Source organism: Microcebus murinus, chromosome 15, assembly GCF_040939455.1.
Source record: "Microcebus murinus isolate Inina chromosome 15, M.murinus_Inina_mat1.0, whole genome shotgun sequence".
Classification (NCBI taxonomy): domain Eukaryota; kingdom Metazoa; phylum Chordata; class Mammalia; order Primates; family Cheirogaleidae; genus Microcebus; species Microcebus murinus.
In genome coordinates, this window is record NC_134118.1 from 51,190,427 (window position 1) to 51,334,605 (window position 144,179).

A 144,179-nucleotide genomic window follows, 5' to 3' on the forward strand; every position below is an offset into this window, starting at 1 on the left:
ACAACACTGATTTATTTTTGAGATAACAATATTCAATAAAACCATAATTTTGTGATAACCAAAATTATAATAAAGGTATAAGTTTTGGGTATTAATAACATAAAGACATCAATTCTGTGAAGGTATGATATTTAAAATTCAGGTATTCATATTTCTTTATAATAAAATTAACCAAGCACTGAGAATCCCTCTCTAACCAGAAACTAGAAGCATTGAGAAGAAACTCAGTGGAAACTAAATTTAGGTTCTGAGCAAGTTTACAAATCTTGTTTACCTTGAGGTACAAGGGACATAAATTTAAGGGTGGACAACATAAGGTGGTCACAATGGCCACTTTTATAATGGAGATCACTAATATTTCCTGGCACTCTAAGAGACAATGTACTTTAATGTAGATTATATTGATTTACCCTAAGATAACTGTTTCCTCTTACCTTGCAATAACTTGAAGCAAATCAATGCAATCTGCATTTCAATACTTTGTTTTACTGACTTCTTAATAGAGCTGGCTTGAAAAATTTGATTAGAGGACAGTAAGCCCACACTTACTAATAACTGAGCTGCATACAGGTAGGAAATTGGAGAGAAAAATAAATCACTTTATTTTTAAATCCACCTAAGCAATTAATGCTTCTACATTCTAGAAACTTTACTGATGATGACATGACCTTGCTAACTTTGTCGCGATGTCTGAGAGGCTCTGCTTAAAAGCATTCATATCACACTATTGAGGTTCTATATTAATATTATATGATTACATTAAAATATAAGCAATAAAAAGTACTGCAGATGAATGTAGAACAAATTCATGTCTGTCTTTGATTTCTTTTCATTTTTAAATGACTACAACATTTTCACAACTACAGAATATTGTTACTTAAAAGTTAATAGTAAGTTTCCTTAATCTGAGTTTTTGTGAAAGTTTGTACCACTGTTCCCATAATTATCTTATTCTCTTATCAGTGGAGATTTAGATTTTGAAGGTAATGACTGGGTGTGTTGATGTTTCTGCTGTCATTGTTTTGTTAGCCAAGGCTTAATGCATTACAAATCTGAAAAATAAAAGAGAGCGATGAAGGCAACACAGGTCCACCAGGAAAGACATCTTTATAATCAGTTTAGAGGGCTTATATTAATATAGTTCAGTACAAAGAGAGTTGTTAACAGTATTATTTTAGTGTTTCTATTACATTTGAGTATTTTAAAAAGTCACATGAGGAAGATTATGAAGCCAAGATTTAGTTAAACATTTGGTACTCTGAACTACAAATAAAATCCTTAGCCCCCTGGCTAACTGAATGAACTCCTCTCAGCCAAGGGAACCCCCGAAAAAATTGAGTTCCCAGCCATGAGGTGTAAAGCACATTTAAACATGTGCATGCTTTCTTTTCATAAATATCCATGACTCCTCCTATAGCTTGCTAAATATATTTATTTAGCCACTCTGCTCAGTTTTAAATTCTTTTCCTTTTATCTCTCCCTTGAAACATGTTCTCCTGGCTTGTGGCTGGAGCAGTGTTTCCCAGGCTGTCAGAATGGCCACTGCAGGTTGAAAACCCTTTAAGAGAAAATAAAGCTCTCCTGTTTCCAAAGGGTAAACCTCATGCTTTTTTTTTTTTTAGTTAATAATACAATTAATTTAGGAATGATATAACTGGATGATTTGTGTGTATGTGAATGTGTATGTATGACATAGACAGGGAGAAAAAGGAAAAGAGAGTATCTCTGTCCTCCAGTATTGGTAACCATTGAAATTACATTGTTACTACAATAAAAATAATTAAAGATGCTTAATAAGGCTTTAAGATATTCTTTTATTAAGGCAGTGTGAAGGCATAAAAATTATCTACATTTACTCCAACCTTTCATTTATTTTGTTAATTTTTTTCATTCTTAAATATTCAGTTCACCTTCTAAATCTTTTTCTCAAGTCCATATCCATATTTCTCTTCTTTATATTGATCTTACATTTATTGTACATTAGTATATAATTTTAAATTTTATTTATTATGCAATCATTTCTTCTTCCCAGGGTGATTCTAAACATATCACACACATATATGTGAATTCTTTATATCATAAATTACCGGGCTTTTTTTACAGCAGGACATATGACTATTTAAGATTTAATAAAATTGAAGAACTACAATTCAAGCATTTCCTTATTCCTGATGACTAAGTTTCAGTTATAGGGATATTTGCAACACATTTCAAAATCTGAGGCTTTTATGAATTTTAGAAATTGATATTTACAAGAATACTGCAGTTGACATTCATAAAAAGGTTAGTTAGGTCATTTAAAACTATATTTATATGAGCATTTACAGTTAAGAATAAATGTTAAGTTCTAAGATATGTTCTTTATCAAGTGATTCTATAAAATTTTTGTAAATGCAACTAGTTATGGATCTGTGAATAATCACAATGGGCAGCAAATAATAAAAAAATAGTTTTCCTGCAAAAATCAAATTTGACTTCAACTTTACATAAAGAATACAATATTATCTTTACTTTTAGAATTAATTCTTATGGGTTCATACAAATGAAATGTGCAACTTTATATCCTGAGGCAGTTTGGATTTACCTGTTGTAGTTATGGTAGTTAAAAGTGTATCTATTGATTTTTATGTTGAATCTCATTTAATATTTGTCTTTTAGCTTAATTACCAAGATTTAAAAAATTCTTAAATTGATGTTTATAAACTTGATTTATGGGTAACTGAATGTCAGGGACATGATACGTACATGTCTCATAAGAGAGGAATTCACAGCCAAAATGTTAAAGTGTTAATTTACAGAGGAATTTCATAATATCATCATCTTTGAGAAAGGAAAACCTTAGAAAACATGGAAGACAAAGGAATGTTCATAGTTTCAGGATGACTACATGGCAAAACCCTTCAGCAAACATCACACTTAATGAAAAACTTTAGATATATTCACCTAAGTTTAGAAAAACACCTGGATGTTTGATCTCCTAAAATAATACTAGGCAATACTATAAGATAATAGAAAAAAAAAGAGGAATTGGAAGAGAATAGATGACGGTCCCATTATTTGAAGATAATATGATCTTCATTGTGAAAAACCTAACAAAATCGACAAGATACTCAAGTAGTTAGAAGAATATGGCAATATTTGGTCAAATGCAAGATGAATTTTCCAGCAAAAAGCAATAAGGATATATAGTAAGATCTGCTATAGTATGGTAAATAAGGTACAAAATTTAAATCACATATAATTTCAATATTGCATTATTATCAGTTAATTAAAGGGCTTTATCAATTTGAACAGGCAGGCTACCAAGATTTCAAGATTCTGCTGCCTGGTTAAATAGCTTGATATCACCATTGGATAGTCATCTGCTGTGGCTTTAACTTTGATAAGGATGACTCCTGGTGCTGTGGCATTCAGGGTCTTCCAAAAAGAACAGCAGCAGTAATTTGAGGAATACTCACCAGGATATGACCTATATATTTTTGTCCAAATCAAGGAAACTTGGGCAGGGAGTACAGTGATGACTCAAAGACATACTATTAGTATTAATATATACCTTCCTGGAGTTGCCTAATATTTTCATTCCCATCTTCTCTTCATGTTCCCTTCTGACCCACAATACGTGGTAACTATGATGCTTTTTAACTCACCTCAGTTTGTGCGTAAGGGTTGATAGGAGTAAAAAGAAACACAATCACCTAATGTCTTAGATCTGTATTTGCTACATTGCCATAGGATTTTATGGCATTATAGAATATAATACTCATATACAACTCAAAATACTAAGGAAAGCTCTAAGATCTTTGGAAATGACTGAAATCATCATCAGGAAAATATTATAATTATTAACTATAAGAACAAATACAATAACACTTTACTAAATATTATTTGAATAAATTAAAGATTTAATATATTAATGGGTGAAATGCTGATAGTTGCTTTTCAAATTAAACTAGCAACTAAATGAAACACTAATCAAATTTTTATTTAAAGGTATAAAGGTCTTTAAATAGAAAAATAGTGTTTGAAAAAAGTAAAAGTATAGTAGGATACACCCTACTAAATATTATCACATAGTAGGAAGCCACAGAATACAAAATGAGGATTCAGAATAGAAAAAACAAGAGCTGACTCATGTTTAAATGGTTACCTAATATATGATAAAGAGGTTATTAAAATCAATGGAGAAAGGATACACAATTCATATATAATCTTGGAAAAACTTTGTCACCAATTAACTTTGTCACCAATTAATTATTTCCTTATCTCATGCTAAATAAAAATATTGACTCTGAATGGAGGACAAAAATGTTAAGAATATCTTAGTTAAGGAAGAATAGGGAAATAGTTTTTAAACAGAATCCATTTAGCTCAAATGGTAAGGAAGTTGTGGATTTGTTTACATTGGAATACAGAATGCCTTTGCATAAAAGATAAGCAGAATTAGGTTAACAGAGAGGTAATTGTCTGGGAGATAAATGAAATATATCAAATCAGGATATAATATTTTTATATGCAAATAAATCTTGCAAATGAAGGATCAAAACTAGAAACATGCACAAAGGATATGAACAATCAATATCAGTTCTGGCTATATATGCCAGAGAAGTATTACTTAGGGACATGAGAAGAAATGTAAAAACATTTATCCCAGTACCCTTTGTAGTGGTGAAGAACCAGTTGCAACCCAGCATCCTCCAACATGGACATAGATAAGTAAAATGTGATGCATTTTATTATACTATAGAATACTATGCACCAGTTAGAAGTGAAAATTTCAATGTAGATACACCTATGTGTGTGCTCATATTTTTAAAAAATATTTTGAGTAAAACAAGTAAGAAACAGAAAGAGATGTGTTTTGACCACCTGTGGTAATGAGAAATAAGATGGATTCTCACCCAACATTTATGAATAGTTGCAATGTCAAGACTGATGACCTCACACTATTAAGGCTTACTGGGTAGAGCAAGGTGATTTCCAGGCCAGGTATTGGAAAGGGCTTCAATGGTTTGAACCTCCCATCAATACCAAAAGAGAAAGCACCTAAGTTTTCTTATCACCTTGCACAGCTGTGGATAGAGGGGAAGGGGGAAAGTTGAAGCTTAAAAGCTGGCAATGAACATCACAAAATGGAGTCAAACTCTTTACTACAAGATGTTCTGTTTATATATAATCAGATGAATAAATATACACACTCTAACATGCATTTCCCTAGAATACATACATATTTAACACATTCAAGTACACTACAGCTGAAGCCTACAAAGGTGGAAATATTCAGGAAGAAAAATTGGGAATTAAAATTTCCTCTTAAGTAGAAAAAGATTCGTTTAGATATATGAAGTTATTGTTCTTGGAATGGAAGAGTATGAATAAGTCCACCCTCTCTATAGTTTCTTGGATTTTTAAGATAAATTTCTGTTTCATGTGCTAAGGACATGCCTGTCCCTTACCTGGATATCTTATTTTAAGCCTCATAGTGTATAGGTGAAACAAAGTAGAAATCTCAAAAATGCTATTGAATGTGAAATAAAATAAATGATATCACAATAATAATAGCAACCATTGATTAAGGAAATGCCATATTCTAAAAGCTTTATATTTGTCATTTTATTAAATCAACCTTATAAATAATTCAAAGGAAACTGAGTCATATTATGAGTTATAACAAAGATATTATACTAGAATTTGGATAATTATATCTACCCATTGTAGGATCTCTGTTTCTAGTGACTCACTAATGACAGATATACTATGTCTTTTCCTTACAGAGTGTTTTATAAGCCCTGACACATTTTTATCCACATCTTTATTTGAATGTTCATAAACTGTCACTGAAAAATGGTACAATTTGTAACAAGACTGAAGCTGTGCCTAAGAAGTGCTAGTGGTAGTGATTAAAATATAGAAAGAAACCTTACTTAATAAAAAATTATAACCAGATGTATCTATTATTTTTTTCATGCTACAATATCTTTGGGGAATAGAGTAGGAATGTAACTGAAACTTTCAATTTTTATGTTATTTCATGCTTCTACAATTGGGTCTTGACTATAAAAAATTTAAGCAAAAGTAAAAATAACATTTGCAAAGTGAACAATGCTACCATTGTGGCATTCTCTTTTTTATTTTATCTAGAAAATGCCATTTGATTTTTTTCCTTGTTTTTCTGCATTTCTCTCTATCTGAACTGTAAAATGCTCTGATAGCTGTATGACTCCTTCCCTGACTTTCTACGGGTGTCTCATCAAATGTCACCTTCTAAAGGAGGCCTCAACCAATCACCATGTGTAAAATATTAACACACAACCCTAATTTAGCAACCCCTTTTCTCCTTTTTCATTTCTCTCCTTGTATTTATCACCATTGAATTCATTATATATTTACTTGAATGTTTACTTACTGCCTGTCTTTTCCCAAAAATGTGAGTTCAATGGAAGATACATTGTCTGCCTTCAAATATATTTTCAGCCGTAAAAAGAACAGAATTAACCTCATTGCATGACCCATTTTGTTACCAGTGGCCAGGCATCAATACTTGAAATATTAGTGGTCTAATTTTCCTATATTATTGAAATAAATATTTTGCTTAATAATTGGCCTAGAGAGAAGATGTATTTTTAAGCTGTATCCATATTTTAAAGGACTAAAATTAATAATCTGTGTGAATTCATATATTTTCATAAAATATGTTGGTGATCGTATGAGTTCGCATTTTAAAAACAAATAACTATTTTATAAATTGAATACCTATGCCAGGAAATTCCACAGATTTTGCCCTCAGGTGTGTATAGTTCTCTCTATATATTATTACAATATTACAGTGTTTTTCTATTTGAATACTTTTTTATTCCTCATTTAAAATATCTGTGGAAAGGGATATTATTTTCCCCTTTCTTCTTATAAAAATGTAACAAACTGTTGTTTGCCTAGATAGTATTTATCCCAGCATCCCTGAAATCTTTCTCATTAGGCCAACTTCCATTCTCTACCTCATGGCCATGAATCTCCGAAAAGGCCAACGTCTTCCCCACCCAAAGGAGATGTTTTCTTGTGAGTAGAAACTGACCTTATATCTGTATAGTATAAACTAATTCCTTGACAGTGACAGGTTTGCCAATGTTTATTGAGAAATTGTTGGGAGCAAGGAGTGATTTCTGAGATTTTCTTTTCTTTCTTTCTTTTTTTACTCTTAACAAGTACATGAGGGAGAAATCACCTTTTTTTATGCCTCTGGATGCTATTGTGTCTGCATGCCAGAACTAAAATTGCTGTTGTCATTAAGTGACCAGGATAAGACATTGCCTATGGACAAAGCACACACAAGGAGCAAGGCAGAACATAGGAGAATGTAGAAAAGTAGAGTTGGAGTCTCAATCACATCATGTTTGGAGCTACCATATTTTTGAAATTTATTAGTTGATACATTTCCTATTATTAAACTGAGTAGAGTTCATGCTGACTACTTACAGCTAAAAACATTCTAACTTATATAAAGTAGAAACTACATCAATGAAGTAACATGTTTTAAAAATAAAATTGAGGAATAACACCGCCAGACAGAGGGTCTCTGCAGAAAAGACAGATTCTAGCAGAAATTAGAGGAAAGAAGCAAGAAGACGAGCATACAGCGGACAAGGGCCGGAAGGTGGGGTACCTGAGACCCCGGGAGACTCCACAGGAGGATGCTGCGGAGGAGAACTGGAGGCTGAGACCACTGGAGCAGCCCAGAGACCAGTGGCAAGGGTAGGTGGATTTGCTGTTTCCCCTCCCCTACATTTGGGACTGCAGGTGGGCTCCCCAGTGGGTGGAGAGACCTGCGGACACCATCCCAGAGACCGCAGTAGCCAGCCAGTGGTGACCCTGTAGCAGACGTGGCACCAGGTTCCCAACTTCCTCCGGGCACCTCCGTGTGCACAGACCCGAGCCGCGCGGCAGGCGCCATATTGCCTCCTCCTCCCCTCCGCCAACCCTACCCGCGGCTGCCCAGAGAGACAATACAGCCACCAGCCAGAGGCACCTCCAGGGAACGGGACCTTCCCATGTGGGACCCTACACCTGACTCAGTGGAACTCAGACTGTGAGCTCCTTACCCGCCCGCCCTCCCAGGTGCTGCTGGCACAGTGTTCCCAGGAGAACGGTGCTGACTCAGAGGCTGAGAGACATAGACCCAGCTTGGGCTCCCTGTGGGTGAATTGGGACCGGAACTCCTCTCCCTGGTGGGGATACAGTTTGAACTCTGGGACCCAGAGGTCGGACCTGCAGACCAGATCCCCTGCACCGAGGGCTAGCATTGCCCGGGGCACAGAAGGGTTATACATGAACAGCCTACTGAGGTGTGTGTGCCTCCAGGGGCAGATCGGCATGCTAGAGGGCAACCCTCCTCCCAGGAGGAGGCCTTGCGCCCAACCCAGGTGGCGTTCCTGTGCAGGGAACCTCCCAGCCGACATCACAGTCCCGGGAGGCCTGGTGGCTTGTGGTCTGGCCTGCTGGCAGAGGCCCAGGAGTAGCTGCGGACTTGGGGAGGGTGGAAAGAAGCGAGGCCTGCTCCAGACTGCGGGTCTCAGACAGCCACACTCCCACACCCAGACTTTCTGGCTAAGCGGGACCATTCCAGCCCCGCCCTGACAGCTTTCCCTGGAAGCAAAGAACAGAACTTTGACCCCTGCTAACGGCCTGAGGGCAGGCTTACCCAACCCAGCTCTGCCCAGAACAAGAGCTGCTAACAGGACACAAAAACAACAGTATAGCCTGTTCCTCCAAGCAAACACCACCTACTGACAGGGATGGCATCTTGCACAGCACCCACTTTCCACGGGACCCACTGACTCAATATACAGGGAGTGGTCCAATTTCACCCACAGACACCACCTAACGCCTCAGAAACTAAGAAAGGTGTGTGAATACCCAAACAATAACTTAAGGAAAGAAACAACAACTGATCAACATGGGAAGAAATCAGCGAAAGAACTCAGGAAATATGAAGAACCAAACAGAAAACATACCCCCAAAGAGGAGCACCAGCGCCCTAGAAACGGACACCAACCAAAATCAGGCAACCAATATGACAGAAGAGGAATTTCCTATGTGGATTATAAGAACACTCACCGAGCTGAAACAACAACTCAATAACCAACATAAAGAAACCACAAAAAGCCTCCAGGATATGGAAAAAGAAATAGACACAATGAAGAAAAGTGTTAACTGAACTCCTGGAAATGAAGAATCAATTCAAGGAACTACAAAATACAGTGGAAAGTCTCAAGAACAGGGTAGATCAAACAGAAGAAAGAATCTCAGAGCTTGAAGATAACACCCTCCAATTAAATAAATCAGTCACAGAAATAGAGCAGAGAAACAAGAGAAAAGAGCAAAGCCTACAAGAGCTGTGGGATTATGTGAAGAAACCTAATGTGAGGGTCATAGGCTTACAAGAAGGGGAAGAAGAAAACACTCAAGGGTTGGACAAGCTGTTTGAAGATATAATAGAGGAAAATTTCCCAGGCCTTGCTCAAAATCTTGATATACAAGTTCAAGAAGCTCAGAGGACCCCTGGGAGATTCAACGCAAACAGGAAGACGTCACGACATGCAGTCATCAGACTGACCAAAGTATCAACTAAAGAGGCCCTTCTAAGAGCTGTAAGACAAAAGAAGCAAGTAACATACAAGGGAAAGCCAATTCGAATAATATCAGACTTCTCTAATGAGACTTTACAAGCAAAGAGAGACTGGGGCCCCATTCTCACTCTTTTGAAACAAAACAATGCCCAGCCTAGAATATTATTCCCTGCAAAACTAAGCTTCCTATATGAAGGAGAAATAAAAACATTCTCAGACAAGCAAAGGCTCAGAGAATTCACCAAGACAAGACCAGCCCTACAAGAAGTACTTAAAACATCATTAAGCACAGAACATCATAATAATAACCCACGAATATAAAAACAACCAAAACCCAAAGATATTAAAGGCCAGATATTACAATGGCTCAAGACAGAAATCATAGCAACAACATCCAACCCAACAGAATGATCAGTAATCTACCTTACCTATCAGTTCTCTCAATAAATGTGAATGGCTTAAACTCTCCACTCAAGAGACATAGGCTGGCCGAATGGATAAGAAAATACAGGCCAAGTATATGCTGTCTTTAGGAAACACATCTAACCTACAAGGATGCATATAGACTAAAAATAAAAGGGTGGAGATCAATATTCTAAGCAAATAGAAGCCAAAAGAAGGCTGGTGTGGCAGTTCTAATTTCAAACGATTTAGTTTTTAAACCAACAAAAGTAGTGAAAGACAAAGAGGGTCATTATATAATGGTGAAGGGCACAGTCCAACAAGAAGAGATAACAATTTTAAATATATATGCACCCAACTTAGGTGCACCCAGATTCATAAAGCAAACCTTACTGGAGGTAAGCAAATGGATTAATAGCAACTCCATAATCGCCGGAGATTTCAACACCCCACTGACGGCACGAGACATATCCTCCAAACAGAAAATTAATAAAGAAATAATGGACTTAAACAAAACTCTAGAACAATTGGGTCTGACTGACATTTACAGAACATTCTACCCCAAATCCACTGAATATACGTTCTTCTCATCAGCTCACGGGACATTCTCTAACGTTGACCATATCCTAGGACACAAAAAAAATCTCAAGAAATTTAAAAAAATAGAAATCATACCATGTACCTTCTCAGATCACAGTGGAATAAAACTAGAAATCAACCCTAACAGAAACTCACATTTCTACACAAAAACGTGGAAATTAAACAACCTCTTACTAAATGATTACTTCATAAATGAAGAAATCAAGACGGAAATAAAAAAATTCTATGAAGAAAACGACAATGGAGTGACAAGTTATCAACTCCTCTGGGACACAGCTAAAGCAGTTCTGAGAGGAAAGTTTATCTCCATAAATGCCTATAACCAAAAGACAAGAAGATCACAAATAGACAATCTAATGAAACAACTCAAAGAGCTGGAAAAAGAAGAACAGACCAACCCCAAACCCAGCAGAAGAAGTGAAATCAACAAGATCAAATCAGAACTAAATGAAATTGAAAACAGGGAAGCTATTCAGGAGATTAATAAAACAAAAAGTTGGTTCTTTGAAAAAATAAGCAAAATTGACACGCCATTGGCTAAGCTAATGAAAAGCAGAAAAGAGAAATCTCTAATAAGCTCCATCAGGAATAAAAAAGGAGATATCACAACTGATCCCAAAGAGATACAAGATACAATTTATGAATACTACAAAAATCTTTATGCACACAAACTGGAAAATGTGGAGGAAATGGACAAATTTCTAGAAACACACAGCCTCCCTAGGCTCAACCAGGAAGAAATAGATTCCCTGAACAGACCAATCTCAACAGCTGAAATAGAAACAGCAATTAAAAATCTCCCTAAAAAGAAAAGTCCCGGTCCAGATGGCTTCACACCTGAATTTTACCACACTTACAAAGAAGAACTAGTACCTATCTTGCAGAAACTATTCCACAACATCAAGAAGAATGGAAACCTCCCCGACACCTTTTATGAAGCAAATATTACTCTGATACCAAAACCAGGAAAGGATGCAACAAAAAAAGAAAACTACAGACCAATATCCCTAATGAATATAGATGCAAAAATTTTCAACAAAATCTTAGCTAACCGAATCCAGACACTTATCACAAAAATAATCCACCATGACCAAGTGGGCTTCATCCCAGGGATGCAGGGATGGTTCAACATACGTAAATCTATAAATGCAATTCACCACATAAACAGAAGGAAAAACAAAGACCACATGATTCTTTCAATAGATGCAGAAAAAGCTTTTGACAAAATTCAACACCCTTTCATGATACGAACACTTCAGAAAATAGGCATAGAAGGGACATACCTAAAAATGATACAAGCCATATATGACAGACCCATAGCCAACATCATACTGAATGGGGAAAAATTGAAATCATTCCCACTTAGAATTGGAACCAGACAAGGCTGGCCACTATCTCCACTTCTGTTCAACATAGTGCTGGAAGTCTTGGCTACAGCAATCAGACAGGAAAATGGAATCAAAGGTATCCAAATAGGGGCAGAAGAGATCAAACTTTCACTGTTTGCTGATGATATGATATTGTATCTAGAAAACCCCAAAGATTCAACCAAGAAACTCCTGGAACTGATCAATGAATTTAGTAAAGTCTCAGGATACAAAATCAATACACAGAAATCAGAGGCATTCATATACGCCAACAACAATCTAATTGAGAACCAAATCAAAGACTCAATTGCCTTCACAATAGCAACAAAGAAATTAAAGTACCTAGGAATATACTTAACCAAAGACGTAAAAGACCTCTACAAGGAGAACTATGAAACACTGAGGAAGGAAATAGCAGAGGATGTAAACAGATGGAAATTCATACATCGGCAGACTCAATATCATCAAAATGTCTATACTACCCAAACTGATCTACAGATTCAATGCAATACCTATTAAAATCCCATCAGCATTCTTCACAGATATAGAAAAAAAATTTTATGCTTTGTATGAAACCAAAGAAGACCCCGAATATCAAGAGCAATTCTAGGCAACAAAAACAAAATGGGAGGCATTAATATGCCAGATATCAAACTATACTACAAAGCTGTAGTAATTAAAACAATATGGTATTGGCACAAAAATAGTGATATTGACCAGTGGAACAGATGTGAGAATCCTGATATAAACCCATCCTCATATAGTCATCTAATCTTTGACAAAGCAGACAAAAACATACGCTGGGGAAAAGAATCCCTTTTCAATAAATGGTGCTGGGAAAACTGGATAGCCACCTGTAGAAGGCTAAAACAGGACCCACACCTTTCACCACTCACAAAAACCAACTCACGCTGGATAACAGACTTAAACCTAAGGTATGAAACTATTAGAACTCTAGAAGAAAAAGTGGGAAACACTCTCCTAGACATCGGCCTGGGCAAAGAGTTTATAAAGAAGTCCCCAAAGGCAATCACAGCAGCAACAAAAATAAATAAATGGGACATGATCAAACTACAAAGCTTCTGCACAGCCAAAGAAATAGTCATGAAAGTAAACAGACAACCTACAGAATGGGAGAAAATTTTTGCATCCTTTGCATCCGATAAGGGACTGATAACTAGAATATACTTAGAACTCACGAAAATCAGGAAGAAAAAATCAAATAACCCCATTAAAAAGTGGGCAAAGGACTTGAACAGAAACTTTTCTAAAGAAGACAGAAGAATGGCCAACAAACATATGAAAAAATGCTCAACATCTCTAATCATCAGGGAAATGCAAATCAAAACCACAATGAGATATCACTTAACCCCAGTGAGAATGGCCTTTATCAAAAAGTCTCCAAACAATAAATGCTGGCATGGTTGCGGAGAGAGAGGAATACTCCTGCACTGCTGGTGGGACTGCAAACTAGTTCAACCTCTGTGGAAAGCAATATGGAGATACCTTAACACGATACAAGTGAATCTACCATTTGATCCAGCAATCCCATTGCTGGGCATCTACCCAAATGATCCAATGACACTCTACAAAAAAAGACACCTGCACTTGAATGTTTATAGCAGCACAATTCATAATTGCAAGGCTGTGGAAACAGCCCAAGTGCCCATCAATCCAAGAATGGATTAATAAAATGTGGTATATGTATACCATGGAGTACTATTCAGCTCTAAGAAACAATGGTGATATAGCACATCTTATATTTTCCTGGTTAGAGCTGGAACCCATACTACTAAGTGAAGTATCCCAAGAATGGAAAAACAAGCACCACATATATTCTCCAGCAAACTGGTATTAACTGAGTAGCACCTAAGTGGACACATAGGTACTACAATAATAGGGTATTGGGCGGGAGGGAGGGGGAAGGGGGCGGGTATATACATACATAATGAGTGAGATGTGCACCATCTGGGGGATGGTCATGATGGAGACTCAGACTTTTGGGGGGAAATGGACATTTATTGAAACCTTAAAATCTGTACCCCCATAATATGCCGAAATAAAAAAAAATAAAAAATGAAAAATAAATAAAAATAAAATAAAATTGATTTTTTTTTTGTTTGTGATTTGTTGAGGTAGGCTGAAGGTGTGAGGAAAATGACACTCTCTGACTTTGGTGGACTGTAGATTAGTATAACCCCTTTGGAATAACCCCTTATGTAAGGTATAAAAATGAAATATGGTTTCATATCCTACAATTTCAATATTATTATCTACTTTAAAGAAACCATCATATATACACAGAGGGCATATAAGAGAATATTTATTCTGAAGCTGTTTTAATAAAAGTGTTAAAATACTTAAGATTTTTTTTTTTTTTTTTTTTTGAGACAGAGTCTCGCTTTGTTGTCCAGGCTAGAGTGAGTGCCGTGGCGTCAGCCTAGCTCACAGCAACCTCAAACTCCTGGGCTTGAGTGATCCTTCTGCCTCAGCCTCCCGAGTAGCTGGGACTACAGGCATGCGCCACCATGCCCGGCTAATTTTATATATATATATCAGTTGGCCAATTAATTTCTTTCTATTTATAGTAGAGACGGGGTCTCGCTCTTGCTCAGGCTGGTTTTGAACTCCTGACCTTGAGCAATCCGCCCGCCTCGGCCTCCCAAGAGCTAGGATTACAGGCGTGAGCCACAGCGCCTGGCCGAGATTTTTAATTATTAAAAGAATGGTAGATAAAAGTGAATGCTATTTTAAAAAGCTGTATTTTTTCTTTTTTGTTTTTATACCTGACGACTTTACCCTAGTCCATCCAATGTTTCCATCTCTTTGAAGAGAGGTAGAAAATAATACAAATTGTAAATATGAAGGTAATAATAGCTTCTGAAATGCAAGAGTGAGATTATCTAAAAGGAACAGAGTTTTTGAGAGGAAAAAAGTTCAAATTCTTTTTCTCTCCACTTAGTGAGAATTAAAGGCTTTGACACCCTGCTCAGAATTATTCTGTAGTGTGCAGAATAAACTTCTTCCACATATGATAAGTAGGTTATTCTAGGGTACTATCAATGTTATGACATGGGGCATATAAAGGTATAGTTGCTCTTTTTGTAGAAAATGGCAATCTTGGAAAAAGCCAAAATAAGAGAGGCAGAAAAGTAAAATGGTGAGAGGTAACAAAACTTTACTCTCAGGGCTTTGGTCTAAAAAGGAAGAGGAAAATTAGGTAAAAGAGAGATGAAGGGTTGCTGAAAGTTCCCCATCTGTATACCCTTTATTCCTCATTTATCTAACATGTCATACTATTTGAATCATGTACCTAAGTAGCTATATTCACTTCGGACGCAGTATAGTCTGGCAGAGAGAAGCTCTTAGGTTTCTCTCTCTTACCTTAGCCTCAATCTGTTTGCACTGTGGGCATTAAATTGGGAGTAGATGGGCCCATTATAGTGCCTGCTATGTGTGGAAGAGATGAACCCACAAAAGAGAAAAGCATTGGATCCCTGGACCAATGGGCAGGATGGATGAAGTGACAGATACTCAAGGGTTGCATAGAGGAGAAGACATAGAAGAAGGAGTACTATTGGACTCTGAGCAAGGTGACAGAAACAGGCGAAAATTGATCTCTTTCTTAGATTTTTGTTTTGAGCATTTCCAAATCTAACAGCACATAGATAAACATGCAACACTGCTCTAGAGACCAGAGGAAGCACAGAATGTTATGCTCAGATACCCTAATTCTCCTCTATCACTTGAGTTCAAAAGAGGCACACTCTTCATGACTGCTCTACGGCATTCCAGCTTTGGCAACAAAGCAAAACCTTGTCACCAAAAAACATACAAATAATTTTTACAAAAGAAGCACACACTTTCTCAATCGACTTTCTTCTTTCTCAATCTCAGTTTATCACAAGATACTCAAGGCGTTGGTAGTACATCTGAAAGACTGATTTTATAAAAGCAAAATGAACACTATTTAAAATGCAATCTTAATTTTTTGTCTATGATTAACCTTTATACTGGATTGGCAATTTAAAGATCAGAAAGATGGTCGTCATATTTCATCTACACACCAAAGAATACTGCAATTTAAGAATTTTGGAACAATTTCAAAGTAAGCAGATATATATGTACAAAGAAATATCCCTGGAATATGTTAGTAAGTGAAAAAAGAAGCAGAATGGTTCAAGCAGTATTATGTAAAGAAACATACAACTACACATATAAAATGTAAATGCACAGCAAAAATACTGAAAAGAAGGAGTCCATCTGGTTCCTGGTGAATATCCTTTGAGATAAAGAGAAAAGAACAAAGTCAAATGAAACTTAGCCTGAATGATACATTTTAATTTATCAGAAGGAAAAATATAGTTAGTTGCACAATAAGTTAAATGTTTAAAGAAATGAAACCCCAGTTACACACACAAAAAAATTGAGGCAACCCATTGATTTGGAAATATATGGTGACTGCACTTCTGTATAGATTAATTAGCAATATATTAACTTCAAATTTTGTTAAGACCAAAGTAATCAAATATTTGCAGTTAAGTGCATTTAATTTTGAACATATGCACCCACATAACTTCTGCTTGTTTGATCTTAGCTTGGTCAATTGTGAGCAGAGAGAAGAGGAGATTTAGGCAGCCATGTCAATAACTGATATAGTTAGCATAATGTTAAGCTTGTAGATGTCCTCAAAATTATCTTATTAATGATGATATTGGCTATTATTCATTTTTCCAAGAACTATGTTAAGCACTTAATATGGATCATCTCACTTAATCTCCACATACATCAAAAACATTACATAGACATATATTATCCTCATGTTACAGATGAGGAAACTGAGGCACAGTTTCCTCTAGCTTAACAAGAGTGCACAGCTAGTTAGAAATGAAGTGCAGATTCAACTCAGGTATTATATTCTACAGTCTATATTCCTTATTTTTAAGGTAAAGAGCTGTCTTGAGTTCCAATGACTAGATACCTGAAAAGTCCCTGTGGCTCAGCTCAATTTCTTATGCCAGATTTTCTTATTAATTCCGTGTTTTTACTACATCACAAACTTCTAGGAAGAGGGAGTTCTAACTGATAGTCCTGAAGCTCTAGTTGTCACTTTATATCTTAGTATCTTCCACGTATCTGTCCAGCTATAGGGAGATTTTGGACAATCCCTGAAGCTTCAGTACTCTAAATGCAGGATTGTGTTTATAGTCTAATATCTAGACCAGGTGTCCTCAAACTATGGCCTGCAGGCCACATGTGGGCTGCCTAGCACATTTATCTGGCCCTCTGGGTGTTTTTGCCACCACTGCCTGTCCTGCTTAGCAGCCGACTATCCCGGGCCCACAGTGAGCACCATCCAACAGTCTGAGGGACAGTGAACTAGCCCCCTGTTTAAAAAGTTTGAGGACCCCCGATCTAGACACATGGCCTAAAACCTCTGAGCTTGTTTCTTTCTCTGGATATTAAAATAAACCAGACTCTATAGGGTTATTCTTATTCAGTAGTTTCATACAAAGTAGCTACTCTTCCCTTCTGCCTCCATCATAATCTCTCTGCAATTTCTATAAGAAGTCTTTTTATTACAAACAAATCCCCTTTCAAATGAGCTTTTTAACCTAATTTGAATATATCATTTAAACACAAATTTTGCAGAATATAATTTCCCTGTCATCAAAGAGCATGCTGCCCTCTTCACTGACTTGCAAATTTTCTTTTTAAACAATATAAGCTGCACAAATACAATGCATTCAACAAATGAAAAGGCCAAGAAATGACCAAAAAAATAGAGAAACTATTAACATATAGATTAACCCCATCAAAGGGTGATATTTGATGGGATATTCAATGTGATTCATATATCATCAACTGAAAGAGCAGGAGCTTTACTTTTGAAAAACCTCTAATTCAGCAGTCAGCCTTACTTTGGACATGAAAAGTGTAATATGAATGCAATGTGCATGAATGCCAATTACTAGGATAAAAGAGAAGCTCATGGAGATTAAGAGATTATAGTCCTTTGAAAGATGTAATTAAATGGCAGAAGGTTTCATTTCAGTAATTCCTAAACCAAAAAATGTGTGGACTTATTTTTATTTTTATTATTCTAAGAAAATTAAAGTATAAGATAATAAACCCAGTGAATTTCATACCTCAATAATTGAACTAGATACAAAGTTTATATATCATCTATTTTATCTATGTAAGTGATTAGTAATTATAAATTTTGCCTTTTATCAACAGAAATAATAAAAAATAATGTCTTTTATTTCCAATATTTTTTACAGTTTCTTTTCAAGGCTAGAGTATGAATAAACTACAAAATGCCTATTAAAATAAACATAATATTTTCTTAACAAATTTTATTCAAGCGCTTGATATTTAATCAGTGTCTTAAGAGAATATATAAATCATTCACTTTAAAATTAATTTCATTTGATATTACTGAATTCTTTTTACAGAAATCCAAAATTTCATGTACATAGAGTCTCATCCATTCTCTCCTACTTCAAATTGTCAGATATACCCAAGGCAAGAGAAATGATTGAGTCCCTAATAATCTTTAATCTATTTCTGAGCCAGACTAGCCACATGATTCTGTAATATCTAATGCTGTGGTCTTTCCATTAAAACTTGATTAAACAAATAAGAAAAAAAAGTATGAAAATACTCTTAAGAAAATGAGATTATGTTACCATAAAAATATTGTCTGAAAGGATGCATTTTAAAACTAGCTATGTCATGTGGCAAATGATTTCTAAAAAGAGACATCTTTACCAGATAAACTGCATATATTTCTCTAAAAAATAAAAAAAAGAAAGAAAATTGATAAACGAAAAAAAAAGAGACCTCAATTTTTCTCATTCTTAAAAGTAAGTATAGGAGTAAAAGAGTTTAAATTGAAGAGGTTTTATTTAACCAACTATCCTCAGGATTTTGTATACCAAACTCGCTCCTTCCTGTGACCCTTTTCATCCTGCTGAACAATGTAATTGCTTTTCTGTGTTTTTTTTTTTTTTACTTTAAGAAAAATAAGAATAAATCACCTCTCTCTCCCTCTCCATTTGCCCTGACATTAACAAGTATTGACATATTGCTTGAATTTTTATTATTAATGAAATCTTGATTTTTCCTCTAGAGAATGAAAATAACAACAAAGGAAGTTTAACAGGAGAGTGAGCATAAATAGAACCAAAAACTATGATGACAAAGAGAAATCATATTCATAAAACTAGTAAAATTATGTTCTGATATTATTTCAGTGACTGTGACCTCTACTTTGTATTTTAGAATTTTGAAATATACAAAATTATGTGAAAAGTCAAAGACAAAACTGATGAGTGATTTAACTAAATATAAATAATTTCTTTTCATGACATTATAGTATATTGAATTATTATACATAAAAGCAGATCCTGGGGGTACAGTTGTCCCATGTCTCTATTTTATTAGTTTATTTTTCAAACTTTGACAAAATGTCCAGAGGACATTCTTTTTCTTTAATATTAAAATCTATATATTTTACTTGGGTATGCTAAAAATTGACTGCTGTGAATCAGTTCACCCAGTCTATGTGGTTGCTGTCAATATATAGATTCAGGTTCTCTTTTATTTTAGGAAAGTTTTCTTTGATTATATTCTTAACAGTTAGTTCTGTTTGACTTATTTTTTTAGTCTTCACAAACTTCATTTTTATGAATGTTGGATCTTCTTGTTCTTTTACCTCTATCACTTTCTCTTTGATCATTGTTTTACTTCTTCTTCATTAAATTTGTAAATTTAATTTCATTTTAATTTTTATTTTTGTTTATCATACATGTTTTCAAGTACTTTATTATGTTTTAAATAATGCACTGTATTATATTTAAATAAACTGTATTATATCATAATCAAAATTATCCTCCCTTGAGCTCTTTGAAATTTAAAAATTTCTCCATTGATTTTCTTCCTTTACTTCCATTTTTACCCCAAGTTCTATCAGCTAGCTTTTTATATATTCTTTATTTTTGTCATTCCTTATCTCTTGTGTTTTTTAGCATGCAATGCAATTTGACCCATATCTACAAATACTTCTTCAAGCATATACTGAAGACATGGTGTTGTGCTTTTCTCTGCTTCATATTTGCTTTGTGTGTGTGTGTGTGTGTGTGTGTGTGTGTGTGTGTAGGGGGTGGTAAGAGAATTTTTATCATGGAAATGTTTATTATCATTTTCTATTTTCTTCTTGTGTTTATAGAGGTATTGTCAGGTATATTTGGTTCATTTGAAAATGCTGATCAACAATAAGAAGTATTTCTAAACCGGCCAGGATAATGGTTATGGGTGTCTGACTTGGTTTCTTATTTTAAGAGTTGACTTTGCTTCTTAATAGAGTATGGTGCAATTCCATTAATCACTTCACCTTTTTAGTGAGAAGAGGTTGATGGTTTTCTGATTTCATGACTCTCCATTAATTCCACAGGGCAATTAGTTTTTACCCCCTTATCCCTTTATATATCTCCTTTTCACCTTGCCACCTAGCCACAAAGATGGTTTTCCCCCACCAAGTCACTTCCCTCTCCCTTGGAGGTGGTCCTCGCCTCCAAGGGGGATTGCCTCCCTAGGCACAGCATCCTCTCAACGTCTTCCCATTCAACTTTCCAGTATTAAATGTTAAAATTTACCCTATCTCAGACTTGCTCTCAATATTTCCTCATGCAGGGTGAAACTGTCTCATTTGCAAGGTGATTTTATCTGTGTTTCAACATGTTTAGGGTCCTAATAAATGTTTTTCTTTTCTGTATAGTTTCTGTTTCTGCATGAGTTTCAGGGATGGATTGAATGGTATAGAATTTTTCTCTACTCTGTCTACAAATTTTGCTATAGAACTGGATTAAGTCTTGGTATCATATAGCTTTATTTTCTCTTCTTGATGATCTGGTTTTTAGATTATCATTATGCAGCAACCATTATCCTAGAAGATTCTATAAGTTTATGTTTTATTTTTATAAAAGTCACCATCTACATAGAAATATAATCTATCTCTGTGAACATAGAAAATATATGTCACATAACATATAGCTATAGATTTCCACACAAATCATAGAAAATAGATTTTTAGAGACTCATGCATGTAAATTTCCTTAAAAGCACGTAGAAAATCATTACCAAAGAACAATCTCACCATCTTCTTCAAATATTAAATAAATATTACTATATATAAATATTAATGTGGCATACCAATGTATTACTTCCATGTTTCTTCCTCTAAGTATTCCGCCTGAAATTTAGAGACTGCTGGATAAGTAATAAAGATGATTATTATGTTTCACTTTTCTTTGTGCTTATAGTCAAATTTTCTATAACTTCTTAAATTTCTGTAGCTCTACATTAAAGGACATTTAGATGGTATGAGTCCAATTTAATAGAGGATATTTTACAAGTGAGAATGCTATATTACCAAATATAATATTCACAGACAATAAAATATGCTGAAATCAACAGCATGTAAAGTGTAAAAATGAATAAGTGCATTAACAAATAAAAATTTCCAAGGGCAGTCCAATAATGATTCAGGCAATAAAGTTCTGCACTAAGTCAATAAATTTGTTTTGTTTAAAGTCTGCCTGGAACATTCAGCCAAACCTCAAAAAGACTTGAGGCTAATGGACTATATCGCACATTAATGCCGAATGCATGCCCACCTGGCATCTCTACAGACAATATAGCCAAAGGCCAGTTCTCTAGTGGTTAGTAAGGATAATGCAAGATTTCTAACAATAGAATAATATCATCAGAAAGTACATCAACTGGGCAGCTCAAAGTAAAAAGCTAGAGCTAGCTATAATGAAGTGCATCAGCATGGGACAAGCATGCCAGAAATACAAAACTCAAGAAAAATTTTAATAAAAACAAAAGCCACCTTAAATTACAATCTATGGACACTATTGCACCAAACATCAAATACTGCTGTTTTGAAAGTACTGATATTGTGCATAACATCAAAATGACATTCTGTACTTGAACACATGCATTCATAATTATAATTGATTGAGGAAATATCTATGTTCAACTTTTGAAAACAAGTGACCAAGATATTTTCTATATGTCAAAATTATAGTATTATTAAAAACACTTAATACTGATTGTGAAATAATAGATATTCATGATCAGAAACATTTTACATTCTGTTTTTCTGTTTCAGAAAAGCAAAATCAACAGCAGAATAAAATAACAGTAAAGTAGAAAACTATGTTTCCCAAGATGTTGTATAAAACAAACAAATAAACACACAGTGACCAACTCAAAGGAAAGCTCTAGGCCGTCAGGAACTAGTTTGTGCAATTTTTGAAAGAGTAGATCACAACAATGGGAAAATGTATTCAGGAAGTGATTTCAACTCTGGCTTTATCTCATCCTCTCATTGACATGAAGTGTCTGTCAGTATCTGTTCCCATGGTCACTTGGGTAAGATGGTGGTAAAAGGAGATACAGGTTGACCAGTTGCTCTAGGCATTGTCTTTCCAAATTCTCTCCCCAATCCCTATGCACAGGTGGGCTGCATTCTAAAATTCATTTTCTCCTTATATACTGTTCTTTTTGGAGATGTTAAAAATCAACTTTGAAGACAGAAGTTGCTGGTGGAGGTAGCCGCACACCAGAATACCCTGTGGTGGTTCTGGGATGCCTGTGTTTCTAGTGCCAGGGTTCATCATTTCCATCTCTAAGTCACCAAGAGGAACTCACGGAGAGCCTAGACTTGGACTCTTCTCTATATGCACATTACCAGAAATGGTAACTCCTAACTCCAGGGCACACTAAGCTCAAAGTCAATAACTCATGTGGAGCGCACAACCCCTACAATAGGTAGACGACATGTAGACAACATATACCAGATAAAGCAGAACTATAGGAAGAGACAGATTAGGAATATAAAATAAGTATAATACATCTCAAAAAGCTGAAAGGATATTGATTATAGAAGCAAAAAATGTCTGTGTGGTTTTTGGAAATTATTTTGAAAACACACATATGAGTTTCTATATTTTACATTTATGTATGAATGTGATTATTTCATAAACCAGTTTTTTTAATGTGGGAGAGTAGCATAGATTGTCTTACCTTTCTCTTTTGTTTGGATTCTCTTTCTCCAAAAATATATTTGCATACACCTACACACCCAAACCCACACCCACACCCACGCTCACGTACACACATATATATGGTGGTGCTGGGGAGAGAAGTAGAGTTATTGCTTTTAAAAATGCTATATTATTCAGCGTTCTCTACATCTTTATTATCCCTATTTATAATATCTAGTGGGTATGCCACCAAGACTACTAACAACCAATATTGCCCAAATTTAAACTACATGGAATTTATTTTGGGATATGATATAAAATATGGGTTCAACTTTATTTTCTTTCTGGTGAATTTTGATCTATGTACATATATTAAACATTTTTATCACTGAATTGAGATAATAAAATTTGCCATATTTTAAATAATAAACACAATAATAATCTCTTTTGTCTCTCTATTTTATTATACTATCCAGTTATCTGTAAGAGAAATACCACCTTGTTCATATTTTTCATCTAGTTTTATTAGAATTTGTGTCTGTATGTTTAAACTTTCAGGTTACTTTTGCAAATCCAACAAATTGAATTGTATTAAGTTTATATATTCATTTTAGTACAATTAATATTTTTTTATTTTGGGTTTTTATTCAAGAAGAATGAAGAATATTATGTCTTCTCCATTGGCTAAGATCATGTTTAAGGTATTTAGCTAATAGCATAATTTTTTTCATATAAATCTTTTAAAATATTATTTGTAGGTAATCTAAACACTTTTTTTTGGTTTCTAATTTGATTGGAACTCCCCCTGCCCCATTTATATGTGTAGGTGCTTATTGTTATAATAGAAAATACGAATTGGATCCCCTAATTAATACTAGGATGGCCATACAGCATCCTGTTATTAATTATAGTAGATTTAAGTAGTAGTTTGGCATTTCAAAGCATCAAATCACATCAGCAGCAAAGAAAGGTAGTTTTATCTATTTTTTTCTAGCATTAGATCCAGTTATTTATTTTCTTTACTTATAGCATATATTAAAACCTTCAAAAATACTATTAACAATTTTATAAAGGGTATTATTGTTTTAACTTAATTATTTTAGTGATTCTCTATTTAAAATGATATTTGCTGCTCAATTTTTTAAAATAGTGTTTATTACATTTAAGTAGCATAAGATTTGTTCTTATTTTATTTAGAATAGATATTAGAAATAACATTTGAAGGTTGGGTGTGGTGGCTCACACCTATAATCCTAGCACTTTGGGAGAAGGAGGCAGGAGGATTGCTTAAGGTCAGGGATTTGAGACCAGTTTGAACAAGAGCGAGATTCCATCTCTACAAAAAAAAAAAAAGAAAGAAAAGAAAATTAGCCAGAAGTGGTGGAGCACACCTGTAGTTCCAGCTACTGGAAAGGCTGAAGCAGCAGGATCGCTTGAGCCCAGGAACTTGAGGTTGGAGTGAGCTATCTTGATGCCACTGCACTCTAGCCCTGGGTGACACAGTGACACTCAACTTTAAGAAACAATGGTGATATAGCACCTCTTATATTTTCCTGGAGAGAGCTGGAACCCATTCTATTAAGTGATGTATCTCAAGAATGGAAAAACAAGCACCACATGTACTCACCAGCAAATTGGTATTAACGGATCAACACTTAAGTGGACATATAGGAATAACATTTATCAGGGGTGTTGGGCTGGTGGGGGGGGCATAGGCAATATATGTAACCTTAACATTTGTACCCCCATAATATGCTGAAATAAAAATAAAATAAAATAAATGCATAAATAAATAAAAGTTAAAAAATAAGGAAATGACATCTTAGTTTTATTAAATGTCTTTCTCATTAATTGATATACTCATGTTATCTGGCTTCATAAAACGAACTGGGACAATTTCTATCTTCTTATATATCTTCAAGATTTTAGAGAAGTATAGTGTTTGAAAGGGTAGATCAAATTCACCTGTGAACATTTTTGCTAATAGTTTTTAACTTTAATCTCCTTTTCCTTTTTTTCCATGAGAATTGAAATATCATGCTTTTTCATTTCTTCATAAGGAAATTTTGTAATTCATATTTGGATAAAAATATGTTCATTTCATTAAGTTTTCAATTATTTTTTGTTGAGAATACATGTAGTTTTCTCTTATATTTTTGGATTTCCTTATATTTTAGCTTACCTATGTTTTCTCTTTTCTAATTTTATCTATTTTCTTCACTTTTTTCTATCCTTAGGTTCTTGAGGGTTTTACCTATTTTAGTTATTGATTCAGGGAACATGATCTTACGCTTATTTTTTCCTGCTATTTTTTAAATTTCTTGTTCCATGCTGTAGAATGTACCACAAAATATTCAATGAATGAACCCCTCTATCTTCATACTTAAATGGAAAAAATAATGTTGAAACAAAACTTGAGATTACATCTGCAACTTAAGATGCAAAATAAGAACTCAATATTAGTCATACATCTCTTGTACTCTTTTCATAAATATAAAGAAGGTAATATAATTTGGGAATACAATTGACCCTAGAACAATAACACGGGGGTTAGGGTGCCAACCCCCATGCAGTTGAAAATCCGCATATAACTTTTCAGTCCCCCAAAACTTAACTACTAATAGCCTACTGTTGACCAGAAGTCTTACTAATATGTAAACAGCAAATCAACACATATTTTGTATGTATTATATACTGTTTTCTTACTATAAAGTAAGCTGGAGAAAAGGAAATGTTATTAAGAAAATTATAAAGATGAGGAAAATATATTTACTATTTATTAAATGGAAGTGGATCATCATATATGTCTTCATCCTCATCATCTTCACATTGAGTAGGCTGAGGAGGAGGAGGGGGAGAGGAGGAGTTGGTCTTGCTGTCTCAGGGGTAGCAGATGTGGAAGAAAATCTGCGTATAAGTAGAACTGTGCAGTTCAACCCTTGTTGCCCAAGGGTCAACTGTATATTGTTTCACAAAAGTGATCCATGTGTGTAAATTGATGGAAAAGGAAGAATCAGTAGATTACAAACCATTTAAACAATGTGATAGAATGTGATAGCTATTACTCTTTCTGGTTTCTCCTTTGTCATTTATCATCCATCACTCTTGCTTTACCTTTAAGTTCTGAAATTGATCATGGAGAATTTCAATTACTTCATGTGCCCTCCCTGGTTATAAGCCTCTTTATTCTACTTTTGTTTTCTAAACTCTACTTCCATGCATAGAAAACAAACACTATCCTCTGTGTTTGCATACTATGAAATTTTACATTGTCTATGGATTTCTTAAAATACATATCAATATTCCAGTATTAAATGGCAAATTTCCACAATGCTAAAACCACAATTACTTTTGCACCAAAAGTGTTATGCCAAATGCACTGGGTATATTTCATAATAATTAGTTTTCCTTTCCCACATATGGAGTGAAGAGGGGATATCTCTTTTATTTTCACCAAGAAAACATGGTAGAGTTCTTGGACGTAAAACTCACAAAATTGTGGGCCCTCCATAAACCTGTGGCTCCAGGAGTTTCTCACTCCCATACTAGTCTACACACACAATCCAGAAATTCTGCAAAATTACCATTTAAGTGCTCCTACCAGTTTATGGCTCCAGTAGCCTCTTATCCAGGTAGGCTGTTCCCAACAGTGACTCTCTGGATTCTTCTGTCTCTCTAGATTTCAGAGTGCTGGTTTGTCCTGTAACCTTCATTCTTTGATGGGTCCCACACAAGATGTTGATTTTCAATTGGTTCAGTTTTTTTTCTTCTTATAAGATTGGGAGTGATGATTTCCAAGCTCTTACCTGGCAATACTGAACCAGAATTTGGAACCAGAATTTCTACATAAAATAAATATTTTAAAATTTAAATCTATGTGCATATTTCTATCTTTTATTCTGAATATAAAGAATAGTACTGCTATTCTTAAAGGAATAATTATTTGAGTTCTTATATATAGCTGGAAGAATTTTTATTAGTTACATAAAAGACATTTGGAAACAATGCACAGTTATTCTGTTCTGTCTCTAAAAATTTTCAGAAGATTAGGACTTTGACATTGAAGTAGTATGCCTATGTACATGAAAAAAGTTTTGTGTGTAGTATTTGCAAGCTTAGGTGATAAGCAATTATGACATATTTCTTTCTTTTTTTTTTCTTTTATTAAGTTGTTCTCTTTAGGGTAGACATATTTAAATACCAATATTCACTTATTCACCTAGTCAACATTTATATATGTGGCAAGACATGACTTCTCCTACCCCGTTGCTCTTTCCAGCTTTACCTCTGGTATATACAGTGCAAGTATGTGCACGTGGACGCACCTGCATTTGTATGTGTCTGTGTGCCATGGTTAACTTAATACAGTGTCACCTTTAGGCCATGAGTGGTGGTGATCAATATTAGCCTGAGAGTGGCCTCTTTTTTATTAAAAGGCTTTAATTATTATAATGTGAGAATTGCTCCTGACCTGCAGAGATGGAGCTGGAAATAAGTTTGGCACTTGGATACAAAAAATTATTGGATCTCTCTGGCATAAGCCAGAAGTAAGAGCAGTTAGGAAGAGCAAGAATCCACAAAGAAGTCAGTAAAGAAAAAGTGAGGGAAAACAAGGAAGAAAAATCTCATTAGCACCCAAACAAGGAAACTAAAGCAAAGAAAAATACACATATTATGTCTAGCATCTGATACTCAAGTGTATCTGTAATTAGGCAATAATAATCATGGGTTTCTTCAAGAAAAAACTTGTGCCAGACATCATGCTAGACTGTATAGGACATAACAGCAAAGTAAAATTTATAGAGTGTTTAACATGTCTCAGAATCTGTGAATATAAATATTAACCAAGCTAGCCTTAGCAGTCCCTCTACCCAACTAACCTTAGACAGGTTTCTTCCTGACTATAGCCCATTGACCCCATTTTTCTTAGAGCATTTACTTGAAAAAACTTGCAATTATAAATTCTTTCTCTGCCCCTTTGAGATATAATTCACCCAGCCTCTTGCCAGTTTTACAATGCAGAAATATCTTTCTCAAAGACTTGGGAACCATTCCTTTGAAATATTATTGGCTCTCTCTGGCATAAGCCAGAAGTAAGAGCAGTTAGGAAGAGCAAGAATCCACAAAGAAGTCAGTAAAGAAAAAGTGAGGAAAGTAAGAAAGAAAAATCTCATTATCATTAAGGAAGATAATGCCCCTATCTCCTACTTTCTGTGGGTGGATGGAAACCTAACTCCTATAAACACCAAGGACTAGCTAACAGATGGCTTAACTGGTCAAACTCTCCATTAGTATCCTCCAATACTTTTCCACTAGCTCATCCCAGTGTATATAGAGTCTCCCATGTTTTGTTGCAGTGGAATTAAGTTCAATCTTAAATAAAGCCTTCCTTTCATGTTTAATTCTATCGAGGGCAGTTTTTCTTTGAATTTAGAACATATTATATAGAGCATTGTCTTTAAAAGAACAAGACTCTATACAGAAAAATAGATAAAAAGCTCATAATTATTAAACAATGGAATAAATGTAGTAGCAATATATAGATTGTACAATGAGAATTCAGAAGGGGGCAACCAACAATTGGTATGAACAAAACATAAAGACTTTTGGAGGTGAAACTCAAGACAAGTTGTAAAGAATGGCCACACCAGCAGAAGAGAAAGCATAAGCAAACATCTATAGGTATTATGTGTGGTCAGGAAATTGTGAAGTTTAGACTCATTTGAGATTAATATGCAAGATTAAAACTGAGGTTAAAAAGATCACACAGCCCTATCATGTAGGTGATGTGGAGAATAAATTTGAGGAGAACCACATAAGGTCTGAAAATGTCAGTTCTTGGCGTGCCCATGGCTGAAGAATGACCAGAAATGCCAAAGTTAGGCAAGCATGAAAATGAGGTTTATTGAGGAGAGAATTATAGAATTACAGGGCAAAAACAAGATACAGGTTTACAGAGCATGATACATACATCACAGATGATGACTGGACCCATTGTTGCAGCAAAGGGAGAGCAAAAGGAAGGCCACAAAAATGGGTTGGCATTGGTGTGCATCTTGTTTTATAGTGCCGAGATAAGGACCTTCCTGGTGGTTCAGAGATCACCACTGAACAAGTGTGATTGAACAGGGAGTGCACTGGTATGCATGCAGGTGTCTAGTTCAATTTCCAGACTCTATGGTACCTATGCCGCTTGGCCCATGGGCTAGAGAGTCCACTGCATTCCTTTACAGCTGGCTTGCTAAATTGATCAGCAGATTTGTAGTGTATTTTCTCCTCCCCCAGGTATGGCAGTCTCTCAGGAGATTAGAGTGGGGCAGGACCAAAATGGGGAAACAGCACCTGCTTTTGTCTATAAGAGACCCAGAATTCCTGGCTATCTACCTAACAGAAAAATTAGAGACAAGGGGACTAGTCAAAAGTTCCTGAGAAGTAATATAAGCCTGGACTAGAGAAATGTCAGTTTAGATGGAAATTTATGGATAGAGCCAAATAATATATAAGAAATAGAATCAGTGTGTTGTATTAATTTAATGAATTTGGGCAGTGAGAAGATAGAGAAGAGAGATAAAGATGTTTCACTCTCTTTTTCAGGCTCTGCTGTTTGATGACTAGTAAATACTCATGTTATAAAGAGCTCTGTCATTGCCCTCTTTGTTTTCTATATGCTCACCTACCAGAATATCATCTGTATGTTTTAGAAAACCTAAGCCTGAAATAAATGTGGAAAAACAGTGGAGTCACTGAGAACAATTTTTTGATTAATGACTGCCTAGATGAACAATGCTAAGCACTAGAATTATGACAATGTAGTCTAGATTAAATAAAACATACATCTATGAGCTGTTTTAAGAGTAAAAATTGGTAGCAGCATTCAGTGTTAGAGAAGAGAATAAAAAATTATATTTATTAGGTACCTATAATTTACTAGGCAAATTCTAAACTTATAACACCAAAATCAATATTGAAGGTAGCTATTATTATGCTGATGTTAAAGGCTTGGAAATTGAGGTCCAATGAGTCAGATAGTTGAATGTGAATCCCGAGCAGTCTGCGTACTAACTGTGAAACTTTGGGTAAGCCACTTAATCTCTTTCATGCCAAAGGCTTTTTCCTCCACTCTATATTATATCATTTCCTTTTTCTATATCTCTAGAGTTTCCTTTACTGTTAATATGAGCTCTGGGCATAAAAAACGAAGATGTGCACTTAGAAAATTTGACCTGGCAGCTTAAGTAATTTGCCCAAGGTCATTCACTGAATCAGTGGTAGATATAAGGGTAAGAAGCTATAATTCCTCCTCCAATTTCCTGCCTGAACCATTAGATAGCTCCATCTGTTTTGATTCCATCATTAATATGAAGTCATATTTCTGTCTCTTAATAGAAATGAAATGATCTACTGGCTAAAAGTGGAGTATGAAAAAGAATTTCCATAGTTTTAAATGTGTTATTATTCTTCACAACTACAATTTTGAAGGTGGTCCTGTTATATATTTAAATAATTTTTAAAAGTCTTTATAATCCCAGTATTTAATTACACTTATAATTTAAAAAGTTCTCATTTACATGAGTATCAAATGAACCTTTTATGCTAAACATTAAGTTAGGCATTTGATATTTTGATAATATGTCATGGCAACATTTTGAAATGATGAAGCGTTCATTAATGTCTGCTTAAGTTAAAAGTAACACTACATTAATTTGATCCGATTAATGTTAGCACAATGCACAGTGATACATTGATAATGACTGGCCACTTTTCTTAAGTGTTAACCAGCATATTATTATATAGTAAATGAATTGGCTAGCCTCTGTAATGTCACTGTTCATTATTAACTCAGTTAATTAAATGTGTGTCATACAAACCATTAATAACTTGATAATTCACCTTTCTTGGATGTTATCAAATCTTTTCAGTATAATAAAATCCAAGAGAAATTTACAAATTTAAATGGGTTGTGTCTGTGATACTTATTTCTCATGAATAGGCTAAAAGAATTTCCCTATTTTATTTAGAGTGTTAGATTTGGATGTTTCCTAGATATTTGAAAGCTTAAACATATTATATGATGGTTTATATTATATTATTGACATTTACTACTTCAATCTTATTTATACAGATTCAAATCAAGACTTTTTGATAATTCTGTCCAATGTATCACAATTTCATGTGATATATTAATATTTAGGTCATCAAAATAATTTGAGCTCCATTTCTCCAAATTGCTTATCCACATCATCTGCTCCACACAAACTCTACATCATGATTTTATGTGTCAGTTGCCTTTAAATGTTAAATAAGCCAGCAATGGATAAATATAAACTTGCCAGGGGAAAAAAATAAGGATTTATGTTGTTTTTTAACAACAAACTTCAAAATAGGCCAATAGAATCTAACTTCAGGTGGATATATAAGTCTAGCAAGGAGTTGGATATGTGAGGTCTGAGCTGGAGATCTGGGTATTGTCAGTGCAGAGCTGATATCAAAAGCTTATTGTTAAAAAAAATCTACTATTGGATATAATGAGTACAAGCAATAGACCATTCATGTCAGCATCCATTGTGCCATAAGTTTTTATGAATGTGTTTATATCGTAATTAGATACTTCTTACGGTCTTGGAAACTAAATAATTGGTGGCTTAGATTCCAGAAGGACATGTAAGGTATGATATTGCTAGGGTTCAGAGCTTATTATTGATACTATGTATCCTCCCAAGAACAGTTTGTAGACTACAGGCTTTGTGATTATTCTAATGGATTTCTGCCATCCCTTGATATGAAAACATTAATGGCATAATAAATTTCCCATGACTCTGAGGTAAATGTTTCTGTAGGCAAGAAAAAGAGTCACATTTTAATTTTTATTTTTTTGCAAACATTGTATCAGTGTCATCAAAATATTTACTAAAAAATTTATTCACATTGTGAGTGAACAAAGTGTTCAAATTACTGTAATGGTCTTGCCTTTACACACAGAATCAACATCACCAATCCTTCAGTTTTTATAGTAACAAGTAGAATTCAGGCACTCACTAATAATCATTTCTAATAAGAGGATCTAACTGTGAAGATGTGACTTTTTGCTATAAATCTATGCTCTCTTTCAAATTGTAAACCCAGTTTGTCTGCAAATATGCTTCTTTGGATTATGATATTTAGTACTCACATATGCAGGTTACTAAATCTGTCTCATGAGCCTACCACTTAAACACATTTAACATGAAGGTCCATGTCTAATCACAGTATCAATGGTGAGCATTTTTCCTCAAAATAATATTAGTACCATGTTCCATATTTTTCCAGTATAGTATGAAATAGGTATATGTTTTGTAAGTATATACTTTAAAAAATCAATACTTAATAATGGGAAGAAAATGCTGGATGTTATATAAAATTTGCTTTATATAAAATTATTCAAGTAGAAAAATAGAAACGAAAGTTTAACGTAGAATTTAGGAGTTAAAAAGATATTGTCACCAAAGGTTATTGAAGAGACTTTAATATTACTCTTAGCCATTTTAATTGACTAAATGGTTCTTTGATTTCTAAAACTTTACCTATCATGAGAGAAAAACATGGTTTAGATTGGAGTTTGAAATAAGAATATTAAATAGTGAAATCTGAATTATAATTCAGATTATAGAGTATGAATTGACATGGTAACTTCACCATACTATTAAGGGTACTTATTAAATGATGACTAAGTGATTTGAGGCTATACTCTAGATATGCTGGAGCAGAACCTTTAATGATGGGATTGAGGATCTTCATTTTCAACAGGTTCACCAAATGATCATGATACATGATAGATTTGAGAATGACCATTCTAGAGACATCTATTATAGTATATTTAACATATAGTGCAACTAATGTAATGGCACTCACAAAAAGGAAACTTGAAATTCATCAATTAATTTTCTATTTATTCTAGTGTCAGACTTGATGAGGTTCACTGCCTCTTCATTAGCAAATGATTTAAACTAATACTTACTAATTATATACTATTTGTGCGATAATGGTTTAACCATAATGCCATAAAAGTGAGCAAAAGATTCCCGGAAGTTACATTTTAATGGGCAAGAAGAGTACAGTTAATAAATACATTAAAAAATAATTAGTTTTTGATAAACATTAATAAGAGTTATAAAGAAACATTAAAAATGGAGAGTAGGACCCTCTATTAGAGACATCTACTGTTTAAAAAAGAAAAAAAAAAGTATGCACTAGCCTGATTACAATGACCCAGCATTCTTCCCTAATCCCTAAACCTTAGTCCTAATCTCAAGAAAAAGAAGATACATTTACGGGAGAATGATTAAGGGATAACTCTACATTAGCAAAAACTGGAATAAAAATGATTAATATAAGTATTGCACAAAGAACTGGATGATGTAAGTTTTTGTCTGAGCACTATAATTTATACACTTTGACATTTGGGGTTGGTCAGTGAATATCTTTGAACCTCAATTTCTTCATCCGAAGCTATACTTTGTTCTGTTTAGCTCATGGGTATATGCTACTTAACTTATTCTCAGACCCAAAACACAGTTCAGTAAAGATAAAACTTTATTTTTCTGTAATTCAAATTCTACCTCAAGTCATTATATAACTGTTGGCTCAAAACTTATTAGCAAACAATAAATAGTATCCTTAACCTTTTTATGATTTTCTTCCTTTCTACTTCTTTGTCTATCTCCTATGGTCCCTGGTCTTACCGAGAGTATAACAATCTTTGGATAAGTGTAGTCATTATCTGCCCAATGATATATGATAGGATGTCTATGTTTCCTCCATGATTTTATCACCATTATTTATTCCCTCTGGCTTCTAATGAAATATTTATAGTCACAGCATCACATTTACTCTTTATTTAATGTACTCTGTGATTTCATATTGGGTCTTCTGGCTTTCAGAAATTTTAGGCTGCTCTATAAGGTGACTGTATGCCTTGGTTTGCTGTAGATTGCTGGTTTATGTTGGCTTAAATAATCATCCACTCTTTCATTCTCACATCTTTCCCAGTTTTGATAATAAATGGTCATCTCCTTTAAATATTTTCTGAGCTACATGAACTGAGAGATTTTTCAGGTCCTCTCTGCCTATACCTTTCCTAGTATTGTTTCAACTATACTACTCCCTAGGAATGCTTACAGGAGAGTTTTCTATGTGGCTCATCATTTTTCAAGGAATCAATAGCAACTGAGGTACAGTGCTCTCAACTCGATTCAAAGCAAACACTGTCTGGGGTTTTATTGGTCCTTACTGCCTGAGGAGGGAGTGACTGATACACCTGGCCCATTTTTTGAAACTCATATCAAGAAATAATTTATTTCTTTTCTCTGTACGTTGTCTGTAAAATGCCTTCCAGTTTTGCTTGGTAAAGAAAGGAGGAGACTGGCTCTTTCAAAAAAAAATTCTTTTTTTTTAAATTGCAGAAGCCCTAAGCCTTGATTCCTTTCGGGTTTTTCTTTTGATATGCAAAAACAGGCCTTCTAAATTCTAAAACCTTTTCTCTCTCAAAAAGATTTGTCCTTGCAAATCAAAACCCAGCTTTTCAAGAGTACTTAGAAGTGTATAATTTGACTATATTATCTGTATCTAGCTGTATCATTCCCCCTCTGAGACAATAATCCCTGAACACCTTACCTTAAGGTTTTATAGGGACCATAAGCAATAGATCAAAAAGATACATATTTTTGAGTGTGTGTATATGTATTTTTTTTCTAACACATCAAATAAAGATCAAGTAAAATAATACCTGTGAAAAGGTAGTTTACAAAAAAGTGGTCATGAAGTGATTAGACAACAGAATTCTGAGCCATTGTTATTAATGAAGTGTTATTTGATTTATTAGAAAGGAAATGGTGTAAAGATAGGTAAGAACAGGGTTATTATTTTCAGCTCTTTCACTAAATATAAACTTGCTTCCAACCAAAGGGATTAAAAATATTGCTCTCACTCCCTTAAAAAGCAAAAGGCAGGATTCAGATGTAAGAATGCAGCCAGCAGATAGAATTCTGTCAATCACAATGATTCAGAAGGTTCAGGTTAGAGACAGAGGCTAACAGATACAGCACCACCATTGCATAGTAAAATAGCATGCCAGAATTTTGCAGAAACATATTGAAGGGAAGAAAAGCTATCTGTAGATCGATTAAGATGTGGTATTTTAGAGACTGTGCTTTGACCCAATACATAAGCAAAGACTAAGATCTCTAAGTAAGCCAACCAGTCCAGATAGCAAGCACAAGAACTTTACTTGAATTTTCAAGAAAGAATCTTCAAAACCTTGAAAAAGAACCATCAAGAAAAAAACAGAAAATAAATTGTTCATATAGTTACACTGAAACATTAGGAAGGAAAATCGGAGTATGGTACCAGAACCTATTGTATGCCTTTTTCATTAAAGAAAACTATATTTAGAAATGTATGTTTCTTGTTTCAAATAGTGAATTCAGTCATTTTCATTAAATTCTTTTGCAGTTTTCATAAAGATTTCTAACTTTTAGCTAATATTACACATACATATTTAGGTGAAGGAATTCTATCTGACTTAAAGATTTTTCTCAACTAAATAGTATAAATCAGTTAATTAGCAATTGCTATCTACAGCTGATTTTGGATTTCTGTGCTGTACTCTTGAAAATATAAAGTATAAATAAATTTAAAAATAATAATACAACATACATAAAAATATAATCATATTAAAGTATTTCAATATAACCTGTGTAATGTTACAAATTTCCTTTCAACTCCCACTGCACAGAGACCTGTCTAGAGCAGAAACATGGCACAAACCTTGTTAGAGCAAAATCCATTGAATTTGAGACAGCAGGGCATTCTTCTGTCTTCATACAGAATCCCAGCATTTTCAATATCCTTCCATGAACAAGCTTTGAATAGACTACACTGCTTCTTGAACTCTTGGCCTCATATCCTATAAGTGTATAAAGTATTAGTACATCAATATTTTATTGAACTCCTATAATAAGCAACATATGCATTACATTTCTTGGATAAAAAAGAGACCATTTTAGTAACAAGAATTAGCACTCTATTGAATATGAGATGACATTTGACTCTATGGGTCATTCTTTATAAATCAAAATTTATTTAGTAATAGTAAAGTAGAAGAATGTGGGTAAGAGATCAATAAATAATGTGCTCCATTCTGGCTATAGGAGACACAAATAGTATTCAATCAATTGTAATGAAGTTTCCTTTGCTAATATATTCTAATTTGTTTTTTAAAAGCAATACCTGAAATGTTATCGGTAAGCAGGGTGGCAAGGGAGCTGGAGAGGTGAAGTAACTTCCCTGGGAGTGACTGTGCATATGTATGACTGCAGATGGCAGAGATGAAGTTTAAAACAAACAAACAAACAAAAAAAAACCTCGAAGCTTTGCAAATTGGTTTTGCATAATTATTGGTTTATAATTATGTAGGTATCATCCAGGCATAATAACCTCCTTCTCCTTTCTATCAATTATTTTTCAGTTTTCAGGAACAAGTTAAAGTCCTAGTTCCTTTAGGACATTTGATTTGTTTTGCCTCTTCTGACCTCTAGTGATCACTCTGCTCTTTAAATTCCTACATTTTAGTCCCACACCATTTCCTTTATATTTTTACATTGTTCACTTTTGACCTTAATAGTATCATGAAAGTTTACATTGTTGCCTCAGCATAACCATAAGCATTTTGAAGCCAGCGAATATTTCCTTTCTCCTAAAAAAGCTCCCTGACTAATGAGTGTTATAGAGAAGTTACACAATAAATATGTAATAGAAATGATTGGGCCATACCATATAAAAAATATATGGCTAAAATTTAAAAGAACACAGGATTACAGGGAACAGTTCCTCAGCATTCTTCCCTAATCCCTAAACCTTATTCTTGACCTTTCTTGGCAAAATAATTATCTCTTTAATTAATATGAACAAGAGAAATAGCATTAGAACAACTGTGTCAATAATGTCATTTCTTTGACGGCACTGCTCAAATACAGCTCACTGCAAGAATCCTCCTGCACTATATTAATTTAGAAATCTCTCCAACTTCATAAGTAGATGTGAGAAATATTCATTTATGTGGTGCCAGGTTTAGTGCTAAGTGTTGGGCATTCAATGGTATACTGATGCAGGAAGCATCCCAATGAAAGGAGGAAAACCCCCTGAACTCGCCAAGTGGTTCTTGGCTTTGCAAAGGAAAGAATTCAAGAGTGTGCCAACCAGTGACAGGAGAGTTTACTGAGATAGAAACAGACAATAAATCCTACTCTATACACAGAGTTTGGATCCTCATTCGAGCAGGAAGGGGACTCCCTATGGGGCAACGGTAATGCTTTTAAATGTTCAAAAATCCTGCTGGAAAACAGAGTAAGCCAGTATCGTCTTAGTGCCATAACGCTTAATCATAAACTGCTGTCACAGATAGGTAAGCACAAAGAGTTTGTAAGGCACCTGGCTTAGTAAGTCATCCATCTTTGTGGGGACCTGGGCCAGTGACTTGCTAGCAAGTTCTGTGTGTCTTTTTCCATCTTTTAATTTTTCTAATACCATACAGTCTGGTGAGCCATCTGGCACAAAAGGCAATGCTGCTTGTGACACAAGTGACTATATTTGTGTCACTTACTATACAGGTCAAAGCAATACTTCCGGGGATGGAATATGCTGGAAGAACCTCCAGGAGCCTGCCAGGACTCTTCTTTGTTGTGGAAATACCAAGTACAATAACAAATCCCTAATTTTGGAAGGAATGGCCTATATGCCTCAGAATTCTGAACTCGCCTAAACACTTTACTATGTTGCAGACTCCAAATTTTAACAGGGTTTATCATCCTTTTCTGGAGCTTATGTTCTTACCAAGGTTTCCAATATACATGGCATTTCTTGTTTGTCCAGTGCAATGGAATAATGTCATAAGTGTAGTGGAATAGTGAAATGCTTTTGAGATGTCCTTTGAGATGTCCAACAAGGTCAGGTCTCTTCAAAATACATTATGCTAAAGAGCAGAAGAGTTAACATAGTCCTGGGGAAAGAGTATAACTATATAACATTGTCCAGACTAAACCAAGTGTCTGAAAATTATACTTTCACTTAATCAATGGTTATATAGTAAGTACTTGAGATCATTTTGATCTGCTTTAGCAAAGATTCTTTATGTGGAAAAACCTCTCTAATTAGGGCTACTATTTTATTGATTTTGCAGTAGTCCACTATAATATTCTAGGATATCTCTGGTTTTTACATGGACCAATCTGGTATATTAAACAGAACTACAATGAGGCTCATAACTTCTACATCCCTTAGGTCTTTATGTGTAGCACTGATTTTTGTCATCAGACCAGGATGCAATATTGTTTTGATTTACCATCTTGGCTGGCAGGCACAGAGGCCAGTTTCAGAGGCTTCTACTTGGCCTTCCCCAATATATTTTATCTCATAGCCCAGAAAATCAATGTGTGATTTGTGCCAATAACCAATTATTTCTTTCCCATTACACATTCATAGACTGGAGAAATCATTAGTGTGGGTCTGAAGACCCACCTCTATTTATTACCTGGCCTCCATATGGTGCCCTTCTAATAGGTAGCCACACTGCCACTTCAGGTCTTAGGGTATCAGTGTTAAGTCAGACCTGTAGCCAAGAGTCCTTGAAATGTTTGGGTTGTCTTTTTTCTCAGCACAAATCTTCTCAGTCATATGGCTACCAGTCCTTTTAAGAAGATGGAAGGGACTAGCGACCATGTTTACTTTCCATGGTGCTACAGAGAGTTGTCTTCTCCACCTTGTGCCCTGCCTTGGGGACCCGGCCTCTCCTTCAGTCAATGTCATTAGTTCTGAAAACATGCTCTGGGTCAGATACTGAGCAGGGAATAATGCCATTTTATTATGAAGACTCTTAATCCTCCTAAGCATTCATCCTTTATTTATTTATTCTGAATTACAGAGTAAGTAGTACTTGTATAGACTGCTAATCTATTTTGACTCTACAATACCATGTTCTATTAATTGCCTTCATAACTTTCTGTCAGTCAGCCCTCCCTGGCCTACAACTGAACTTGTTACTATTATATTTATGATTATTCTGTGCTCTTGTCCTTTAACAGTTAAGCACTGACACCTTGCCTCTATGGTTTTAGAGTTCTATCATCCTCATTAGTATCAGTGAGCCCAGCTTCATAAAGGCATCTTCTCCTGCCAGCCCTGGCCTAGAAAAGGAAGAAACTCATGAGTTCCCTTAAAAAGTTAGTCCTCCTCTCACTAGCAAATTCCTTATTGATTTGGTGAATGCTGTAACCTCTGTGCTCTTGTGTGGAATATAGTCCTCTGGTTGTTTTTTCTAGCTATACTAAATAGCCATCCTAGAATGACTATGTCCTTGAATCTTTTACTGTGTCTTTGAATCCTTTAATCCTTTTATATCTGTAATACAAATTCTGGCATTTCTTCATTCAGTATAGACAATCATTTTCTGTGTTTCTAGGAACCAGCCTTTCTAGGGACACCTTCTAAATTGTAGTAGACATTGTGATGTGCTCTCCAGATCCTCCTTCAGGAAAGAAGGATTTATTTATTCCTCAAGCTGCTGTGAATGATGCTGGGGGGTGGGGGGAAGCCCACAACTGTCATAGTTGTGGAGATACCTCCAGTAAAGAAAGCCATTTCACCCCAAATCATGCTCTTTACCAGGGAAGCCCAAATCTAATGAGAGATCAATGTTGGGGTAAGCTCCCTTGCCTCTACTTGGATCAATTCTGTAGAGTCATTCCAGATACAGAACTCACAGAGTTGACTGAGCATCCATGGAGACTACATCACAGCTCAACTTCTCTCCTATGCCTTCCATTCCCTTATACAGGTGTCAATCTCAAGAGTGCTCCCTAATAAGTCCTCAATACACTCATATATATGTTCAAATTGGCTGTGCAAGGAACTTAACCTGACAAATTTGGTACCAAGGCTCAGAGAACATATATTCAAGGATGGGATTTCATAGCTGGATCACCTGTTACCAGCTGGCAGCAAGAATAACATCACTAATTGTAGTAAAGCAAAAACAAAACAAAACAAACAAACAAAAAAGCCTGGCACAAGATAGGAGTGCAACTGTTAAGATTCTCACTGGGGATACACCAGAATGGAAAAGAAGTGGAAAATATTGCTATAACTAGTGCATATATCTGATATTTGAGAAATATAGAGAAATAGTACTATAAGGACAGTGGAATTTTATATCTATTGCTAGCTTTCATTGAAATTTTAAGAGTTTAAAAAATATAAGAGTGGTTAATTAGAAATTAAAAGCTAAGTATGAGATCCACAGGACTTCCACGATGATATAATAAGGATCTCATCTCTTGTTCCAACAGCACACAGAAAGCTAAGGTTCAGGTCTGAGATTTAATTTTAAGAATAGCTGAGATGCAAAGAAGTTTAAATTCTCAAATGAAGCAGATCAGTTATAACAAAGTCAGGACCATTTTTGAGATGAAGATATCTATGTGCATATAAAAATTTTGCATCCTAACTTTTCCCTGAATTGTCTGTGACTGCAGAAAAGCTTATTCTTTACTGTCTTAAACTAGTATCACCCCACTGCTTGAAGATAGTGCAGACCTTCTCCTCCATTAGACAATATACACCTCCATTGGGATGTGCCACTGCTTTCTATCCTCACCATTAAAGTTAGGTCACAGCATAATTTATTTAGGGCCAAGACTAGGCCTGATAAAGGAGAAAATAGGCTATACTTCAAGGAAGCTGCAGGAACCACTCAGCATTTACAAACAAGATTTGGAAGAGTATGCATGGGGTCACATTCTGAAGATGCTTGACCAAGGGACAGGACACGTGATTAAATAAAAGACTCTTATTAATTTGAGAGCACTCTCTGGGGATACAGGATTTAACACCCTGCCATGACACCAGGGAATGGTGGGAACATATATGAGTGTATTGAGGACTTATTAGGGAGCACTCTTGAGATTGACACCTGTATAAGGGAATGGAAGGAAGAGGCATAGGAGAGAAGTTGAGCTGTGATGTAGTCTCCATGGATGCTCAGTCAACTCTGTGAGTTCTGTATCTGGAATGACTCTACAGAATTGATCCAAGTAGAGGCAAGGGAGCTTACCCCAACATTGATCTCTCATTAGATTTGGGCTTCCCTGGTAAAGAGTATGACTTTGGGTAAAATGGCTTTCTTTACTGGAGGTATCTCCACAACTATGACAGTGGGGGCTTCCCCCCACCCCCCAGCATCATTCACAGCAGCTTGAGGAATAAATAAATCCTTCTTTCCTGAAGGAGGATCTGGAGAGCACATCACAATGTCTACTACAATTTAGAAGGTGAAAAATGGAAAAGATCATAAAACACAGTCCTAATGGATTGAGATAAAGAAGATCTCTATAGATTGGAGGTCAAGTGAAATTGCAGAACAATTATGGTGTGTGTAATAGAGCAAGCTTAATAGACCATACAATACATTTTATTTTATTCTTAAGGTAATAACGGGGATTTACACAAAGTTTTAAATATGGAAGTCCTATGATAAATGTCCATTTTCATGTACTATAATTTTTTTCCTGGAAGTTCACTTTAGCATCTAGACAGAAATGATAAAAAGTTTGGTAACACTTCTTTATGCCCAAGTTTATTATATAAAATCAATACATATAAATAAATGATAAATATCTGCTATAAAAAATCAGAGTCAAAAAGACAAATAGAAAATGTATATCCAAATTGCTATTAAAAGCACCATTTCCCTTGAATGTATGATATTTGAAAAATTTCAACATTTTAAGATTGTTTGAAGAATTGGTAGTTGATAGCAGACAGATATAATCATGTTTCTAAAAATAGGAGAAAGAACCAGATACACAAGTTGTTGGTAAATAGTACTGGCGGTTAAGGAGACAGAAAATTGTATAACTGATGTATCCCACATATAGATTCTGACATAAGCCTTGTTTTCATGCTTCTCTTCTTTTCTTCTTTTTTTATTTTCTTTTTTTCTTTCTTTATCTCTTTCTGTTTTTTTTTTTCTTTTTATATATGACAGAAGCCTGTGAAGCTCCACTGAAAATTCTGATGTGGAAATATAAATCTTTTAGTATTGTGAAGTTCTGAGTCATGAACTTGAAGGATCCAAGCAATGTTGCCGGTAAGCAGGTTATAACATAGAAATAAGTGATTATAGCAAATAAGAAGCTGGCTAAGTGGTTGGTATCAAAGATTTGAATTTTGTATTTTATACTATGGATTGTGATGCCAAAATGATAAACTTATGTCAAGAGATTAAGTGCATTTCATGAAGATGGGAAAAAAGTAGTTAACAGGAAGCTCATATCTATTGCTACAATAATAATAAAAATAGTTATTATCAAATTGGCATTTATTAATATTCACTATACTAAAACTTAAAATATAGTATTCATTTAACATTTATTGCACCAATATGGAGGTACTATAAAAATACATGTTTTATTGAAGAGTAAAAAAATGTAAAGGGGGGGTTATAAGTTGACAAAAGACAAGTGTATAAATGGTGATCTTAAATTCAAACACAGGCACATTGATTTAAAAGCCAGGATTCCCAAGCAGTAGTTTTCTATTGATGTGTCATGGCATACTGATGAAATGCAGCACTTTCACATGTATGTAACCAAGATCTCACCCATATGGAAAATTAATTTCTGAACAACACAATATAAGTATTATTGTGCTTATATTTGTCAGATAGATTTTGAACTGAGCAATTTGTGCAATGCTGGATAGAATGAAGTATAGCATGCAATAAAAATTAAAGTATATGGCATAATACCAGACTAGTACAAAACCTTATCTAATAATGGAGACCAAAATTTGCTTTGTAAATATATAATAAAGTAAGAGAACTAAATACTAAACTCACATATCAAGAAGGAATAATATGAGTTGTACACACACACATATATACACATGATATAGACATGATAAGATTTTGTCACAGTATGGTAATAATATGTTATAATCATTACTAAACTAGTTAGTGATTCCTTCCAGTATGCTGTCAAAAAATTTGGTATTTGAAAATGTAGCATGACCCCAAAATATTTGGAAAACAACCAGTTAATTTTGCCAATATTCTAATCTTCTGAACCTGATCCAGAGAATTTTAAATTTACATTATGAGGAAAGAGAAGAAAAGATCAAGGGGGAAAAAATATTAAAAAATCACACAACAAAAAATAATGTTCATAGTAACACACAAAAATTCCATAGAAGAGTAGGTACTCAATGATTTAGGTGAAAATAACTTAAAAGCTATTCATGCATAATATTAAGGTCTCTATATAATAACTTAGAAAATAATAGCTAAAAAGATGAATTTGAAATCAATCTAAAAATTCAATCTCAACAAAAAGAGATAAATATAATTAAGACAAATCACTGATATTTGGAGAGATGAATATCATGATGAGAATATGGCAAAGGAATCATGTGATTTGTTTAAAAAACACACACAGACACAGATAGTACAAAGACTGGGTTGTTGAAATGCCTGAAGTTAAGTGTGTGATAAAGATAATCATTTACAGTCAATCTGGAAGTATTGTGGGAATCATTTAGGTGAAAATTAAAAGGAGAAGAAAAATGGAACTAGAAGGGTACCTCTGGAGTTAGAATGGGGGACGTAGTACTTAGCTCTGCTTTTATGACTCAGTAACTAAGAGGTTTTGTTATGGCAATAACTGCTGCCCTGATAAGCATGGTCACCTCCTAAAAAATGTCACTCTGAACAGCACTGATTTTTGTTTTTACAATGGTGTAATTATAACATTATTGGCAATGTGAAAGCATAATAACTTTGAGAGAAAGACAAAATATCTCTACACAAGTATTTGATGACTTAAGAGGCATAGTCAAGCAATGTCCTAGACATCCATTTACTTTAAAATTTTAACTAACAAAACAAAATATTAACTAAATTATTATCATTGTTACGAAATTAAAATATTTTTCAGCAAAATTCACTGAAAATGGCAATTTATGGTTTTTAGCAATAAAAAATTGACTTTTATTTAATTCATTTATTCTATTCATTTAAATATATCACACTTTTTTGGTATTTTATGTTTTTATTAAAACATTATTTTATTCAACATTTTTTTGTGAACTCACTCATATCATTGTGTTGATATGTGGTGTTGTGACCACAAGTTGCTATCTGATTAATGAATTATTACAATATAAGTATAATGACTCAATTTTGAAAAATTCTATAAAAAACTATTTTTGGGCCGGGCGCTGTGGCTCACGCCTGTAATCCTAGCTCTTGGGAGGCCGAGGCGGGCGGATTGCTCAAGGTCAGGAGTTCAAAACCAGCCTGAGCAAGAGCGAGACCCCGTCTCTACTATAAATAGAAAGAAATTAATTGGCCAACTGATATATATATAAAAAAATTAGCCGGGCATGGTGGCACATGCCTGTAGTCCCAGCTACATGGGAGGCTGAGGCAGGAGGATTGCTTGAGCCCAGGAGTTTGAGGTTGCTGTGAGCCAGGCTGACGCCACGGCACTCACTCTAGCCTGGATAACAAAGCGAGACTCTGTCTCAAAAAAAAAAAAAAAAAAAAAAAAAAAAAAAAAAAAAAACTATTTTTGAAAGACAGTTATTTTATATTGAATAATTTTGAGTTTTTTCTAATTGGTATCCTTTAGTTACTTTTTAAAAATATGAATTTACTATAATATAAAATTAAATAATTTCAGAATTTTTAACTGAGGTTCAATATGCACCAAACAAAATTTATGTGACATTTAAATAATCCACTTTCTTTGTTCTACATATTGTTGTTAAGTCTGCAGACATTTTATATATAACATATATGTGGCCCCTTCTTTCATGGAGCTAACATTCTAGTGAGAGAAGACAATGTAGGCGATGATTAGACTATGAAAACATAATGAAGAAAAGCAACAAGAATAGAGGATATGAGTCATAAGTGAGCTTTCTGATGATGGAATTTTTAACAGAGACTTTCAGAAAGAGGGAATAAATCTGCATAGATGTATTTGGGTAAAAAACTCTAGGCAGAGGGAAGAACAAGAGAAAAGGATTAGGTATAGCCATGTCCTGGTGCCTATTTCAGAATGGTGTGGAGACCAGTATGGTTGAATTGGGTTTTGAAATTAAAGGTATGGATAATTCAAATATACACACACCACACACACACATATATTTACATATATTTGTATATACGTGCTATATAAAAATGTTTAACATATATAATATACATACATTTAATATCCAAATTTATTTTAGTGACAGTCAAATGACAACAATGAATATCTAGTGAATTTGAAGAATGTTGTATATTAATAGTTGTAATATTAATACATGAACTTGGAAAAGTTCAAAGAAATAGATCCTATCTGTTTTCAGCAAAGAAAAATAATAGGAAGGACTATTTCTATTTCAAGTGTGCAGACCTGCAGCAAAAAAGAACTGAGCCACAGTGAAATGTGTACTTCACGTTTACAGTCCTGGTGTTTCTCACAAGGGCCGCTCTTCTCATAGTAGGGATCTGAAATGTTTTCTTTTCCTTTGAGATAGAGTAACTCAAGATATATGGATTTTAGAAACTATTTCACAGAGTCATTGGATTCCATTTATTTCAAATACCACTGCCTCGGGAGTAATAAATATGCAACTGCCTGTAGACACAATAAAGTATTTAATCTTCAGCAAAAGGTTGTTGAGTTGTTAAACATGAAAACCAGAGAAAGTGTTTCTTTGCTTTGAGGAAAATAAAATTTTGTTCTGGATATTTGTGTCCAAAAATGAACAAAGAGATTAAGGCCAAATGTGGACATCGACAGATTAAAAGGATTTATTGTAAAGAAAAATCTGTGATTTTTCTTTTTTCCTTTTTGGCTGACCCAGTAAAAGGTAATTCAATACGTTTCAGAAAGAAAATTGGTTGGAAGAAATAGATATGCAGCAATGTAACTGTATAAGTGCTAATATTTACATGTATTTTAAGATTAGAGGTTAAATGTGGGATGAAATATGAATAATGGGAATATTTGGCAAGCAGATAGTCTTTTCTTCACATCATCCCCTCATGTCCTGCTAAAAGGAAGATACACAAACTCAATAAAAAAGCCTAAAAGAGAAAGTATCTTTGTAGAGTTTCATATGTGAGCAACTATAATATAACACTCAACACATTTCTTATAAAGTCTGTGTCCAAAGCCTACACTCAAAAGAATACTACATCTTTAAGCTTTCTTAAGGTAAATGTTTAAATTTTTTTCTTCTTTCTAGTTGACCTTAAACATTCACTCTGATGATGATGAACAACTGAGATGAGTTTTATTCTCTCCTCCTACTTTTATATTTCTTTGTGATCTTTAAATCCCCACTCATCCCAATGCCTAAAGCCACCAGAAAAAAAAAAAAAATAGGAACTATTAGAGAAAATCCATTTGTTCAAAGACTAATAAAGAGTAAAAGAGAAACTTGTTCTGAGAAATATATTAACAATTGTTTAATCATCCATTATCAGAAATGGCATTATTAGATTCCTTACATCATATATGATGTGCTTTTAACTATACAATATCACAATACCAGCAAATAGGAGACATGATGAAACTAAAGGCACGCAAGACTGAAAAAGAAAAAAGGGCCCTTCCTGTCCTACATAGGCAAGCTCCATACCATAAAAAATTAAATTATAATTTCTTTAAAATTATGTTTTGAATATTGTAACATACACATAATATTATGACACTGAAATAAGGAAGAACTGACCACAGCAGCCCTGTTCTGTTGTTCTATTCCTGTCCCTCCTAGAAACAGGAGGCTTTTCAATACTTTAGATCATCAGTGTGTCACATGACCCCAAGATATAAAACCCAGGGCAGGCTTCTTTCCCAGGTCTTTCAGGGGCAGTGAAATTGGGGCACAGTAGATCAAACTCCATCTGCCCTTGGCAGCTTCCTAAGCCTTGGGGAACCAGCTCTTCATTCTGTTGTCCCTTGCTGCCTATCTGGAAGTAATAAACCAACTCCATGTAACTTGTGTGTGTGAGTGTTCTGTCTCAGTGGGCTCAGGCAAGTAGTAAAAGTGCAGTGAACTGAAGCCTAAGATGCAGTGAGCTCAAGTGGTAACCAGTGCACAGGGAACCTGCTTGGCATAAAGTTTACAGAAAGAGTATTTTTGGCTCTCTATGAAGAGTAAATATTTTAAATTTTATAGGCTCTAGGGTCTCTGTCATGATACTCTACTCTGCTAATATAGAGCAAAGGCACTCATAGAAAATACGTAAATGAATAAATGTAACAGTGTTTATATTAAAATGTGTTTACAAAACCTGCTAGTGAGCCAGACTGAACCTGAAGACCAGTGTGCCAGTTCCTGTTCTGGATAAATCTATACAATATTGCCAAAAAACAAAAATAAAAACAAACTTTAGAGGCCAAGCACAGTGGCTCATGCCTCTAATCCTAGCACTCTGGGAGGCTGAGGTGGGAGGATCACTTGAGGTCAGGAGTTCGAGACCAACCTAAGCAAGAGCCAGACCCCATCTCTAATAAAAATAGAAAAAAATGGGCGGGTATGGTGGTGCATGCTTGTAGCCCCAGCTACTGGTAAGGCTGAGGTAGGAGGATCAACTGAGCCTAGAAATATGAAGTTGCTGTGAGCTAGGCTAATGCCACTGTATTCTAGCCCTGGCAACAGAGTGAGACTCTGTCTTAGACTTTGGAGAAATGTAAATTGAACACCTAATGAGCTACCACTAAACATCTACCAGAATGACCAAAATTAAGAAAACTTTCAATACTGAGAGCTGGCGAATATGTAGAACAACCAGAATTTCCATATATTTTTAGTGTTCTTGCAAAATACTAAACTACTTTGAGAAAAACTTGACAATTGTTTTTTTTGTTTGTTTGTTTTGTTTTTTTTTTATAAAACTACACATATACCTACCCTATGATTCAGGAATTCTAATCCTAGGTACTTCCATAAGAAAGATGAAAGAAAATGCCATGAAAAGGTATACAAAAATATTTGTAGCTGCTTTTTCATATTAGCCAAGAAATGGAAACAACCACAATGTCCATTAATAGAAGAATTAATAACCTGTGTATATTTATATAAGTTAAAAAATTAGCAATAGAAAGGGAACATTACTATTCATACACTCAAAAAATGGAAGAATTTCAAAAATATTAATACTGAATGAATGAAGCCCATATATAAATGTACATATTGCATGATCATTTTATAATTATGAACTTCCAGAACAGGCTAATTGAATATATAGTGCAAAATAACCATAACAATATTTGCCTAGAAGTATAGCAGAAATTGAGTAGGAAGAGGTAAAAAACAACTTTCTGGTAATGATGATGATATTGTATATATTGCTAAGGGTTTATGTCATGTAAGTGTATACCAATACTAAGAGAATGTGCATTAAAATCTGTGTGTTTCAGCCTCCTAGGCTCAACCAGGAAGAAACAGAATTCCTGAATAGACCAATATCAAGTGCTGAATAGAGCAATTAATAATCTTCCTAAAAAGAAAAGTCCCAGACCAGATGGTTTCACACCTAAATTTTACCACACCTACAAAGAAGAACTGGTGCCTATCCTGCAGAAATTAATCCACGACATAGAGAAGGATGGAATTCTACCTGATTCATTTTATGAAGCCAACATTACTTTGATACCAAAACCAGGAAAGGATGTAACAAGGAAGGAAAACTATAGACCAATATCATTTATAAATATAGATGTAAAAATTCTCAACAAAATCCTAGCTAACCAAATCCAGGTGCTTATCAAGAAAATAATCCATCGCTACCAAGTGGGCTTCATCCCAGGGATGCAAGGATGATTCAACATATGCAAATCTATAAATGTAACTCACCACATAAACAGAAGCAAAAAAAAAAAAAAAGACCACATGATCTTTTCAATAGATGCAGAAAAAGCATTTGACAAAATTCAACACCGTTTTAGGATAAGAACACTTAACAAAATAGGCATAGAAGGGGCTTACCTAAAAATAATACAAGCCATATATGACAGACCCACAGCCAGCATCATACTGAATGGGGAAAAATTGAAAGCATTCCCACTTAGAATGGGGACCAGGCAAGGTTGCCCACTATCTCCACTTCTATTTAACATAGTGCTGGAAGTCCTGGCTATAGCAATCAGATGAGAGTGGAATTAAAGTCATCCAAATGGGGGCAGAAGAGAGATCAAACTTTCACTCTTTGCTGATGATATGATATTATATTTAGAAAATCCCAAGGATTCAACCAAGGGACTCCTGGAATTTATAAATGAATTTAGTAAAGTCTCAGGATACAAAATCAATACACACAAATCAGAGGCATTCTTATACACCAATAACAATCAAATTGAGAACCAAATCAAAGACCCAATACCCTTCACAATAGCAACAAAGAAAATAAAGTGCCTAGGAATATACTTAACTAAGGAGGCAAAAGACATCTACAGGGAGAACTATGAAACACTGAGGAAAGAAATAGCAGAGGACATAAACAGATGGAAATCCATACCATGCTCGTGGGTGGGCAGACTCAACACTGTTAAAATGTCTATACTACTCAAACTGATCTACAGATTCAATGCAATCCCTATTAAAATCCCAACATCATTTTTCACAGATATAGAAAAAATAATTTTACGCTTCATTTAAAACCAGAGAAGATCCTGTATATCAAAAGCATTCTAGGCAATAAAAACAAAATGGAAGCTATCAATATGCCAGATTTCAAGCTATACTACAAAGCTGTAGTAATTGAATCAGTTTCGTATTGGCACAAAAACAGGGACATTGACCAGTAGAACATAACTGAGAACTCTGATATGAAACCATCCTCATATAGACATCTAATCTTTGACAAAGTAGACAAAAACATTCACTGAGGAAAAGAATCCTTATTCATTAAATGGTGCTGGGATACTGGATAGCCAAATGTAGAAGGTTGAAGCAGGATCCACACCTTTCACCTCTCACAAAAATCAACTCACACTGGGTAACAGACTTAAACCTAAGGCATGAAACTATTAGAATTCTAGAGGAAAATGTTGGTAACACTCTCCTAGACATTGGCCTAGGCAAAGAATTTATGAAGAAGACCCCAAAGGCAATCACAGCAGCAACAAAAATAAATAAATGGGACCTGATCAAACTAAAAAGCTTCTGCACAGCCAAAGAAACAGTCAGGAGAGTAAACAGACAACCTACAAAATGGGAGAAAATTTTCACATGCTACACATCAGATAAGGGGCTGATAACTAGAATCTATTTAGAATACACGAAAATCAGCAAGAAAAAAATCAAATAATCCTATCAAAAAGTGGGCAAGGGTCATGAACAGAAATTTTTCAAAAGAAGACAGAATAATGGCCAACAAATATATGAAAAAATGCTCAACATCTCTAATCATCAGGGAAATGAAAATCAAAATTGCAATGGGATATCACTTATCTCCAGTAAGAATGGCCTTTATCAAAAAATCCCAAAACAATAAATGTTGGCATGGAGAGATAGGAATACTCCTACACTGCTGGTGGGACTGCAAACTAGTTCAACCTCTGTGGAAAGCAATATGGAGATACCTTAACGTGATATAAGTAGATCTACCATTTGATCCAGCAGTCCCACTACTGGGCATCTACCCAGAAGAATGAAAGACACTTTGTAAAAAAGACACCTGCACTTGAATGTTTATAGCACCACAATTCACAATTGCACAGTTGTGGAAACAACCCAAGTGCCCATCAATACATGAGTGGATTAACAAAATGTGGTATATGTATACCATGGAGTACTTACTATTCAGCTATAAGAAACAATGGTGATATGGCACCTCTTGTATTTTCCTGGTTAGAGCTGGAACCCATTCTACTAAGTATCCCAAGAATGGAAAAACAAGCACCACATGTACTCACCATCAAATTGATATTGTTAATATCACCATCAAATTGATATTAACAATATCAATTTCATCAACACCTAGGTGGACATTCAGGAATAACATTTATCGGGTGTCGGGCAGGTGGGAGGAGGGAGGAGGGTATGGGTATATACATATATAATGAGTGTGAGGAGCACCGTCTGAGGGATGGTCACGCTTAAAGCTCTGACTTGAGAGGGAAGCGGGGACAAGGGCAATATTGGTAACCTTGACATTTATACCCCCATAATATGCTGAAGTAAAAAAAATCTGTGTGTTTTGTTTTATATAAATTTACATCAAAAGAAAAAATAAACAAATATTGAAATCTATTAATGGTATATGTTCTAGAATATTAAGGAAAAGGTAGCTGCAATTTTTTTTGAAATGCTGAAGAAAAAACATAAGTTCAGTGAATCAATGAATAGGAGGATGAATACATGGATAAATATATGATAAATCAAGTATAGTAGAATTATAATGAGCATTTAGATGGTGGGTATACAGTCTATAAAATTTTTTCCACTGAGAAAATTTTTATAATAAAATACAGTAAATTATTAAATTATTGAGCATGTTTTGTGATTTCAGTTTGTCCTCACAGCCTGGGATTTTGTTCTCCTTCAAGAATTGTTAGATTGAGCGGGTTTGGCAGGTAGTGTTGAATTAATAACAATAGTGTCAATTGCTATTGCTTGCTGTGGAACTGCTCAAGCAAGGCATCTTGTACCTGTAGCTTATTTTTCTTTTTATGGCAGGAAACACAGCATGAAGTTTCATTTGCAAAAATATAAAGTCAGTAGATACTTACTATCCTGTATAACAGAATATTTCATGGATTGATGAAAGCTGTACCATTCCTCTTACCTATTGGCATGCATTGGTATATGAGAAGGGAGAATATATTAGAATTTACATTAGGGGGGCTTTATTGAAACAAATAAATGACTAAAATTATGACCAATTTCTCTTTGACAATTCATTTTATCAGAACCTCTTGAAAATTAGAGATGATTATAATTGAGGCTCATCTTCTCACAGGAAAATATTTAGAACACACGAATCAAGGATCCTAAAGGAAAATTTTCCCTAAAGGAAGCTGCAGTCTGGGCTGGTGATCTGCAATCACAACAAGGACTTAAAGTTTTGTGGGTATTCCAATCTCAGGCACAAAACAGGGACAGGCCTGGATGCATCCTCGGCTTAATTACCTGGCAAAATGCCCTGCTTTGAGGATTAAGATTAAATATATAAAGGTGAACTAAAATTGCTCTAACCTTGGAACATGGTACAAAGTTGCAAATTATGAAATGAAATGGAGCTTTAAAGGTCATGTCAGGACTCTTCAGGAAAGATGTTCCATGGTGCAGCGAGGTAACAGCCAAATTATAGATTCTTAAGGATAGATCATTCTTTGTAATCGTTTATTTGCCTTATATCTGTTTACAGAAAGATGGGCCAATTCCTTTGACTTGATTTCCAAACACTCTGTCCCAGGGAAATAAATGGAGCTGCATTTTGGAGCACCATTACCACCTGCTAGTGGTGGAGGTAGTTCAATCAGTTGCCCTGATAGAGACCCAGGTTCCTTCTCTGTAAAGTGAGGATAATGATCATAACAAAGTGTTACTATTAAAAGTAAATTAAATTTGAAAACTCTCTTTGAATTTAAAACATAGCACAAATATGAGACATAATTATGTGAAATGTGAAATGAAGAGGTCCTTAAAAATGATGATTTCTGTCATCAGATCACAATCAAATATTTTTTCACACATCGTTTACATTAATAGCATGGATGGAACTCAGTGATTTGTTACATTTTTCATATCTAGAATCACAGCATAAAAAGTAGGAGCAATAAAAAGGTATTCTTCAAATGTAAGTTATTAGAGCTACATAAATAAAATAAAGAATTATTTTATTTTAACATATTTTATCTTCCCCAAATCTCTCAAGTTTCAAATCTACTACAACTGCTTTGAGTGTCAGGTTAAAAAAAATCATTGTTGATTAAAGTAAGATCTGAATTAAAGTAAGATCCGTGAAAAAAATTTAGAAAGAAATGGTAAATTGTAAAAGTCACCTCTCAGGATTAAATATCTAAAAATAAATATGTCATGTTGCTAAAAATAAGATTATGTAACATGACAAACCAAATGTGCTTTATTTTTCAATAAGCTGACAAGTTTGCTATTTTTACTTTACAAGCTGGGATTATATCCTATGATCTATCAGTGCACTAGTTATGAAAACATCTTAGTCATTATTATAGACACATTGAAGTATAAGAAATCAGGAGATAGGGTGCTTTACAAAATAATTTCAGTAACACTGGCCAGTGCCCTACGAAATGTTTCCTTATCATCACAGGGCTTTAACCCAATCTCCAACACAGAAGTTTTGAAGCTAAAAGTTCTGCCTGGGAAATTGCATGAACTTTTTTAACTTCCATATTCAAAACATTCACTTCAAAGATGTTGCAGGGCTGCAAAGATCTAACGAGAGAGTACTCATAGATGAGTAGTTTATTCTTTTTTATTTGCTGTGGCCAAATATTTCTGCTCAGATAACTGAAAGAATTGTCTAGTGTCAGTTTTAGGTTTTCATCCACTTCTCCCCCTAGGTAATGATTTCTCCACATACTATTTCACATTTGTTGCAGGAAAAAAAAAATACTAGCCTCAATACTAAATAAAGATGAGTAATGTAATTTCCAAATTTACCTATCAATTATAGGTCAATACTATCTTCTCCATTTAGACAGCTCCTTAATTCTATGGGTTATATATTTTGTCAAATAAATATTTGCTTTCAAATTTCAACACAGAGAATTTGAGTTAGTTAAAATGAGTTAGAACATCACAGTTTGAGTAAAGAAAAAAAATGGATAAAGATAAAAAAGACTTCTACTTTCCTTTTATATATTTCCCTTCTCTAAGAGGAGTCCCTCCTGAGGTTTCAGAAGCTCCATATCGTCTGGTATTTGTAAACAAATGGGAATTAAATGCCAGCTCCATGCCACATTATATTAGCTGAAACTAAAGTCAGTTTAATTTTTTTCCAATTGAGTTCAATCTTTGCGACCCTTTGTCCTACAGTTTTAACAAGGAGAATGGAGTTCGTTTAGATTAGAGAAACTTCAGAGAAACTTAAGAACATCAGAAAAATAACAGATCCCTCCATCCATTGAGCCAACATACTGTCAGACTGATTTAAACTGATAGTTTTAGAATAGTTTATTTGCTGCATTTCGACTAAATTAAAAAAATCTATGAATAATAATATATCTTTACAGCTGAGAGGGCTAATTTATGTGAACTAGAGTTGTAATGTGCATTTCTTAGAGATTTCAGGGGAAAAAAGTCACAAATAAGACTTAAAATACCAAGTCCAAAAATGGTAAATAATGTTTCTATAATAAAAATTAAAAGATAAAGGTATAAAACCTATTATATGTAATTGAAAAGGCAGCATGTTGATTGAAAGAATGTGATACCAGTTTCGTGACCTAGTACACCATACTTAATTGCAAAGTCTATTGATTTTTATTTGAAAAGTAAAAGATATTTACTAGATATAACATACCCTCCTCTCATATCATAATGTTGAACTAATATATATGTAACATATATTACAAATTGTTAAATAATTTCATTATTTAATTGGTTGAGTTTAACATTTAGCTATATTGAGAGTATGAGAGTCATGATAAAAGAAGCTAGTGTAATAAAACAATAGAGATTCAAAATGTGATTCAATAGTACACAAATCAGATTTAGAAAAATATTAAGACTAAGGAAACCTTAAATTATACATTTAAAAATTTTATTAACAACCCAATGTTTATAATTACTTCAGCCAAACCTCAATAATGCCAATACTGCTAAGGATCTCTGTTTTATCTTTCTTCAATATATACTTTCTGGAAATTCTAACTACAAATATCATAGACAGTAACATTTTCTAATGATTCCCTTTCCCTGAAATACACAGTTTTATCATTCATAATCCCATACAATGTAATTCTGCCCTAAACATCTGGAATCTACAGCTCTCATGTTCCCAAGGTTTTCAATCTGGTTTCCTTGCATTAAAATGTCACTGATTTATAAACCTTTACACGAGTATAATTATCAACATTTTACACTTGAGGATAGAAAGGATCAGAGAGATTAAGCAATTTGCTAAAAATCACATGGTTCCTAAGTGTCAGAGTTGTAACTAAATCCAAGCTAAAATTCTCTATGCCTTTTGGGCAAATCTCCTGACTTCATTTGAAGAACTATACCAGTTTGTTTCCAATTTTAAGCCTTTGCTTGCAAAATAATTAGCTTTAGGAATAGACATTAATTTTGAAATGACTTGGTTCTTAGTCCTTATTTTCCATGAGTTAACCGAGAGACAAAAGGTTAAGTCACTAAGGGCTGTTTAATGTCTCCCCTGCTCTTTCATTGTTTGTTCACTTTCCTTCTTATTGAAAGAAAATCTCTTAATAGTTACAACATGTAAGTGATAATAATAACAACTATAGAGTAAAGCAAAAGTTTAGCAAATTATTTCATCCTGAGTGCTCAATGAGGAGCAGCAGATGCACAGGCATCAAAGACATTGGGGCTGAACAGGGTTTAGATAGCAGTTGGTGTACATTTTTCTTAATTCTTAGATTAAGGGAAGAAGTGTCTGATATCTTTTATTTAGTGAGAAGAAACTGAGAGCAAACATCAAAAGTACATAATAGCTATGTATATATAATATTTGAATATTATTAGTTCTATCATATGGTAGTATTATGCATTTCATTAAAAACATTATATTGGTTCAGAAACTTAAACTTTTAATTTTATTTTATGAGTACAACATCTCTCAACTAAAATTTTAGTCATGTTTTATAATTTTCTAATCAATATATCCCTGTAGTTATTCTTTATGGAACATTAGTCCCATCTCAAGTGAAGGAATCATTATTATTAATATGTATGGTCAGAATTATGATAATCTGAAAGTTGATACCCTTTTACAGAAGAATGTCTGAACATCATCTATTTATTAATATGTTTGATTATGACATCCATTGCAGGTATAGATGTGACTGAAAATGTCAGCATCTGGTTCCTTCTACAGCAAGGAATTAAACTCAGGCTTTGTGCAATTTTTAAGCTACTCTCTTTAATTTATTTTTGATAGTTTCTCAGATATTTTATTTAGGATTCACTTCTTTTTCCCTGCAATGCAAGACCATTATAATCACATTTATTTAAATATAAACTTGATGAAAGGTATTTTTCTGGTAATTGTTGAGTGCCATGAAAATAAATAACTAGATTTACAGAAATATATCAGAGCATAAGAAAAGGGATGTGAAAAAGGACAGTGTATGATAAGAGAAAGAGAATAACATCTGTGAGAACTCAACTCTGATAATGAGAATACATGTATGTGGACAAATGACTGCCCTTTCACCATTCGCCAAACCTCCGCAAAATTTTGTCTCCTCTCTCTTATTCCACCCTTCAATCCTTTAATTCCTAAAGTTTTTGGTTGATGTTCCTAAAATTACCTTTCTAACCTACTCCTGAGAGCTGGAAATTACGTTGGAGTAAGAGTGTTTGTTTTGAGCAGCCAGAGGGCCAAATGTGACACGTAGTCATGTTGTGATTGTCCTGCAATGCTTCATAAATTACTTTAAATCCCTTTAGCCACCACCACTCTTTTGATGTCTGGTTCCTGCCTGTCCTTCTCCCTGCTCCAGCCTTCTTTCTGCCAATTTACACACTTATGCTGTATTCTGTCTTTTGTACGTATTTGATTTTATGATTCATAGTAAGATGTTAATAGTGGATTGACTAGTGTCCCTCAAAAATGGTCTACCCAAATCTTGGGACTGTAACCTTATTTGGAAATAGGGTCTTTGTGTCTTTGTGTATGGAATCAAGTTAAAATAATGTCATACTAAATTATAGTGTCCTTATAATAAGAGAGAAATTTGGACAAAGCACACACAGAAACCTGATGGCCATATGAAGACAGAAACAGAGATTGTAGTTATGTTGCCACAAGCTGAGGTGTGCCAAGGATTTCAGTGGCTGTCAGAAGATAGGAGTGAAGCAAGGAACATATTCACTCTCAAAGAGTGTAGAAGAAACCAACCTTTCAGAGACTTTGATTTTGAACTTGTAGCCTACAGAACTGGGAGAAAATAAATCTTTTCTTTTAAGACTCAGGTTTTGCTAATTTGTTACTAAAGCCCTAAAGAACTAATACAAATATATTTAATCTGATTAATATTTGTCAGTCTTTAAAAACAGCCAATGAGAGTGTATCAGTAAGAGTTCTCCAGAGACAGAGAACCAATTGCCTAATACTTATTATGAGAATTGGCTCAAGTGATTTTGGAGGGCAAGAAGTCCCATGAACTACCATTATAAGCTGGAGAACCAGGAAAGCTGGTGGTGTAATTCAGTTTGAGTCCAAAGTTCTGAGAACCAGAGGAGTTGATAATATAAGTCCTGATCTGACTGCAAAGGCTAGAGAATAAGGAGTGCTGATGTCCAATGGCAGGAAAAGATGGATGTCACAGCTCAAACAGAGAAAGTGACTTCACCCTTCCTTTGCTTCTTTTTCTTCCCCTATTCAAGCCTTCCACAAATGGAAAATGATGCTGGAACCATTGGTGAGGGCTATTTTCTTTTTTCAGTGTACTGATTCAAATGCTAATGTCTTCTGGAAACACTCTCACAGATACACCCAGAAATAATGTTTTAATGGTTATCTAGGCATCTATTAGCCCAGTCAAGTTGACACATAAAATCAACCACCACAGAGAACAAATGTTCAATGTATTTAAAACTATGAAGGTTAGATTTGGATTGAACTATTTTTTTTTCTAAATTTTACTCTATTAGAATGATACATTTCTTAAATTGTGAGAATAAAAGAGATAGTAGTAAGCATAAAACATTACCTAGAATTTGGTGTTTTTCTAAGTTATAAATAATTTCAGATCTTGTGTTGTTATTATCAGAGATAGAATTTAACATTTGATGATTTCCTAGTATACTTGATTGCTTTAAGTCTAATTATTTTATGACTAGATGAATATAGATATCCTATAGAAGAGATGGATCTCTCTTCTGGCAACATTCTGGTTAGGGGTACCCATCTCACTGTCTACTCCCCATTAACATATTTAATCATTTCAAATTTGTGATAGAGACTCTCAATTTTCCCCCAATATCCAATTATCACATTTTTTCTCAGTAATAGAACTCTTAATAACTACCCAGAACAAAGAATCCAGTAGCTAAATGTGGTCATGTGACCATGTTCTAGCTAGTGGGATGTAAGCAGAATTGTGTATAAAACTCAGGAAGTATACCTAAAAAGACACACTGCCTTTTCTTCTCCTTCTCCCTCTTCTTCTTGCTTAATCCTTTCTCCATCTTATTTTTTATATAATATATATGAGGGCAAAATTTCATAAAGTTGTCTTAGATCATGAAGTAGAAACTATTTATTATCTCAAATTTTCTAGGATCAGGAGTTACGACATGGTATAGGCTGATCCCATGCGCTCAGGGTCCCATGAAACTGAAATCAAGGTTTCGAATGGATCTGTTGTCTCATCAGATGCTCAGGGTCCATTTTGCAAGCCCATGCGATAGCAGCAAAATTCATTCACCCCATAGCAGTTGCAGTATCGAAGCACTCTGCTACCTACTAGAAACTGCTTGTTGTTTTTTGCTTTTGCTCTTCTTCACAACATGACAATTCTCCTTTCCTGGTCAGTAAGAAAGTGTCTCTGCTGCTTCAAGTGTCTAACTTAGGGAAATCCCAGAATCTTTTTTTTTTAAAGGTCTTGTCTAATTATGTCAGGCCTACCAAAAATACATTCCCTTTTGATAACTCATAATCAACTGATTAGGGACCTAAATTACATCTGCAAAATCCTTTTACCTTTCCTTATTCTATAGGCTAGAATTATGTCACAGCTTTTGCCTACATAAGAAGATTACATACACTAGGGAGCAGATGTACACTAGGGAGCAGAAATCTTGGAACCCAGGTTACAGTTCTGCCTACCACACTGACAATTGTGAAAGCACAAAGTAAATTATGAGAAAACTAAATGACTGCTGAAACTTGGGTTTCTTGTGCACAAGAAAGAAATTTATATATCTTGCTTATACTGCTGCCATTTGTGTTTGAAACACATATAGTCAAAGCTAATGCTCACTACTGTTTATAACAGAAAACAATTAGCAATACTACATAGCTGCTTGCTTCTGAGTCCTCATTTTCTCCTGAATATGATACCTCCTTTCTTATTCATCTTGCATTCTCCTTTCTGTGACCTTGTTAGCACTTTGTTAGATAAGCCATATGAGTTGGAAAATTAGTATGTAAAAATTTTCTTATCTTGGCTGTGAAATTAATTTTTAGTTTAGAATTAGCTTTATATAAATATCTTTTAAGTTTCCCTGCCTTGGCTCTCAATCATAAAATATGGGAGTTTTGTCATAAATACTTGGGAAACACATCTGCATTATGATTTCCCCTGACCCCTCCTGCTTCCTTTTTTCCCACTTTAGCTCCCAACAATAAAGATTATTGGCCACAATATATGTAAGGAATGAGTTTAGAATATTATTTGGAGGGAGGAATTCTAGCTTACTGCTTCTTTTCGGGATGCCTGGAATAACCTGTGTTTAATTTACAAAAAGTAAAACAAAAAATAAACATTATAGGATATGGGATAAAGCTGAGAATTTCTTAATCTCCTAGAAAATTTTTGCATACCTTTCATCTGATTTATGATAGTAAAGATGAGTAGTCTCCCTCTCTCATCTTCCCCCACTGCCTCTGTGGGGGGCCTGCTGGTTACACTTTTCTGACTTCCTCACTTTATGCAGGAACTTAACTGTGAAGTAAATTTCCAGACATTTCACTATTTACCTTTATCCACGCTATCTCTGAGAAATTATTATACATAAGCTTGATTTTCTCTGGAAGTTACAATTCATAAGCAGACAGCAGCTTTAAATTTTAAAAATATAAATGGAAATATATGGTATCAAACACTAAAACTGATCTATTTATATATATGTGTCTATATGTAATTCTGCTGTTTCTATTACCTTCCACAAATCCCCAATTTTTGATAGTTAGCAATGTTCTTAGGAACATTGCCTAATGAATCCCACAATTTTCTTATAAACGAATTTACGCATACACTTTGAAGAAAGAAAGCAAGAAATAAAATAAATGCCCTGGTGAACAATTGCCCAGAGTCCTTGAAAGGAAACATGAAACAATGCTTTGGGGAAATAATGCTGAATATAATAAAAAATGTTCAGTTGAAGTTTAGAAAGTGAGAGAAACATGAACTCCTTAATGAATTCATCTCATGGCTGCTCTGATACTAATCTAAATATAGTCAGCTTAGAATTAGTAAGTTTTTGTCATATTTATTTTTATTCAAAGTTTTTCTTTATCTATAGTAATTAGTTTCTATAAATATCAAATTCATGTTTATATAAAAGTTTTCTTTAAGACATCGACCAATGAAATTGGAATAAAATTTCAAATATAGAGCAAAGTTCAGAGTTTACAGATTTAATTTAACTTTTAAGATTAAATATACTTAAGAATTTTGGTTTTTTCCTAAAAACTTTCTTGTATTTATGAAATAAAATTCAGCCCTTTATTTTCTTTTCTACTATTCTATATACATTATCTATGACACTTTTAAAATACAGTGGCTACAATACATATATTCACCAACTATATCAGGTAGGATTCCATCTGGAAAACAAGACCACTAGGGCTATTATGGAATCAGGAACTTATTATTGAAATTAGGTCTTGCACAATTACTGGAGGAACTGAAGAAGATTAAATTAAATAATTAAAAGATTAGAAAAGATGAGGAATAAAAAAACACTAAGCCCTTTGTAGATGTAAAAGTCAGAGTTGTCAGGAAGCTCCCAGATTGGAACTACAAAGCAAGTGAATGTTGGCTCTTTGCTGACTATCTCTGAGATCAAAGGTAAGTAGCTCCTTGGTCAGCAGGGCCAGAAATACTGAGTGGAACTGGTCAAGGAGTAGGGAAAAGTGAGGACAAACTGCAACTCTGAACTTGTTTCTTTTTTTTTTTTTTTGAGACAAGATTTTGCTATTTTGCCTGGGCTAGAGTGCCGTGGCATCAGCCTAGCTCACAACAACTTCAAACTCCTGGGCTCAAAGTGATTTTCCTGCCTCAGCCACCCAAGTAGCTGGGACTACAGGTGTGTACCACCATGTCCAGCTAATTTCTTTCTATTTTTAGTAAATGTGGGTTTTGCTGTTGCTGAGGCTTGTCTGAACTCAAGCGATCCTTCCACCTCGGCCTCCCAGAGTGCTTAGGATTACAGGCCTGAGCCACCATGCCTGTCTTGCACTTGTTTCTCACTGCCCTAAATGATGAGGGCTTTCAAAGTACAATAGATTTTGTTTCACCTTCTTCTCCCCAGTCTTACACAAGTATCTCCTGTGGCCAATTTTGACCTCAATCCACTCAAGAATGGAGATTTTGGGATGTATCATGTATTACCAGCCTAAATTTACAAAACACAAACTACTCACCAACCCTGAAGCTGTCACATTTTCAGGGAAATCTGCCTTGATTTTAATAGTATAAATGGTGAACATTTAGAAATCAGCTTTTCCACTTCTCTGCACAGATGAGAAAACAAAGTGCCAAAGAGGATAAGTTAAGTTTTCAAGGAAACACAGACAGTTGACGTTTAAACAAGTTTATCATTTTAAATCTCAGTCCAAGTTCTTCCTTTTCTAACACAACAATGATAACTTCTTACACTTGGGGACGGGATTCTGGATTATATTCAGTGTCACTATAAAACCTGTAGAGAAAGAGAAAGTACTAAATAAGGCACTTTGCAGATTGGTACTAAAGTCTGTAAATTTTCCTATTAACTACTCTATCTTCCAGAAACAATGTAAAATGGCCTCTTCTGTCAAGCTTCCATTTATAACAGACCATTACAAGAATTTCTTTTAAATCATTTTAAGGCATCTCGTCATTTTATATTATCCTTGTCCATATGGTACTGTATGAATTATTGAAGGTTAATGCATCTATATTTTGAGTGACCAAGCTATGCCCAATGATTTTAAATATTAAGTCATTCTTTTCCCCCTGGTATGATGATAAATTTACATTATAATTAACAGCCAAAGAATTCCTTTTTATGTCATATAATGATGCCTTCTTTCAGCTTTGCTTTTCAGACAGTACATAATAAATCACAGGGGAAAATCTTTATTTTTAATATTCACATTTATGTATTTAATGAACATTATTGAATTTTTCAAGTACTTATTGGAATGGAGGAGAAATATTTGTGGACTATTATTTTATTTCAGATTACAGAATGCAGCATTCTGCTGAGGCTGGAATGCTAATAATTAGTACCTCTATTAGAAGTCAGCTCCTGGTTTTCAGCCATATTATGCTGGGAAGCTATGTTTCCCAAGTGAACAGAGAATTATACAGTTTTATTAAAGAAGAGCATTTCCTTTGAATATAATTTTAAGAAAATCTTCAAAGGAAGGAATTTAAAGCCTCAAATCAGAGCACAGCACTAATTAGTGTGTAACAATGATTTAGGCGGAGAGCACCAGGCCTTGTTAATTTTCCAGGCGCATTCTGTAGTCTCTTTGCTGTATGTTTCTTTTGATGAGTCAATTTTATCTAGGTGCAGCTTTTTATATTTTAAATACTGTCATAACACTTCTAAAGTTTTAGAGAATGGTACATACTGATGCTGAAATCTGGCAATTATCTTCTAACTCTGCATTTCAGCAACTAATTTTATGGCACAGATTAAATTGCTTAATTCAATTTCAAGTATTTTGCATTTATAATATTGCTTTAAGTGGCATGTCTCTGAATAAAGTAACTACCTATTTGTTTATGTAGCTTTCACACTTAGAAATAAAAATGTGCATCAATCATCAATTATAAATCAAGTTATTTAAGATTCAAAAGTGGCAGAAGTGTGAGTTCCCTTGATCATGTACTATCTTGTGATGCCTTTTAGGAATTATAAAAGTTAAAATATCAGCTTCCTAATTTTAAAATGCTATGTACTACAAATGAGTTATCAGAATAGACTGCTTTCTTCATTTAGTAAATAGTGAGGTATTGATCTGAGAATGTCGTGGGAAATTAGAAAACAGGAACACCGGAATGTCATATAACTATGATTTATGACTTTGCCAATATGAAGTAGAAATTGATTACTATTAAGGTCAATATCAAGATTCATTGACTCAGGTATACATAGTGACTAAGGCTAAATTGAGAATCAATGCTTACATCAAGAAAACATACATCTTCCTATGGATAAAAGCATGCCAATATATGCTGCCATCCTGTTATTACCTATTATGAGAATTTAATATTTGAAGCATGATAAATACTTTCTAATTAAAAAAAAATCATCCACTGCTGCTTCTATTAGTCTCTGTATCATTAGTGATGGAATATTAGATTATTTCAATTAAAAATTAGTATTTGTATCAAATAAAAATGAATCATAACTACAGTTCTCTTCAGAATTATTGAAAAATCCAAACTGCCTTATATAGTACCCTGAGGAAGATTCATAAACATCACAGCACCAATATGCAAACAGATATACTCCCATTATGTAAGTTTGGAAAATGCATACATATGAATGAATATATAACTAAATCAAGTTTACAAAAAGTGATTTGTGGAGTTAAATACTAAAGACTTATAAGACATGCATTTTAAAAAACATACAATTTATACTAAAGAGTGTGTTATATTATAGCCCAGCTTGCCTAATATTTCTTAGGTATTTTAATTAAAATTTTAAACAATTCTAACCCTCTTCACTTTTCCCAAGTGTTTCCCCCTATTATTTTGCTAATTTTTTATTTCGTTTTGTTTATTTTCACTTTAAACTAGATCAATATGATTGACTTATGTCTTTCATGATTTTATTAGGTTAATAAAATGTAGCTTTAAATGTAAAATAACGTCAAAGCATTTATTTAGTGAGGTTTTAATTCCATAATTAAACATTCAACACTCTATTTATCCTGGAAGGCTACACATGAGCTCATTATAAAGTTAGATGTCAGAGATACAATCATTAATTTAAAATTCTTAAAGAGCTTCTACAAACTGTCAGATATTCTTTTAAGTACTAAGGATAGTTGCTGAGCAAGGTAGATCTAGTACCTGTTCTTATAAGGAACACAGACAATTAGCAAACAACACCCCACTGCTATGTAATTACAATTGTGGTAAATAATAGTAAAGTATGTCCAGTCTGACCAGGCAAAGATATTCCAGGTAGTGGACTAACTACCTTAGTTTTGGGGGACCAACTCAAACTTTTGTATATCAGTTATGTATTCCAAAAAGGATGTAGTTTATGCCTTTGAAATTCACCTTTCTAATTTCTCATTGTGTCCAACTGAGAGAAGAGTTTGTTCCAAGATTTCTCAGAATAGGCTACAGACCAGTACAAATACAAATCTATGGAACACTTAAAAAAAATTTGACTTGTAGACAAAATTAGAAGCAAAAGATAGGAATAAGAAAGCTCACTTTTAAGGATTACTGGAGTAAAAATGTACTGGAAGAACGAATATGGCAAGGAGCAAAATGATAGTAGTGCATTATTTTCTCCCTAACATAAGATGTGGAGAATATTATTCCAGGGTGGCAATAAGGACACAGTTTGTGCAAACACTCATAAAACTAGATTGGTTATGTTTGTGAACATTGCATGGCAAATAAAGACACTACATTGAAATTATAAGACTGTGAAATTCAACTCTTTCTCTGGTCAATTAATTTGCCTTTAGTTATTAAGTTTTTGTCCTATATAAGAAACCATGAAACTGAACAAGTAATCTGAATTATATTAAAGTTTATCCTCCATGGAAAGTAATGGAAAATCCAGAAAATTCTTCATATTTTAATAATATTTTTCCTTCCTTCCTTCCTTCCTTCCTTCCTTCCTTCCTTCCTTCCTTCCTTCCTTCCTTCCTTCCTTCCTTCCTTCCTTTTTTCCTGATTTTTGTTATACACAAGTTCTCACTCTGTAGCCGAGGCTGGAGTACAGTGGCACAAACATAGTTCACTGCAGCCTCGAATTCCTGGACTCAAGTAATCCTCCCACCTCAGCCTTCCAAAGTGCCAAGATTACAGATGTGACCCACTGCTTCCAGCTTCCCCAATACTCTTAATCAATTAATCAATAAAATAAAAACTATTTGTTAAGCATTTAGAGAATAAAACAAGCAAAGCAAAACAATGCAAAACACTAAAACAAAAACCATTACTCCTTATTATAATGATAAATGGATGGATGGATAGTAGATATGTACAGGGTCAGGGGAAATGCTAATGACTTTTATTCTTTTACAGTGAAAAATTGAGGATATCTTTACTCTCCACATTACCTGGTAGGCCATAAAACCATTTCCACTCTTTGGTCATATGAAATTCTCATCTGTTTCCATGAATAGTTCCAAACGTTCTGTTGTCTTACTTTTTCTCTAACCCTGACACTGAATGCTACCATCCACATCATTTAGCCTTAAGAACATATGAGAAGACAAAGCAAAAAACTAGAGTTTACATTTGAGAAAATTGAGTTAGAATGATCACAGCACAACACGTTGAAAATTCTAGTATGAGCTCCCATTTGGAACTTTTTTGAGTACTCATTTTTTTTTATTCATTCTTACCCAATCTTTGTTTTATAAAGAGACCACCAATTATTACAAAAACTGCATTTTACTTCTACAGTGACACACAGTACCTTTTTTTCTGCCCAAGGATAGTGACTCTTAGCATAGGAATTCCAAAAGTACTTCAAGTGTGAAAGACAGAGATTTTTATTGGTAAAAATCATGGAGCAGCAAAGCAATTCCATACTATCCATTGATCTTACACTCAAGTGAATGGAAACTTCCTTAATTTCTGTGTTGGTAGCAGGATTCCAAAAGTACAGCATGAGGCAAGGGATAATAATGCTGTTTAACTTTCAGTGATTATTACTAAATAAAGCTACTAGTAAAGTAAATGTTATTACCAAGCGTAAAAAAAATACAACATTGTGAGTCTGAAATGATTGGTTAAATTATAAAGAATTATAATAACAAATGCACTTACAGCTGCATTTCTAAAATTATATTGAACTTCATTATAAATAGAATTAACAATTGCATCAGAAGTCTGTAGCTTTGCTAATATATCTGCTCTCCTTTCAGTTCAGATTGACAGTATTTGAGACATAGGGATAACTGATGGTACATTTACACTAAACTGTGTTACAAGATCTGTAAGACAATAATACTTCGATTGAGCACACAAATGTAGATGTATTCCATAGCCAACCTCATTTTATTTCTTGGAGAATGCTTGGCATGCCAGCGAATGCTTTAAATATGCTTTGAACACAGCAGCACAGGAATTGCATGCAGCGATTGTCCCTTCCATCCAAGTCTTACAATTGCAAGACTCCTTGGAGAACAACTTTCTGAAATTCAATACAAATTTAGACTCTAAACTATAGCACAATATGTAATTGTAAATTATTTAAAACTTCCAGTGCATTCAGTGCAGTGTGCATTCACATCTGTCTTTATAAATAACATATTTTTTCTTCATGTACTGAATTATAAAAGCCACAATCAGTTCATCTTGAACAACCCTGTCCTTCTTTCTGATACATTATTCAGCTACATCATTTTGGAAAGATCAACTTACATATTACCCAGAAAGATTCAGGCCCTGGAGAATGTATTAGCAAGAAAACATCCCATTAGTAAACCTTCCCCTCTTATACAGATATTCTACTTTCAACTTGTTAAAATTTCTTTTTATCACATTATATTCTCACCTCTCGCAACACTTCGTCCACAATTTTCCAAGGCATTTAAATTGTTGACCTGGAAATGCCCCTCAACATAATAATTGTAGACAATAAAGTAATGGTATATTTTTGTTCTGGCCATGCTTCAAGGGCTGTAATTTATCACATGAGATGATTAGCATAGTTTCTGAGGAAAAAAATAGTATAAGAAATGGTTTCAATTTTGAGCTTTGCTCATTGGGCTCCAGTTCCAAAAAGTTTTTTTGTTGTTTCTTCAGAGAAAATAAATACTTCCACTCAATGTCTGATGTGTGAACTTTGAATGTTAGCCAGGCACTAAAGCACATAACGAAGCAAGTGACCTTTTCATTCTTCAGTGAAAGCTGCATGTGATAGCAGATCCCCAGGATGCATGTTGGTGCACAGAGTTACAGCTAATCATCTTGCTTACCATGTCTCAGCATGTGACTGGTTTGAGAAAAGCAACAACCTTTTTTATTTAATCAACTAATCAATGGAATATAGATCTCTGTTGAAAAATGGTACCATCTTGCTAATAAAACTGAAATAAATTCAATAAAATGGAGATTCATACTGATCTCAATTATTTGGGTGTCTCACTTATATTGCTACATATATTTGAATCACCGATATGATATAAATAATGCATTCAACTTGTACATTTCAAGATTCATAATTATTTCTGGAAAATATTGCCAATTAATAGCATCAACGATCATATAATTCTTACAGTTGCATACATTAAGGAATTGAGATAGAAAGGAATTCCTTTATATCTCAAAGCATAATTACTATTGAATAATTTGCCTTCAATAAGTCTTGATTAAACTTTTAAGTGTTTAAGATATCACATATAACAAAATTTTACTTTATTAAAAAATATTTTTCCTCAATCCTCTAAACTTATTTACCTACAATTTTTAAACATAGTAGCAATGTATACTTAAAATACAATTAAAATGTTTTTGAGTAAATACCCTATATCACTGGTTTCGATCAGGTTGATATAATGATTTACTCTGATTGTTATCTGGAATTAAAAGTGGAAACATAATTTAGAATCAATAAATATAATTCAAATTTAATTTTGCTTCACTGAATTACATTCATTAGTGTATAATAAAAAAATTATATAATGGAGCCTTCCCAACAGACATTAGCTATATCAAAAGTATATTTCATATTTGTACTAGTTCTCTTTTTAAAGTTTTATTGAATTATAATTAATATATGAAAAAGTTGCACATATTTAATGTATACATCTTGATGAGTTTGAACATATGCATACACCCATGATAGTATTACCATAGGCAAGGGGCTAAACATATCCATCACTTCATTTTACCACACATATGCACACAAATCACAAAAGAAGACAAGGAAATTTTTGCATCAGTTTTTTTTAGTAAAGAAAACCCTAATGTGAGTAGATAATTTCTATTATTGCTAAAAGAAAAAATTTATATCACAGTATGGCAAATGATTACTAAAATTGTTTACTCCTTGGGTTATTTCCTAGTGACACATTTTTTTTCCTCTAAAAGTGTGCTCATTTGTACAATATATTAAAATAGTTTGGTAACCATTAGGTATTGTTATAAAGTAAGTTTCTTCTGAAAAAACATTATGAAATTTCACAAACACCTAATAGGAACTCCTATTATAGACTACTATAACCAAATAAAAACTTCCTGGGATCATAGTATTATATAAAATCTAAAAATATATAATAATATATACATATTGCAATATATTTCTCCACACTCTGAGGATAATTATTTATGTTTTTCTGTTATTTAATAGTCTGTGCATGCTGGCCAGTTGGTATCCATTTGAACTCAGAGTAGCAGTATGTGACAACTGGGAAAGCATTATTTGTCTTCCTTGACAGATTGAGGGAAAAATGACCTAAGATACTAAAGGAAAATGCTTAAGGTCACACAATTATTAAGTTATAAAGCTGTGGTAGAACATGGACCACCAGATGCCTGAAAAGAGAGCTTTTTCTACTAAAGACTGCTGCTATCACAATATGAATGCATAGAAAACTGCTAAACCTGATGTGATAGCTTACCTAATGATGCACAGGATTAACCTAACTCTAAATGCCTTAAAAACTTACTAATGTATATACTATATACAGAAAACTAAATCTTTAATTACTTGAAAGTCTTGAAAATCCCTTCTCAGATTTACCTTTTTCTACTTCAGCTCAGAAATGGTACACTCCTTTCACTTTGGTATTAACTATTGATAACCACCTTGTGATTCACCCATTTAGGGAGATTCTTTCTGGTTAAAGTTAACAATTGCTGTGGGAATACATATAGCAATCTCTGAGATACAACGTCTCCACGTGGGATGCTATAAAACTTCAAATGTCCATTGGAAAAGTGTCAGTACCTATATGACACACACACCAACACATACACATCACTCAGTTGTTAATGATAAATGAAAAACTTTAGAAAAATTAAACTTAGCAGAGCTGATTAGAGCAAAGAAACAATTCATGAATTGGGTAGCACCCTGAGCCAGTAAAGGTTCAGAAAGCTCCAGCTAGCAAGGTGGGGAGGCAGTATTCATACATAGTAAAAGGAAGTGACCCAACGAAATAGCCTAATTTGTTACGGCTGGGCCTTTGCTTTCTTTGGACGTGTCTGTGCAGTTTGCAACCTCTGATTGGCTGAAAGCGTGGCTGATATGATTGGCCTGATATGATTAGACTCAGTTGCTTGTTACAAGAATATACTCTCAAGTTAGGTTGCAGTCTGTTTACAGATTAAATTATGTTACAGTTCACTACCTACAGAAGCAGTTTTAAGCTAAATTCAGTTTAATTTAACATTAATCATAAGGTTAAAAAGTGAGAAATATGTTTTTATCTTTGATGAAATGAATACAATAAGAGAGAGAGAGAGAGAGAGAGAGAGAGAGAGAGAGAGAGAGAGAGAGAGAGAGAATGTATGGCTGGGATAAAAAAAAATTGTCAAGAATAGACCCTAAGTGGAAGGAAAAAAAATTTGAGCAAAACTGATTGACAGGTAAAGACATTAACTATATAGAAAAATAGATTCAACTCTTGTTCTTCACACTCAGTATTCCACAGGCTTCCATATCTCCTTCCTTTTTTGCTTTCTTTTTGTATCTTTCATAAAAATTATGTTAACACTCCTTTCTTGCTCTTTGCTTTTCTTCTGTTACCTTTGAAAGGTTGGATTTGTTTTCTATGACCTCAGTTTTTCTTTGTATCATTTTCCTAATTTCTCATTATGGACCCCTTATGGCCCTGTATCTTGCCCTGTATCTTTTTATCCCTCACTTCCGTCCTTAAACTATAATGAAGAGAATGAGAAGGCCTATGAAAATTGACCCAAATTATCCCACATACAACCAGGAAATTCTAACACCACCGTATGCAAAGAATCTCGCTGTAGCTAAAGCTTTAAGCATGAGTAATAAATGACCAGACAAGGTAGTTCTATCCCCAACAGGAAAATTCTCAAGTTAGAAAAATAGTAATAAAACTGAGCAGCCTCATAGACAGTAGATTTATGCTTTATAGCTGTTAAAGCCCCACACTTAACCAGCCGGTGGGGCAGAATCATTTCCCATGGATCATAAATCAATTGCTTTCCACAGTACTCAGTGTTCACCTTCATGTTGCTACTAAGACAAATGCTACCTTGTAGTTCAAGGAAATTTGCATTATGTGGTAGAATTATATGAATTGCCCATCCAGTTCTCCTGAGTGCCTGCAGATTGTCATAAAATAACAAGAGCAATACTATATTATGGAATTGCTGCTCACAGCACTACTCTTGATGGTGAGCCAAAGTGCTGGAGAGCTCTAGAGTTTAGTTAGAGCTTTAGAGTTAAGCCATAAAAACACGTTTGAGCAAAATATGGCTATTTGAAAAGCTTGTGCTCATTTTTCTACACACCATATGAAGCATGAAATTTGTGGAAATAGCATCAAACACAATGTTTTCCACCTAGGTCCCAGCAATTTCTAGTGGCCAGAATGACAGAAAATCACAAGAACTATAAGAGAAAATTGATTTCAGAAAATAAATTAACACAAAATCTTGTATCAAAAACAAAAAAGGAGAACCAACCCTTTTATAGATATGAGCAGCCAAAAACACTGTGTTGTAAAATGTTGAAAGTTAAAAACATAAGATAAACCTCACTTGTAATTCATTCTAAAATTTGTTCAAGTACCTGTCGGATAAGAACCAATAACTATCCTCATGTCCCTCCAAGAATCCACTGTATAATTAATATGGTTTCATAGTCTGTGAATGAAGATATTATCATTTTTGTTCTTACAAATGTAAGTAAACGTTATGGCTATATAAAACGTTATGGTATAAAATAAATGAAAATTAGAAATAGATATTTATAATACTTCATGTGCCTCATTTAAGATAATGCCTGTGCAGATAATAGGTTCATCTCTTCCTCCCAAAGTTACATAGGAATTGGAGCAGCATGTTCAAAATTGAATAGATACAGCATAGATATAGTCACAATAACCCTGAGGTTAAAGCCTCTAAAGGTGCTGAGAACAGTTTAAAAAGAAGCAGGACTGACTTGGTTAAGAACAATTTCTTACCTCTGAAGTTTCAGAAAGGCTCCAACATGTATGGTACACATTCAAAGATCAGAAATGAGATGTAGAACAGTAAACATAGTAACCATATTTAGAACAACTGGAACAGATAGCCTACCACTGCCATCATCACCACACATTCAGAGACAATAACAGAAGTGCTGCTGTCTTTCTAAGTTAAAACAGATTTTGCATTCTAAAAGGTTGCTGGGTGTTTAGCTAAAGTTCCTTATGGAAATGCTAGGGCACAAGGTAACAGCTCTATGAGCAGAATCCACGTGTGTTGCTATATCAGACTGTGAGCACACTGAGGGGAATCCTGGCTGTGAACATATCTCACTTGTGCGTTGAGTCCTCACAGTCAGCAGATTCTGAAAGGAAAACAATCTACTTAAAAGAAAGGAAATCCCTTCAATTGTCTATGTTAACCAATATTATCTTACATTCACAAATACAAACATACAACCAAGAATTTTCAAACAACTGAAGAAGAGAAGGAACACATGTACAAAGAAAAAGGAAATTAACCACTTATGAAACTACTAATTCAGGGAATAATAGTGAAATTGAAGAAAATTGTACTAATATTCAGTATTTTCAAATTGATTAAAGAAGCTATTGAATCCAAAACATTAAAAAAGCAGCTACATAAAAACTAAATAGTCAAAAGACAAAAATACAATTCTTGGTAATTAAAATATAATGATAGCAAAAGTAACAAAAATATAACACTGAAGAAAACTTCCTGAGCACAAAGTCAAAAAGAAGGGATAGAAAGAATGGAAAAGGTAGAAGAAGGCAGTATAAATACAAAAGGCTAAACATTGGTCTGCTAGGATGTAAATTAAAGAAAAAAAAGGAAATATATAACTGATAGATATTACTGATATCTATCTGATTACTGATAGAATTACTGATAGATATTAATAAAATAAAATGCCCCACGTCTGAAAATATAAATTTTTTTAACTGAGACAACCCTCTAATTGCCAAGCAGAGAAAAATGAAAGGAGCAAAAGAATGAAGAGCACTTCCATATATTAATAAATCTATTTATTTTAGAACAAGGAGCTACAGGACTCTGGAAAAAAGATCTGTAAAAAAAAAATGATATACCACAACACAGTGTATGATAACATTTGTGATAAGTGAAAAGAAAATGCTTCTTATATCAGCAGAAAGTCAGAAAAGAAATTGCTCAACAAATATTTACATCCTACAATGAGTTAAGCCTCATTCTTAGTGCTAGAGCAATAGTTGTGCATAAAAGACAAATATAAAATTCTTCCTGAAGCTTGTATTCTAAGTGGAGGAAAAAGAAAATTAATAAATAAGTAATTTAAAGTGATAAATGTGATCAAGAAAATAAATCTGTGTGGGAGACTAAGGATTGATGAAAGTATAGTATAGAGGAGTTTGTAATTTTAGAATTTGGAAACTTAGAGGAAAAAAATCTAGAAAACAAAGTCACCCTAGTCACTGTACCAAGTATGAACAAACTAAAACTTAGCATATCGTTGGACTATCAAAGGTCCTAAGTTCATATCCCTGTCAACAAGAGTACATAAACACATCATTAATTCCGGGGGGGGGGGAATAAGGATACTTTTCATGGTGGCAGTGAAATTACTGTTTGCCATTGGAGAACTCACTTCAATTCGTTAATACCAGAGTTTCTTTATCTATAAAGGAGGATTTGGAATTTACTATCTCAAGTACTATCTATCCAAAAATTCTGGGATATTGTAAAACACTCAAATTTTAGCAGGCACTTAAAACACATAAAAGATATTTAAAATATAGCTATCTGTATATGAAAATGTTGATTAAAACACATTTACAGAAAATTCAAAATAATACACACTCCCATTAATAGTAAATTGTTTAAAGAGTTATGTTATTTCAAGATAATCACATATTTAATTAGCCATACAAAGGATGATAAACATTCGACACTACATTTTTAAATAAAACAAAAATCAAGTTAAAATATAATATTATCTTATTTTGGAGAAACATCAAACAATGTAGAGGTGCAAGAGAAGGTTGTTATATACTGTATAGGTTTTAAATGACATTTATTTTCTATAGAATGTACAATTATTAGTTTTAACACATTTTAAACAACTAAAATAAATAAATATAATTATAAGTACTAAAATTAAGGACATCCAAGACGCCTTAAATTTTTTAAAGTTTCATAAAAACATAAACAAAAAAATATTTAAAAGCACAGAAAAATACTTGGTAGCATATATACAAAACTATTATTTGAAAATATCTCTGAGGAGAACTTTAGAATCAGAGCTGGTGGTAGAAGAAAGATGTATGAAAAGAACATTAGCCTCCCCTTTGTCTTATTCCTGTCTGTATTTTAATTGTTATTTAATGAGAACATATTAATTCTATAAAATAAAAGTAAATGAAAAATATACCTCTGTATTTACACATGAACAACTGGAAATATATGGGACAATTTAGATATGACATTTACATATATATGATGTTTATATAACATATATATGACATTGTATGAATACTTAACTTTGAGTTAAGAAGTTAAGCAAGTCAGAATTTTATTGCTTAATTTATAACTGTGCTTGATCCATTTACAAGGAGCATATATTGTATTATAAATATTTTGATAGAAATATCTGTGGGCAATATATACATAACTATTTCCAAATAATTTTTATGAAAATATTCAGACATTTAACTTAGATTTTTAAAAACCCAGTTTCTATCAGTAATGATTTAGAAATTTTAATGTATTTGTGAAAGTGATGTTTTTCACTATAATTTATAGCACTATAGATTATCATAGCTGAATATTAAATTTTTAATTTATCTTACTACTGGTCTGTTCATCCTACAATATTATCTTTAAAATATATGGAAAGAGAGTAGAAATCAATTTAAATTAAAAAAATGACATAGATACGCAAAATCTGTAAGAGAAAAACAGATACTGAATCTATTGGTCTCCAAAGTGAAAGTTGTCACATATTAAGCAAAGCAGTCACTATGCCAGTACTGGCTTACTCTCCTCCTATATAATGAAGAGATATATATTTGTGTTATTTGGGTCACTGTATTTGGAACCTTTTTATCATAGTAAATTAGCCTGCAAGTTAACTAATAAATTCATAAACAAAAAACATACTTTCAGTGTTATCTACAAAGAAACAGAAGAAGGATGGGCACTACCTAAACTAAGTCCTAAATATTGATAATTCAGAAATAAAGGGCATTTTGAACTAACATTTTAACCCTCATCCTTAAGAGCATTGTACATGTCAATTGAGTAGCTGAATTTTTCCTTATTCGTTGATCTTCAATAAATTCTTTAAGAACTTTTCTCATAATTTAATGCAATTCAGCAAACATTTAATTCTATATAATTGCTTTTGAACTTCAGAAAGCACAACTCTGACACAATAAACTTGAAAAATTAGCTACTGAGCATGCATGTGCTCTGAAAAAATGTATATTTTTCTCAGGTTCTCCAGTAAGATATTTAAAAGTAATAACATTTATTAAACTTTTACACAAAATTCAGTGAAATTTCTTGTCTACTTTAATGACAAATGTGACATTAGTAACAATTGTAAATTTTGTTTAAAATTATTCATGAGGTATACAGATTCTAAGCCTTTTCTAACTGAAATCACTTTAAATTGTTTAGATTACTGTAGTAAAACTCTCTATTTAAAAATGTTGAACTGTTGATTAACCATGTCATATTCTGAGTTTCAATTTATATTTTCTAACTTCAAAAATTGCATGAGAAAGTTATATTAATATAACTTTTAAATTTTCACTAAAATGTGTTTTTGCTGTGTGTAATTCAGACCACATGTCTATAGATACGTCCTAGAAAAAATTGGCAATTTGTAAATGTAAACTCAAATAGAGTCTATACAATCAAAAGAATTAGTGTTGCCTAATGATTAATTACAGCTAATAAGACTACTCAAAGAATGGTGTATCTCCACAGATCTGCCTCTGCAGTACCAGATGGTGGGAACAAAGCTGAGTATATATCCCACCCTCAGCCATCTCCAACGGACCCACAGGCACAATCACCTATGTATGACCTTGTGCATGGCAGCCATCATCCCCCTTCCCTGGTCCAGTTCAATAGCCTACGATTTCCCCTTTTCAGATTTGCCCCCTTACAGTTAGAACAGCATGTCTATCAATCAGTGAAAATTATTTTTTTTGAAGGAAGATGTGGTGGTTTTTTTTGTTTGTTTTTTGTTTTTTTTTAAGCATAAAACCAAAATCTTCCAAAGACTTCCCATTGCAACACAAATAAAATCCTGACTCTGTAGGCCAGGCCAAAAACTTCCCATATTATTTCTGACTTTATCCCATTCAATAGTTCCTTTCTAGCCCAACCCACTGTGTCTCATTCTGTCAAACATGCCAACCTTTTTCTTTAGCAGAGCTTCCCATACTTGCCGAGGTTACCATCCTGTAGATTGCACATGACAATCTCCTTCTCATATTTTTTTGAACTCAAATATCATCTTACTGACAACGTTTGATCATGTCCTCCAAAGTAATCTCAACCTCTGCCATCTGACCACTTAATTCTCTATCATATCACGGATTTTACTTCTAATTTAATACTTACATATACCTGAATTTATCTAATTTATTTTTTCTGTGATTATTGCCAATCTATCCCTCTTAGACATGGAGTCTTCTTGTTATCACTGTGTCACCAGTGCAAAATTCAATGATTGGAAGAAACTAAGTACTTAAAAAATATTTATAAACTGACTGATTAATGTCATCTCTGGTTTTACTGTATATCCATCTGGAACTCATATTACAACAATAAATATTGAAACTGCTAGATATTTCCACTATTCCTCAGCTTACCATTTATACTTCCCATCTGCCCTTCAACTCTGTGTGCTAGGAAAATCCCTAACCTCTATCTTCTAGGTCACCAATTTGATCTTAATTATGGTCTCTTTTCCTGTTTATCAAGATAACATATTTTTTAAAGGAGGGGGAGAGAATTATCTTTTAATTTTAAAAGAACAAAGATGATTTCTTTTTCACAGAATCTATTTCTGCTTAACAGATATACTGCTGTTTCTACTACTTCTAATGATATTTATTATATTATCATCAAAATCTTTTCTGTTTGCTTTATTAATCCTGTACTTTGGATACCAGATTCTGCTGTTGTATTTAGCCTCTCTCTTTCAAATGTTTGGTGATTTTTTTATTCTTCAGGTTCTATAAATTGATTTGTTCAAATATCACAACTATTATTAAATATCAATAACTTAAAATAGCTAACGTTGCTTTAAGTATGCTTATAACAAGCAGTCAGGAAATTGAAAAGACTCAGGCATATTTTCAGTAAGATTTCTACATTTTAATAAGATATGAATAATAAACTATTTTATTACATAGGAGAGAATATATAAATGAGATATTTAAAAATATTCAGTGTAAAATAATTTATAGTTGTCCTAATTATGTCACATAATACAAATCAGATACTTGTTGCATGAAGGCAGAGAGTGTTATGTTTGATAAAATAAACTTCAGCAAATCAGGTTATGTGATTATATTTCTATCAATTATGTTTCTGTCCATAATATTAGCAGACATAAAAGTGAGTTTTTTGTTTATAATGTACTTTATTCTGAGAATATTGAACAGCAAAAAAATGCATTTAAGTTGTCATATTCTTCTATTACTTTATTTTACACTTCATTTGTTTCTGTTACATAGCCGTGTATTTTATTATTACTCATTGTTACTAACAGGCACATTCAATTTGGCTCCAATAGAAGTTTCTGTCATCTATTAACTATGAAACTAATGGCTGTAACAAGTAACAGGTTTAATTACATGTATTGATTCTAAAGTGTTTATCTCTCTGTCTGTTCCTTCAAAATAATCCGGTTAACTCTATTTATAATTTATTGATGAGTTAATCGACTTAATCTTGCAAAAGAAAATCTTTTGAAGCCTACAGGTGATATGTTAAATATCCTTCATGTTACTTTACACTTACAAGGCACATAACATTCACATTGAAAACAATATTAAATGTTATTTCTTTCTGTTGACCTTCAGAGTTCTTACAATGGTAAAAAATAATATACACCATTGGGCATATTATTAAGTCTCTTTAATATTTGTGTGACTTATTTCTATGATAATCAATAAAAGGATATTATCAAAGTATGTAATCTCTCTCTTTCTCTCTCTCTGTTTCTCTCTCTCTCTCTCTCTCACACACACACACACACACACACACACACACACACACACGCGCGCGCACACATACCCTTACTTACTTCTGCTTTCCTCACACATTCACTATCAATACCCTAGTGCAAGTCCCATCATCGCAGTGCTCTTGTGTCCCTGCTTAAAACTCTTCACTGGATATTCCCACAATGGAGTATTCTCAAGTACATACCTTGTCATCATCTGACCCTTTTGCTTTTTTTTTTTTTATCTCTTCAGGTTTATCAGTGGTGTGTTATTTCTTTCTTATCTGTATGCTTACAAGCCAGTCTGTCTCTCTCTGCCATGCTTCCCTGGCCATACTCAGAGCTCTCATTTACACTCTTCCCTGGCATTCTCTCTGTCTTGGTATTCTCTCTGACCTTCATTCCACCAACTCTTTGTTTTAAATTAAATTTTACTTCCTTGACTTCATATAAAATTAGGCCTGCTATCAATGTTTCATAACAACTCTATTTTTGTTTCATGGCAGATAATTTATCATATTTGTAATCATATATTTTTTAATGGTTTTTGTCTTTTTATCTCATTGATTTACAAGTTCCTTGACTTCAGAGAGCATATATTAAACATTGACTCTATAGCACTATAGTATCTTGCACACATCTTAGGGCATATAGACATTTCAAAAATATTTGATTGTAAATAAACAAGTATTCCCTGAATGGAATACAAACTTTGAAAAAATTGTCTTATTATTTTTCCTAAATCATGGAAAATTTGGGTTTAATCCAAATTAAGGCTATGATAATGCCAGATTAATCTTTTTTTCTAAAGCAGAGTTTGAGTAATATCACTGCCTTACTCAAGAGCCTTCTATAGTTCATCATTTCTACTTATAATTAAAGGACCAATTAAAAATTCCACTTCATAAAATCTTTTCTGAATCCTTACAGATGGAATTAATCACATTTTCCTTTACATCTGCTATGATTGGAATGTTTTTCCACTCCAAAACTCATGTTGAACTATAATTGCCATTTTAACATTACTAAGGGATGATACCTTTAAGAAGTGATTATGTTATGAAGGCCCCTCCCTCTCGGATGGGATTGGTGCTGATATAAAAGGACAATTTCAACCCTCTCTTGCCCTTACTTGCCCTCTTGCCTTCTGTCATGTGAAGATGCAGCAAAAAGGTCCTTGCAAGATGCCAGTACATTGATATTGGGCTTTCTAGCCTCTAGAACTATGAGTCAGTAAATTTCTATTTATTATAAATTACCCAGTCTCAGGTTTTCTGTTATAGTAGCACAAAAGAAGATAAGACAAAATTCTTATTGTACTTTAGTTATCTATTATAATTTGTCATTTTTCTCTTAGCATTTTTAATTAACAAATAAAACTGTATATATTTATGGTATACAACATGATGTTTTGAAATGTGTATCCATTATGGAATGGCTGAATCAAGCTAATTAACATATGTGTTATCTCACTATTTGTGTGTGTGTGTGTGTGTGTGTGTGTGTGTGTGTGTGTGTGTGGTAAGAACACAAAATCTATTCTGTTAGCAATGTTAAAGTATACAATACAGAGTTAATAATAGTCACCGTGTTCTACATAGATATCTTGAACTTTTTCTTCCTGTCTAATTGAAAATTTGTATCCTTTGACCATCATCTCTCAGATTTCTTCCTACCCTCTATCCCCAGCCATTGGTAAGCACCCTTCTACACTCTGCTTCTAGGAGTTAGACTTTTATAGATTTCACATGTAAGTGAGATAATTCACTGTCTGTATTATTGTTCCTGGCTTATTGAGCTAAGGCCAACATGAGGAAGGAAGCAGGAGAATGGGACAGTAAGTTCTGAAACTTGGATGCAGGATTGAGCTAGATGTGTTCAAGAAACATAGAAGAGGCCAATCTGCCCTGATAGCAAGGGGGTGAGGAAGGAGGTTGGTAAGAAAGAAGTTCTAATATTAGCTAGGATTCATACTAAAGATTTGTTGGACAGAGTAAATACCTTGAATCTTATTCTAAAAGTGTCATTGAGGGCCGGGCGCGGTGGCTCACGCCTGTAATCCTAGCACTCTGGGAGGCCAAGAAGGGCGGATTGCTCAAGGTCAGGAGTTCGAAACCAGCCTGAGCAAGAGCGAGACCCCCGTCTCTACTATAAATAGAAAGAAACTAATTGGCCAACTAATATATATAGAAAAAATTCGCCGGGCATGGTGGCACATGCCTGTATTCCCAGCTACTCGAGAGGCTGAGGCAGCAGGATTGCTTGAGCCCAGGAGTTTGAGGTTGCTGTGAGCTAGGCTGACGCCACAGCACTCATTCTAAGCTGGACAACAAAGGGAGATTCTGTCTCAAAAAAAAAAAAAAAATTAAAAGTGCCATTGAAAAATGGAGACCATCGAAGGGTGACATGATTCCATTTTTATTTAAAAGGTGAGGTTGTTAAACAGGAAGCCAGAAAACTAGTTGGTTAGCATTGAGATGTCCTGGCAAGAATTGATTTGGTGTTAGTGGGAAAGGTAGAATATTTATATTTTGTTAAAAATATATTTTAAAATAAAAAATACAACTAGCTGATTAATTGGGGATATAGTTTGAGAGAAAAAGAGGAGTCAAAAATATTTTTCAATATGCTTATGTAAAATTTTATATTAAAAAGTTCTATTTTTCTCTACATGTATAAAGAATTGTGAAGTTTGGGATGGTACGTGGAATAAAATAATACACATAATTACAATGTATGTAATTCACCCAAATTGTATTTGTACATTTGTAAAATGGGTTCTACTTGGGTCACAAATAACCTCACCTCAAAGAAAGCAATGGGATAAAATCTCCCAGTAGAAAGCATTCCAATGGCATAGCAAAATTTATCATCACTAGTGTCCTATTTCATGAAATATCAACAGGCATTTCCAGTTTGTGACACTTTTTTAGACTCTTATATGAAAATAAACCTAAAAGATAAGACAAAGCTTGAATAATTTCACTGAGAATTTCCAGCATATTAAAATGTAAATATTTTCCTTATGTCAAAAATTTTCTTTGAATGCTCACACAAATTTATTTATTATTAGAAGGTGACAAAAATCTGTGGCAATTCTCAGTTGATCTGGTCAAACCTAATTGCCTCCTGTCGCTAATTCAACTGGCCCCATGCACAGCTGGTCTTCATACTGCCAACTTCAATCATGCCAAGAAGAAAAAGAATATATTAAAGTTGCAGAAAGGGTAGACCATTTTAATAGTAAGATGCTATCTCAGCTTTTTCACTTATTAATACCTGCATAATAGAATTTCTATCATGATTATTAAAAGTGATATTTATTTTTTTCTGAAAAACCTCTTTCTAAAGTTAATATTATAGAAATAAGTAAGAGAGACACTGATTAATTCATGATTATGAAAGGTGCTTTTTCAACTAACGAAGCTCTCTGAAACTAACAGAGATTCAAATAAAGTTGTACCAGAAGTCGGACCAAGCAGCACTCCTACAAACCATTTATTTGATTTATTTTACCATGAAAATGGAATCGTAGTCCTTCCTAAGCTTAATTGCTTAACATAGATCAGAATATTATATTCTTGATACATTTATGATTTTTGTAGAGCCAGCTAATTTTACGCATAACTCTTCTACATGAAATATGATATAAGTAGCATCATGGTGACTGTTTTAGGTCACATATTTTTAATATCTTTCTATTATATCATTTCTAATTTATTTCACTATGTGTGTTTGATTGGGTGAAAGTTACATCAGAATGTTTGGTCATAAAACTAAGCCTAACTCCACCAGTGTCTTTCAATGTAGTATCATCAGTCTTTTAAAAAGGTGAATATTGGGCCAGGCGCAGTGGCTCCCACCTGTAATCCTAGCACTTTGGGAGGCTGAGACAGGAGGATCTCTTGAGCTCAGAAGTTTGAGGTTGCAATGAGCTATGATGATGCCCTAGCCTGGCCAACAGAGTGGGACCTTATCTCAAAATATTAATAAAATTAAAAATAAGTAGGGCCGGGCGCTGTGGCTCACGCCTGTAATCCTAGCTCTTGGGAGGCCGAGGCGGGCGGATTGCTCAAGGTCAGGAGTTCAAAACCAGCCTGAGCAAGAGCGAGACCCCGTCTCTACTATAAATAGAAAGAAATTAATTGGCCAACTGATATATATATATAAAAAAAATTAGCCGGGCATGGTGGCGCATGCCTGTAGTCCCAGCTACTCGGGAGGCTGAGGCAGTAGGATCACTCGAGCCCAGGAGTTTGAGGTTGCTGTGAGCTAGGCTGACGCCACAGCACTCACTCTAGCCTGGACAACAAAGCGAGACTCTGTCTCAAAAAAAAAAAAAAAAAAAAAAAAAAATAAGTAAAAAGTTGACTATGACTCTATAATAATGTATTGTGCAAAAGATAAGATCTCAACCACTATATCATCTACTTGATCAAGAAATGACTTATTAACTGGCACTGCAACAGTGAAAAATTTGTCTCAAAATTAAGCAAGGATGGGGAATTAATAGAATATAGTTGAAGAGATAATAATTTAAGATAAATAACATGTTTTTTTTTTTCACACAATGCATTTTCCCCAAAATATTCAGTACTGGAGATTAAATTTATTTTTTAAAATAAATTGGTTTTAGTATCTTTCAACCATCCAACAAAAAACATAATAATTCTATTTATTTTAATGTAGAATACTCTGCAAATGTATTTATGAAGGAAATTAAACATTAGGAGAGTATCTATGCTATCAATATAATATAAGAGAAATACCCATTATTCTCATATAAGAAAAAAATCATGAATTTAGAAAATATGGCATTCATTCCAATGTCAAATGAATGCCAGTTGTTAGGGAAAACTAGTTCCACACAGGTTATCTGCCAACAATTTTAGTTTAATTTTTAGCTCAGGTCAAAGAAGTCTCTAACCATCTAAATCATAGGATAAATCATTATTTATTTTGTTAATTTACCTTTATCCTATGTGAAGCTTCTATTCTACTCTTGTATCTCTTTGATTAAAAAAACCACTGATGTTCCTGTGCTAATATATAATGCTTACATTATTTCTATTGGTGATATCATGGGCTTTATCTTTCATTATAAAATAATAGTAAATCCAGTTGACTACTACTTATTTTCAGTTAAAATTATAATACTATTTTATAAAACTGAAATTTAAGTGTTTTACGGGAAGGTGGTATTAATGGTATCTCAGAAATTTTATTTCTGCTTATCTAAAATGTGTTTCCAATACAGTCAAATACTAGTCTTCTTTTTGTCCTTTGGGCTGCCCTGTAATAAAACATCCAAATATCTGCAAATGTTCACTAGGAAAAAACTTAGAAAAATGTTAAAATGAAATAAATGCAACATTTTCTTTGGGCACCAGAGATTTTAAAATTTTGAAAAACTTTCATTGGTATCATTATATAATTGTTTACACTCATAATTCCAAAATATACATAGGAATACAAATATTAAGATTTCATTTTTCTCTACTCTTGATATTTATTTTTCAATTATTTCAATATTAATCATTTTTCTATGAAACTGATAATGATGGAGTATATATACAATTTTCTAAACATTTCCTCCTCTTCTAAGTTTCAGTATTGAATGTTGCTGTGGAAAAAATAAAAAGCTTTAACGTTGATATTTGCTTGATGTACTCAATTACTGCAAAGAAGTGAATATTCTGAAATATAATCTTATTGCTTTATTTCTTTGGAGATTACACAGAGGTTTATATGGGTATTGAAGAACAGACTTTCTTCATTTAATATCTGATGATAAATTTAATAAAAGCAAGTGTTCTGAAATATTAACATTTGCTGATAATAATTAGTTATCTGTATTTACACACATGATAATTCTCAAGTTAACACTGCAATAATAACACAACTAAAGTAAATATGTTCAACTTTATATTCTTGATCAATTTTTATTGTATATTCCTTAATTTTGTCTTTTTCTCAGTCTCAAAGCATCATTTTAACATTTAACTTGCCAACTAATGTGTATATTTGCATAAATCTATAGTTAACATTTATTCTATAGGCCCCTAGATAAAAATCTAAGTTAGCTTATAAGGTCAAAAATATAAGATTTGTAAATGTTACAATAGTAAACCTGATAGTTCACAGGAATGATATATTGGAAATCAGACATTGTGTTCTAGATTGGAAATGTCCCTCTCCCTGAAAACAATAAAATAAGTCAATGTCTAAATGACTTCACAATGGGAATGTATTCAACAAAATTTTTTTGGTATATCAAGAAAGTATAATTTCAAGCCTTATCTTTCTCTTAGTAGTATTCTAGTTTCACACTGATGCTGTCTATTAGAGGAAATAACCATTCCAATTACTCTCCATGAAAATATTCGTGTATGTGTTAAATAATTTTAAAAAGGCACCTTCTCTTTTTATTATGTCAAAATATTAAGGGGTTACAAATATTTGTGGTTACATGGATTGTTTTTGTAATGCTTGAGTCATGGCTATTGATGTCCCCTTCATTCAAGTAGTGTTCATTATACAAATTAGGTGGGATTTTGCCCCTCCTATCCTCTCCCCACTCCCCTGCTTGATTTCCACTGAGTTTTATTTCCCTCTGTAAACCTGTGTACTCATTGGTTAGTTCCAGATTAATAATAAGTACATGCCGTATTTGTTTTTCCAATCTTGAGCTACTTAATGTAGAAAAATGGTCTCCAGTTCCACCCAAATTTTTCCCCAAGACATTAATTCATCATTTTTATGGCTGAAGAGTACTCCACATTTTCTAGTCCACCCATGAATTGATAGACACTTGAGCTGATAACACATCTTTGCAAATGTGAGTTGTGCTGCAATAAACATTTGAGTCCAGGTGTGTTTTTGATAGAAAAACTTATTTTCCACTGGGTAGATACCCAGTAGTGGGATTGCTGGATCAAATGGTAGTTCTACTTTTAGCTCTTTGAGGAATCTCAATACTGTTTTTCAAGAAGTTATACTAATTAGCAGTCCCACCAACAGTGTGTAATTCCTTTCTCTCTGCATCCACACCAGCATCTATTGTTTTTCAGCTTTCTAATAAAATCCATTCTAACTGGGGTAAAGTGATATCTCATTGTTGTTTTAGTTTGCATTTCCCTGATGATTAGTGATGTTGAGCATTTTTTCATGTTTGTTTGCCATTTATCTATCTTCTTTTGAATATTGTTCACTTCATGTCTATTGTTCACTTGTTTATGAGATTGTTTGTTTGTTTGTTTGTTTTCTTGCTGATTTGCTTGAGTTCTTTGTAGATTCTGGTTACTAGCCTTTTATCAGATGTACAGCTCGAAATATTTCCTCCCATTCTGTAGGTTGTCTATTTGCCCTCTTGATTGTGTCCTTAGCCTTGCAGAAGCTTTAAAGTTTAATTAAATCCCATTTATTTATTTTTATTGTTGCTGTGATTGCCACTGGATCTTAGTCATAAATTCTTTGCCTAGGCCAATATCTAGAAGATTTTTTTCTACATTTTCCTCTAGAATTCTCTGGCTTCGTGCATTACATTTAATTCTTTTATCCATTTTGAATTATTTTTTGTGAGTGGTGAGAGGTAGGGGTCCTGTTTCATTCTTCTGCATGTGGCTATCCAAGTTTTCCAGCACCATTATTGAATAGGCCAACAACTTAGAGCAGGAAGAAAAGAATGAGGTAACAATTGTGGTCCCAAGACCACAGGCAGCAACTGGTGCTATACTTTATCCTATTAACCTCACTCTTGTCAGTTTCTCCTCAGGAAGAGAGACTCACAGAATCATGGAAGAGCTACTCTCTAAACTTGCATGTATAAGTGCATCTCTTTGGAGCAAGCTGTAGACTATGGCACCTATGGAAGTGTTCTGCTCAAATCTCTTTCAAGAAAAACTGATGTGGAGAAATTACTGAGAACATTAGCTGCACTGGCATGTGTGCAGGCAACAGTAACCTGGGACTGTCCTTTGCCAAAGATAAGATACATACAGGATACCAGTCCTTCCCCATTAGTACCTAACACAGAATATCTTTAATGAATAAACCTATTGCCACAGCCAAAACTTTCTCAGAATTGTTCTGTGGTCTGAAGGTCTTCCCATCCTATCATTCCTTCTTTCTCTTCTCACAGCTGTCAGAGCAACATTGTGGTCTGAAGTTTTTCCCAGATTGCTTCTGTTTTCACTATCTTTAACCTTCATGGGAATTTTCATAGTAAACCCTTTGCACAACAAATCCCATCTTGGTGTTTGCCTTTAGGAGGACCCAGATTGACAAAATTGATCTTACTGATTAATTTCTGGCCAAATTGTGTGAGAAAATACAATATGACAAATTACCAACATTAGGAATGAGAGTGGACATCACTACAGATTTTATGGTCTTTAAAATTATAATAATAAAAAAATCTTATGTTTTTCCAAGGAAAAGGGAAATTTAACAGTTTAAGAATGTGTGGTGTGATATTTGAGTCAAGCAGTCCTGCAATGTTGTGGCATAGATATAGTAATCATTCCTATAACAAAGGGACTTAAGTAAAAATAATATAATTTTGCTATTTCCATATGAACAGATGTGAAATACTTTTTTTAAAGTAAGAAATATAAATTTATAAAATTTCAAAAATATTTTTTCAATGAAAGAACTATATATACTATTCAAATAACATTATCTCTTTTAAAAAGATATCACTAATTTAAAAAAAATACTAAAAAATATTACCAAAACTGCATTAGCTGCATGTGATTTCTCATTTCTCAAATAGTAGTTAATTATCTCAAAACTCTTCACTCTGAAACCAGGTATATACGGGGGAAAAGATAACATTGAGGATTCCAATCTAATTGGGACTACCTCTTCAATTATGATTGTATACAAAACCTGAAAGTAAATTCCTTAATGATCTTTCAAAAGTAGAATGGGTAAGTTTGACCAGGTTTCTATAAACTAGAAAATTATTTTTTCTTAATATGGAAAAATGCCCTAAATGAGAAAGCTAATGAATTAATGCATTTTTATGAGTGCTAAAATAGTGACATGAGCAAGAGTTTATCTATATCCTATGTCTATAATAATGACCAAACATGTCTTTAGTTAAATAAAGCAAACTGAGGAAAAGTTTTTTTTTTTTTTTTAGGGAAACATGGAAAGTGATTATGGTTAAACAAAAACTTAAATATAAAAAATATTTGAGATATTTATAGAATTTTAATTTTGTAATTTTCAGTCCTTGAAATTTCCTCCTTGGTGTTGTGTTGTTTTTTTAAAAAACCATAATCTTTTAAATGTCAGATTTAAAAATGCATATTAGATTTTTGTGCTTTAAAACATCATTTCTCCTCTATTAGGTTATTGCCCCAGGCAAAACCAACACCTAAAACAAATATTGAAAAAAGAAGAAGAAAGAAAAAAAAATACTCAAGAGACACAGTAAGATATCTTAGGATTTTGAACAATCAAAAAGGCAAAGGTCATATGGGTTACTTGAAAACTCCTTTGAGGGAAAAATTGATCCATTCCTTTCATGTTGTAGACAACAAGATTTAATTCTTTTTTTAATGCTTTAAATAATATAAGCCAAAACCCATTAGGGAAAGGAGACTTAATTCATTGTGCTGGTCTCCTGATCCACATGAGAACCAATCTCAGACTAATATATTCTCTATCGATTTTGATTTTTATATTATCTGAAACCCAAAGAGAATGTATTTCCTCTAGCATTGTTGTTTAAAATTATCAAATAATACTCTGTCTTCAAAATGAATACCAAGAAACTGTCCAAACACTAACAAAAAGTTCAGAGTAGAGGTAAGAGGCAAACAATAAGCAATAAAAGGAATATAAATTGAAATTATATCAATTTACATTTCAAAATTTATTTTGCTCATTCTTATAAATAATGAATATTAAACAAGTTAGACTTACTTTATTATAATAAATAATAAAACATGTGTTATATATTATACATTATATATAACACTATATGTAGCCTATTTATATATTAATATATGTTAATATTCTATTATTATTATATTTTATTGACTACAAATATCTTTACCAAATTTAATCCACGCAACAATGTTGATTAGGTTTTATTATTCAATTGCTTTTAATAATCTGTGCAAGCTTCCAACATCTCTGGGCCTAAGTCTGCTTATTGTAAAATGGAAAGAAATGTAAAGTAAATGATTTCTAAGTCTCTTTCTAAATCATAAATTCTTTACTGAATGAAGACTGTGGAAGTTAGAGAATTAAATGAGTCAGCTTGCCTTCTTTGTTGACAACCTCCACTGTCTTGGTAAATATAGTATTATTTACTAGAGTTGTTGGTTATTTTTTTAACATTTTTAGTGAGCTATATGATTACATATGATAAATTACATATGATAAAATTCACAAATAAAAAGTGTATCTATAATGGTTTTTATTATATTCACAGTGTTGCATAACCGTTACCACAATGTAAGTTTAAAACATTTTATCACCCTCTAAAAACTCCTTTCCAATACCAGTCACCTCCCACACCCATACTTCAGCCATAGACAACCAATAGTTTACTTTCTATTTCTATAGATTTGGCTATTCTAGATATTTTATTATAAATGGACAATAATTGAGATCATAATCACAAAAACCATATTTTCTGACTAGCTACTGTCATTTAGTGCGATGTCTTCAAAGTCATCTACCTTGTAGGATATATTAATGCTTCATTACTTTTTATTGCCAAATAATATTCAATTGTAGGATATACCACATTATGTTTATTCATCAGTTAATGAATATTTGTTTCTAGTTTTGACTATTATAAATAATGATGCTATGAATATTTCTGAAGGAATTTTTCATTAGATACATGTTTTCCTTTTTACTTGGATACATACCTAGGAGAAGAATTACTGGCTCATAGGTTAACTCTATGCTTACCATTTTGGTGAACTGCTTTCCAAAATAGCTACAATTTAAAAGTTTTTCAATTTCTTCACATTTTCACCAGTGCTTGTCAACATTTATTGTTTTCTATTATTATTATTATTGTTGTCATCGTATTAAGCATAAAGTGGTATCTTGTGGTTTTGATTTGCAATCCCTTCATGACTCATGATATTTTGAACATTTTTCATATATTGTTGGCCACTAGTATATCTTCCTTAGAGAAATTATTGGGCAGATCCTTTTCTTATTTTTTTGAGTTGTTTGTCTTTTTATTGTTATGTTATTTATATATTCTGGATACAAGTGTTTTATTAAGTATATAATTTGAAAATATTTTCTCCTATACAGGTCATCTTTTCACTTTATTGATGGTGTCATTTGCAGCACTAACGCAAACTTGCCCTCAAGCCTCCCTAAGTTCAGGTGCTGGCTGTGATAGTGAGAGGTGGGGTGATCTCCTGCTCCAGAAAAATGCTCAGCCAGGAGAAGGACAGATGCGTTGTGAGCCTGAGACAGGAAGAACAGACCCTTTTTAATGAAATTAGCAGAGGCAGACAGCTGTGGGATGCAAGTGCTGCTCACACCTCCCTCTATCATCAGTGACAGCGTCTGGCTGCAGCATGGTGGGCGCCATCCCAGACGCATGCTGGAAAGTTAGGTTTCTCTGCCTACCTCCAGCGGTGTGGTGGCTATAGCCACGTCAAGCCCAAACGTCAGCCTGAGGGAAGGGCATCACCAGTGTCAAATTCACAAAATGGCACCTTGGACTTGTGATGGGGAAGGCTGGGGCCCAAGCCAGGCAGGCAGCTTGGGTGAGAATCTTAGAAAGTGCTGTCTGTTCACATTTCAGTCACACCTGCAGCCCATAGTGGGGTGGCAGAGACCTTCCCAGGGTTGCTCGGAAGTGCTTGAACTCCTCTATCCCTCCTAAGAGACCTGCAGTTCCCTGGTATCTAGGCTCTCAGAATCATGCCCATCTCAAGCTACCCTATACTTGGATGCCTGTGGGATTCTGCATGAGTTTTCATTTCGGAACAATATTTCATTACGATCTACTAGCAACTTCCTATGTTAGGTCTGAGACCTGCATGAGTTGGAAGGTTCTCTTGTAGCAAAGATGGTAAGCTTGTCTTGGAGAATAGAGCCCTGGGGGCTTCTCTCCTACTGTTTCACTGCATTCAGGAATTTCTCCCAGCTGTTAGCTGGCCCCTGGCTGGGTGAATTGCCCTGAACCTTCTCCTTACTCACATTTGGTGCTTCCTATCACTTCCTTGGTTCATCCCAGCATTCTCTCCTAGACAATCTGTTCCACTGATGATATCTGTGGTTGATTTCAGTTTTTTCAGCTTTTTTTTTCTTATTGTAAGGACAGGAGTGAGGAATTTCAAACCCTTTACACATCAGAACTGAAACAGGTCCTAAACTTTAACAAGAAATGTTACAAATCACAGAATGATAAAATGTTGTGAGTCCTTTCAGTACTGGCTATTTTGCAAGTGATTTACTTGGAGGAATGACCAGGAGTAGTATCTAAGGCTAGTGGGAAAGTGTATTGCTGTAAAATAAAGCTCTATCTTATACAGAGTGTACACACATATGTGGTTGATAAAGATCATCAACTGAGAATCACTCAAAATTTACTCTTCATCTTCTCACCAAGATGGTGTGTCATTGTGTTCTTTACATAAAACGTGGCTCTTTTGCTACTCTAGGGTCTATGGACCAAATATTATCTACAGAAAGACCTACACCTAGGATATGTATTCAATTCCATTCTTCTAAACAGCTGATTTTTGTTTTTGTCTTCAGATGTACCCACATTTAAAGGACAGCTGTTATTATCTGTAATATGAAATGCCAGATGACCGATTTCAGTTTTTTATTGCCCCTGGTTTGACCATTCACTTTATTTCAAAGGCCTTATTATTTATACTGTGGCTCACCCTTACTGAGGGTTTTTAGATTTGTCCAAACTAGAATTTATTTCTGTTTGGTTTTCACTTATTTTTTGAAGGAATTTTTAAGAAAGAGGCAGAAGCCCTCCTCTTATAAAATTTTACACCAAAATATATATTTGTTAGTAAAGGCTCAGAAATATTGAGTCCTACTACTATATGGATGACTAGTAAATAGATACTACAGTAGTACATATTATGATGAACATATGTTGACAGGACTGCAAAAGATAAATCTAAATATCTGTGTGTAGCGGGCAAAATATTAACTTAAATGAGTAGTTTTAAGTGGAGAATACAAAATTAGAAATCCTTTTGAGACATTATGGCACAAGGGAAAAGAGAAATAAACCTGTGATATCTAAAATAAAAGATAACTGAGATTTGATTCAAAATCTGTACTTCACAAGACAGACGTTTTAGAAATATATATTTTATAAATCTCCCAAATTGTTTAAATTCTTTTTTGAGAATTCCAGTATATGTCACCTGTGCTATAGGACTTAATGGAGATAGAATTTTGACCTTGATATGACCAAGCACTGCTTAACATATTTATGTATCTTTGAAAGCCAAATGTTGATGTCGGTGTTAAGTGAAGGAAGATGTAACTGTGTCATCCTATAGAGGCCATGTAAACAGTTACTCATTTTGGCCCCACCTATAATCTGGCTGCTATATCTTACAACACTGAGCAATAGAAGCTTGAGTTTTGACAACCCAGATGCTTTTCCAAACTGAAAAGAAGTTACAAAGAAAAAAATATGTATAATGCTTCACAAAACACAGTACACAAACCATTTCTGTTAGTATTACATGAATGTTTTTAAAATACAGAGTACTATATCCTAGTTTAGATTTACTACAGGGAAATCATTCATCTTGAAACCTAAGATGCCACACCTTAAAAGAGTTCTAATTTAGGATGTTTGCCATCATAAAATATCCTTTTCTCCTAAAAAAATAGTTTAGGGATGCAGCACTCATCTTTCTTTTAGATAATGCGGGTTATCTGTAGCAGGTTATTGCTACAGAATGTTGATCAAAACATCTTTGTTGTACTACCTCTGTGTTGATCAAAACATCTTTAATATATTCAGAAATTTCTATGGCCTATTTTGAAATATTTTAGAAAATTTCATAGAATGATGATATAGATAATTTTAGGTAATTTTTGTCCCAACTTGAACAGTTGGTCTACATGAGTTAAAATACAAAATATCTACATTTCTTTGTTATCTCTGATAGCAAAATCTACAAAATTATTTTCTCTTTCAGGTGTTTTACAGTTATTAAATTCATATATTATGACCTTTGAGAAGGTTTAGACATAAACATCTGTTGCATCATATTGAGTGCTTGGATATTAAGTACTTGTTTGGGAGGTGCGGAGATTTGGCTAGAAAGGAAGAAACATAATAACTTCATACAATCTGATGCATATTCCTAAGGAAGAGTCACATTAATAGATACATCGAATAATTACTTTTATTTTTATGACACTGCACCAAATGCTCACTTTCATGTAACTACCAGTGTGGTATAGAAAATGGTAATTGTCTAGGGCCTCATCTTTATAAATTAGCAGAAAAAGAAGCTAAGAAATAAACAACAAAACAAAACAATGAAAGTATAAATGAACAAAAATGTATAATATTCTGATATATAAGATGTATATATTGCAATATTGCCTCTGCTGGCCTACCTGTGAATAAATCACAAAGATCTTGACCATTTGTTAGAAGAAGTTTTATACTGTTCACTGGAAATTATTGGATCATATGGACAATTAAGACTCCTACAAATCAGGTGACCAACCTTAATTGTCACTGGAATTTTCTCTGTCCAGGTTTCATTCTGTGTATATAAGATGTGTTTCACAATCATCTCCCTTCGATAAGACAAATATAAAGGGAGGAGAAGACATGAATTCAATTTGGAAGGGCTAAACAACAAATAATAAACTTCTAAGTAGGCTTACATACACATAAATAATCCATTACACATACAGATGTAGAATTTATTTTTGCATACATATGACCCATCTACTTTTCCCAAAGCATATGTCTTTTGCAGTATATACCTAGATAGAAATACAGTGAAAATGTTTCTATGACAATATGAATTTATCTGTATATTGACCTTTTTTCTCTGTGATGTTTCAAATGAAAGTAATCTTCAGCCAAGGATACAGGATAAGCACAAAAGGGCATAAGCAGTAACCGGAAAGGTAAGCCATGCAATTTGAATCAAGTTTACTGGTAATGGATGGTACATGTATATAAACTAGATCAGCAAACATCTGTGTCTTCCACGATCAAATTTCAAATGTACATGATATAATTTTTCTATTTTATAAAATTACATGATATTTTTGATATTCCTATTGGATAAAATATATGAATGAAGAGAAACAATAGAAGTATAAAATGCACATGCTTATATCAATAAACAGAACCCTTATTCTGAGTTACTTAAAATGAAAAATTGAAGCTAAAATTCTATTGAGAAAGTGGCAAATATGTTTGATTCTTATTTTCTCTTAACTGATGTTCCCTGGAGGTCTAGTAGGTAGAATTCAGTATTCTCTCTTATTTTCTGTCAACTTAGTATATGTTACTTCTAAAAGTTATATTGATTTGAAATTTTATTTCAATATTTTATTAGAACTAATTGGATATTTACACTGCTTTAATTGGTTATACCTTTTTCTAATAATTAATAAATTGTTGTAAATTAGCCACTTATTTTCTTCTCTCCCCAATATATAAAATCTTTATGAATATAGATAGCCTTGTTTCTGAATGTCTTCCTGCTTTTAGCCTTGCTAGTTCCTTATCCTATAAATTATCCTAATTGAATGGATGCTCATTTAATTAAAATATCCTTTGTTCTTTATTTTGAAAGTCTGCACATGTACAGCTTCCTGTTAATTGCTTAAGATTTCTTTTGGAATAGTCAGAACATTCAGTTAGTTCCTATTCAGAAAATGTTTGATGAAAAAATATAATTCAAAAGAGGCATACTAATAGTTTTTTGATATTGATATATCTTCTCCTTCAGCAATATTGAATAGAAATGAAATTAAAATCACAAAAGCATAAAAGGACTTGTATACACATTACAGAAGGCAATACACAGGAACCAGAGGAATCGACAATCAACTTTCATTACCTTCTCATTTTTCTCTTTTATGCACAATCAACAGTGCTTTCCTTTTCTTTTATTTATGCTGCCATTTATTTAATTTTTAACCAACACTTTACCTTAGTACTTTACCTTTATCTTATATCTCACATCCTGAATTTTTCTGAAGTTATTTACAATTATGAAAATATATGACTCAGTCCTTTGGCAACCTAATTTGGGGGGTGCAGTTAGACTGATTATAAATGAAGAAAATTTATTAAAATAGATATTAACATGGGCAATTGTTTTCTGTGTGTATGTTTTAATATTGTACCTTGAGACTAGCAATTTAATCATAACTATTTGCAATTGTTCTGTCAATGGATGTGAAGCTCTAAAACAGAAAAATGGTACATAGATACAGAGTAACATAAAGAAGAATAGAAGAGGTCAGGAACTTTGTAATGTATTCACAACAGTTCTTGGGATGTTGCCTGACAAGCTGCCTGACGGGGGAAGGTACTTTATTAAGATTCATTATTTCTACAAAAGCAAATTATGTAACTAAAACATGTAAACCCCCATAATATTCTGAAATAAAATTAAAAACTAAAATTAAAAAAGATTTATTACAAAGTTAAGTCATAATTTGTTTTTTAGATATTTTCTTTTAATGCACATATTTTATTTTAATTAATTTTCCTAAGTAAAATAGTACTATATCCCTACTCTACTCCTTTGACTCCTCCATGTGCATTTGAAAAGAAGTTTTATTATTATCTAAACACAAAGCTGAATACACATCCACAGAATTTACCTCACTGATTATATCATTCATGTATTATTAGTTCTTATTTATATTCATATTTTAATCATTTGACTTGTCTTAGGCCAAGAGTGGTATTTTCAAATCACTTACTTTTATTGAGTTTTTGTTAACTTCATCTTGTCATTCCTATTAGTGTCTGTTTTTAAGATGGCTACTATCTTAATTGGTGCATGGATATTTATGACTGTTATATCTTCATTATGGAAATTGTATTTTAATATATTATGAAGTATCTTTTTCTTGTTGATTTTGTATGTGAATTTTACATTTTCAGATTTTAATTCCTTTTCCTCTTTGGCTTTTATTAGCCTGATATACTTCTATCTATTCTTAATTTCATTATCTTTTTTAGGTATATATATCTTATAAAAAACACAGAAGGATTTTTCTTTACAAGTCATTCTAAAAATATTTATCTTTTAAAAGAGTAATAATTCTATTTACATTTAGTTACATAAGTTATATGTTTGGTCTTATATCTACCATCACTTTATTTTACATTTATTTTGTGTTGTATTTACTCAGCATTTTTTACATAGTGGTCTAAAAATAGAATAAAAGCAAAATAGTTGATATTTTTGTTTTGTTGGTATTTGTTTTGGTATTTTGGAGCTTTATAATTCTTTTCTAATGGTTACTTTTTTCGTAATTGTTAGGAGACAATTCTCCCTGGTATTTTTACATATCTTCTCTCAGATATTATTCTGAACTATATGTTCATGAAATTTGTATGTTAACAGGCGAGATCAGGTTAATAAGGATAATGTCTCTATCCATGTCAAATTCGGGGCAGATTTTCTACCAAAAAGATTAAAATGTTGAGATTTAAAAATCAAAATTAATATTAAAAATTAATAGATGGAAAGAAATAATAAAGATCAGAGCAGAACTAAATTAAATAGAGACTAAAAAATACAACGGATCAACAAAACAAAAAGTTGGTTTTTTTGAAAAGATAAACCAAGTTGATGAACTGCTAGTGAGGCTAACTAAACAAAAAAGAAAAAAATGCCCAAATAAACAAAATCAAGAAGACAATACAAGTAATACCACAGAAATACAAAACATTATTAAAAAAGATTATGAACAATTAGTTATGTGCTAACAAACTGGAAAACCTAGAGGAAACGCATAAATTCCTGGGCTTGTAAAATCTATCAAGATTAAATAAGGAAGAAATAGAAAATCTAAACAGACCAATAACAAGTAGTGAGACTGAATCAATAATTAAAAATCTCCCAACAATGGAAAGCCCAGAATCGGATATCTTTACTGCAAACTCCTACTAACCTTATAAAGGAGAACTAACACCAGCTCTCTTAAAATTATTCCAAAAAATTGAAAAGAAATGAATACTCCCTAACTTATTCTAGAGGCCAGGAGCATTACCCTGATACTCAAACCAGAGAATAGCAAACTGAATCCAACAGGACAAAACCAAAAAAAAAAAAAAAAAAAATACCCAATGCACCATGATCAAGTGGGATTTATCACAAGGATGCAAGGATAGTTCAACATATGCAAATCAATATCCATGATATGTCACATCAACAGAATGAAGGACAAAAACTATATGATCATCTCCATATATGCACAAAACCCATTTGATAAAATTCAACATTCCTTCATGATAAAAGCTGTCAACAAACTAGGTATAGAAGGAACATCCCTTCTATGTAAGCTTCTGCACAGCAAAGGAAACAACATAGTGAAGAGGCACCCTGTTGAACAGGAAAAAAGATATTTGTAAACTGTTTATCTGACAAGGGACTAATATTCAGAATATATAAGGAACTCAAACTACTCAATAGGAAGAATAACCAAATACCCCCATTAAAAATTGGGCAAAAACCAAGAATGGACATTTTTCAAAAAAGACATACACATGACCAACAGATATATGAAAAAATGTTCAATCTCACTAACCATCAAGGTAATGCAAATCAAAACCATAATAATATATCATCTTACCCCAGCTAGAATGGCTATTATCAAAAAGACAAAAAATAAGATATTGGTAAGGATGCAGAGAAAAGGGATCACTTATACATTGTTGGTGGTAACATAAATTAGTATTGCCATTATAGTAATAGAAAAATCCCGTGTGGAGATTTCTCAAAAGCTACAAATAGAACCACCGTACAATCCAGAAATCCTGCTACTGGGTATTTATCCAAAGGAAAAGAAATCAGCATATCAAAGAAATACCAGTAACCCCATGTTTGTTGCAGCATTATTCGTAATAGAAAAGACATGATGGAATCAAACTAAGTTTAAATCAACAAATAAATGTATAAAGAAAATGGGAAATATGCATAATAGAATATTATTTGACCATAAAAAATAATGAAATCCTGGTATTTACAGTAACTTGAATGGAAGCCGAGGTCAGTGTGTTAAGTGAAATAAACCAGGAAGAGAAAGAAAAATACTGTGTTGTCACTCATCTATGGGAGCTAAAATAATAATAATAATAATAATAATTTCATGGAGGTAGAAAGTAGAATGATAATTACCACATGCTGGGAAGTGTGTCTGTTGGGGGACTCAGTTGAAGAGATGTTGGTTAATGGGCACAAACATACAGTTAGAAGGAATAAGTTCAACTGCTTGATAGCAGAGTAGAATGGCCATAGTTAACAACAATGTATATTTCAAAATAGCTAGAAGAGAGGACTCAAAATGTCCCCACCACCTAGAAATAATAAATTCTTGAGTGATGAATATTCTAAATATTCTGACTTGATCATTACACAGTCTATGCAAATAACAAAATATCACATGTACCCCATAAATAGATACAAATATTACATACCTCTAATCCTTGCTAGGGGGAGGCAAAGATATAAAATGCAACCAAAATGTTTGTACTTTCATATTTTCTTGAAATAAAACAAAATGAAAATAAAAAATTTAAAAAACCAAAATTTTAACAAATATTTTAAGCTGACATTTCCTAAACTCTGTATTGTTCAGCTATGATATGAACCTACTGTATATGCAGCATCCATTTGTGTCCTTTTCAGCATCACCCCTCTGGGACCTGGGGAAGGGAAGTGACAGGACTGAAGGGAAGTGACAGGACTAGGAGCTTCTCCTGCCTGTTGTGCCATAATATTGCCTGTTGTCTCTCATGCTGGAGTCTTCAGTCTCCTGCCAGCTTCTGTGAAACTGGGGCAGACTAATGTCTTAGCTTATAAATAGGATAAGATTCCATGCTCTTACTTATTCTTAAGATTAATGCTCTTTTAAAATTTCCTTCCATCCACCTCTACATTACTAAGCCTTCTCTTGTTCAGTTTATAACATAAATATCTTTTGCCTCCAAACTATTACCTATAGGCAATCAATAAACTTATTCTAATTTTCTCTTTCTATCTCCATTCTCCTCTAATTTATATTGTTATTTTTTTCTTTGCCAGTGCATATAACATTTTATAACACTCTCTCATCTTTAACCCCATTGTTCTATTAGGCTAAGATATATGATTATATATGCTCCATTCTCACCAACTCTACTTTTGTCCAAATGTGACTAGGTAGGCCCATGGGATGTTGGTGAGGAACAAATGGAGGATATATCTAAAGCCATAAGTAGCATGAGGATAATTTGTCGGTACTATGAAATGTGGATATTGAGAAGTATACTACTGAAGTCTTTTTTTTTTAATTTTTATTTCTTGTAATGTTTATTTTTCCTTTTATTTCATTATATTATGGGGGTACAAATATTGTTAGGGTTACATATATTGCCCCTGCCACCCCTCCCCCCCACCGCCATGCCAGAGCTTCAAGCGTGTCCAACCCCCAGGTGGTGCACACTGCACCCATTATGTAAGTATACACCCTTCCCCTCCTCCCCCATTCCATCTGCCCACCACCCAATAAAAGTTATTCGTTTATTTTGACATTTTGGTTACATTGTATATCTTTGCCTCTCCCTAAGAAGGGTTAGAGGTATTCTCTTCCCTCCCCCCTCACAATGCTGGCCACATCCCTAGGATGTGCCCCCACCCCAATCCCTGGTGAATACTACCACCATTTGAGCACCATAGTGTTTAAGTTGATCAGACAGAAGGAGTAAGTGGGGAGTGCATTATGAACTAATAGGCTTTATTTAAGCCAGTGAAGAGTAGAATATCCTTATTGCCTACCCACTTACATTCTAGAACCAAAGCTTCACTCAAGTCATGAAGCTGATTTGGTATGTCAGCAGTCAGATATTTGAAAATTACATTCTTCATGTATTTTTATCCAAAATAAATTTTAGAGTAATGGATAAGGGCAAGAGCACAAAGAAAATGTTATTAATGCCTTACAGTGTCAAACCCATTTGTCAAATCTATTTTCTTCCCAATTACCTGCAGTTTTACCTGTATTTTGTAGGATGGATCCCTCATAATTTTAAATGTAAACTAAAAGTTTAATATCATGCAATAGTTTTATATGTAAAAAAACAGTGTAAATAAAATAAAAACTTTAAAAATGAATTTCATTTATTGAGGCACAATAAAATTTTTAATACTAACCCCAACAATGCTTTCTTAATACTCCTTCCTCATCTCTCCAACTATTCTGCATCCTATTTTTGCAGATTAGAGAAAAATCCAAACATAACAGAGAAGAAATTGGTCTTTGATGGGATAGGTATGGATATTGAGAAAACTAATTATAGTAAAATTTAATCTTTTTTAATACAATGAAAATTAAAAAGAAGACTTGTACATTTGGCTATTCTACACTTTAGCCAAAAGAATAAAGTGTAAACTATCTCTTATAGAAAACAGAAACTATACTTTCCTTCTATAATCAATAATAAGCATTTATAGAATTAGAATGTTGGAATCCAACCATATTGGCTTCAATTTAATTTGCTAATTTAAGCATGAAATGAAATCAATTACTGTGTTTTATGTACCAAATTTGGGAAGTTTCACTATCCCAAAAGTAAGTGGGATACCTTGCATACTCTGTCTCTTTTCATTTTCACTAACGGAAACACAATGGCTTCTAGTCACATTTCAGCGTGCCTGCTCTGGGCCCAAGCTTACTGTTTCCCTCTATTAGAGAAAGAGACGTCATTCATCATTACGTGAGTTGGAGCTGGAGTCAAAAGATTTCCAAATAAATCCTGAATGGCAGTCAATTAGTCATTACTTTCACAGCTTGTCCATACATCCGTTGTTAAGTGAACGTTTATACACTTACCATCCCTAAAGGCCTACCAGTAACTTCATGAAAAATGGTGACATAGAGCCATGACACAGTCCTATTGCAAAATATGTCTCCAATGGCAGTTAATCAAAGGATGCCATGAACTCAACAAAACTTCTGCTAATAATACAATACAGTTGAACATCCACTGCTACTGTTTCTGTTATAAATCTTGCAAATGACTTTTACTTTAGTAAACAAACTTATTAAATTCAACTTGCAATAAGGGAAACATATACAAGGCAGCATATTAAATGATGGTTTTTGAGTATTGTTTCAAATCGGACTTTAAAGTAAAAATTATTTTTATATTGCATTTGCTAATGGTATATCATATTTACCTAATATCTGAAGAACAGCAGAGCATTACATAAAAATCAGCCATCTTATACCAAAAACAATTATAATCTGAATTCAAAAGCACCAATCAGAGAAATAAAATGTATGTAAACATCTTCATTGAGCTTAAATAGTAATTGCTTAAATCTTTCTGGCATGGAATAAGAATGAATTCTTGACCGTGGCTAACAAACACAACCAATTAATATTATTTCATTTATTTTGCTGTTAATTGTACTATGCCTTGTTATATTACATTAATATAATATGTATGTATTTTCCTAAATAATAATAGTATGCACTGGAGAAGTTACTTTAAGGTATTTTACATTTCCCTGATAATGTTAAAATAATGTACTTAGTCACTTTTTTAAAGTTATATCTAATTTTGTAGTTAAGAACATAAAATAAATTGATTTAGTTATTTACAAAAATTCTACAGGGAAATAATTACATTAGTAGTTTCAAATGTTAAATTCAAGATGTCACTTTAAAACATAAATAAAGGGAGTTCATAGTCTGTGTATCCCTCAGTGCGCTGTAGGGCCCCAAAGGAAAGGTCCATTTCCCTGCAGATGCCTTCCAGTGCTGGCTAAATTGTCTCTTTCTGCAGCTTTGGTAGGGAAAAGGAGCGAGGAAATGAGGCAATATGGTGCCTGCTAATTGGCTCAGGTCTGTGGGGTGAGAGGTGCCCTGAGGGAGCTGGGAGCCTGGTGCCCTGTCCAAAAGAAGCTCATGGCTCACTGGTAGCAGCTGTCTCTGGGCTGGTGTTGGCAGGTCTCTCCAATCACTCTGGAGCCCACCAGCAGTCTGAGATGCAAGGGAGAAGAAATTTAACTGCTCCACCACCTACCCTTGTCGCTGGTCTCCAAGCTTCTTGGTGGGCCTTTATCCCTCCAGATCTGCTCTGCACTTCTTCCCATGGAGTCTCCTGTAGTTTCAGGCACCTTTCCTTCCAATCCTCATTTGATCTATGTTTGTCTGGTTATTTTTTTTTTTTTCACTTTCTTCTAAAATCAATCTTTCTTGCAGAGACACTGTGTGGCGGTTTTTCTCGTCTGCCATCTTGCCCAATGACCAACAAACATGAAAAAATGCTCAACATCTCTAATCATCAGGAAAAAAAAAGTGAGCGAAGGACATAAACAGAGACTTTTCAAAACATAGACTAATGGTCAAAAAACACATGAACAAATGCTCAACATCTCTAATCATCAGGGAAATTCAAATAAAAACCACAATGAGATATCACTTATCTCCAGTGAGAATGGCCTTTATCATAAAGTCCCAAAACAATAAATGTTGGCGTGAATGCAGAGAGATAGGAACACTCATACGCTGCTGGTACTGCTGCAAACTAGGATGACCACTGTGGAAGCAACATGGAGATATCTCAGAGAGCTACAAGTAGAGCTACCATTTGATCCAGCAATCCCATTACTGGGCGTCTACCTAAAGGAACAAAAGACATTCTATAAAAATGACATATGCACAAGAATGTTTATAGCAGCACAATTCACAATTGCAAAGTTGTGGAAACAACCCAAGTGTCCAACAATATATGAGTGGATTAATGAAATGTGGTATATGTATACCATGGAGTTTTTACTCAGCCACACAAAAAAATGGTGATATAGCACCTCTTATTATCCTGGATAGAGCTGAAACCCATTCTGCTAAAGTGAAGTATCTCAAGGATGGAAAAACAAGCACCACATGTACTCACCATCAAATTGGTATTAACTGATCAACACATAAGTGCACATATAGTAATAGCATTCATAGGGTGTCAGGCAGATGGGGGGAGAAGGGGATGAGTATATACACACATAATGGGTACAATCCACACCGTCTGGGGGATGGACATGCTTGAAGCTCTGACTTGGGTGAGGCAAAGGCAATATACATAACCTAAATATTTGTATCCCTGTAATATGCTGAAATAAAAAAATTTAAAAAGCATACAATTTTTATGGCTACTATAATAATCTATGTAGCATACCCTATAAAGATGAATAGTTTGTAGTTGGCAGCAATAGCCATGATAAAACAATCAGATAATGTCCATAATGGACATGTCACATGGAAGTAGCATTTCAGGCAAGTTGATGTGCTAGTCTTCTTTCTCTATCTTCTTTTTCTTTACTATTTTTCAGAAATACTTGAAAGCATATTTGATTTTTTCTAAAAATAGGAATTTTAGGTTTCCTGTGCCTGTGGTGAGTTTGAAGCCTTCTAAATGGTTTACAAGAATGTAGAAACCTAATGCATAATTCACAAAATGAAACAAATTAGTAATTTTATGGCATAGGTTATTTGGTACTAACAAGCTTCAATTTTGCCTGTAATGCTACATTAAATAGTCACACAATACTCACCTTGCTTCTCTGCCATGAATTCTTTAATTTTTTTTAATGGGAGTAGAATTGCAGCTTATTAATTTGCTCTTGAAATAAAAAACAACTTGCATCAAAGGAGAAGTGGCCACTGCATTAGGTTCACTTCCTATACGCATTTTAAATAATCACATTCAATGATTTCCAAATACATCAACCTATATACACAAGCTTTCATGAAAACATTTCCAATTAGCTAGATGGTAATTTTGCCATTAGATATAATTTTGACATAAAGGACATTTTATGTATTTTATTTCAAGTGAGTTGAAATCAAAGCCAGAAAATATATAGTTTAATAACTAGTGATAATAGAAAAATTATGTCTGTACCAGTTGTGTTTATCTTGTCAAGGAAGGAAATATCCAAATTGCATAAGTGGAAATAGTCACTGTAGAAATTCTTCATATAATATAATATACTACAAGATATTCTTATTGTAAAATAATCCTAGGATAAATTACAGCTATTTATGAGCTTATGAAAAATATCATATTTTTTCAAAGCTCATATTTTCAATCCCTCTATTTTATTCTTTGTTGTTATCATTTTGATCACACAAAAATTTGCATGGATATTTATGTAAATTCATATGTATTTATCAGGTTGGGTAAGAATAAACATTGTAAATAGTCTTTTTTCTTTTCTGGTGGAAAAGGTAATTTGTGGAAAACCTAAGTGATATATATATATAGGTATAAAGAGAAAGGTGAGTTAGATATCACATGATTCACATCCCAACTTCTTTGTAATGCTAGGCTTATCTTAATTGAAAATACATATAGGAAAGTTGTAAATATGAGACAATTTACAGCCTTGCAAATTTTTTGTTGTGGTGGTGGAAGTTATAAATAGTAAGGTTATTTTCTTGGGAGATTATTCTGTGGAAATGTATCTTAATTAATTCTTCTTTAGAACACAGAACTACTTTAAAAGATCTTATATTTCTATTCTTAAAATTTTTCCATGTATCATATCAGAATATGAGAAATCAGAAATTAAAAACTCTTTCAGAGTGTGGTGCACTAATACTAATTACTAAGGTCATTTCAGTTACAATATTGAGTATATCACCAAAAAATATTTTATATATATATACATATATATGTTTATATATCTTACTAGTTATATTTTAGGTATATAGATGTATCTCAGAGAAATCTAGTTTCGTGTGAGTTTTTTTTTCCTTTAAGACTATTTCTGTAGACAATATAGGTAAAATGCTTATATTTGTATCTGTTATACATACTTTGCCATTAAAAGGTATGTTTATATACAGTAATTGTGCTTCTGTTTTTAAATAACAAAGAATCATGGCAGCAAATGGCAGATATTCTCAAATCTGTTCTCTCCTTTAACACAGAAATAGAAAATTCAACTGGGCAAGCTACCATCCAATAGAAAGACAGCAGGTTGACAGGCTTTCCTGGTAGCTAGATACGCCCAGTTTAGTAAATCTGGGCCAAAATATAAGCATAGGTGCTCACAGAAGCTTTCTCCAACATTTCTTTAGATATACTTGATGCTGTCATTTTTTCCATCATCTTAGTTTCTCTTTCATCTAACCTGGAAAACACATTCCACTTAAAACCAAGACCTTAAGAGTGGACTTGTAAGCTTGAAGGAACCTTGAAGTATCAGACTTGCAGTTTATGCCTCTATAAAATTACCAGTAGGAAATAAATTTCTATATTGGTTATGCTACCCTTATTTGAGATTTTCTTCTATCGTCCATAGCCAAAAACATCTTACTTAAGATCAGAATGAATAGATCAGGTCATAAATGTACTTTAAAGAACAAGGATAGATCTCCTGTCATTGTGCACCCCTCAAGGAATTATCCAATTACTTAAGAATTTCATATTAAAGATAAATCTGTCAGTGGCCTATTTTGGCATGGTCCATGAGCTAAGAATAATATTTATATTTTAAAGCATTGGAGAATACAAGAAACAAAGAGAATACATGACAAAAACCAGTGTGGTTTGCCCAGCTTTGTTAAGTATTTGGCCCAATACAATAAAATTATGCAGACCCTCTAATCAATATAATACTGTGTTGTAACATTATCTGACAAGGCTTTCCTTTAAAATAATATCATTATTTTGCCTGCCAATTTCTTATCTTCATGATGATATAAAGAATGTTGGATATATAGATGTTAATCATGTGAAGCAAGAACAAAGGAACTACTCAACTCTGAGGTTTGATTAATATAATCATCTACAATGAATGAGGCCAGCTATTGTCACAGCACCTCAGCCAACATAATTACCATACAAAGTGTGATCCAAGAATTTCCACGTTCTAGTTTAGGAGATCATCTTTACCTTTAAAGTCTAGAGTATTATACATGTCTATATCTATGAATGACAACTAGTCTAAATCTATGTGTATTAGTGAGGGTTATTCAAATAACAGAATCAATAGGATATATATGGAGATGTATTATAGGAATTGGCTCAGGTGGTTATGGAGTACAAGAAGTCCCACAATACAGAGATCTGTAAGATGGAAAAACAGGAAAGCCTTGATGTAATTCAGTTTCATTTCCTAAGGCCTGAGAATCTGGGCCAATGGTATAAGTGCAGGTCTAAGTTGGAAAGCTGAGAACCAAGAATGCTGATGTCAAAGGGCAGGAAAAGATGGATATCTCAGCTGAAGCCCAGAGGATAAATTTACTTTTCCTCTGTCTTTTTGTTCTATTCAGGCTTTTAATAAATTTAATGAAGCTCATGTATTTTGGACCAATCTTCTTTACTCAGTCTACTAATTAGAATGCTAGTCTCTTCCAGAGACAGCCGCACAGACATGCCCAGAAATAATGTTTTACTAAGGGTTGTATCCCTCTAGCCCAGTCAAGTTGACACATAAAATTAACCACCACATAAATTATAAAATAAATACAAAAATAAATTTATAAACAGATGTTCAAAATATAAAGAAGAAATTTTTCTTCTAAAGGGAAATAATTAATGTAGCAAACATAATGATTTAGAAAATAGAAAATATGGAAGATATTTGTTCAACATTATTCAACAAAAGGAAATAGTAAATATAAAGGTGGGAAAGATAGAGTATTGGGAAAAATCACTATTGTTGGGTTAAGTTTTAGACTTTCTCAATATTTTGACAGAATATTCATTCTTTTTATATAAGATTTATTTATTGCATGCTTACTATTATCTGAATAATGTTACAAGAAAAAAGAAGAAGAAAACAATCTACGTTCCCAAGAAGCTTGTTGGCTGGTGAAGTAGAAAAATACTAAAACACAATTATAATCAATATGAGATATGCAATTATAAGTTCTATTGGTTCTATCTTCATACTCTCTACCTCTGTGTGATCAAATATTTTAGCTCCTACATATAAATGACAACATGAGATATTTCTCTTTCTGTGCCTGGCTTATTTCACTTAAGACAGTGACCTCCATTTCCATTTATGTTTCTGTGAATGACAGGATTTCATTCGTTTTATGGCTGAATAGTATTCCATAGTTTATGTTTTATCTAATAGCTACTGAAACTATAGCTGTGACTCAAATTAGTAATCACTCACTAATCGGCTCACTAATTAGTGAGTGACTGCTGAATTTATTTTATTTGACTTGGACAATAACCCTAAATAAATATATATATCCTCTAAGAACATTTATGTTTACCCCTTCACTTTCTATAACCTGCAAGACCTAAACTTTCCTACTAGACAAGCAATAATGAACATCAGTGAATGTTTAATTGACTATAGCAGTTATGTAGATGCACCACTCAGATACCCCTGCAAGAGAAAACATGCTATGAGGACAGCAATCAACTGACAGCCACTAGTTACAACACTTTTAGAATTGATCACAGTATTCTAGTCAAGAACATGGTCTCCATGAGCTGTTCCAGCTAATGACAGAGCTGTAGGAAGTGCTAGGTCATTGTTCTCTTTGCCCAAACTTGGGACTTCTCTAATAGACGATCCTTGCTCTGGAGGTCCCTGTGGGCAATGGATAAGACTTTTCGTAGCTGCATCAGACTAGAGCTCTTCCTGTCTGATGTTTCTTCTTTATCCCTGCCTTTCCACAGGTGTCAAACCTGCATCACACGTTTGAAGATTCTCCGTCCACAGATTCTATCCCCCAAAATTTCTTTCACTTTTAACCTGGTTTGGATGTCCGCTTTGCAGTGGAAATGTACTGACACATTGACTCCCATTGTATAATTAATAGATGTTGACAGATTTCAAAATATAGTCTTTTATTTTTATGCATTATCAAAAGTAAGTATGGCTGGGCACAGTGGCTCACATCTGTAATCCTAGCACTCTGGGAGGCCAAAGCTGGAGGATCACTTGAAGTCAGGAGTTTGAACCTGATGAAGAGACTCCAACTCTACTAAAAATAGAAAGAAAATTAGCCAGACAACTAAAAATATATATAAAAAAAATTAGCTGGGCATGGTGGTGCATGCCTGTAGTCTTAGCTACTCAGGAGGCTGAGCCAGGAGGATCACTTGAGCCCAGGAGTTTGAGGTTGCTATGAGCCAGGCTGATGCCACAGCACTCTAGCCCAGGCAACAGAGTGAAGACTCTGTCTAAAAAAGAAAGAAAGAAAGAAAGAAAGAAAGAAAGAAAGAAAGAAAGAAAGAAAGAAAGAAAGAAAGAAAGCAAGCAAGCATATATGGAAAGCAACAACCAAGTGAAAAATAAATTTATTAATTTCTTATTGTGGGTGTACAAATTACCAGAAACAACACAAAACAAAACAAAATAAAAAACAATGGCTTGAACAACACAAATTTATTCTCTTAAAATTCTGGAGATCAGAAGTCCAAAAATAAGTTTTATGAGGGTAAAATTAAGGTGTCAGCAGGGCTGTTTGCTTCTGGAGGCTCTAGGGAAGAATCAATTTCTTTGTCCTTTTCACCTTCTAGTTGCCACCTGTATTCCCTGGTTTATGGACCCTGCCTCCATCTTCAAAGTGCATCACTCCGATTTCTGCTTCCACTATCACACTGCCTTTTCTTCTGTATTCAATGTTTCCCTGTGCCTTTCTCTTAAAAGGACACTTTTCATGACACTTAGGGCCAAACTGGATAATCCAGAATAATTGCTCTATCTCAAGATCCTTAATTTAATAATCACAACTCCCAAGTTCCTTTTTCCACACAAGGTAAAATTCACAGGTTTATGGGATTAGGATGTTGAATATATTGGGGAGTATTAAAGCATTGTTCATCTTACCTCACCAAACATATCATTTACCTAAGAAAATCTAAATTTGGAAATTTAATGGCTCTTGATCAAACCAAGACAGAAGACAATTTAAGGGCACGGTGGCTCACACCTCTAATCCTAGCACTCCAGGAGGCCGAGGAGGGAGGATTGCTTGAGCTCAGAAGTTCAGGACCAGCCTGAGTAAGAGTGAGACTCCGTCTCTACTAAAAATAGAAAGATTAGCTGGGTGTTGTGGTGTGCACTTGTAGTCCAGCTACACTCAGGAGGCTGAGGCAGAAGGATCCCTTGAACCCAGGAGTTTGAGGTTGTAACAGAGTGAGACTCTGTCTAAAAAGTTTTTAAAAATTAAAAAATAAAGAACTCAAACCTCAGCAGTTCTTGCCTATGACCATGAGCATCCATGGATGAGAAAGAAAAACTGAAACGCAGCTGCATTGTTAAGGCCTCAAAATGGAGGAAGAAAAGCAATACCTGTTTTGTAGAAGAGGCAATAAATGCTGATGTTGACATTTGGACAATACAATAACAACTATAAATTTGAGAAATAGTGGCTACCTGTGTAAGTGACTGTTAATTTTTTCCAAATTATTTTCAAACTATAATGCTTAATTAAAAATTATGAAAATTTCTTTAGAAAGCGATGAAAGGTTCTTTGCAACCTACCCAATGCTATATAAGTATATTTACAAATAAATATATTTTAACTGAATTCTCTGCAAGATAAGTTTCTCATTACTGACAATGTCTAAGAAATAAAAAGAAAGCAGATGAGAGCCAGGACAGTAGCATGCATCTGTAGTCCCACCTATTCAGAAAGAAGGCTAAGGTGGGAGGGGCCCTTGAGCCCAGGAATTTCAGGACAGTGGGCAACATAGAGAGACTCTATCTCTAAAAAAATAAACAAATAAAGATGAAATCCATGATACTGAGAATTCAAGTAAGAAGCACTTAAGAAAAAAATAATTGTAGGCATGAACAATTTGAATTTTTCTTTTTTACCAGAGAATATATAGGTATATCCAACAAATTGTTTTTCTATATAGATGACTATTAAAAGCAGAGGGCATTTGGAGTTTCTTGTCTCTTCTACCCCCACATCCCCACAATGTCACTCTTTTTCCTGACTTGGGTGGAAAATCAGCCACAATAGCTAAACATTAATATCTGGTATGATTAAATGATTCTCTAGAAGACATTACAGAAATTACTGAGATCACATGCAGTGGAAATAAATGATTCAATAGTATTTTCATCTCTGTGAATAAAACAAACAAAACTTTAATCTTTAATTTTTAGTATTTGGATTTTGAATAGGTTCCTGAACTGAGTTTTTCAAATAGGCTCAGTCAGTATTTGAAGGATTAAAACAGACTACTTTTTCATTTTGTTTTGTTTTATTGGTTGACATTTACTAACATAAAATGACTATTGAGTTAACAGGTATGTGAATATAGTGTGGAGCCATGAAATCTGCTTGTTCTTTCAGAAACTAATCCCTTTTCTCTTGTGCTCAGTAACATAATAGACCATAGTTCATAGGTATGCAATACCAGCTAGCACTGTACAGATGGAATCAATAGCATAATCCTATTAAATTCTGCAAAACAGTTTACTTTACAATATAAAGTGGAATTGTGATTGATTTTTAAAGTAAATAGTAAATGGTTCTATATAACTCAGAATAGAATAACTTTTAAAGCAGTAACTTTCTCTTTGTGTGGCCACTGTTTTTCTCCTATTTTTCATGATTTTATAAAAAAATTTGGTCTATGTGGCCTAATTAAAAGACATTACATTCTGGCATGACTTTTTACTTAAAATTGTCTTGTCTTTGTCCTAAATTCTAAATAAGGAAATTAATGCCAGTTTTAAAATTGTTAAAAACAATAGCTTTTAGACAATGGTAATGTTTCTTTTTATAACAGTTTCATTCCTTAAACCCAGAATTATTATGAACATTTACAAATAAATAGTCAATAACCAGCTAGTATACACCATTACAGCTCTACCAGTTATTTATGATCAGTTTCTTTTCTGATTAGTCAAGTTCCCATTTTGAATAGTTCGTTCTGGTGCCACATTAAATGCTAAATATTTTTATTATCCCCTCACAATGCATTTACTAGTGATCCCAAGCTTCTAACAATTACCAACTCTTCCCCATATGATTAAAATCTCAAATTGATTTTAATATGTCAATTTTAAGGATATAATAATATCCTTAAATATTCTTTAAATATCATGAAAGTGTTTGGGAACATAAAAAGCAATTTTTTCTGAACAGAACTGCCTGCAGTAAAATAAGTCCCCCATTCTTATTAAGAAAGACTTTAATTGTGTCCATAGAAAAAGAAGCAATAGTTTAAAATCATGACTTTCTGTCTACAGATCTAGTGAGCAAAAGAAGATTTTTTCCAAGTGTACTTCCAGCTTAAAGTTGATATCCTCATAGTTGAAAACACAAAAGTTCATTGAATTTGATTTTCTCAAAGACAGTTCAAATGCTTGGAAAGAAAGAGACAACAATCTGTATTTGGCTCAAAATGGTGAACACACGCTTGCTTGCTTTTTAGAAATAAGAGGAATGATTTAAGAGTACATCACACACACACACACAAAAGTGCTGAAAACCCAAAGAGCTTATGTGGTTGAACAGGAAATATTTAAAAGATAGAGGCAAATGAATTCAAAACATGAGAGGAAATCTCGACCCAAAGCATGCACAGATATGCCATCTTGAAAAGAAGGGAACATTTCTTATTAACCGTCAGACTTAGAAAGGAATAAGGAGAATATTAGGACTAAAAATATACCCCAACTACATGTTACATACAAGGCACATTCCTAACCCAAAATGATGTATAAGGTGAAAGGTCATGGGATCAGCAAATATGTAATAATATGAATAACTCTTACAAGCTGAATTACATGGCATCAAACTACACAAAACATTTTTTTAATAAAAAGGAAGAAAAAAATGAAATAAAATAGTCATAGAAGATAAATATAGTCTTAAATATAAACTATTTGGAAACATATGAACAGAGACTATTTTAGAAATGTAATGATTAGAGTTGATAAGCCCTATTTTATGGCTTATGGTACAGTAACAAGACCAGAAAAACACACTAAAGAATTTTCAGAAGAAGATTTAAGATCAACTATATTTTTATCAATATAACTGTTTATTCTTGTTATCTTTATATTTATATACTGTACAAAAAAGGAGTTATTTTGACAAAATCCAAATATAAAGATAAAATAAATATTGTGTGATTTGACACCATAAACTAGATCTATTTGCCTAGAAAACAAAAGTTATAGATTTTCACTACATTGAAGGCAAGATCTGTGTGGCTTCGTCTCCAGGTAGCACATATATTATGTAACCTACGTGAATAACGATACTTTGCCCAACTCATAAGTGTCATTTGTAGAGATTGCAAGGATAACATGCTCTTTCGACTAGTGCCATGTGGCTTTCATGTATGCCACAGTGAACATGCAGCAACCAACTATCCACCCAGGTTGCATTCAAGCAAGATCCTGTAGACAAACCTAGACTACATTTCCATTTTTAATGAATTCTATAAATTGATTCTCCGTATCAATGTCACTGTCATTTCTCAGTCTATTACCACAAAGTCTAACAGGTCAAGAACACAGACATGCCTATCAGTGCAAAGATCTTCAAATTTCAGTGCCAGAGTCCAAGACTTCCTCCAAAACTATGAAAAAAATGGAGAAAGATAATTTTTCTTATTTTTAAAATTATTGGAGAATTCCTATTTTAAAAATTATGAGAGAACTTCAGTACCTATATTTTATTCCACTAAATAAATAAACAAGCAGGAATTATAAACAAGCAGTAATTTTGTTTTGGTTTTTTTAGTTTTTAAATGAACAAGGAACACTTCAGAACATCCTTAAGTACCTACTGTGGTACTGTGGGGAGGTCTTTTGGAAAACCATGTCATGGACTTCATTCCACATCTGCCAAATGAGGCCATTAAACTCCCAGAAACTGTAAATTTTTCTAATCAGCTTTTTAAAGATTTATATAGATATAGGGCACCATATGGAAGCCGACCAGATAGCCACCTCAATCCCTGGCCAGTTTACGATTCCAACTCCGTTTTCTCTACTGCCATGATCTCTACTGCACAAGCCCTGGGCCACTCACAGGCCAGAAGACAGGGTGATTGGGCTCTCAGAATTTTTTGATATTATGCTTGTATCCATAAAGATTTGACATCATTCTTCACTATACATTTCTTGATGATTTATTTATTTATTTGATTACTTGCTATATATAGTTTTTAAAATGATTTGAAGTGCATTATCTTCTTTTATAATTGCAAAACTTAGTTTTAATAGCATGGAATAATCTAATTTTTAAACTTAAGATAAAATAGCAGTGAACCCATTTAGCTCATTTAGTCCTAATATAATATTTAATGTGACTTTTTAAATTGCTTTTCAAATTATTCTAAGGCATTTAACCTATTCAAATTTTCCTCTTGTTCCTTGTGTATATATAAAATACACTGCAAATTAGGGTTATTTCAGGAATGCAAGGATGGCTTTATATCAGGAGGTCTAGTAAAATATTCCAACAAATTTTAATAGTTATTCAATAAAAGTTGTTGAAAGACTGTGTCAAATACAGCAAATATTCTTAAAACTTTTGTATTTAACAAAATCCTATTGCAAATATTTTGCTAAATGTAAAAGCATTAAACAAATTCAATTAACATCAGAAAGTAAGCAGAGATTCCTGGCTCTCATCATTATTTTTACTTTTTTATCTTAAAAACAATTTCATACTTACAGAAAAATGGCAAGATTATAAAGAACTTAATAATGCTCATCTAGATTCACCAATTGTTAACATTTTGCTACATTTCCTTTATCAGTCTTTCTATATTTATATACTTATTATTATTGACTGATGAATTTAAAAGTAAGTTACAATCATCATAACCCTTCATTTCAGCTTGTATTTCCTAACTATAAAAACATTCTTTTATTACATAACCACAGTACAATTATCAAAGTCAATCACTTAAATATAAGAAAGTTAATACAATATTATTCTATAGTATGTAATCCATTGATTCAATTCAAGATAATGTATCCATCACTTTAATCTGTAAGAACTTCCCAGCCTTTTTTGGTCTTTTATGATATTGACACAGAATATGGTATCACAGACAAAATGTTGCTGCCCAGTATGTTTGGGTTCATCATTATTATTTAATAACAAAGAGTGCTTAACATAGTGAGAAATTTAAATTCAAAAATATGTATAGATATTAGAAAAGAAGATAACTTTGCTCATGATTTAATTATATACTTCAAAAAATTTTTTGAAGGCTTTACTACTAGAAATAATCAGACAATTTGATGGGATTACTAGAAGCATAAAGAATCTTTAAAATCAAAATTTTATTCTAGCAATAAGTATCTAAATTGAAAATGGAAAAACATTTAACTCAAAATTCTGATAAAAATATAAAATGTGAATCAATTTACTAAGAGGAAAAACATTTTAATTTAAAATTATAAAACAATATTTGAATAAATATAAAAATATATTCTTATATGAGAAGGCATATTATTAATAAATTCACTTGTAATTCCTATAGAATTTATTTTGGAATTAGATAAAATAATATTGATGGTAAGTGGAAGACTATATATTTAAATGTATTAAGGACTACATACTGAAATACATTAAAAAATGAAGGGGAGAAAAATGGTTTAAAGAAATTTGTTCAAATGGAAGTTCAAATTTATAAAAGATTGTTATGAATTCAACATATTACTACTTCAAAGAATAGTTATTAATATATAGATGTTGATATAGAAAATAGTTTTATTGCTATTTTAAAAATATTATTATAAAATTAAAGAGGTTTGCCTATGTGAATACTCTAGCTCACATAGCCCCTAAAATAATTTTATAAAACACTAGACCTAGTTTCACCTTTAAATTTGTATATTTATTTTTTAAATCACAAAACGAAAATAATATATTTTTAATGGTGCTAACATAACTAGCTATCTATCTGAAAAAAATATATTTGCCTTGCGTCATATTCAAAATATATTTTATAGAGATTAAAGGCTTAAAATGGTAAAAGCATCTAAAAGATCTAGAAACCTAAAAAAATAAGCAAATGAGAAAAACTTCTTAAGACTAGAAATTTATAAATAAGAACTTTTAAAAAGTGAATATTTGACTATAAAGTTAATCCTGGTAAAAGATATCTTAAACCATTAAATCATAAATGGTAGATACAGGGAAATTTCAGTACACATGGCTAAGAGTTAATATATATGTCATAAAAAGAAGTATTTCAAGCTAACAAGAAAATAGTATGGAATCCATATGAAAATGAGTAGAAGGTATGAATATACAGTTAACAGAAAATCAAGTCCAAATTTCCAAAAAAAAAGTATGTGTATATATATATATATACGTATATATGTATATTTATGTAAATTTATATATTTACATATATATATAAAAGCACCTGTGTGGAACCCTATACTAAACATCATTCTAAGTTTCTAAAACTTCATATTTCTGTTTTCATACTTGTGTATATCATTTATTTTATTCAATATAGTTTCAAAGGTTTTTTTTCATTACTAAAACCAAATTAATTCTGATTTGCTCAAATTCCAGCAATAAATCCAGCATCAGAATTTCTTTAATTCACTGTTAATCAAATCTACCCTTTTTCAAGTATTTAGCTCATGGTTATTAGTATTTGTTCAAAATACCACCAAGGAGGAACAACAAAAACTGCAGCCCAGATATATGCCAATGGTTGAAAATGCCAGGGACCGAATGCATGGTGATAACAGTAATTTCCTCCAAATAGAGACCTTTCTATTGTTTGCAGTTTATACTGTTCATGTTTATATTAGGACAATCACCACATAACATACTGTTTGAACTATGAAAAATATAATTCAATAATAAAATATTTTATATCTGCAACTTACTGTCAAATGATTCAAAAAAACCTAGCATGCACAGTAAGTTGTAAGTTTATATATGTGTATATATGAAAGGGAAAAGGGAGAGAGAACATTTATATGGGAGAAAATGTTAACAATGGTTGAGTCTGGCTGAAGTGTGTATAGGAGTTCTTAAGTTCTTCCGTAAATTTGAAATGATTTCCACATAAGAATTAAAAACGTAAAAATGAAGATTCCTTGCAATATTTTAACTCACCTTTCTCTACTATCAACTGTACTACATTGTATGTTCCATAACAAAATTAAAATGTTTCTTTTTTTGGCTGCTGCGACCGGGCGACTAAGGGAGTGCCCTCTGCCTCGCATGCCCCTCCATCCCCAGGCTCTAGAGACCAGTCTTTGGCCTGCCTCAGCCACACCTCCCCACAGCCACCGCCTTGCGCCCGCGTGTGACTCCCAGCTACCACGCAGTTGTCCAGACGACCAAAGATCCGCCTTTTCATTGGGCAGCTAGTTCTGATTGGTGGTCTTTGTATTTGAACCTCTTTTCCCTCTTTGGAGCTGCAAGCTCAACACCTGCCTTCTGCTTTCCTCATTCTGGCAGGTTGGCTGCATGTATGTTATTGAGGGAAGTCTCTGCCTTTCCAAACGTGGGCCTGAGGGTTGTAGTTCTATTTAGTCTTCTCTCCCCTGTCTCCCAGCTGCAGTTTTCAAGACTACAGGGAAGGGAATAGTTTTCCGTTGAATGGTGAAAGACACCCTTGCAATGGGACTACACCTGGTCCCTGTGTTTCTAACCAAACTGTGACCCCTGAGTGCTGGAGCAGGTTTAGTGATAACGACTCTCCCACCAGACTGTGACTTATGAAGGATGGGGCCAGGCCTGGTCCTCACCATACCATGATCCTTGAGGGCTGAGACCAGGCTTGTTTCCTGTTTCTATCCTAATATGGCTCCCATAGAGCTGGAACAAGCTTTCAATCTTTCTGTGGCCTTATATTTGTTGTCATGTTCTTAAAACAGCATATGATTAGATTATTTTTGCTCCAGTTTTACAGTTTGTTAACTGGTAAATTCAGTCCACTTACATTTCTTATGGTAATAAACTATGTGGATTTGAAAACAATTAAAAAAGTTTCTTTTTTATGATTACTACAACATCCGCCTGTATCAGTGGGAGCATTTTATACCAATAAAGATATTTTTTAACAAAAAATTAAAGTGGAAGCAAAGGCAAATTACAGAAAACAAACACTGGTAATTTATTATAATTAGAGACATATAGTTGATTTGTCTTTTACAGTCTTGAGTCACATTTCCTTCTTAGGGAAAAGTGAATTCAACAAACTACATTTCACAGACATAAGTCTGATCAAGCAGTCTCTAAATATTTGCTTTCAGTAATAAATTTCCAAAATTATTATCACAAGTGTGTTACATAGTTATTCCACTTAACAGATCTCTCAGATATTTATCTGAATGTTTTCCCATTGCAATTTCCTCTGATTCTTTCAAAGACATCATCTAAAGAAACGTTTCTTTGCAAAGATGAACTATAACTTCATATTTGCTATTTGCCCTTGATGTAACATTAAAGTTCTTCAATATGCTGCAGGCTTATTAAAGAAAAGCTAATCCACATAGCTTTATTTGCACAAAATCGTAAGCAACCTTATTATCAGTAGGTCTTCACAAAGTGACTATAGATATTGAAATAAGTAACAGATATTGTTATAATGTTCTATTTCAAAAGTCACTGGAAAACATGCTATTAATATTTCCTTCCCTTCAGAATATGTAGTTTGGCTAATAAAAGATGAAATTTTTAAAAGGACATAAAATTCTTTGGAGAATATACTTCAAATAGTTATTTTGAATTGTATCATTTACCTTATTTTAAATAATACAATTCAAAATATATATGTATATGGACAACACTGTAATCTTCAAGCATATGCATCTAATATTTCAAATGATCTTTATAATAAACTTGTAATATTGGCAAATCAAACATTTCTTGCAATGTCAAGTAATTTATAATCCAAAGTAAAATTTCAAGAGCAGTATTCTGAAATATCAACTAGAACAACCATGAACATATTTGACATAAACAATTTTTAAAATTAAAATTTTCACATAAAATTCTATATTATTTTCAATAATGTGGACAAAATTAATAACTAAACTGTCCTTCAATCTAGCATTTCTACTTCTCTAAATTTATCCTGCAAACATATTGCACTTATGAGAAATTATCTACCTTCAATTTATTCATTTTTTGAAAGTTATGAGAAAATAAGCTAAATAATCATCAATAAGAGTCTAGTTAATTAAATAATGACAAATTCATGTAATGAGATATTGTTTCAAGTTTAACAAAACAAGATTAAAAGGCAATAATTTCAATCATATGCCACTACGTAAGACTTAGACATACAGTATGTTTGTTACCTTTTTAACAATTGTGTAAAACAGAAAGGGAGAAAAAAATATATATTCTTTCTCTCACTGTTTGTATGTATGTGTATAAATATAAATAAGCACATAGAGTAACAAATATGTAATATATAAAAATATTTGTACTATGTACTACTTTGTACATTCTTAACATATCAATGGAAAAATGAACAATTGTTAATATGTATTATCTATAGGAACTATAAGAGTAAGAGACCTTTTATAATGTAGTACATTTTACCTGTTATATCTCAAATAATATAGATATATTACTTATTCAAATATATAAATAAATAAAATATTTAAAACTAAGTTATCTCTATTATATATTTATACTTGTTTAAATATCAATAGAATATTATGAGAGATAGAAATATAGATACATCACAAGATTATTTATAGATCAAATTGGCAATATTACCTATCTGATAGCATGGAGAATATTATCTCTGCTGTCTACTGAGCCCTAGTTTACTAAACTTTAAAATATTCAAAACTAATAGTGAAACTTACAAATAATGTGATTAAATTTGATTGCCATAATGAATATGTAAATATCTATGAAATAAATATAAAATATTAATGTGCACAATATATCTTTGATTTTATTTCATAAATTTTAAGCATATTTTCAAAGCTGAAACTTAATATATGATTATTAAAAATATTTTACTGCTTAAGGGAATATAAGGCATTAACTTTGATAAATGTAACAAGAGAAATGAAAGCAAATTACTGTTTTATGCTCCCAAAACATTCCATATAAGCTTATAGAAAATACAAGCATACCTCAGAGATACTGTAAGTTCAGTTCCCACCACCACAATAAAGCAAATATTGCAATGAAGTTAATCACATGAACTTTTTGGTTTCCCAGTGGATATAAAAGTTGTATTTACACTGTACAGTAGTTCATTAATTGTGCAATAGCATTATGTCTAAAAACACAATGTACATACCTTAATCAAAAAATACTTTATTGCTAAAAAATACTAATGTTCATGTGAGCCTTCAGTGAGTTGCAATCTTTAGCTTGTGGAGGATCTTGCTTTGATGTTGATGGCTGCTGACTGATTAGGGTGCTGGTTGCTGAAAGTTGGGTGGCTGTGGCAATTTCTTAAAATGAGACAACAGTGAAATTTGCACATTGATTGACTCTCTTTTTTTCATGAAAAATTTCTCAGTAGCACGCAAAGCTATTAGATAGCATTTTGCCTATAGTTAACCTTTCAAAATTGAAGTCCATTCTCTCAAACATTTTGCCCATAGTTAACCTTTCAAAATTGAAGTCCATTCTCTCAAACATTGCTGCTGCCTTATCAACTAAGTTTATGGAATATTATAAATCCTTTATGGTCATTTCAACAATGTTCACAGGATCTTCACTAGAAATAGATTCCATCTCAAGAAACCACTTTCTTTGCTCATCCATAAGAAGCAACTCTTCATCTATTAAAGTTTTATCCTGAGATTGCAGCAATTTAGTCACATCTTCAGACTCTACTTCTAATTCTATTTCTGTTGCTATTTCCATCACATCTGCAGTTACTTTCTCCACTGTGGCCTTGAACCTCTCGAAGACACTCATGAGGATTGAAATCACCTTCTTCTGAATTCTTTCTAATGCTGATGTTTTGAACTTTTCCCATGAATCTTGAATGGTCTTAATGGAATCTATAATGGTTAATTTTTTTCCAGAAAGTCACCAATTTATTTTGCCCAGACCTATCAAAGGAGTCACTGTCTATGGCTGCTATGGCTTATGAAACGTATTTCTCAAATAATAAGACTGGAAATTCAAATTACTACTTGATCCATTGACTGCTGAATGAATGTTATGTTACCAGGCAAGAAAACAACATTTATCTCCTTGTACATCTCCATTACAGCTCATGGGCCACCAAAAGCATTGTCAATGGGCAGTAATATTTGAAAGGAATCTTCTTTTCAAAGCACGATTTCTCAATAGTGGGCTTAAAATATTCAGTAAACCATACTGTAAATAAATGTTTTGACACCCAGCCCTTGTGGTTACATTTATAGAGCACAGGCAGAGTAGATTTAACATAATTTTTAAGGGACTTATAGTCTTCAGAATGGCAAATGGGCATCGGCTTCAATTTATGCAACTATTGCAACTTCAGTTGCATTTGTCCCTAACAAGAGAATCAACTTGTCCTTTGAAGTTTTGAAGCCAGGCTTTGACTTATCTTCTCTAGATATGGAAGTCCTAGATGGCGTTTTCTTCCAACAGAAGGCTCTTTCATCTATACTGAAAATCTCTTGTTTAGTGTAGTCACATTCATCAATAATTTTGGCTGAAACTTCTGAATAACTTGCTGCCAATTCTACATCAGCACTTGCTGCCTCACCCTGTACTTTTATGTATGGAGGTGGTTTGTTTCCTTAAACCTCTTGAACCAACTTCTCTAGCTTCCAACTTTTCTTCTGTATCTTCTTCACCTTGCTCTGCCTTCCATGAATTGAAGAGATTTAGGGACTTACTCTGGATTAGGCTTTGGCTTAAGGGAATGTTATGGCTGGTTTGATCTAGCAAGACCACTAAAACATTCTACATATCAGCAATAAGTCTATTTGGTTTTCCTATTATTTGTGTTTCTCTGGAATAGCACTTTTAATTTCCTTCAAGAGCTTTTCCTTTGTATTCACAGTTTGGCTAACTAGCAAGAGGCCTAGCTTGTCTTGGCTTTCAACATGCCTCCTTCACTAAACCTAACCATTTCTAGCTTTTTTTTTCTTATTGTAACTCTTCCTTTCTCTTGGACACTTAGAATCCATTTTCTAGTTATTAATTGACCTAATTTCAATATTTTTGTATCTCAGAGAATAGGGAGGTCTGAGGAAAAGGAGGGAAATGGGAGAATGGTGAGTCAGTGGAGCAGTCAGAACACAAACATTTACCCATTAAGTTCACCATCTTATACAGGTATGGTTTGTGGCACTCCCTCCAAAAATATAATGTTAATAGTAACATCAAACATCAGTGATCAAAGATAACCATAACAGATATAATAATAATGAAAAGTTTTGAAATATTGCAAGAATTACAAAATGTGACACAGAGACAAAGAGTGAGCACATGCCGTTGGAAAAAATGGTGCCAATAGGCTTGCTCAATTCAGAATTGTCGTAAACCTTCAATTTGTAAAAAAAAAAAAAAAATGCAAGATCTGTGAATCAAATAAAGTGAAATGTAATTAATCAAGGTACATCTGTACTTTATCTATAGTAGTATGAAGAATTATTACATATACAGTGACTGTTTTGTGTGTGGAGCACATACATCCTTAGTGCTTCAGGGTTGTCCAGCTGTAGGGGAATACCTGGCAATATTTATTACAAGTTTTATTTATTATTTCTTTCTTATAATGAGAGTTGCAATTTGATGCCTATCTTCCTCCCATACCATTGCTGGGCTATTGCCAAAATGGTACTTATCAGGAAAGTCAGTTATGTTCTCTTGGAAAACAAAAAAGTACTATTATCAAAATACGATTCTTTTTTTCCCCCTATGTAGATTTACTTACCCATAGCTAGTTCTTTATTTTTTTATGATCTGTAGTTTTCTCTCTTATTTTTTGCTGTTGCTCTTCTGTCTATGAAAATAATTCATCTAGGAAATTTATATCCTCTGTGTTTACCCTGAATTTGCTTTTCTTAAATTCTCATGCAGCTCATAAAAAATCACATTAAGCTTTAAAAAACAGCACGTTTATGTGTTATCAAATAAAATACAAGAAAACTTTTTAGTATCTCTTCATAATATCTCATAAAAATGAGTTGCTTTTCTCTTGTTTTACCTCTATTTTATCTGCCTTTTATTCTCTAACTCTGCCTGTTTCCCCTCTTAGGCTCCATCTCTAAATGCTGGTGTGTCCCAGAGAGCAGAACTGGACTCCTTTCTTTCCCTGCTCTACACCCCTCTCCATGTGACTTCATCCAGTGGCATTGATTTATATAACGTCTATCTACTGAGAACATCCGTGTGTGTATCTATATCTATCTATCTATCTATCTTCAAGTCAGGATTATCTATTCATAGATAATATTCTGTGGCTTATTTTGATGATATAAAAGCTACTGAATAAATATATTTCTCTTCTTGGAATGTCCCAACACTTGAAACTCAATTTACTATGACTTCTTACGTAATTAGATATTGCTCCTTAACACATTAGCACAGAATGATTTATCTGATTAATCCACAGCAAAGCCCTTAAAGGAAAAAGTACCAGAGAAGTTGTGTTGATGCAATGTTTAGTAGCAGGTAAAATGCTGTGGTAGTGGCCACATGTCTCTCAGGAAAACTGAGGTTTTAAATCTGAAAAGGAACATCTCCAAGCAACTACTGAAAGAAGGACTAGAGACTAATTACCCACTGCTTCTAGATATGGCAAATTGGCTATAGTAGTAAAAATGTATATTTAATATAATAAAAATTAAAATAATTATAATAATCACTGCCATTTTTCAAACATTTCTTATTAGCTAGTCATTATACAATAGTGCAGTTTCTTAAATGTGTGCTCTGAGCCACATAGCAAAAAAAATTTAATGTTATTTAAGTATAAGAAATACAAGAATGAATACACAGACGGTAAATAACTTTGACAAAATAATGTCACTACTTAGTGGTGGATTTAGATTTTGACCCAATGTCTTTCTGATCTATTAACTTTATATAAAAGTCTAAGTTCATTCAACATTTAAAATATTATGAATAATAATTTTAAGGCAATATTTGGATTAATTATTGGTGTCAGACCTAAGGAAGTGTAACAGTGCAGCAATATCCCATGTGCAGTAGGCAAGAATGTGAGCTTTAAAATGAGAAAGCCATATGTGTGTATATATATATATGCCATATATATATAAATGCCATATATATATATATATATAAAGCCATATATATATGTTATATATATATATATATTAACACCTAAACTTATACTTACTGGATATGGGTTTAAGTTATTTGAATTATTTTTATTTTGTTTACTAATACTATAAAATTTGGATAAAACTCTTTACAAGATATTTTTAAAGGAATAAATAAAAATTATTTAACAAGAGCACACATGTGTTCAATAATTGGTACTGTTATTATTAATATTACTTGTATTCAATAAGCTGGTTATTGTGATGCAATGTGTCAGAAACTTATAAAATATACTGGACCTTACTTGACTTCAAAATATTGATGACATAACATTTCTTTTACAAATCCTTTCAAGAGTTTGTACAAATATTAAAGATTTTATGAAATAATGAACTTTGAAAGTCAGAGACGAAAAACAGAAAAAGGACTTGAACACAATTTCTTATGCTTTAACCCAGGATAAACAATTACTAAATGGCATTATTTGGTTTGCATGCACCCATGGGGCTATATTGGTTCTTTGTGAAAAGAAAATTTATCTTTTGGTGGAAATACAGTGCTGAAAAGGTTATAAAATTTTAAGTATCACTCTTATACAATTAACTAGCAGCATCAGTTTTTCCAAGGCATTTGTTTTTCCACTTTCTCACCTGTAAAATGAGTGAAATAAGCTAGACACAGTAAAGTATAGTTATGAAAAAAATACAAGCTTAAAGTTTTTAATTTCATATCCCAGTTTTTCCAGGTTTTAAAATGAAAATTTTTCCATGCTAGTCATGAAATTTGGGAAAATCACTTAGCTAATCCTTTTTCTCATTTGTGTAGTATGCATTTAAAAAGTTTCAGGGACTTAATGAGATATGATAGATAAAGACTTTGCATATTGGCTGGCACTAAGCACAATAAATATAAATTGCTATTAAATAACTTAAATTGCTATTAAATATTAAATTTTCATCATTCTAAGTTTCCATATCAGTTAATTTTATAAAAAAGATGCATTGATTTTTTAAAAATCAATTTTCTCTTGCAAGTAAAACACAAGTTGTTACTACTCATGCTCATTAAAAATATTAATTATTTGTGCTGGACAATAAATACGATAAATTAGACCTGTGGATTCATTAATATCATTATAATTCTGTTAGTTCTCCAGTTACACAAGAGGTATTTTACATCAAAGGAAAGACAAATCAATTTAGATATTGTTAATTTCAATGGCATTTAATCAAAAGTAGTTTTTGAAATCTTAGAATTGAATTTACATATAAATCAACTGAGTATACAGGAATATTTTAAATATATAATCCTAGAAAGGCACATATAATTTTATCCTATTCATTTATCTACATATTTATATATGTATATCTTTTTATATATATCTTCCTATATATCTTCAGATGTATATATATCTTTATATCTATGCATACATATATAGTCATGGATATGATAATTTAAAATGATTAAATGATATTAGCATTAAAATAATTTGGGGCAAATTAAATTTTTCCTAATGAAACAGCAGGTACAGAGTCAATTATAATTTCTTCATAAATATGGTATGAAGAAAGAATAAGATTCCAAATATAATACATGTGTCATGGGGAAAAAAAGATTGAAAAATTGTGTTAATATAAGTAAAACAGCATGATGGAAAAGCATATTATATTAAAATCATTTACATAAATTGATGCATTTTAAATGTGAGGAACAACTTAGTGTATACTAAAAGGGATAGAATTTTCCATCAAAATTTGGCAAAGGCATTTTTGGAGCAATTCAGACTTGAATATTTAGGAGCAATGAAGTATTCTGTTTGACTGGCCTGCTACTTTTATTTTCAAATAATTTTTGTATAGGTTTGAAATACCTATGTATATTTATTTGTACATAGAAATTATTAACACAGGCATGCATTGGCACTATCAGATGTAACTGGCTTCTTAGCTCTTATTTTTAAAAGATCTAATTACAACATTGGCTGACAGTCCCTTCTAATCGCAAGTTCATATAATTGAACAAAACTAATTGACAGTATCAAGCCATGTCAGCATGCTGGCTAATATAAAGAGGTTGAGACCCCACAGAAGATTAAGTCAATTGAATTCAAAGTGGCACTACGTTATTAATCAAAATGAAGATTGTTGTCTTACTAACAAGTATAAAATGAAGCTACTTTGTTTCTTTTTTAATCCCATAAAAATATACCTCAAAATGATGTTTGGGTAATGCAGATTTAATTTTCAGACCTCTTATTTACTTTTTTTGTAATCAATAAATTATCTTGTATGCTGTTGATATTTAACAATAAACTGCTTATGATTTATGTATATAAAAGAAGATTGTGTACAAGTTTATGATATAAAATTATACAATATTAGCATTATACCTCCTTTATATACAAATATATGTTGCTTTGTACATGTATTTCTCAACAAAATATTTCCAAAGCAGTTTTCAAGTTTCTATTATATAAGCATACTAGTCTTAAAATTTTTGTAATACATTTCCAATATACTTATGAATAATAATTGGCGATGGCTATCTTGACTTAGTGTAGGCATCTGAATCCAATGTTCTTTTATTTCTAATGAGAAATCTCAAGTTACTGAAACTGAAATGTGAATATAATCTCAGAGAAAGTAGGTAGGGATGGTTCATGTATTTCTACAATGGAAAATCATTCTTCATTAGGTCACTATTTTTCCATAGATTTGTTTAACTTAGTCATCAGGCATGTTAGTTATAGATAGACGCTCTCAATTAGATCTAATAGATTTTATACTTCCTTACCAAGTTCTCCTGCAATTTTTTTAATATGTGAGGAAAAACAATCCCTATAGAGAAGTTCAGTTCATGTCCTGCTTTGTAAACAGTGAACTGAAAATCATTTACACATTATATATATAATATATGCCAGAAAATTTTTGAATTATATTTCTCCATTTTGAAAATTTTTATTAAAAATGTTAATTGACTTTTCAGTAAGAATAACACAAGATTTTAAGAATAATGACTGTGAAACATTGTAGGTCATTTAAATGTAAAATCTAGGGTTAGAAATAAGGTATTTGAGACTAATTACTTGGGAAGTAAGCCAGAGGTGTAACATTTCCCACTCATATTGCCACCCAAAAGATGAAGTTGTCTTCAGTTTTCCACCTTTCAGTTAAAAAAAAAGTCACTCTTAAACAGACAACCTACAGAATGGGAGAAAATTTTTGCATTCCATGTATCCGATAAAGGGCTGATAACTAGAATATACTTAGAACTCACGAAAATCAGCAAGAAAAAATCAAATAACCCTATTAAAAAGTGGGCAAAGGACTTGAACAGAAACTTTGCTAAAGAAGACAGAAGAATGGCCAACAAACATATGAAAAAATGCTCATCATCTCTAATCATCAGGGAAATGCAAATCAAAACTACAATGAGATATCACTTAACTACAGTGAGAATGGCCTTTATCAAAAAGTCTCCAAATAACAAATGCTGGCATGGATGTGGAGAGAGAGGAACACTCCTACACTGCTGGTGGGACTGCAAACTAGTTCAACCTCTGTGGAAAGCAACATGGAGATACCTTAAAGCGATACAAGTGAATCTTCCCTTTGATTCAGCAATCCCATTGCTGGGCATCTACCCAAATGATCCAATGACACTCTACAAAAAAAGACATCTGCACTCGAATGTTTATAGCAGCACAATTCATAATGGCAAGACTGTGGAAACAGCCCAAGTGCCCATCAATCCAAGAACGGATTAATAAAATGTGGTATATGTATACCATGGAGTACTATTCAGCTCTAAGAAACAACGGTGATATAGCACATCTTATATTTTCCTGGTTAGAGCTGGAACCCATACTACGAAGTGAAGTATCCCAAGAATGGAAAAACAAGCACCACATATATTCACCAGCAAACTGGTATTAACTGAGTAGCACCTAAGTGGACACATAGGTACTACAGTAATAGGGTATTGGGCAGGGGGGAGTGGGAGGGGGGACGGGTATATATATACATAATGAGTGAGATGTGCACCATCTGAGGGATAGTCATGCTGGAAACTCAGACTTGTGGAGGGAGGGGAGAAAGGGCATTTATTGAAACCTTAAAATCTGTACCCCCATAATATGCCAAAGTAAAAAAAATAAATAAAAATAAATTTTTTTAAAAAGTCACTCAGTGTTCATCACTGCATTTTACCACCTGCCAAAAAAGTTGTTTTGGGAAAATGTCCCTCAGCTTCTGCCAAAGATTATTCATCTTTTAAAATTTTTAAACACAGCATTTGAATCGATAGAGAAGGTAGTTTTATTCTGTAGAGATCATTGAACTGACAAAAGTTTTCAAAGCCATCTTCAGCAAACTAGACTAGAGTTTGAAGCAGAAATCTAGCCCTATCAAGAAAAATGAGATGCTATTTAAGGTTTAAGATAGAAATCTACTTCAAAAGTCATGTAGAATGGTAAACAGATTAGAAGAATTATGCACAGCAGATAGGTCAATAGTTGCAGTATGCTTCTACACAAATAGGCACTGAACTTGTTTTCTGTAACTCTACATTGGTGGGTATGTGAAAGGAAATCACAAGTACTATAATTCCAGTTCACAGGGGCTAGGTAAAACAATACTTACTATTTGCTTAAACTATTAAAATGAATAAAATATAAAAGAATGAGTTGTTTTGTGATTGCCATAAATGATTACTAATTCTAGAACTCCAAATAATTCTAATTAATTTGATGTTATGAGGATCAAATTTTTGCTTGCAAAATAGGCTTTGTTTTTCTTCACAGGCTTACAATAAACTCCAATAACACTGGATAAATATTATTGAATATCTGCAATGCTTTGGAAAAATAAGAATAAAACATACAAACAAACATGCCAAAAAAACAAAAAAAAAAAACTGCTTTAGAGTTACTAATGAAGCTCCTAATGAAGCTCTCTGACTAATGCAGTGTCATGGGTTGAACCGTGTCCCCACAAAATTCATATGTTAAGGTCTTAACTCCCTATGGACTCAAAATATGACCTGATTTGGAGATAAAATCTTTAAGATAAGATCTTTAAGAGGTACTCAAGTTAAAGTGAATTCATTAGGATGAGCCTTAATCCAATATGACTGGTTTCCTTATAAAAAGGATAAATTTAGAGACATATACACACATGCAGGGGAAACACGATATGAACATGAAGTTGGCCATCTATAAGCCAAGTAGAAAGCCAGGATCAGATCTGTCCCTCACAGAACTCAGAAAGAACCAACCCTGCTAATCCCGGGATTTCAGATTTCTAGCCTCCAGAACTGTGAGACAATAAACTTCTGTTATTTAAGCCAACACTAGTTGCTTGTGGTACTTCATTACAGCAGCCCCTGAAAACTAATACAGAAAGGGTATACTGAAATACAAAATAGTAAAACATTTAGTATATCACATGGTCATAATTTAATTATTGATTGTATCACACAGTACATATATCTTAATCCCTATTTTGTAAATTTCTCTCCACCTTTTGAAGATCAAATATTAGAGCTCCCATAAAACTATTCTAGATTTCTTGCTATTCTTTTTTCCTAAACCAGTTGTGCTTCTCCAACAGAACTAATTGTTATTGGCAATGGTCATAGTCCTATGGCTTTTTTCACCAGAAATTTGTGAATGGTTGAAGGCACATAATATACTATGTTTAATGACATCTTTATATCTTTTATTGACCTTAGTAGAATGTAGTACCATTATCCATGTATAATTTATTTATATAATAAGTTTATTTGTTCAACCACACCAGAAGATCTCTTCTTTCAGCCTAAACTCGATCTTTCCATAGGAAAGTATTGTCTCTATTTACATAACCCTTTTTTACCATCTTAAAACGTAAATTTACTTTAAATGCTAATGTCTCAAAATGCTAATTCATGATTTCAATAAAATTCACAAAGCTCAAACTTTCATTTATATGAGCTATATATTATGCTTTAAATGTATTTATTAATTTACTTCTAAATACTGTGATCATCATGATTTCCATATGATTATTTTCAAAAGTAGATTATGTAAATTCACTCTTTAGGTCATTTATTCAGTATGTGGCTGGAAGATAGTGTTCACTGTTTAAATCTCAGTTCATAATCTTCAATTTCCTTGAAAATAAGATCCAAGTTTAGTTCAGGAATCAGGCAATATCTCTATAATCATTAATAGCGAATATCTGTCTGAATAACCATATTCCACTATCTTTTCAGAGATACCCAGAATGATTCAGCAATTCATTCAACAAGTATTTAATGTACACTTAAGTATGTGCTTCACATAAGGATATAGCAAACATGCCTGCCCTTACTACATTCTACTAAAAATAGAAAGCAATAAATAAACAAAAAACCAAACAAACATCTTAGTCATCATCATTACTATATGGGGATATTGTCTATTAAAAAAATTAAGTAGAGGCTGGGCATGGTGGCTCATGTTTATAATCCCAGTACTTTGGGAGGCCAACGTGGGAGGATCTTTTGAGGCCAAAAGTTTGAAACTATCCGGGGCGACCTAGTGAGACCCCCATCTCTACAAAAACTAAAAAATTAGCTGAACACCATAGCTTACACCTGTAATCCCAGCTACTTGGGTGGCTGAAGTGGGAGGATCACTTGAGTCCAGACTGGGCAACAGAGTGAGACCTTGTCTCTATTAAAAACAACAATAATAATAATAATCAGTAGAAAAATAAGATAGGAAATGTAGGTGGGGTCAGCTGCTTTTCAACTGTATATGGGGTGTGAACAGCCAAAAGATGCCTCTGTAAGAAGGCAACATTTGGGGAAGACCTGAAGAGGTGAGATAGCAAGCCATGTTGCTATAAAGGGGTCCACGGCTCTAGAAAGAAGGCATTCCTAGGCAGAAAGTCTTCCTGGCATGCATGAGGAAAACTCAGAGACAAAATGAATGAGGGGGACAGATGTAGAAAATGAAACCCTATAGGTGATGTTGGGCAAAGGAGAAAGCATAGTTTGTATAGGGCTCTGTAAGACTTTTAAAGACCTTTATGTTTTGGTCTGTGTTAATGAGTCCAGAATCCTTTGGAGGGCATGGAGGAGATGTGATCTAATTTATGTTTTTAACAGGATCACCCTGGCTGCTTTGTTAAGAATAGACTAAATAGAGCAGAAGTGGAAGCAGAGAGAAAAGATATGTTGATGGTTTAGGAAATAGTAATAACAGTAGAGGTAAAGAGAATTGTTAAATTCTGGATATAGATTTTTAAGTCAAAAACAATGTGATTTGCCAAAGGAAAAAATATGAAAAAGATAAATTGCCGATAACTTTGAATTTTTTTTACTTCCACAACTGGAAAAGTGGAATGACAATTTATTGAAATGCAAATGTGAAGGTAGATAGTATTGTAGCGAATATCAGACCAATTGAACATATAAAATTTTATACAATCATTAGCCATACAAGATGAGATGTCTAATAGGAGACTGAATATGTAAATATAGATTAAAAGGAGAGTTACAATTTAAAGTCATTAGTGTGTGGAAGGATATTTAAAACCATGATGTTAGACAATATCACCTACTGAATGTGTGTACAAAGAAAATATAAAGGATCCAAGGGTGAGTCCTGGACACTCTGACTGCTTAAAAGTCAGAGAGATAAGGAAGAATCAGCAAAAACAACTAAGAAGGAATGGCCCCAATGATAGAAGAAAATGCAAGAGAGTGTGATATATTAGAAGCCAGGGAAAGAAAATATCCTTCATGTAAGGGAATCATCATGGTCTTAAACATTGTTACTATATCAAGTAAAGTGAAAAGATTCTAAATCATTGGAGATGATCTCTACAGTGTTGTAGAGATCACTGATGTTGCAACAAACAGTTCTGATATCATGACAAGTGAATGCCTGAATGAAGTGGCTACAAGAAGAAACAGTAGGAGTGACATTAGAGGTGGTGCATATAGATGACCACTTTAGGAGATTTATATAAGTAGAGAAATGAGGTAGTTAGAGATATAAATGCGTTTTAAAAGGAAAAGAAAATATAGGCTGGATTTTATTTTTTAGTTTTAGTTTTGTTTTTGTTTTTAAGATGAGAAAAGTAACTGTTTGCAGTTGGGAAAGATCTTGTAGAGAACATTCATAGATGATACAAGAAAACAGCAATGTTATCCTGAGGTCATGTCACTGAGTAGGTGAGAAAGGTTAAGATCTATTATATATTAGAGTATATAAATGGAGAATCTGGCCTTAGCTAGGAGCAGAGATGGTTCATACATAATAAAATATTGAAGGTATACTAAATCACTATAGTATGTGGTAAATGTGGTGGAGAAAGCTATGTCCCTTATGTTTGGTTTTCCTATTGAATAGGAAGCAAGGTCAAGAGCTGGGAAAGAAGATGGGGAGGAGATGTGGGATGTTAGAGTAGGAGGGGAAGTTCTTAACTGGTCACTGAGAACAGTAAAGTAATAAGAGCATAATTTTGGGGCAGCTTTAGCTTTTAGCTTTAGTGAGACAATACTCAACTTGGTTAAAGTAATATTTTTAGTATTGCTTTGGGTTTTATCTAGCCACTTTCCTCTATCAGATACAGGGAAGGAGTAGGTTTGAATCAGGTTCACTGTGCACTGGTTAGCAACTTGTCTGCGCCGAGTCAGATCCAACATACCTGTACACAACAAGTTAGTTGCATGAATCAGATTTATTACTTACAGATAGGCAGCAATGGACATTAGAAGCCTAGGATTCAGGGAGATCTGGTCCCTCAGAGCTCAGGAATGATACTCATGGTGAAAAGAGCCTTGACTGAGCACACCTCACCTGCACCACAGCTGAGTGACCCCAGAAAGCAGCTGGTCCTTGATTTTATATCCCAGGGCAACACGATTCTCTGCGCTAAAAGGTTGAAGAACATCCTCTTTCTAGGGGGGAAGTGAAACAGAACCCAGTCTGTTTTGACTAGTTCCTCCTTAACCTGGGATGTTGCATTCCCAGCACATTCTACACTTATTCTTGAGAACTACAACGAGAAGGGGAGAGAACTGGGAGGGTCCAAAGCCACTAGGAAAACCGTCTCGCAAACAGATGAAGAGTAGGATACACCAGGGCTACAGTGTACCCAAGGAAATAAAAGATATAGGAAGTCAAGAGATATGAGGGCATATTAAGGGAAGGGTTAAAAGTTTTTCTAGAATTTAAGGTGGGTAAAGAGAGAAGTGAGGACATGAAGGAAATGAGGTATAATAAAAAGTGGCAGATAAATGGATTGAAGGTGTTGGTGAGATTGAAGTATTATTTGAGTTAGGATACTAGAGCAAATGAGTTGAAACTATGGCAGGAATACTCAGAGATTGAGATGTTTTGACACTGAAATGATGACAAGGTTGTTGAAAATGACAAATTTGAAGTTAATATAATGGCAGTGACTGGACAAGCCTAAGTTATCAACAAAAGCATGATGGCTTTGCCAAAACCTCTATTATTAGGGAGAAGTTAAAAACAGTCAAACAAACCTGAATTCTGAATATATGTCAAATTTTAAAATTATGTCATAAAGTCATTCTTCAAGCACTCTTGTTAGCTTTTTATTATGTGCACAATCTATACTGTTTGCCACATTTTTATCTGTGATCTAGAAAATTTATGTTATTTTCCTTTTTTCTAGGTCAGTTTTATGATTGATTTATCAATTTGAATTTCTTATTGAAAGAATTAATATTTTATTTCTAGTTCTGTATTGTATACTATTTATGCAATTTTCTATTTTTTCTTCCTTCTAACTTCTCTATGTAAAGTCTGCTAAACCTTTTCTAAATTCTTAAGAGTAATATCTGATTTTCAGTAAGTTTTCAAGAGGATTATTCATAAACAGTCTTTTAAGATTTTCTATTTCTTAAGATAAATTTATGGAAGTAGGATATTTTGTCAAAGGGTATTCCATTGTACATTTTTACATACTTTTAATATATTCTTAAATTGGCTTGCAGAAGTGACATTATTTTTCCTATATCTCCAAAATACCATGTAAATCATTATTGACAAAATAGAAATATTTGCCAATATGATAATGCCATTGGAGTTATGTTTTTCATTTATTTGATTGCATCTAAAGTTTCATGTTTATTTGTTATGGAAATTTTTTATCCTTTTATAAATTATTTTCTTTTCTTTGCACCATTATCTTTGAGTTTTTCATTAACTTTATTGATTTAAAAGGTATTTTATGTATTAAGAATATCCTTTTCTGTCCTATAAATCATATACATGTTTTTCCAGTTTGTCACATTTCAATTTTACTTAAGATATTTTGAAATATAGATGTCTTTTAAAAAATTAGGTAACCTAATAATTCAATATCATTTATCTTTTCTATTTTACACCTTTAGTCTTATACTTAGAATTTACTTTCTACTCCCAAAATTATATAACTGGTAACCTATACTTTTTATGATAAAATTGTATAGATTTTAAAACATTTGAAGTTTTAATTCATTGGTGTATTATGTCAATTACATATTTGTATTATTGCAATAAATATCTTATATTTTCCTAATATACATTCCTTTTGTATTTTATTAATTGAGAGAAGGGTTGGAAAATATTCATTAATTTTGAGGGAGACAATGAATAAAAACTATCTTTCTAAAAGTTAGTATTTATATGCATTTTCTGTCTTATTCAGATCTATTATTCAGATCTCAGTATTATACTTATATATCTTTTATTGTTATACTCTGTTGACTTATAGCAGGTACTTACTCCCTAAGAATAATAAAAATGCCTTTAAAAACTAAATTTAATCATATATATTGTTTCTATGCTGAAAAATATAGATATTTATTACAGCTTAAAACACTGGAAGCCCAGAAACTAATGAATGACAAAATATTTTAGTCAATATTTACTTTAAAAAGTATAAAGTATGTGATTTTAAGCAAAATTTTTATGCTATTTTGTTTTTAAAAATATAGCTTTTCAAATGTTACAACAAATTTATTTTTAAAAACATTAAGATATTTAACATTAGATATTAGATTATTACATACTTGTTTACTACCTAAATTTTCATTTTTGTCCTTCAGATTGTCTGTTAAATCATTATTGAGTTATCCTATTTTATGTACAACTCACTATTGAATTATATAAGGGGAAAAAAACATGTATGAAACAAGGAGCTGAGATAACCTCATTTTAAAAGGAAACTATATTTATTCAAGGAAGACTAGACTTTTAAAAGTCTGAGTTTTACAAATTGCCTTGTCTGCAATTTAGGGAAATCATATTATTTAAAAAAAACAGTAACAATTATTTTATCCAATATTATATATTGGAAACTATTTAATGAAACTAAAGATGAGTTGGCACACAAAATTAAGCAGAGAAACTTTATATGAATTTAGAATTGTCTCTGTGTTCTGCAAATTATTTTGTTCTATTCTAAGTGTGTACATTAAATTGTTAATAACTTTTGCATAAATTATGATAATTTTGACATGAAATACATGCAGTAATTGGGCCCAAATCCTAAGTAACAGGAATGTATGTTAAGATGCAGTTGCTAATGAAAATCAAAAGTGGTAAGATGCAAGTTTTTTTTTTTTTTAAATCTTACATAGCCATGTATGTATTCAATTCAAAATTATCTGAGTAATCCATTAGGGAATCCTATTACAAAATGATTTTTAATCCCTACCACACCACTGAAAATAGTTATATCATAAATTATACTCTGATTTCAAATAAAATTAGCTGTTGCTTGATTTATTTTTAGGGCATCTCAATATTGGTTATGGTAATTTTTTGAAAGGATCTCCTTGCCTTCTGCGATATTCTCACCTAGTTTTCCTCCTATCATTTGAATATTATTTTGATGTACCTCACTATTTTCTCTCCACTGTTACCTAGAATCACATAGTTAATAAAGGAGAGAATGAGGATACACATTTAATATCATAAATTCCAAACCCATAATTTCCCCATTGGTCTAAATCAGCATGATAAACAGTTATTGTGTCTGTTTCTTTCTTTCTATTATAGTTGCCATCACGTTAATGCAGGTCATTCATTCATTTATATAAAAAGTAGACAAGTACTTACTATGTACCAGGCACTGTCCTTCCTAGGTGTTCTAGATGTATCAGTGAATTATGTAGACAAAAATCTTTGGATTCCTGGAATTTATATTTTAGCAGTTAGAAAGATAATAATAATAATAATATTAATAGTAATAAGTAAAGTATGTTGCATGAAAAAGATGGTTTGTAGTGTGGGAAAAATACAAACTGGAAAGGATAATCAAAAGTGAATGAGGAAGAAGTCACATTTCTAAGTTTAGTGGTCAGGATAGGCATCACTGAAATGACTGGCTCTTGAGAAAACACTTGAAAGACATAAGAATGTTAATATGAAGATATCTAATGGGAGAACAGTCCAGGCATTAGAAAGAGCTCTGCAAAAGCCTCAAGACCAAAGAATCTTTGAAGCATTTATAAAACAACAAAGAGATCAGTGTACTTGGAACAGAATGAACAAGGATAGTTTAGTTTGATGGATAAGTATGTAGGACCTAGGAGGCCATTACAGAACTTTGAATTTTACTCTGAATGAAATGCAAAGCCTTTGAATGATTCTGAGTATGTATAATTAACATTTTTTTTTTTTTTTTGAGGAGTCTTACTCTTGTTGCCCGGGCTAGAGTGTTGTGGCATCAGCCTAGCTCACAGCAACCTCAAACTCCTGGGCTCAAGCAATCTTCTGTGTCAGCCTCCTGAGTAGCTGGGACTACAGGCATGTGCCACTGTGTTCAGCTAATTTTTTTCTATATATTTGTAGTTGGTCAATTAATTTCTTTCTATTTTTAGTAGAGACGGGGTCTCACTCTTGCTCAGGCTAGTCTCGAACTCCTGACCTTGAGCAATCTGCCTGCCTCGGTTCCCAGAGTGCTAGGATTACAGGCATGAGCCACCACACCCGGCCAACATTTTTAATGAATCACTATGGCTACTATGTTGAGAAGACAACATTGAGGAGCCAGGATGAAGGCCTGGAGACCATTAGGGGGCTCTTCAAGTAATCAACATAAGTTATTGGTGTTCAGAAGAGGCTCATGTCAGTGGCATGTGAGTTGTCATCAGATTCTAGATATATTTTGAATAAAGTACCAAAATATATGTAAATATGACAAAAAAGATACTTCTAAAATATTTGTTTTTGTTCAACCAAGAAGGATTCAGCATCAACTGAAATGGAAACTGCATCGGGAGAAGCTTTTAGCAAGGCTAAGGGGAGAGGATACCAGAGTTCAGTTTTTGACAAGTATGAGATGGCTATTATATATTAATAATCATGTGAAAATACAGATGAAGCAATTAGATATAGGAGTCTGAAGTTCTGCATAAATGCCTGGATACATGTGATGTAATGCTGCCAGATCAGGAGAGATCATGTTGTGACTCTAAACAAAAAAGAGAAATAGGGAAGAGGATAAAGGCCTGAGACCGGGACATGCTGCCATTATTTCTCACTTGAACTATGGAAAAACTCCTAACTTTTCCCTTGACTTTAATCTCTATTACTTCTAATCTAATTTCTCCACTGATATTATAATTATTTTTTACAATACAAATGTTATCTCACATCCCCCATGAGATTAAAAAACATTAAAAAAAAGTATAAAACCTTTACCTTGATACACAAGATGCTTAAAAATCTGAGCTATATTAATGTTCTCTTTCTTATCCTTCTCTTTCCACACCAATCACCTGTACTTCAGTCATATTACACTTCCCATCACCCAAAAGTCACCACTTTCGTACTTCTATTTCTTCACGTTATTGTATCTCAGAAAGTTCTTGCTATGAGTTCATTCAATGAAATTTCATTCTTCTTTTTATTCATAAGTCAAGAGTTATGTTTTTATAGAGTTCCCTGACCTCAGGGGCTAAATTTGTCCTTCGCTTTCCTATACACCTATACCAATTATATGTAGCATCTCAGTGAAAATTGCGTGCCTATATGCCCCACTTCTCTGAAGATTTCTTGTGGACAAATTCTATATCTACTTAAATCTGTATCTTATGTACCCAAAATAGTATACATAATATAATAGACATAGATTGAATAAATAAAAGAATGTTCAATAATCAAATATTACATTATTTAGGTATTTATCAGTAATCAGTTTAAAACTTGCACAGAAACTTATTTGGCACATGGTGTAATAGAAAATATCATAAATATCTATGACTAGGTAAGCTCTACATATACAAAACATTTTATTATCTCTGTGGGTAGTGAATCAGCCAAAAGTAATCTCGGAGTATGTTTATTCTGGAAAAACTATTTAATAACAAATGTAATATCTAAGAAGAGATTGATATAGTGAAGAACATTTTCCCAAATATCAGGAATTAAAAGGAACATAGAGAAAGTTAAATGAATAGGCTGATTCAATAAAAAAGACAAAATAACATCAGTCTATGTCAAAGAAAGTCTTTAATATAAAGCTGTTTTCATCTAGGCCATTTTTAAAATGACAAAATAAAATTTATCATTTGAAAAATAATGGCATAAACAATAATTTCATTCTAACTGAGGATATTGTTTTCAAATTGTTCCTGATTAACCATGGTGGGGACTATTTGAGGAGACCAAAACAATCAGTTTATTTGACAAGAGCCATGAGTACTATAAAGTATTTGACAATGCATTCTGATATATTCAAAACCATAGGAAGATATAATAGTGTAGCAAGAACCTGAGATGAGTTATTTCCTTTTTAAACATTTTTATGTGCCATGTCTTACAAACACATAAAATAATTTACCAAGAAAAAATGTCAGTGATTCATTAGGCCCAGTGACCACCAATGTTTTTCAATATTATTTTATTATTTTCCTTTTTTGAGAAAGATACTCAAGTTATTTTTGCATCAACTTTACTATATTGCATAAAATCAATGCTAAATGACTTTCGATAAATGGAAGAATACTGACTGATTATTTTTCAAAAGTCTCAAGCAGGTCTTATCGCTTTCCATTCCTTTCTTTTTCTCTCTTTCTCTCTCCCTCTCTTCCTTCATTCTTCCCTCCCCCTTCCTTCCTTTCTTTCTTCCTTTCCTTCCTTCTTTCTTCCCTTCCTTCCTTTCTCCCTTCTTCCATTCTTTCTTCTTTTCTTTCTTTCATCATTCAATCAAATATATGCTAACCATATAATTCAGGATGCTATTGGGCATATAAGCAAATTGGATGGCACAATTATGCTTTGGTGAGGTTATACTATAGTTAAAGATAAGGCGCAGGTATAAAAACATATTAAAATAAGTCATATAGTTACTTATATAACAAGGCCACATGGCATATATATTTAAGTGCTGTAAATTTCAGTGAATTAAGCTATCAATGTAGGATTAAATAGCCAGGGAAGTCTTAGTGGAAGATAAAAGTATTGTAGAAGCACTTGAATAATTGGTAGGGTTTCTATATGAAGAAAGAACAAAATATATCAAGCAAGGAAACTTGGAAGGTGCATATATAAGTACAGTCATGTACCACATGGCAACATTTCAGTTAAGGACAGATTGGATGTACCACAGTGGTTCCATTAGATAATGGAGCTGAAAAATTCCTGTCACCTAGTGCCTTCATAGGCATCGTAATATAGTAGTGCAAGGCATGACCTTTTTTATATGTAGGTATATTTAGATACACAAATACTTACCATCATGTTGCAATTGCCTGCGATATTCAGTAGAGAAGCATGGTAAGCAGATTTGTAGCCTACCAGCAATAGGCTATTTTACATAGTCTAAGTGTGTAGTAGGCTCTACCAACAAGGTTTGCGTAACTATACTCTATGATGTTCTCAGAACAAAATCTCATGAAGCACTTCTCAGAACATATCTCCTTTGTAAAATTATGCATGACTGTATGCACAATCTTTTTTTTTAACCCACTTCACTCTAGAGATGTATATAAAATCTTAATATAAATCTGGAGTCAAGATTAATTTGAGAGGGACTTATTGAAATTTATTTATTAAACCATAGCAATAATTCAAGTATGAAGTGAGAGTAGAGTTTCAGCAAGGATAACAGTCAGCTTACTCATGATAAATAAAATAACAAAATAAAAGCAAGAGGTTTGAGGAATTTTAGCATATAGGTGAGGGGAAAAACATACAGTAAAAACTTTTTTTTCAAAGTGGATAAAATCAACTGAGATTTGAAGAGAGAATGATCGTTATTTTGCATTGGAGAACAAGAGACAAAGTAGGTTATCTATTTGCTCTGGTGATTATTTCCTTGGCAGTGCAGAAGCTTTTTAATTTAATCAAGTCCCATTTATTTATTTTTATTGTTGCTGTGATTACCATTGGGCTCTTCTTCATATATTCGTTGCCTAGACCAATATCTAGAAGAGTTTTTCCAACATTTTATTTTAGAGTTCTTATGGTTTCATGCCTTACATTTAAATCTTTTATCCATCTTGAATTAACTTTTGCGAGTGGTGAGACATATGGATCCTGTTTTATTCTTCTGCATGTGGCCATCCAGTTGTCCCAGAACCATTTATTGAATAGAGATTCTTTTCCCCAGAGTATATTATTTTCTGTTTTGTCCAGAGTCAGTTAGCTGTATGTGGATGGTTTTAATCAACAGAGCAAATAGAAACCCTATAAAATGGTGTAAAATATTTGCAAGTTATACATATGATAAAGATCTAATAACCAGAATCTACAAAGAACTCAAGTAAATCAGCAAGAAAACATTAAACAACCCATTAAAAAGTGTACAAAAGACATTAACAGAAGCTTTTCAAAAGAAGATAGACAAATAGCCATAAATATATGGAAATATGCTCAACGTCACTAATTATCATAGAAATTCAAATTAAAACCACAATGAGATTTTTCCTTACCCCAGTTAAAATGGCTTTTATTAAAAAGCCCAAAAACAATAGATGCTGGTGTGGATGCAGAGAGAAAGGAACAATTATGCACTAACAGTGGGACTGCAAATTATACAACCTTTATGGAAAAGAGTATGGAGATTCCTCAAAGAACAAAAAGTAGAAATACCATTTGGCCCAGCAATCCCACTACGGGGTATTTACCCAAAGGAAAAGAAGTCATTTTATCAAAAAGGCATCTGCACTCGAACATTTATTGCAGCACAGTTCACAATTACAAAGATGTATAATCAACCTAAGTGCCTAACAATTTATGAGTGGATTAATAAAATGTAGTATACGTAATACTGTGAAATACTACTCAGCCATGAAGACAGATGACTTAATTCCTTTTGCGACAATATGGATGGAACTGGAGACCACTGTCCTAAGTGAGGCATCTAAAGAATGGAAAAACAAACACTACATGCACTCATTATTAAATTAGAACTAATCAATGAGCACACATGTGCATGGAGGGAAATATAACTCAATGGAAACTAAGCAGGGAGGAGGATGGGATGGGCGAAAACCTATATAACAGGTAAAACAAACACTAGCTGGGTAATGGACACACTTAACCCTGAGTCGAGCATAACCCTGAGTCAAGCATTACAAAAGCAATCCATATACTTTGAAATAAAATAAAGAAATGAAGAAGAAGAAAGTAAATAAGAGAGCAAGGGTTTTTTGTTGTTGTTTGTTTGTGTGTGTGTGTATGTATGCATAAATAGTTCAGGAATGTATAAATTCAGAGCCAACATTCCAAAATGGGTATTCCAAAGAAGTAATTAAAGAAATATTAGTTTAGTAAGTATCTCTTTTTAATATAAAGTAGCTTTCTTATTCTGTAACATTTAAAAATTCTATTTAATTATATCTAAGCTTTGAAATTGGGTTTACTCATTTAGCTTGTCATGTTTTGGTTTGTTTTTAATTTATTTACTTTGTATGTTTCACTGTCTAAACTTTCTAGTACTTAAGTTAACCTAAATTGACTGATTCCTAAAATATGCTAAATGGAATTTCAGTCTCTAATGTGCTATTGCTTTAGTATTACTGCTTGCAGTTTGATAAAATCAGTTAAGTTTACATCAAAATAAAAGAATTTTATCTTGCAGTATTACATCAGAAAACTAATTCCTGATAAATAGAATTCACCTCACAATCTTGATCAAGACAGAACATTTAAGAGAACAGAATAATATTTATTAGGAAACTGATATTCTAATTAGAAAACAAACAAAAGGTTCATATTTGCCATAGATATCATTCAATACAAGGTTTTGAGAAGAAAATAACTCAAGGATCATAAAGAAATTCTAACTTCATTATGGTTTTAGCAGCATAATGAGTTACTGTGTGATACACATTCATCTAAATTTATTTAGAATTTCATATTTTGCCAAAGTAATAGAATTATATTTGATCCAGCTATCCATATTTTTAGGGAACTTTGTCATGTGGATCCAAAGTGTTGCTTGATACTTTATATCTCATATAAATAAATATAATAGAAATTGCAATAGCTTAATAGCCACATAATACAAAAAGATACTGTAGCTGATATGAGAAAAAAAGTTCTACTCCTGACCCTGCCACTAACTCAACTTGATATATTTGCCACTCTATGTCTCAGGTTACAATCTACAGAATGAGATGACTTATTAGAAAATCTCTATAGTAATCACAGTTGACTCTAAAAGTATAAGATTATATATTTTACACACACACACACAATAATTAAAAGAAATAACCAAAATATTAGGAGTACAGTTCAAATTTTTGGTGTATTTTTTAAAGATTTTAATTATAACATCAAAAATTCTAGTTGTCAGGTTGACCTGAACTTTTTAATGCCCCAGGAGGCAGTGTAATACTTTGGGTAAAAGAGAATAACTCTGGAATTTGATTGGAGTTAGAATTGTCCATGTACTAGCTAGTATAATGAAGATTATGTCAATATTAGGTCATAGAGTTGCTACATTGCATAATGAGTTAATATATGAATAGGACATTAAACTATACCTGGCACACAATAACAGTAATTGCTATCTGTGATATTATTATTTTTATCAACATTATAATAAACAAAAACTTCAAAAAGTCCTTTCAGAATTATACATTTTTAAAAGGCTTCATTTATTCTCACACCTGGCAGAGATTACAACTTTCCTAACCACACAGCAGAGGTTACCTTCTGATCTGTAAAAATATCGTTTCCTTATTTATAGCAACTGAAATAAGGATATGTGCTATTCTTGTTATATGGAATGTGGCTCTTCTGAATAATAAGTTTGTTTTGCGATATCATTTTTAGAACATTTCTATTATTTTTTCACATTTTAAAAGCATTCAATAGCTCTAAGAAAACTGCATAAAATATTTAAATATACGCCGTGTCACATACCAAAAATCTGAACGATTCAACATATTTAATATTTGTGCAATTTTCTGCATTCTTATATGTCAATAAAAATTTTGTTCAAAAATATTTCTTTCTTTAGAAAAACGCAATATATAAACTGAACATTAATAGAAATAGTAAAGCTCTATTGGAAAGCTGGTATAGTAGTAGGAGGTAGAGAAGTTTATTTCTTTCATATAACAAAAAGTTGAGTTTTATACATGTGAAATGTATAAAAGTGAAAAATGTCAGTGGTGGTGAAATTTGCATGTCATTGCCTCAGCCTTCAAATGGTAAAATCTCTGGAGAGTTACATATTTCAAATGCTTTGTTGCAGGCCTGTATCCTATTTTGGGATCTCATAGGCCCATTCCCTTTTCTTAGGTATATGCTTTTTTATTTTCATGATAAAGAGTTATGTAAAAATGCTCATATAAAAAATAGAATAGATATAGGTATAACATGTGGTAGAAATGTGAATATAGTTAGCCTTGGTTCTGAATAATTTAAATACATGCCCTAAATAAAAGGCTTTCTCATGAAAAACTTGAATGTGTATATTTTGAACTATACAGTCTCATAGAGATTTATCCAAGTGTGTTGAAGAAAAATATCTTGTTAATGTAAGTTTATAAATATATTTTCCCTACATAATGTTTGACAGCTATATTTTACCACTCAGAAATATGATATATAAATACATATAGGTATATGTATGTGTATGCATATACATATAAATACATAAATACTTATAATCACCTACATGTTTAAAAGAAGAAAATCATAAGACATAAGTCTTGAAATTATGATTGTAATTTTTAATACTGGTAAAAATATGAGATATAAATTATATTGTACTTCACTCTGTTAAATAATTTCCATATAGGTTAGTTAACTATCATCAGAGAAAAAAAAATTTCCTTCTTCATAAAATAAATATTAAATCATTAGTTCTATGCTATAGGTACTTTGTAGGTTAATTCTTTTTAATGGAACAGAAAATGTAAATGCTTATTGATAAAAGTCTAAATTTAAGTGAAGCTGTATAAATAACAATAACATATTTGCTTATCTAGTTCCTGTAGTTTTGTTGTAATATGTTTATCAATCCAAATCATATTTTTTTTTCCTAATCAATATATCTGTGTAATATTGATTTTTTTCTTAACCAGTTCAGCAAGCACTGTAGTATTTAGGTCCAGAAATTCATGGAGTAACTAAACACAATTTAAATTTGTGCTTTATACACATACACACACACACACACACACACACACACACACACACACACTAGTCAGTTAATATTATAACACTTTTTTATAGCAATACTGTGTTTCAAATGTCTATTGGGGGGAAAAGTAAATGTATATGGTAAATTTACTATAGAAAGGATAACTCTTTAGAAGACATAGAAAATGCATGGCCAGATAAGGTTCTTCAAGGACACATACTAACAATTTGACCTTGGTCATGTAGGCATTGTTCTCAATATCAGTTTTGTCACTGACTACCCATGTTCCTTGGTACTTAAAAGCCCAGTTTCTTCAACAATAAAGCAGAAATGAAATTGATGATTTTCAATGTTACAGAGATTACAGAATTGTAATAAAATACTAAGCTCATTACTAAATATTTACCAAAAATCACAACCTTTATTTTGTGTTGAAGCTCTAAAGGTGTGCACTATGAATAGTATATAAATAACATTGATTAATAAGTATTTAAAGAAGTACCATGGAGCCAGACATGATGGCTCATACCTATAGTCTCACCTACTTGAGAGGCTGATGTTGGAGGATCACTTGAGCCCAGGAGTTTGAGGTTGCAGTGAGCTATGATGACACCACTGCACTGTAGCCTAGGAGACAGAGCAAGACGCTGTCTCAAAAGAAAAAAAAAAACCTACCTTGTTATCAATAAAAGAAAAAGACATTTAGTTCCCACCTTCATGCATTCATAGAGCTAATAGTCTGTAGGGAAAAACGGGCAACAAAAATGTAAAAAAGCTGATAATTATATATTTTGAGCAAATTATAAGTACTATGAATGTAACAAGTGAGGCACTCTGATGGACACCAATTGGGCAGAGTAGGAAACATCCTTACATTACAATGAAGACTTTTCTAAAGTGTTGATATTGAAACTGGCATAGAGAAAGCTAGTCATTCAAAAAGTATGATAGTATGTTGTCAAGGATATGGAGAAATTGAAACCCTGTTTATTGTGGAAGGAATGTAAAATGATACAGCCACTATAAAAAATTATTATGGTGATTCCTCAAAAAATTAAAAGTAGAATTATCATGTGATTCAGTAATTTCTCTTCTGGGTATATATCCTAAAGAATTGTAAGCAAGGTCTCAAAGAAACATTTGTACACTCATGTTCACAATAGCATTATTTACAATGGCCAAAAGGTGAAAGCAATCCAAGTATCCATAGATGGATGAATGAGTAAACAAAATATGGTATATACATAAAATAATTTTTTTTTGAGACAGAGTCTCACTCTGTTGTCCCAACTAGAGTGCCGTGGCATCAGCCTAGCTCACAGCAACCTCAAACTCCTGGGC